This window comes from Phasianus colchicus, chromosome 15, assembly GCF_987193195.1.
Source record: "Phasianus colchicus chromosome 15, bPhaCol1.hap1.1, whole genome shotgun sequence".
NCBI lineage: Eukaryota > Metazoa > Chordata > Aves > Galliformes > Phasianidae > Phasianus > Phasianus colchicus.
Window position 1 is genome coordinate 18,638,744 of NC_143450.1, and position 142,581 is coordinate 18,781,324.

At 43.8% G+C, this 142,581-nt stretch overlaps 3 protein-coding genes across 13 annotated transcripts; all 3 read left to right on the forward strand.

Moving 5' to 3' along the window:
- The first annotated feature begins 2,719 nt into the window (after positions 1-2,719).
- Positions 2,720-54,116, forward strand: KDM3B (lysine demethylase 3B). Of its 4 annotated transcripts, none has more exons than XM_090151125.1 (25): positions 3,423-3,755; positions 14,058-14,225; positions 15,309-15,437; positions 16,578-16,691; positions 17,149-17,254; positions 20,548-20,672; positions 21,755-21,823; positions 22,745-23,323; positions 27,300-28,527; positions 29,189-29,390; positions 31,330-31,544; positions 32,544-32,696; positions 34,350-34,457; positions 34,996-35,123; positions 35,784-36,063; positions 37,020-37,276; positions 37,936-38,202; positions 43,271-43,442; positions 46,291-46,381; positions 46,488-46,618; positions 49,051-49,170; positions 49,655-49,794; positions 50,141-50,317; positions 50,854-50,988; positions 52,667-54,114. In XM_090151125.1, the coding sequence occupies exons 5-25, from the start codon at positions 17,149-17,151 to the stop codon at positions 52,745-52,747; spliced, it is 4,764 nt and encodes a 1,587-aa protein (XP_090007251.1). In that variant the 5' UTR covers positions 3,423-3,755; positions 14,058-14,225; positions 15,309-15,437; positions 16,578-16,691; the 3' UTR covers positions 52,748-54,114. The 4 variants fall into 4 exon arrangements, 3 of the variants coding, with proteins under 3 accessions (XP_031454387.1, XP_090007251.1, XP_031454388.1); XM_031598528.2 differs by lacking the exon at positions 3,423-3,755 and adding an exon at positions 6,053-9,128; XM_031598527.2 differs by lacking the exons at positions 3,423-3,755; positions 15,309-15,437 and adding an exon at positions 2,721-3,044 and having other exon boundaries at positions 52,667-54,116.
- Positions 54,117-57,893: 3,777 nt separating this feature from the next.
- REEP2 (receptor accessory protein 2) lies at positions 57,894-78,128 on the forward strand. Its single transcript, XM_031598530.2, has 8 exons — positions 57,894-58,262; positions 58,657-58,729; positions 62,760-62,836; positions 64,122-64,242; positions 64,831-64,944; positions 65,329-65,476; positions 65,810-65,967; positions 66,883-78,128. Exons 1-8 carry the CDS (start codon positions 58,231-58,233, stop codon positions 66,955-66,957), a joined length of 798 nt encoding a protein of 265 aa, XP_031454390.1. The 5' UTR covers positions 57,894-58,230; the 3' UTR covers positions 66,958-78,128.
- A 19,875-nt stretch (positions 78,129-98,003) lies between these two features.
- On the forward strand, positions 98,004-111,064 carry EGR1 (early growth response 1). 8 transcript variants are annotated; one of them, XM_090150752.1, is made up of 7 exons: positions 98,004-98,452; positions 98,774-103,105; positions 104,568-104,687; positions 105,541-105,711; positions 108,451-108,610; positions 108,773-108,937; positions 109,797-111,064. In XM_090150752.1, the coding sequence occupies exons 1-2, from the start codon at positions 98,218-98,220 to the stop codon at positions 100,069-100,071; spliced, it is 1,533 nt and encodes a 510-aa protein (XP_090006878.1). In that variant the 5' UTR covers positions 98,004-98,217; the 3' UTR covers positions 100,072-103,105; positions 104,568-104,687; positions 105,541-105,711; positions 108,451-108,610; positions 108,773-108,937; positions 109,797-111,064. The 8 variants fall into 8 exon arrangements, with proteins under 8 accessions (XP_090006878.1, XP_090006875.1, XP_090006876.1 ...); XM_090150749.1 differs by having other exon boundaries at positions 98,774-104,687; XM_090150750.1 differs by having other exon boundaries at positions 104,568-105,711.
- The last annotated feature ends 31,517 nt before the right edge of the window (positions 111,065-142,581 follow it).

The following is a 142,581-nucleotide window of genomic DNA, read 5'->3' on the forward strand; positions in this document are numbered from 1 at the left end:
GGGATAAAAAAATACAATTCTGAGGACAGGCAATCTACAAACTGGTATTTGGGCATCACTGTATCCATTTCCTATTAAAACTGATTGTATCCCTGTAACCAGAAAGTAATAAAGGTGAAATACTGCCATTTAGTGAAAACAACCTGGCACAATCATTTTGAATAGATGTAGGTGAAAGCAAGCAACTTGTCTCTGCTGATTGTGATTCACTGTCAAGTTAACTGGGACTCAGAGAAAACAGTAATGAAGAAAACAAATGATTTTCACAAGAACATCCTTGTTCTGATGTCAAGCGTAGCATCTACTCCTCGTTCTAGTTTCAGTCAGTGCTACTGTGTCTTGAATGCACAAGCAGAAAGAGGTGTAAAGCTGCATGTAGAATTCTGAAGAAGTTGTTGTACAAACACTGAAAAGGACTAGGGTTGAGGCACTGTGTTATTCTACATGAGGGCTGATGAAATGTATTAGGTAATCATGACAACAGCATCCTATTAATATATTAGAATCACAGAATGGCTTGGGTTGGAAGAGCCCTCAAAGATCATCTGGTTCCAACCACCCTGCCATGGACAGGGTTGCCAATCGCTAGATCAAACACTAGGGCCCCATCCAACCTGGCCTTGAACACATCCAGGGGTCAGCAACCTCTCTGGGCAGCCTGTTCCAGCACCTCACCACCCTCTAAGTGAAAAACTTCCCCCTCACACCTTATCTAAATCTCCCCTCCTTTAGTTAAAACTATTCCTCTTGTCCTATCGCTATCAGACTTGTATAAAAAGTCAGTCTCCCTCCTGTTTATAATCTCCCTCTAAGTACTGGAAGGCCCCAGTGAGGTGTTCCTGGAGCCTTCTCCAGACTGAGCAAGGCAAGCTCCTTCAGTCTGTTGTAGGAGCAGTGCTCCAGCCCTCAGATTATCTCTGTGCCCCTCCTCTGGACTCTGTCCAACAGCTCCACATCTTTCTTGTGCTGGGAGCCCCTGACCTGGATGCAGTACTCTGTGTGGGGGGCCTCACGAGGGCTGAGAAGACAGGGACAATCCCCTCCATTGCTCTGCTGCCACCCCTCTTATGATGCAGCCCAGGATATTGTTGGCCTTCTGGGCTGCAAGCCCCTAAATTCTCAGCCAGAGCTACTGTCAGTGAGTTCTTCTCCCAGTCTGTATATGTATCTGGGATCGCCCTTACCTGTGGCTTTGTTGAACCATATTAAGATTACATGGGTCTGCCTTTTGAGCTTGTTCAGGTCCTTCTGGATGGCATCCCTTCCTTCTGTTGTGTCAGCTGCACCACTCAACTTGTCGTCTGCAAACTTGCTGAGGATGCACTCAATCCCATCATCTGTGTCACTGACAAAGATGCTAAAGAGTACCGGTCCTAAGACTGACCCTTGGAGGACACCGCTTGTCACTGGCCTCCACCTGAACATAGAGCTGCTGACCTCAACTCTCTGGCTTTGGCCTTCTAACCAATTCCTTATCCATTGAATAGTTCAGCCTTCAAACCCACATATCTCTTCAATTTAGAGATGAAGATGTGGTGCGGGATCACGTGAAAGGCCTTGCACAAGTCCAGGTAGATGACATAAGTTGCCCATTTCTTTGTTCACCAGTGCTGTTGCTCCATCATAGATGGCCACCAGATTGGTTAGGAATGATCTGCCCATGGTGAAGCCGTGCTGGCTCTCTCAGATCATCTGCTTGTCCCTCATGTGCTTCAATATATCTTCCAGGAGGATGTGTTTCATTATCTTCCCAGACACAGACACGAGGCTCACTGGCATGTAGTTCCCCAGATCTTCCTTTCTCTCCTAAAAATGAGAGTGATGTTTCCCTTTTTCCAGTCATGGGGGACTTCACCTGACAGCCGCAACTTTTCAAATATGACGGATTTCAAAACCGATGGATTGGCAACCACATCCATCGGTTCCTTCAAGTCCCTGGGATGCGTGTAATCAGGCCTCATGGACTTGTACACGTTTATTCTCTCAAGACAGTCTCAGACTTGCTTCTCTCTTACAGTGGGAGGGTTTTTGCATCCCCAGTTCCCACTTAGAGGTTCAGGGATGTGAGGGACACACGCCTTCTGGCTGCCTGTGAAAAATGAGGCACAGAACCAGTTGGGCACCTCAGGCTTCTTTGTGTCTGTTTCCAGTTCTCCCTTCTCACTTATCAGAGGGGTGCACTCTTCTTGGCCTGTCTCTTGTGACCAACACACCTGTAGAATCCCTGGTTATTTTTCACATCCCTCGCCAAGCAGACTTCCATCTGTGCTTTGAGTTTCCTGACCCCACCTCCACCCGGTGCAATATATCATAGTTATCCCCTAATAATGCCATTATAGCTAACAGGGAAGAACCCAGACAAGTGATATTGCTTTTACTCCGGGGCCAACTCAGAACCATCTGAAGCAACTCAGGCCCCACTTCTACAGCTGTTACCGTATCTTTTTTATAATGTCCGTTTACCTCGAAACTTAGGTAAAAACTCCTTAATTTCTGTTATTTCAGACACTGAACCTGGAGTTCATAAGCAGCTCTGCCGCAGGAAGGCCTCCTCCTCCTACGGCACCTGGCCGCCGATCGGCCCTCGGCTCCGCGACTGCTCCAGGTTCTGTCCGCGGCCGCTGCAACTCTGCGGCCGGTCCGTCCGTCCGTCCCAGAAAGGCCCGGCTGCGCGGGGCATTGTGGGGGAGAGGAAGGAGGGAGGGAAGGCCGTCCTGGCGAGGTGCATGCCGGGATCGGGGCGGGCGGCGTTCGGAGGCCTGGAGAGGGGCGGTCGTTCCGTCGGTGTCTCGGGGCCGCGGCGGTCGGTGGGCTCGGGCCGGCGGCGGAGGAGGCTCCTGTCCGGCGGCGGAGGAGGCTCCTGTCCGGCGGGGATGGCGGACGTGGCGGCCTCCCCCGTGGGAAAGCGGCTCCTGCTGCTGCTGGCGGCGGCGCCGGGCGAGGGCGAGGCGGCGGGGCCGGACTCTGGGCCTGCGCTGCCCTCCCGGGCCTGGCGGAGCGGCACGGTGCGGGCTATGAGCGGAGCGGTGCCCCAGGACCTGGCGGTGAGGACCCGGCGGCGGAGGCGGTGACGGTGACGGGGCGCGGGCGGGGGGCGCGGGCCGGGCCGGGCCGCGGGGTGAACGGGTCGGGCCGGGGCTGCGGAGCGCTGCTTTCCCCCTGGTCGGGTCGCGGCGGCGCCGTGCTGGCGGCCCTTCTCTGCGGAGCTCTGCCCGCGCTGCCCATGGCCTGGCGGGACGCTCTTCGGGCCGGGGAACGGCGGTCCCGGCCTGCGGGAGCGCAGTGGCGGGGCGTGGGCCGGGTGGAGGGAGCCCGGTGGCCTCGGCTGCTGTGATTTCTGATGGCTGAAGTACGGCTGCGTGTCCGCGCAACTTTTCCGTGCTGTTTCCTGGGAAGACGTTAAGTATACTTGATCAGGCTAAGTGAGGTTTCTTGTTTAAATACGTACTTCTGTGTTGGGGTCGGTGGTTTTTGGTCTTCGATTCTGTTTTCAGCTGCAGCAATTTGCATTTAGTGTAATGCGTTTAAACACTTTTTGTTTTGCTTGTCTCTGGTGTAGTGCAGTGAGACACTCGGGTGGAGATTGTGGAAAGAACTCTGGACAGACAGCCTGGCCGTTTCTCTGTGTGTGCCACTTCTCCTAGAATTCGTTGTGAGTGATGGCATGCTTCGCAAACCCTTGTGGCCTGGCAGCTACCAACCATCTCAGAGGATAGGGTGATGCACTATTGCTGCCTTGTTTATTTAAGCTGGAGGTAAATAAATAAATACATAGGAGAGGGGATATTGAGAAATAAATTAGGAGAGGTGTTTGAGACTGTCTGAAATGTGGAAACGCGTAAGGGCTGTGACCTGGTCTGGAAAACTGCTTTTGTAACAGACTGCATTTGACTTGTATTGGTACCCTTGTGTTATGGTCCCATCAGATGCAAGTGTGATTATGATGTAATGAGTGTTTACAGTGCCTGTTCCTACTGTCGTTTAGCTGTGTGAACTGGAGGAACATTGCTTGGACAACTAAAAGTAAATAATTTGTTTCCTCGTTAGTCATGTGACACTTATTAGACTACTTTAACAAAGGAAAAAAAATCAATTCTGTGCTTGATAGCATAGGAAATAATTTGTTGTTTTCTTGACGTATTTGAATTCATAGCATTCTTATAACACTGCTGTTCTCAACCCAGTTTTTTTCATCAATAATTTTACATTTCACACTGTTTTAACGATACAGTTGTATCTAAACATTGTGTTTTCCAAATCTTTACAAGAACTACTGAATACAAACTGTCTAAAATACACAAGTTGATTTTTTCTTAGTTCTGTACTGTGGAATATTTAGTGTTGTAATGGATCTTTCTGTGTATAATGAACGCTACTTTGACAGTGTTAATCAGTAAAAAGGTTGGAAAAATGAGAGGCTGAGGACACTTGAATTGTCCAGTCTGGAAAAAGGGCTCAGAAGCAACTTCATTCCTCTGCATGTTTGTGGAGAGAGAGGTCCTGGTTTCTTTTCCCTGGTAATCAATGAAAAGATGTGTGGGAGCAACACAAAGCTTCTCTAGGGAAAGTTCAGACTGGGCATCAGGGAAAGCCTCTTTTCTGTGAGGGTGGTCAAACACCAAAACTGTCTTTCTAAAGAGGTGGTTGACGTCCCCATGCCTATTGTTGTTGAAGAGGCATTTGGATAATGCCCTCAGTAATATTTTTTAACTTTTATTTAGTTCTGAAGTGGTCAGGCAGTTGGACTAGATGATCTTCCAAGGTCCATTCTACAGAATGGAAAAGTTCTGTTAATGATGTTCTGTTAAGAAAATGTCATCTTTTTAAAATTCATTCAGCCAGAAGTGAGGACTTGGCACCAATTCAGGAATTACTGTTCTAAGATAATGTGAATGTGAACTAGGTCTGAAGAAGGCTGGAAGAAAAAATCTAATCTACGCTTTGAATTAGGACTGTGCTTTCTCATGGTATCCTGTAAAGATGGTTTGTCTTAGTAGCCCATAGTCTCACGTTTCCTTTTAAGAAATACAGAACAGTTTTATATCTCTGCCTTTCCAAAGCAGGAAAATGGAGAACACTCAAAAAGCATGGAACTTCAAACATTTCAGAAAGATGTTAAAATAGTATTTTAATACTGGAAAAGCAGTATTACTACAAAAGCATGTTATAGTCTAAAGTGTCGTCTTCATAAGGGATTTTATGGGAGCAAATCTTTTTTTTTTTTTTTTTTTTTTTAAATTAAGTGAGGATGCTGCAACTGCAGGGCTGGATTTAGGTTTACATGCTCTCTATCAGTTTTGAGATGTTACTTGAAAGCCTTCTTGGCAAGAGGAAAAAGTGTGGAGAAACAGTGCACATGCTGCCCATATGTGGTGGAGTGTCAGTGTTTACATCTGCTGCAGAATTTTGGTGTTATTCGTTTGAGACTGAATGGGAAGTTTGTAGAGGCATTCAGACTGCAATAAGTGTTGCAAGATGAGTTGGCTGATAAGTAGTCGAAACTGGGATTCTGGAAGTGGTGGGAAGATCCAAAACAACCTAAGAGAATTGTATGATATCCAGATTGCTTTCTCTACTACTCTATTTGTCTTTGCTTCATTCTGACCTGCAAGGATGGCCATATTGCTGGATCGTTCTTCCTGTTAGCAAGACACATACATGAGTTTGCATGTTGGAAGGATTTATGAAGGTATATATAGACCCCAAACAGTGGTCTGATGTTTCATTTGCTGTCTCCTATTGTTGCAGTTGAAGGTAGAATGCTGGGCTGGATGAATGTTCTTTAGGCCAGTAGGTAGAGCATATCTGTAATGCTTCTTGTTATAAAATAAATATTTGAGGACCAACAGGATATTGAATACTTTTTAACAATGAATTTTTACTTACTTTGCAAGTAAAATACTGTTCTTTGAAAGAGAGCTGATTGCAAAGCAGTGGGCATGCATTTTCTCCACTCACTGTATGATACTTTCTTGGTGGCCTTAGTACAAAATATTGTGAATTCTTGTGTTTTTTTTCTCCCCGGTGGCTTTTCTGTCTTCCAACATGTGAGATGAAAAATTTGCATTCATCCAATGAGCAAGGTCTTTTGTGTTTCCAGTGACTGCTTTTTTCGAGAATCAAAAGCGTCAAGAGGGATTCTGTAACTACTTATTTACAGTGAAATGCAAGGAGCAGGGATGTTACAAGGGGGAATACCTCTGCAGTTGTAGCTTATGTAAGTTGCTAATTTTCCCTCCTAGCTGGATCGAGATGAAAATTGTTAAGATAAAATTGTGAAAACTCAAGGACTGAGATAAACACAGTATAATAGGTAAAACAAAAGCTGCATGCACAAGCAAAGCAAAATACTCAAAATATTACTTCCCATCAGCAGACAGATGGAAAGTTGGATTCCATCATGTGTAACATCTGCTTGAGAAGACAAATGCCACAACTACAAACATCCTTCCTGCTACGTCTTCCCTGCCCAGCTTCTCTTGCTGAGCATTACATCGTGTGATATTGAATATCCTTTTGGTCAGTTGGGATCAGCTGTCCTGACTGTTCCCACTCAGCTTTTCAAGCACCCTCAGCCTCCTTGCTAGCTGAGCAGTGTGAGAAGCAGAAAAGTCCTCGACTCTGTGTGAGCACTACTCAGCAACAGTTAAAACATGAGTGATCTAATCAATGCGTTTTTTGTCTCAAATCCAAAACAGCATCATACCAGCTACTGTGAAGGAAATTAACCTAATTCCAGCCCAGACCAGTACTTCTGTGTATCTCCATCATGATATCACAGAAGAAATGTCTTTCCAAGAAGACTTAGCCAGAATGTAATTTTGTGCATTGTGTTGGTGTTTCGTCCCTCGGTAGCGGGGTGGTCATTGCATGCATTTGCTCATACTGTAACTTTTCTTGGTAGTGTAAGAGTTCTCTCTAAGTAGACACAGTGCTTCCAGTTTCAAGTGCCAATTAAAGAACCCAAACAATATTCTGTTTTTATCTTTGTACAGCTCTTGTCCTGAGGTCTCTGTGCTTGTGACTCTGTTGCACAATGCTTCAGACTTTCCCTGTTGAACCATCACTGTCTGCATTTAATAGTTTGTGCCACCTCCTTTTGATTAGATGCTCTATCTAATCAAAGCATTTAACTTTTCAATCTGTTAGTGGATTTCTTTCTTCTTCAAGTTCTAAGCCTGTTTTATTTCAAAAATAATCTTACTACTTCCCTATTGTTATCACTGACTGACGAACTGATCATTCTCCTGTTAGGTAGTGCTGCTTAGTAGTGACTGCTTTGTGTTGCAAGTACTTGCTGTAAAGAGTCCTTTGTTGTGTCTTGCCTGCATTAGATTATGATACTACTTTTGTGAAACAGAAATATGAGGTTTCCTTGTATAGTCCTTAGGTTTAAAGGGAGGATTGGGTAATGATACAGTGGAGCTCTGCTATAGACCGCTTGACCAAGTGGTCAGATGAGGCTCTCTACAGACTGATAGGAGTAGCCTTCCATTTGCAGGCCCTGATCCTCATGGGGAACTTCAACAATCCTAATACCTGTTGAAGGATGTAAACAATCAAAGAGGTTCCTGAAAGGTATTGGTGATAACTTCTTTCTCCAAGTGACAGGGGAGAAGAGGGGTTCTTCTGGACCTCGTTCTCACCAGTAACGAGTAGAACTGGGGAACGTGAAGATCATAGAATAGAATAGAATCACCAAGGTTGGAAAAGACCTCTAAGTTAATAATCCTTAGGGCAGTGAGAAAAATGAATAGCAAACTTATGACCTTGGGCTTCAGAAGAGCAGACTTCTTCAAGGATCTGTGTGATAGAATACTATGGGAGAAGGCCCTAGAGGAAGAAGCAGCTTAGGAAAGCTAATTAATATTTCAAGGATCGCTTCCTCCAAGGGTGGTGCAACCCAAAAAAGAAGTCAGGCAGAAATGCTGTGGGGCCTATTTGACTGAACAAGGGACTCTTTACCAAACTCAAGTACAAATGGAAGAGTACAGAGGGTAGAAACTGTAATGACTAACCTAGGAAGAATGCAGAGAGATTGTCTGAACATCCAGAGATGAAGTTAGCAACACTAAAGCCTTGATGGAAATGAATCTGTCCAGGGATTTCAAGGACAACAAAAAAAAAATCTTCTGTAAATACATCAATGACAAAAGGAAGACAGGGAGAAGGTTGGTAGAGGGGATGCTTTCTTGGTCTCATTCTGTACCAGCAGTACTGACCCTCTGTAATCCCAGGTCCCAGAGACAGACTAGGGGAAAGCATGGAGCAAGAGTCAGGTCAGGCAGTAAGTTCAAAGTGGATGTAAGTTCATGGGTCCCAAGGGGATGTACCCACAAGTACTGAGGGAACTGGCAGATGTCACTGTGAGGCTGGTTGTTTTTGATCCTTGTTCAATCATGGAAACTAGGGAGAAGATCCTGGTGACTGTAAGTAAGACAGTGTCCCTGCCTTCTTCAAGAAGTACAGTTGGTCTGCCTCAGATCAAACTCTGGGAAGGGGATGAAGCTTTTCCAGGCATGTGAAAGAAAAGAAGAAGAAAAGGAGTAGTTAGTGTGAATTCGCCAAAGAAAAGTCATGTTTGACCAACTTTACAAGTTTCTACAATGAACTTACAGGTCTGACTGATGAAAGAGCAGTGGATGCTGTCTTTCTGGACCTCATTAAGGCTTCAATGTTTTTCCCCTTAAGATCCTTGTAAAGAAGCTCTTGATGTATGGACCGGACAGTCAGACAGTGAGGTGGATCAAAAACTGGCTCAACGGTCAGACCCAGAGGGTAGTGATTGGTAGTGGTGCAAAGTATAGTCAGAGCCCAGTGACAGTAGAAGAGGGCAGGGTGAGGGTAACTGAGAGCAGGTTGCCTGCAGAGGTGGTGGAATCTCTCTGGTGATGTATGGGAACTGCTGAGTCCCAGCCTGCACCACTGATGGAGCACCTGGGAAAGGACCCGGTCAGCCCTGGGAGCACAGGTGAAGGCAATTCAGCTGTGTGATAGGAAGGGGTGGAGCCTGGCTGCCCCTCTCTTAGACCTCATTTAAGGGCTGACTGCCTCTGAGGAAGGATCTCTGGTTGGAGATCTCTCTTTGGGGAAGCTTTCCCCTGCAAACCTGGAATCTTCTGATATGGGTAGGCACTCCCCTTCCCTTATAGCACCTTTCTAGCATGCTGATCCTTCTGGTTTTTATACCTCTGGTGAAACACCTTTTTGTATTGATCTGTCCAATTGCTACACACAGAGATGCTCAGAAGCTAAGTGATCATAGTCCTGAGCAATTGGTTCTGGGTAGCCTTGCCTGAGCAGGTGGGTTGGACCAAATGCTCCTTAGAGGTTCCTTTCAACCTCAACCATTCTGTGATACCTATTAGTCAGGACCAGCCTTTAAACGTAGTTGATCCTTGTAGTAATTGTGGTGAGATTCTTTTTGACCATATGATTTTTTTTTTTTTTTTTGTCGTCTGGTTTGATTATAAATTATTACAGAGAAAGGATGTTCTCCTTGATTTGCTTTCTGCTTTGTTTTCTTAGTTTTTGGGAGCCATTCTAAAACACCTAGTATGTATATTTTAGGTTCAACTTGAAGCTGAAAGTTTTCTGTGCGCAGGTGTGAATTTCATTGTGGTTTGCAGTTATGGATTTCAAATTAATTCTTTGGATGCATTAGCAATTTGAAAGTTTCTGTAGTTCTATTTCTTTTTATTTTTTAATCTCATTTAATGCTGGTATTAATTGTATGAGATCTCAGATGTCTCATAGTAGTATCTACCTTCCGTTTTTCATCTCGCTTGTTGACAATGTGGTTCTTTCTGCATCTTAGAGAGTAAGGGGTCTTAGGGAATTTCTTACCCAGACTTACTTGGTAGTCTGCAACAGATGCATCCTGTCTGGGCATAAATACTGTTACTCCAGTTTCCCAACATGGAAACAGAGCCAGTGAAATTAAATGGCTTGTCCAAGGTCATGCAGGAAGCTTCTGACGGAACAGGAAATTGAACCTGTGCCTCAGTCTGCTCTCTAGCAACTGACTGATGATCCTTCCTTTCAAAACTAGTAAAATTTAAGACCATTTTAAGGGATACTTTTGAAGGTTTTTTGCTTTTTTAATTTTTTGTAAAGAATATAAACCCCTGGAATATGAATTTTTTTCTTACATTCTTCCTACTTGTCATCTACAAGTCTGTAGTGCAGCAAATTCTAATTGTTTTTTTGTACTATAAGTTGTGATTGGAGCATGTGATGAAAAAGGACCAGTATGTCTATAGTAGTTCTTTTGTTACTGTTTTTTCGGGAGAACTGACTTTGGAGAACTTCGAGAAATTCTGTTCATACTAACCAGCCTGTAGTTCTTTAGAATGCGTGAAGACCTGTTAGTCACTAGAAAGTTAGTGTAACAACTAGAGAAAAAATGTATCTTCTAGGCAAACACTTCAGGTTGTCTTTGTGTATCAAATAAAGCAGAGCAACATCTCTACTTTCTGGTGTCACTTTTTACTGGGCTGGGCCAAAAACCAAAAAGTGAGGAGATGGGCTGAGAGAATTACGGATGTGTTTGATCCTCTCTGTTTTCACAGAATCACAACATTGCAAGAGTTAGAAGGGATCTCAAGAGGACATTGAGTCCAACACCCCAGGTAACACAGGTTCCCCACAATGGGTCGCACCGCTCAGTGTCCAGACGGGTCTGGCGTATTTCTAAACAAGGAGACTCCACCACCTCTCTGGGCAGCCTGTACCAGTGCTCCATCACTCTGACTGTAAAGAAATTCTTCCATATGTTTGTGTGGAACTTCCAGTGTTCAAGTTTTAGGCCATTGCTCCTTGTCCTAGTGCTGCACACCATGGAGAAGAGCCTGGCCTCATCCATTTGCCTCACACCTCCCTTTAGAGTGTTACAGACAATTATCAGATCTCCTCTTAATCTTCTTTTCCCCAGGCTGAACAGGCCCAGGTTACTCAGCCTTTCCTTGTATAGGAGATGTTCCAGGCCCTTTATCATCTTTGTGGCCTTTTCTGTGTTGCAAGAGGATGTTTCTAGATTTTAAAAAAAACAATAATAATAAAACCAAAGCTTCTTTGTAAGTAGATATTGCTTCAGAAAGGCATTTTCACCATAGAAGAACTTGGGAAATCCTTCAGGCGCATTTTATCTAAGCAGTATCTTTTTTTTATTATTATTATTTTATGTGGATATGTCTGCTTTTGAAGAGTTATTGATGACAAGTAGGTATAAATAAGTGCATTCGTATTAGTAAAGCATCATTGCTGTTGTCAGTGGATTGTCCAAACTGACTGTGAGCAAAGTTAGAAGGATCAGCAGATGTTGGTGTATGTGATTACATGAATTGTAAGACCTGATTATATGGAGAGGTAATTCTTTCCAGCGTAGCCATGGCTTTAGCATTTCCCTTTGACTCAGAACTACAGGATTTTCAAATTAAGATGGAAAAAACCAGGGCTTTGCTTAAAACTTCTGAGTTTTACAACAAAGGTAGAACTTTTTTTTTTTTTTTTTGCCACTTACTTATTTGCTTCTGATATGTAGTATTTACTCAAAAGTCTGTCACAAGTTCCCTTGCTTTAGACTTCTGTTTCAGGATTCCCTTAGTAGTTTTCTTATACTGAGTATGTTGGGTCTCTCTTCATGCATCGCATAGTTATTTCCTGTAGTCACATAAAGCAATATATGCACAAACAATAGTTTGTGCAAGTAATCTTCTGCTTGTTGCCACTCCCAGTACACAGGAAAACTGTTTCTATTGCAGAAGCTGAGAATACAGCTATTTGTCTTGAGGCTCGCTGCCCTTTTCGTTTAATGTGATTTGTTGAAAACAACAGTGGTAATTTTTCCTGATATAATGTGTGGTCTTACATAGGCCTAGAACAACTGCCCTACATTTTTCTGTTGAGGAATGTACTCTACTTAGTATTGGTTTAGAATTAATTATGGCTTTCCGCAATTGTAAATCAAAGTTTGGAAGGACTCAGTTTCTTATGCATACAAAGGTGGAATAAAACTGAGCATTGGACGTGAATTGTGTAAAAACAAATGTCACGACTTTTCTGTTTTGCAGGGAAGAGTGGTGAGCGTGGTTTATAGCTTTATAAGACTTTTTTCCCAGCTCCAGTTCTGGATCTGAGATTTCAATAAGGGAAACTAAGATCTGGTTTTAGAGTTAAGTAACAGAAGGCATTGCTGCTGCTTTGATGTGTTGGCAATCACAGTACCTGTCATAATGTTTAGTGAGCACCTTAAAGAAATGTGGAATGTCCATCCTGAAGTTCATCGAAGACTATTTCTTCTGGGATTGTGGAGCCTTGGTTTTTTTTCGTTTTTAAACCAGGAAGTAACTTGTTAAATTTACAGCTAAAGTAGAGCTGTTCCACTTGGTCAATTTGTAATAATTCATAGAAATACGAGATGTGTTGTAGTTTGACTGGAAGAAATTTTCGTGTAACCTGATTTCATGTCTGTTACAGTAAATTACTTTGAGTCGTGTATAAAGCAATAAATTAAAAATTAAGCTAATAGATGTTATTTTTTGGGAAGCAGGCTGTGCTTCACTGCTTATTTGAATTAATGACTGTTGAATTTATGTTGTCTGCCTTCAGTGATCTTTGCCAAGTAGTTCGAGTGTACGTGCTACAGAGAGGTGGTCTCTCTGTGTAGCTGCTTATAAAATCCTCCTTTTAATAAAATTCTTAAGTACCTTGTGAAAAGACATATTCCAAAGTTGATGTTCCAGTAGTTCATTTTGACCATCTTTTTCATGTAATCTTTATGATAACAGAATCATAACATGATAGTCCTTTCTTTGTCACATTTTATTGCCGTGGTAGCATAAATATAATATTAAGAAAGGTATGGATCCTGAAACAGGAAAGGTGTTAAGTTGAATTTTCACTATATTGCTGGAGTTTGTTGAATTTAAGGAAGGGATACCTTGAGAAACTCAGTCTTCTTTCTCAGAAGGGCAGTTCAGGCAGTAACAATGTTGAAGATTTCATCAGGAGTGACGCTCCATATTCTTTCCCTCTCTCTGGGTAGCTTTTGCATCTGGAAAAAAGAGGTGAGGAGAAGGACTGTAAATGGTCTCCTCTTGCCTCTTTTAATGCAGATTATTGGTATAGCGGAGAACTTCTTGTCTCTGGTTAGCGCCCAGTTATCCTCAGTGGTCTTGTATGTACTTTGTACTAAAGTATATTCTGACTGTCCTGTTTGATTGTCTATGTGTAGTAGGAAAGTTCTGTAGCTGAAGGACTGGAGGGTGAATGTTTTAATCTTTCATGGCCCTTACTGTTAGGGCATCAAGTGAGGCTTATAACCCACTCCTTTGCTTAGCATTCTTGCAGTGTAATTGCATATAGCTTTAGTGTGTACCCTTTATGATAGGGGAAAAAGGGTATCTGAGAACAATGATTTAGGACTGTAGTGCAGTTTGTATTATTGCATGTACTTATCAGGTCATGAAGTCTGGTGAGTAGGTATTTCTGGATAATCTCATGCCAGAAATATCTGCATTTGGTTCAGAGAGCTTAGTGTAATGTACAGGGTAGCACAGGACTTCTCGTATAGTGTGGATTTCACAAACACCAACTTACCTGGCTGAAGGATTTTGGTGAATTTCAGCTATAAAATTATCCATTCTGATACTGATTGTCTGTTGAAATGACAAGTAGGAGTCTCTAAATCCCCTGTCATTCCCAATGTGCAGGAAGGTTGCATTGGATCATTAGTTGTATTTTGGGATAAAGAAGTTTTCCATCTTTGGTTTTGTATGGAGAAAGGCAGTGTTTGGTGCCAGTGATGTGTGTTTGGACAGTAAATCGTCTTCCATAGTATAGTAATTGCTATGAATTAGACTTCCGTTTCTTTTGAAATACGATAGCTACGTAGATGTGATGTTCTCAGTGTTACATTAAAATACTAATCCTGATTTTTTTTTTCTGACAAAGCTGCTGTTCCCCTGTCGATAGAAATTGTGGAATCTCATATATTCTACTCAGTGTCTGAAAAAAGTTAAATGGTGTTTTCTTTTTTTTTTTTTAAACTAAATCAGATCTTTGTGGAATTTGATGGCTGTAACTGGAAGCAACATGCCTGGGTAAAAGTCCATGCTGAAGAGGTTATAGTGCTGTTACTGGAAGGATCATTGGTGTGGGCGCCTCGAACTGATCCAGTTCTGCTTCAAGGGGCTCGAGTCTCACCAAAACAGTGGCCTGCATTGGTGAGTATTTAGCTGAAAGCTTTCATATCCTTCAGAGATCTGCATCAGCGTGACTGTGAATCACAAGATGTGGCTATAGTACAGGACTCCATTCTACAGGTACTAAAACTTGTTTGGAGACAGATTTTTTTTTTTTTTTGTGAAGAGGAGAATAACTGGGAGTTGTAGTGCCCTTGTAAAGACAGTTGCTTATAGTTTCTGCTCTAGAAATGGAAAGCCTACAGATCTGAATATCTGAATGTCTGAAGAAATGTGATATGTACATGGATGATTATTTTTCCCAGTTTTAGAACTTGGAGTGTGTTAGGCTTTTCTAAAATTAAAAGAATAAGCCTTTGGGTCTTATTACAGACTTTGTAGGGTTCTATATGATAGAGATTGCTATATCATTTTAACAGTCATTCCTGAAAGTCCCTGGGGAAGAAAAGAGGCTCTGGACTGTGCCTGATCTGTTAGCAGTATGGGTTGTGTGCTCCTAATGTAAACTACAAAAATTTGTTTCCATGTTGTCAGCATTAACTAACATGACATACAGATCTTTCTCCTGCCACATGGAACGGTAATCCACATGGCTCTTTACATGGCATTTGGATGCCATGAGACTAGAGACTAAAGCCAGTATGTTTTAGCCAGAGTTGCAAGTATATCTGTCCTTCAAACATCCTGATGAGTAGCATACAGTGAAGAGGATTCCTTATGTCCTTCTTTCTTCTCTTAGTGCCTTTTGAAGAGGAGAGCTCATGTAAGAGTCTTACTCAAGTTTTTATGCAGTCTGATTTTTATTATTTTACCTTTCTTCTGTTCTTTTTCTGTCATCTTTGAACTACTGGAGATGCTACTGTCTACTTTTTTAATACATCTTGTGCATGGGCCCATTAGAATGCTTTTTCCAATAAAAAACCTTTTACCTTGGTAAAATCTGAACTTGGTATTTTAAATGAACACTTGAACTCAAAGCAAAAAGTTTGATACTGCATCTTTCTCTCAGGGATTTTCTTTTTTACTGTAGTTGGCTTAAGGTAGAATAAAACCAGGCCTTTACAGTAGAGATTCTGTAGACAGAATGTGTTTTTTTTTCTGTAGGTGGAACTTTCCTTTCAATGGGAAAATAAATGTGCATTGTCAGTGTCATGAACAAGAGAATGGAGTATGAATAAACTTGATGAGCAGTAAAGACAAAAAATGTCATAAATACATTTGTGTTAAAATCATGTAAGTGCATTCATGAGACAGATTACACATTTCCAAGACTACAGGGGTTGGTAACTTCTTCCATCAGCAAATTACATTAGGTTATCGTTCTGAGTCTGCTGCATATTCTTCCATTAGTAACATATTCTGTAGTTTGGTTGTCGGAAGTACACCTGATATGAGCTTCAGATCTGCATAAAACAGTAGCAAGAAATGCTTCCCTTCATTTGCACGCCTTCTTAGTGCTTACATGTATTTTTGTGCAGGAATGAAAATCCTCTGTTCCAGATGCTATATGTGAAAAACAAGGGCTTCTCCAAAAGTAATGCTTCCTATTTTATGATATTGGCCCACCATGTTGAAGGTAGACATTTGTGGTATCACAGCAGAGATTGAACCTTCCTGCCAGTGTTGCATTACATTTTGTTGCCATGTGACAGATGGCAGTAGAGAGGCAGTTTGTCAAAATGGCCTCTGACATGAAGTGCATATTAAGCAAGGGTATGAAATTTAATTCCTTCATGCAGGGGAAAAAAAAAAAATGCATCCATTGACATTAATTGGTGCTTGCTGAATGTTTAGGGAGACCAAAGAGTGGATGTCAGCATAGTGAGGGTTGGATGGTGTGTTTCAGCAGTGGTGACAGTGGGGCATCTCTCCAGTGTAGATTTTTATGAGCACACCATGTAGACTCTCATTTGTCACTGGCAAGAATATATAGCTAATGGTGGTGACTGTTGAAAAATAGTGTTTTGTAACAGAATTTGCTGTGCTTTTTGTATGTTGTTGTTTGTATGGAAACAAATAGGAGGCGTTACTTTCAGAGGAAGCTGCACATATAAAGGTGTTTTTTTTAAGCTGACACCTATGGAGAATTAAATACAGTAGAACATAATTTCAGTTCTGCTTTGAGTTTCAATGAAGAAGTGGATACAATTTTTTACAATTTCTTTTGTAATGTTAATATACTACACTTGCAAGAAATACTGGCTGAGACCTAGAGTAATAATTTGCACTAAAACTCAGGCACTGGGAAGTGCAGATTTAGAAATCAAACTTCTTAATTTTTTGTTATATTTAAGTAGTAGATGAAGACGACTGTTGTTGGTCTGTGTGTGTTCAGTTGTTTTTATAACCTTTGTTTTCTTTTGTTCATTACAGACCTTCACTCCTCTAGTAGATAAGCTGGGTTTAGGCTCTGTGGTCCCAGTGGAGTTTCTTCTGGACAGACACTTACGTTTCCTGTCTGATGCCAGTGGATTACGATTGTTTCAGGTATTTGTTCAGATGTGGTGAAAATTTAACTTTATGCTATGCATGTCAATTTTTAATATTTTTGTACTGATCCAGTAAAACACATTTTCAGTTCTGCTTTGAGCTTTAATGAAGAAGTGGATCCAATTTTTTGCAATTTGTTTTTGTATTGTTAATTATTGTCTGTCTCCTTTCATTAGCCTAACATGTCTTGGGCTTCATTCCATGTTTTTCCAGGTACTTATGCTGACCTGTCTGCTTTATAGAAGTCCTAATTTCTGCCTGCATTGCTCACTTGATGAGCTAGCAGTTAAACATTGCGTAGCTGATAGCAGTGAAACTTCTGTTGCAGTTACTTTTTACTTTTTTGTTGTTTTGGTTTTTGGAAGCAGACCAAGAAGAGCTGTCCCTCAAAAACTGGAGATTTTCTTAGCTTAAAACATTCTACTTGTATGTTAAAATTGCTTATTGTTGGCAGATGGGAACAGAGAGTCAGAATCAGATACTGCAGGAACAGCCATTGCTAAGAGAATCTGTCAATTCATTGTTCAGTGACCAGAAACTTCAGGAGATATTTAGTAGAGGTAAGACTGGTTTTTGTTCCTCAGGGCTACTATGACTGTTGTGTAACAGTTGGATTATTCTGGGATTTGTGAAGGAGACTAATAATAGTTTCTGTTGCTGTTTGGTTTGGAAGATCGCTTTTCTCTATTCTTTTTTTAAGTTCTTCATTTAAAGGAGCATTATTTTGTGACAGCTACCAATTAGTACCTTGCTAAGATACAACTAAAAATCTGTATTTTATCACTGAATATGTGGTTAAGGTAGCACAGAATACGATTTGTAACTTCCATGTACCTATGACTTTCTTGATTTCTTTTTTTTTTTAAGCTTGTTTTGAGTTTCTTTTAAAGCTTAGTGCTGTTCTTAAATTCTGGAAATTTAGAGATTAAGTTACTCTGTATTCATTGATCTTTTGATCAGAGAAATTTTTCCTTTGTTGCATCAAATCACATTCTGGTGTTTTGACATTTAATGCATGAATCATGTAAGTTTAAAATACTGCATGACTGTACCTGTTCAGCATAATGTTACTACTGTAGCTGTTATCTAGGCTGCATTCTAGGATTTAATTCTTTTTATAGGTTTTGCTTGTCACATTGTGGTTTTCTAGTGCTAAAGTGATTTTTTTTACATCCAGAATTTGGGTTCGTTGCTCAGATAGCCCCCTAAGAGGTAGGCCTCTGTATTATATTTGAGGGCAAATAAAATTCTTAATGGAGACTTACTTGGTTCCCTTTCCTTTAATGAAATGTGTATTGATATAAATTATGTGAGTGACCAAGTGTAGTGGCAGTGCTAAGTCATGGCCTGAAACAATGATTGAGCACCTGGTGGGAAGGCAGGGCCAACCTAGGGGATCTCAGGTGCAAGCAATGTATCTGAGTGATTGGAAGAGGTAGAACCAGGATCAACCCTTTCCCAGCCTTCATTTAAGGGTTGGCAGTGGAGGTGAGCACATCTCTTGCTGGAGATCTCTGCCTACCTGAGGCCTTCCAAAGGTAAGCAGCTCTTTTCCTTCATTTCTGCATCTGTGGCTGCTGCATTTGGGCTTGTTCTCATTTGCTGTAGCCAAAGACTTTGCCACCCTGCTATTATCATCCCATTATAGCACACACACCTAGTAACTTCAGAATTGTCCTTTTGGAATCCATCCTTTTCATGAAGAAATTCGTCCTAAATCTTGTTTGAATGTTCTCTGATGCAACTTGAGATCCTTTCCCCCTGTCCTGTGACTTGTTACCGGAGAAAAGAGGCTGACGCCTTCCTTGCTGCAGCTCCTTTCAGATAGTTACAGTGTGATGAGGTCTTCCCTCAGCCTCCTCTTCTGCAAACTAAACAACTCCTCTGCACGCATTTGAGTAACTCAATATCCTTACTGTAGTGAGAGACCCAAAACTGATCGCAAGGGGTCAATCAGTCACTTCCCTAGTCCTGCTGGACATTCTGTTTCTGATGCAGACTGGGATGACATTTGGCCTTCTTAGTTACCTGGGCACACTGCTGGCTTGCATTCAGCCTGCTAATGACCAGTGCCTCAAGTCCTTCACTGCTTGACAGCTTTCCAGCCACTCTTTTCCTGGTTTGTACTGCTGCGTAGAGTTGTTCATGACTCAAGAGCAGGAGCCAGCACTTCGCCTTGTTGAATGTAATGTGCTTGACTGACTCATCAATCCAGCCTCTCCAGATGCTGTGCAGACCTTTCCGACCTTAAAGCAGATCAGCAGTCTTGCCTAATTCAGTATTGTCTGCATACTTACTGAGGGTGCACTCAGTCCCCTCAACCAGATCGTTGACAAAAATGTTAATAAAATGGACCCAAATAGTGAGACCTCGGATGTGCCACTGGATTGAACTCCATTTAAGTGACACTTTGAGCCTGGCTGACCAGCCAGTTCTTCATCCAACAGATCTTCCTGTCCGTACCTTAGGCAGCCAGTTTCTCCAGGAGAATATAGTGGGAGCCAGAACCTAACACTTCACTAAAATCAAGGTAAACTCCACCCACAGCCTTTCTCTCATCTATTAAGCAGATTGTCTTATCATAGAAGGTGGTCAGGTTGGTCAGGCAGAACATAAACCCTTGCTAGCTGCTTCTGATCACTTGAGTGTCCTGTATTGATTATGTGATGATGCTCAAAATTATCTGCTCTGTGATCTTCCCTGGGACTGAGGTCAAACTGACAGACCTGTAATTCACTGGGTCCTCCTTTTTACCCTTCTGGTAGATTGGATTCGTGTTCTCTAACCTCTCCTTACTGCAACCTTCCCAGTTAACTAGGGTGGCTATTTAAATTATTTAAAGTGGCTTACCCAGCACTTATACCAGGTTGTTCAGTACTCTTGGGCAAATCACATCTGCCTGTGTAGACTTCTGAATGGATCGTAGGGCCTTCATCTTGCTCCTTGTCACCATCATCTAACTTGATGGGCTGGGTACCCTGAAAATTGACCTTACTCATACAGACTGAGGCAAAAGAGGCATTAAGTACCTCAGCCTTGCCCACATCTTTTGTCACTGCTCTTGCCCTCATATATGGTTAAGCTTAGAGATTCTCCTTAATCCTCCTTTTGCTCCTGATGTATTTATAAAAGTATTTTTAATTGTCTTCTATACTAGCCAAGTAGAGTTCCAGTTGGGCTTCTGATTTTCTTCCTGCAGATACGGACTGGTGGACTGTGATAATTTTCATTATCTAATATTAACTTTTTTTAATCTGCAAGGAGAATATGTTGCAGGCTGTTTTGGAGAGTGGGAGTGGGTTGGGAGTAAACCTTCCTGTAGACGACATGTTCCCCATGTCAAGGAAGTAAAATGGTTGATCTAGAGACTCTGGATATTTGTGTAACTATATTGACTTTTTTATTGTTGTTATTTTCACAGTTACAAATATGTTTCTGCTCTGAACTATGTGCTATTTATTCAGGGAATTAATGCATCTGAACTGCGTTTCTGGGTTGATGCCTCATAATTACTGACTTGTAGGTTGGAAAGGAAAAGAACATAGCAAGTATCCCACACTTGTTTGTTGTTTTTTTTTGTCAGGAGCAAGTTCATTTTGATTTTTCACTTTTTTTTTTCTCCTTGTAAACTGAAGGAATTTTGTCTTTACTGTAGCTTGGAGTTAGTACAAGAGCAGAATGCTTGGCTTCGGCAAAATTTGCAGCAGAAGACTTAGCATTTTAATTTTGTTCTGCTAGAAAGCTGACACTTCTGTACACAAAAAAAGAGTTCAGGCTCTAATTATTATATGATATTTATCTTGCATGATGCCAAGCTTTCTTGAAAATAAACTCAAAAGTGCTTCTTTTCCAGTTCCTTACAGTATCCAAGGCCAAAGAGTTAAAGTTTACCAACCAGAAGATGAAAATAGCTGGCTCTGTGGTGTTGTGAGCCATCAAGACCCAATAACACGTCTCATGGAGGTGTCTGTGACTGAGGTAAAAATATGAAGTGCTGCTTTAAGTTTTCTAAAATACGGTTTCTTCCTGGAAGCTCACGTTGTGATGAAGCTGTTATTCTTCATGAGATAGAAGTAAGGAAAGCTTCTTTCCGGGTCAGTTATGCTGTGGTTTTCCTTTGCTATTTCTCAGCTTCTGTCTGACAGACTGGGGAATTGGTTTGAAATAAGTGCATTATAGAAGATAAAATCGTAGTCTAAACTGAATTGATTGAGGTACTCCAGCTTAGGCTGTTCCAATCAGTTTTTGGTTTGCGTTACGTGATTGTGTGGAGTTTGACAGTTGTTCAGCCTTACCAGCAGCCTGCTTCTAATGGCTTCCTTTTTCAGGAGCAGCTAGAAATAAATCTGTAGGTCTGTGTGGATGTTCTTAAAGCAGCAGGTTTCTTTTCCTTGTAACCTTTTCCATATTTTCCATATGCAGTAAGCGTGCAGAACAAATGCACTGAGTGTGCCCACTGAGTCCTATGCACATGTGCAATAATCTTACACTTTGAATACTCTATCTACTGCTAATTCACAGGGAAGAAATATACAATGTATGGTTAATAAGTCTGGTACTTTGGAGAGATTGAAGTTAGGCTTTCAGCAGGTGCATGCCGGGAAAGAAGCAAACTTACTATGTATCTACTGTCAGATAAAAAGTTAACCTCCATGCACTGCTACAAAAACTGGGTAGTCATTGCTGCCTTAGCAGAAGTACTGATGAGGATTATTAGCATAAACTGATGTAGTCTTTTCTGTGTCTAGCAGCATGAATTTGCAGAATGCTAGAACAATACTAAAACAGATTTAGACAGTTGTGTTAAATGCAGTGAGATGCACCTAGAGATGCTCGTTAGAAAAAAATACATAAGAAAACAATTTGCAATCAAGTCTGAAAGTTCTTTAACTAGAGAGATGGAACAAATGGAAGGGTAAACTGAAAGCCTTTAGTTATTGCTAAGGAATTCAAGCATGTGTTTAAGGTCTCCTACTGTTGATACTGTGTACTCTGAATTAAAAAATAACCTCTTCTCTTCTTCCTCCTACCTCCTCAATATTCATTTGCGTAAAAATTAGACTGGTGAAATGAAGTCAGTGGATCCTCGTCTGATTCATGTCGTGATGGATAACACTTCTCCAAGTGAGGTACTGTAATATTTCAGCTCTTTATTTATATAAAGTGTTGAAAAAAGAGAACATGAGAATAACTGTACACTGATGCTGTGTTCACTGTGGGCTTTTGGTAATGTGAAGAAAACTTTCCTCTGTCAGTTACCACTTTGAGAAATGGACATTAGTTTTCTTTAAACGATCTATTTTTTTTCTAGTTCAGGCCTGTTTTACTAACTTCAGCATGGCTCTTGGGGGGGGTTTCAGTGATCAGTGTTATTCTGTTCTGTTTTAAGAGATAATGTTCTGCTAAAGAATGTCTCTGTTCACGACCTTCTTTTTAACAGAATCACCCTATGCTTCTCCACAGACCCTACTAGACATTTCTAAAAAGTATCTTCTGGCCTCTCTAAAGCAGACTGGTACACTTGTGGCATTTCATTGCTGCAGTTTAGAGGTGCCATGATAACATTTGGACCTGTGCCTTTACCCTAGGCTAAAGGATAAGGTATATCCTACAGTTGAAAATTCCAGGCTTTGGGTAATGGACAGGAAGTATGCCCTGGAAAAGAGCCATAGTTATTAGACTTGTTGCACAAGTTGGTGTGCAAATACCTGCCTTACACAAGCAAGAATTATGTTGGAGTGTGTCCATGTTGCGTATTTCATAGAGTTTGCTATGATATGGCATGTGGTACAGCAGAATAGCTCACCTAACAAGCTTACTTTGGAGATCCTTCCCTAATGCAAAAAAGAAGAGCCTCCTTCAGCAACCACAAAAAAAAACTGCTGATGTTTCTTGTTTACACTGTATCCTTCTTCAGATCTGTCAGTTTGTTATTAAAATAAATGTTTCTAAGCTTAGGCTACTGTAATCCTTGTTCTAACACAGAAAATGCTCTTAGAAGTAGACCTGTTTGTTCTGTTTACTGATTGTATGGGTTTTTTTTATTATAGGGAGGGGGCCTAAAAGCATCTAAGTCATCTAAAGGAAAGAAGAAGAGAGAAAATTTTGAGGGAAAAGATGGCCGGAGGAGGAAAAATGTTTCAGATTCTGGGTGTGATCCTGCAACAAAGAAGCTAAAGGAGAGGGGTGAGGTGGATGGCAACGGTAGTGATGGAGCTGAGGCAAGCAGAGGTCCTTGGAAAGGAGTCTCCAGTAGTGAAACAGGACTGGATCCAAGGGCCAAACAGTTGCCTTCATTTGTTCCTCAAATTAATCGCAATATTCGCTTTGCTACTTACACCAAAGAGAATGGCCGAACATTAGTAGTCCAAGATGAGCCAGTTGGTGGTGACACATCAGTGCCATTCACTCCATTTTCCTCTGTGGCTGGACAAGCATTGCTAGTTGGATCTGGATGTAAAGAAGCTGGAAAATCACTGGAACAGATTGGCCAAGGCACAGTGACTTCTGCAACCACAGTTAGTACGACTGCTTTGACACCAACAACTGTGAGAATCTCTGATACTAGTTTGCCAGCAATTACTGGACAGGAGAAACTGAAAACAGGCCGAACGCAAATCCAGGGAGAGGTGAGTAGACTGTGATCTTGCCATATTCAAGGAAGAAATGTGTATTCAGCATCAGATCTTTTAGAACTTGTCTGTAGTACTAAGTGTGCCCATGGAACTGAAAACTATTTTTTTTCTTTCATAAATCTCTCCCTTCCAGAAACAATGATCTTTCAGTCATTTGATCTAAGAAAGGATCCATAAGAAAACAGTTTTTAATAGAGAACCTTTAAAAGATAACTTTTTAGCACTCTGTTTTTTATTCATCCTGTCTGAAGACTGAGAATCACAAAACCATGACGCCTCCAGTGCAACTTTTTACACAATGCAACCTTAAAGTGATTTAGAGTACTGCACTTAATGTAATCAATTTAGTCATGTCACATGGAAGGTAGCCTACTTAAAATCTCTTGTCTTCATATTGGCAAATATGCATGAAAATATACTTTCAGTTGAATGTTTAAGTTATATGAAGCTATATTTGGAGGACCTTTTATAGATTCCCAGTTTCTCTTACAGAAAAGATAGCTCCATATGAGAAAAATGAGCCAATAGCATCATACACTGTGTAGGGTTGAAAATAAAGTAATTAGAAGACTTGAGATGGGTACCTTCAGAATCAATTTGTTTGAAGAGCTTGGTGTGGTAGTGGCTTAGGGATCTTTTAGTTATGCATACTTATTTTCAATGGGAATAATAGAAGGGAAATCCTGTTAACTTTTATTTTTGCCTTTCAAGGAGGAAAAAAAAAAGGAATATTTAAGTAATCAGAGGAAGGCCTATTTAAAAAAAAAAAAAATTAAATCAACTGACCAAATAAAAAAAGACAAACTCGAAGCCCCATCTCTATAAGGAAGACAGAAAAGAAACTTGTTTTCTACAGTATAAAGTAGTATTGTAGGAGATGCATTAGGAATTCCAAGGTGATTGCTAAAGGTTAAATGAGTTACATTCACGTCTTTTGTATTAGCTAATGGATAGAGGAAAAGGCAAAGCGTTTACCTTGAGATAAGCATTTAAAAACACAAAGCAGAAATTAGATGGCAGAAGTCAGGAAAGTTACATAATGAAACTCTTGTATAACAATATAACCTTTGTTGTTCATTCTCACTCCTGTTCTCTGCTCAGAGGAATAAAATAAAATCAGACTTGTGAGCGAGTTCTCATTGTGAGTGGTCAGAATTGTATCTGTTGCTATTGTTATTGCAGCTTTAATTGTGCTGAGAAATTTTCGTACTGCGTGTCCTTCCTTTACTCTCCAAAACCCCATATTACTTGTTTTAGATTAATAAATAAATTAAAATATAAAAATAATGTTCTGGCTTTATAATTTGCAGATAGACCACTAGGCCAGAAGTGAATCATAGAATCACAAGGTTGGAAACGACCTGCAAGATCATCTAGTCTAAACGTCCTCCCATTGTCGTTGCTACCACAAGCCTCTAAACCATATCTCATAGCTCCTCATCCAGACACCTCTTGAACACTGCCAGGGATGGTGACTCCACCACCTCCTTGAGCAGCCATTCCAGTGCCTGTCCACTCTCTGAGGGAAGTTTTCTTCCTTATGTCTAACCTAAACCTCCTCTGGTACAACTTGTGTCCGTTTCCTCGGGTCCTGTTTGTTGTCTGGGGAAGAGGCCAAACCCCTCCTCATTACAACCTCCATTCAGAAAGTTGTAGAGTGCATAAAGTCTCCTCTGAGCCGCCTCTTCTCCAAAGCACCATATCAAACAGTATTTTCTTTAGGGGAGGAAATCTAGCACAAACAAGTTTTTTTGTTTTTTTTATTGATGTGATTATTTTTGGTTGTTTCTTTTGAAGCTATAGTTCTTGAGATTGCTTTGGGCTGAGCTATATGCTTTATCACAGTGTGATCTAGTCCTTGAGCTTGCTTGATAAGCTTGGCTTGCATTCATATTCACATGCTGTTTAATAACTGTTAGAATTTTTAATGTAGTAATTCTAAACTGGCAAAGACAACTTGTATTGAGACAAGTTACTGTTTTGGTATGTATCCCCTACTTGCCTCTGCTCTGTGGGAAGCAAGAGGGAGTAAGGAAGAGAAGGAAGATTCTTGTTTGGCTTCAAAATGAAAAAAATGAAATTCTGGTATCTGGGAGAACTTGGTACCTTGATATATTGATGAAGTTACTACAAATGGAGGTTGATAGCAAGGAACAATGTAAATGTGATTTTGCGGTGTAATAGGTGCTAATGATGTCCATCCTGCACCAGCTTATCTCCAGCAGTTGGCACCAGGCATGCAGATGTGAGTCCTCTCTCCTACTGATAATCTCTCCATCCCATAGGCTGTTTTAGAAATGCACAGAATGCCTGCCTTAGTGCCTGGGAGTAAGAGACTCCGGCTTGCTCCTGGAGCACCAGAAGGCAAGGTTGTCCAACTCCTCTCATCTGGCTTTGGTAGCTGGCACTGGTTTTCACTCCTACGCAGGTCACGCCAGTAGCCATCACTTGGTCCTTACACTGCACACAGATAAGGGAGAGAAATGAATAGTTAAGATTGCGAAGAGAAGGAAGACTGCAGTGATTAGGCTCTGCACTCAGCCAGAAAAGTGCTCTAACGGCTCCCTTTTGCACACTTTTTCTGCCTACCTCAATTGTTTGTTCCTCCCGTTTCCTGTACGTTCCCCCAACAGATTTCAGAGTGATGTTGACTCCTACACTCAGTCTGTCCCCTGCCCGAGTTCAGTCTTATTAGTTGCAAAGTGCATCTTGATCATGCTGAAAGCTGTTTCTTGGTAGCCTGTCAATTAGCAGGAGTGGGAAGTTTGTTTCTTGTCCTTGCTTCCATGTTTTGTGGGTTTTTGTTTCGTTTTTTTGGATGTGTCTTGATATATTGTTTTCTATCTTTCCCTTTTTTCCTTATTTCCCAAACTGACATTCCTCAGTCAGATAACGTCACAAAACTAAGGCCTTTTGTAGTCTCGTTTGTATGCCCTCATCAATTAGTGTGACTGACCAGATTTGGTTCTTATCACTGCATCTATTATCATGTGCTGGTCAGGTCTATGTCTCTCATTGTTTTTTTGTCTCCCCCTTTTTCTTACTGTCCCTTGTAATATTGAAAAAGGACCTTGGCACTTAAAGGAGGAGATACACCCTTATTATGAGTATTCTCTATGTGAAGATTACTAAGTGGAAATTTGAAGAAAAAAAAAAAGGAAGAGAACTGATGAATTAATTATAGAATACAATCAGTTACAGTAGGCTTGACTGTAAGAATTACTAAATCTGAATAAATTGAGAACAAATGAATATCTATCTTAACAGTGATGGAAACTTGCAAGAGAGAAAACTTCTCAATATTTAAAAATGTAAGCAGTTTGTGCTTTACATTGGGTAGTCCTCTGGGAGGAACCATTTCTTATGCATCTATGTGCCTGTCAGCTGGTGTGGCCTCCAGTCATTTGGAGCCCTCTGCTCAGTAACTGCTAGAGGATTTTGTTTATTTAACTTCACAAACTAAGTTAATTGTTTTAAGGATGCTGGTTAAGCAGGAGAGACTCATCAGGATGAGTTTAGGGGAGGGCAAATACTGAAATGGCGAAAGATGGAAAGGATGAGTTTGCTACAGGAGAGTGTATGACTGAAAAGCAGTATGAATTAAAGTTCTTTGTTTATCTATTGGAACTAAAATGAATGGCATCTTAAATTGCTTATTTTTCAGTGAATTAGCCCAATTTGTCTTGTGTTGCAATTTTGTTCTAAAACCTGTCAGGTCATTAAGTATTCATTTTTCCATGTGTCTTCAGTAATAATGAGCCCATTAAATAATTATTTGATAAAAGTAGCTCAAAATTTTCAATACCTTTTAGGTAGGAAAAACTACTCTAACAGAATTATTAAAGAGATCTAGCAGCATTTCTGCTACAAGTTTTTCATGGGTGGCTAGTTGTATAATTAAATGAGCTAAAGTTTTGCTCAGTCAAATAAGAATCCTTTAACAGGCTAATGCTTTTTAATTTTGTTTCAGAATTCTCGAAATTCACTTTCAGCTTCCTCTGGATTTGGGATCTCTCTCCCAGGTGCTTCCCAGTCTTTAGCATTTGGAGGTGGAAGAAGCCAGTCAAATGGAGTGGTGACTCCAGAAAGCAAGCCTTCTGGATTTGTTTTTGGTTGTGGTACTGGACAAGAGGCTCAGAAAGATTCTGATCTGTCTAAGAACCTGTTTTTTCAGTGCATGACCCAAAACCTACCTTCCAGTAACTACTTCACGGTCATTTCAGAAAGCTTATCTGAAGATGCCTCCAGTCGGGACTCATTCAAGCAGTGCACAGAAAGCGTGGGTGCTGGGGTCTGCAAAGGTAAAGTTCTTTCAGCGGACACGCAGTCTGGCAGTTCTGTGGAGCGGAAGCTGCCTGTGGAATGTATGCCCACCCTTACTCCAGCTTTTTCACGAAGCTTGTTGAATACTCGCCCCCCAGATAGTCATGAAAACTTATTTTTACAGCCCCCAAAACTATCAAGAGAGGAACCCTCAAACCCTTTCCTGGTATTTGCTGAGAAAACGGAACTTAGTCCTTTCAGTGGCTTTGCGTCATCTCAGACAGGGGTTTCTACTCTGTCTACATCTGTGGGTCATAAGACTGCTTCTGGCTGGCCAGAATCGATCACAGCTACAGACTCTCTAGCTAAGAAGAAAACCTTGTTCATAACAACTGATTCCTCAAAGATGATGTCCAGTACTCCTGGTTCAGCAGCTTCGGTTGGTGTTCAGAGTCCTTCCACTGCAGGGAATGGCCGTTCCAGCTCACCAACCAGCAACCTGACACAGCCTATTGAGATGCCCACGCTTTCCTCTAGCCCAACAGAAGAAAAACCAGCTGTTGGGCCTGGCCAGCAGGACAATCCTCTTCTGAAAACTTTTTCTAATGTGTTTGGCAGGCATCCACCTGGCTTTTTCTCTTCACAGGCTGAGTTTATGCAGGACAACAAAGCCCCCTTTGAAGCTGTGAAAAGATTCTCACTAGATGAGCGGAGCTTGACATCTAAACAGGATTCAGACTCCAGTACCAATAGTGACCTCTCAGATTTAAGTGACTCTGAAGAGCAGTTGCAAGCTAAGGCGTGTATGAAGGGCATCCCAGACCACTTGATGGCAAAACTAGGTCCCAATGCAGAGCGCAATGCTGAATTGCTGCTGGGGAAAGGAAAAGGGAAACAAGCCCCAAAGGGCCGGCCTCGCACGGCTCCCCTAAAAGGTGAATGCAGGGTGTCTTGGAAACATAAAGGGGTGGAATGCTAAGATTTCTTCTGTATAATGAACTCTGTGAAACAGCCTTAGATATAAAGCTTGCTTATTGTGAATAGCCAACATAAGATATTTACAAGGCTAAAGCTTAGTGCTTCTTGTATATGAATTAGCATGTTTGCCTTAAGAATTATTCAAGAATATGTATGTCAGGACAAAACTGGTAGCCTGTGGACTTGAAAACATAAGATTTGTCTTTTTGGTGTGAATTTGTTAATTTTATTGACAGTTTGCATCCTAATTGAAAGTGCCTGCTGTCATTGAGAATGGGCTATAGGTATTATTCAAATTAGTTGATTGTTGAGATTGAGAGCAAAAGCTGAGATGTCTGTTAATAAATAAGTACTTTGTTTCTGTAGCCCAGTTTAACTGGGTAACCCTTCGTTTTCCAGAGACTTCTTACTTTATTATAACTCTGGTTCTGGTGGTATGTGGAAGACTAATAGAAGTTTTTGTGTGATGAAATGGACAGTATTGTTAATTTGGCATGGTTACAAAAATACAGATATGTTTACTGGGGCCAGTATCCTTTTGCTGTTGCAGTTAACTGATTTTTTTTTTTATTGTTATAATTCTTGGGGTGTTTTTTACTTCTGCTCTGTCTCTCCCAGTTGGCCAGTCTGTGCTGAAAGATATGAGTAAGGTGAGGAAGCTGAAGCAGTCAGGTGAGCCTTTTCTCCAAGATGGTTCTTGCATCAATGTAGCCCCACATCTGCACAAGTGCCGGGAATGCCGTCTGGAGCGGTACCGCAAATTTAAGGAGCAAGAGCAAGATGACTCAACTGTGGCATGTCGCTTCTTCCATTTCCGGAGGTGCTCAAATCCTTCCTTCCTTCCTACGTAGTCTAAATGTAGAGCTTGGATCAGGTCCAAGCACAAAGTAATTATTCTTTACTTAATTTCCTTGGGTATGATAATGAAGATTTTATCTGTTTTGTGTTTATTTGTGTCAGCTGCTTGGAATTCCCTCACTCTCAGTTGGAGAGGTGAAAGAAGAGTTGCTGTTAGAAAGTATAGCTGTATGGATGGAACCATGGGGGCTGCCATACTTAGCCTTGGGAGATTGAATTTGCTTTATTGAATAGCAGTTTGTATGCAGTAACTGCTCTTTTGCTCTATCATGACAAATTCAGAATAGAGATACAATTTTAATTCACTTAAGTGACAATATTGTCATCATGAGGCTAACGTTTTACTAGGTTTTCTAAGTTGAGTACAGAATTGATTTATAGGAGGAATAGGACATCACCTGTGTTCTCTCTCTGTAATGCTTATTGTAGAATCATCACAGAATCATAAAATGGTCTGGGTTGAAAAGGACCTCAAAGATCATCTTGTTCCAACCCCCCTGCTGTGTGCAGGGTCACCAGCCACCAGACCAGACTGCCCAGAGCCACACCCAGGCTGGCCTTGATTGCCTCCAGGAATGGGGCATCCACAATCTCCTTGGGCAACCTTTTCCAGTGCCTCACCACCCTCTGAGTGAAAAATGTTCTCCTGATATCTAACCTAAACCTCCCCTGTTTCAATTTAAAACCATTCCCCCTTGTCCTATTGCTATCCACCCTCATAAACAGCTGTTCCCCCTCCTGTTTGTATGCTCCCTTCAAGTACTGGAAGGCCACAATGAGATCTCTCCGGAGCCTTCTCTTCCCCAAGCTAAACAAACCTATTCCCTCAACCTTTCTTCATAGGAGAAGTGCTCCAGCCCTCTGATCATCTTAATGTCGTCCTCTAGACCCATTCTGGGGGCACAGTACTCCAGATGGAGCCTCACAAGAGTGGAGTGGAGAGGGGCAATCACATCACCTCCCTCTCCCTGCTGGCCGCTCCTCTTTAAATGTGACCTGGGATGTAGTTGGCCTTCTAGGCTGCAAGTGCACTGCTGGCTCATGTCCAGTTTCCTGTCAGATCTTTGACCAGTCAGTTTCTCTTCCACTTCATCTACCCATTCTAGTGAGTGCGAGGCATCATTTGAAAAGGACTTTTGCTTGTTTTTAGGCATTGAAATGAAGTGAAATTTTAGTATGTGTTGACTATCCCATAAAGATTATATCTACATTCTGAACTTGTTAAAAATTAATTTGCATTGAGGTTAAAGTGTAGATTATCTCTGCTGAAGAAGGAAGTTACTTTTAATAATGGCTGAAGTTATTCGGGCTTTCCTAATTTGTCAAAAGTTTTGCAACATGAGAACTATTGGTGTCAACTGTTATAGATAAAAAATAGTTCTCTCATCTGCATGAAGAATGGCATTAAGAAGAGTAGGTACAATAAATATTCTTGTCTGTCTTGTGATGTGAATGGTTTAAACAGCTTTTAAGTGCTGGCAACACTAGCCAGAACTAAAATATTGGTTTCCCAAAAGCTGAGAAATAACTGTCTACTGAGTTTAAATATAGTGTGAACCATACATGATTTTACAGCAGTATCTTCAGCAGCCCAAGTAATCTGGGTTTTGTCATCTTGTTCTATTAATAGCATAGAACTGTGGCATGCTGTAACAATCTCTTGTGTGTGAATTTCCCACCAACATGTATTGAGATCTAGAAATTCATTCTGTTGGGTTTTGCTGCCCTTGCCTTTGTGTGTCTTATTCCCTGCTTTATTTGGATTTGCATAATAGATTCACTGCAATAATGCTGTAGCTCAAGCCTTTTTTTCCTTATTGTTTATATTTTGATGTAGATGGCATTAATTAAATTAAAGGTTGTTGAGCAGATTCCCAGTTACTTCATCCTGTTTTCTGCAGGCTTATATTTACCCGGAAAGGTATTTTAAGAGTAGAGGGTTTCTTGAACCCACAACAGAGTGACCCTGATGCCATGAGTCTGTGGATTCCTTCCTCCTCCCCTGCAGAGGGTATTGACCTGGAGACTTCAAAATACATCCTTGCCAATGTTGGAGACCAGTTTTGCCAGCTCGTTATGTCAGAAAAGGAAGCAATGATGATGGTGGAGCCACATCGTAAGCAGGGCTTTTGGCGTGTTATTTTCCTGTCTTCTCTGTGTAATGTGTATATGATGCAGTGAAATAGAGTAATGCTATTTCTTGTTTAAGATATTCTCTTCCCAAAAAAGGCAGCCATACTCACTTTTTTAAAGGCGTGTGTAATTGTTGGAGGTTTGTCTTTTGGGTCAGTGTAGTATTTCTACCAAGGAAGCTAATAGTAACTTTCCCAGACATCATTGCATTTGCTTTTTGAAAAGTAAGTTGCAAATCTGACCTGTTTTTTTTTTAAGAAAATGAAAATAAACGCTTTATCACTTTGAGACCAACTTCCTTTTAATGATCAACTTTTTTTAACATACTCCTGTCCCTCTGATGTTCAGGGACATCATAAAGCACAGGATTTTCCATGTAAGGATCAGCTTGTATGTTCAGCTTGCAGTGACTCAGCTGAGCAACTAGTTGACAGCTGTTGCCTCTATGAGGGAAAGTGAATTTGAAATAAATTTCTTTAATGTATCCAATTCAGCCTATCATATGGATAGCTCTGATTTTTTCACTCTCATTTTTTAAATGTGCAGCAGGAGCCATTCTTCGCTAAACGCATTCAAAGTTCAAACAACTGATATTCATCCAATCAATAAAATTAAATACTTAGACTTTACAGGCTCACGTTATTGGTTCTTAAAACTAGCAGAAGTGTTTTGGTTTTCTGTTTTCCTGTAACTTCCTTAAGTGCTACTTGAATTTCCGTTTCTACAGAACTCTGTGAAATGCTTAATTTTCCTGTAGCGCGTGTTTTGGGATTTGGCCTTACAACTTAAAAGTGGTGATGTTAGTAGTGTCAAGAGACTACCGACTCAAAACATGTCTCTGGATATTAAAAAGTATGTGTTTTTATGTTCTGCCCTCAAATCATGTGTCTGTGAATTGTTTATCAATGTTGTGACATTCTCATTAGATGGGAGAAATATAGAACGTCAAAGCAATAATTCCTAATGTTCCTTCTGTTTATAGAGAAAGTGGCGTGGAAGCGAGCAGTACGCGGTGTGCGGGAAATGTGTGATGTATGTGAGACAACTCTATTCAATATTCATTGGGTTTGTCGCAAGTGTGGATTTGGGGTCTGTCTGGACTGTTACCGGCTGAGGAAGAATCGTCCACGTAGTGGTGAGAACTAGAATTTTTTTTTTCCCTACTGTAATCTCTGAAATAGCTGGCTTTCAGTGGTGATGGTTTCTAGGAAGTTGCTGAAGGTTTTGCAGAAGAGTGGTAAGTACTGGCATGGGAATCTATAGGTTTGGAATTTTTAGCAGTGCAGTCTTACATGATGCTGTTCCATTCTATGTTTCCTTAAATACCTGTATTCTATCTATTTGATTAGAGTTTTTATATTAAAATTTTAACATCAATCAGTAGGCATAGGGTACGTACTAGAACAGACTGCTGTGTAGCTCTGTGTTTTCCTTAGAGAAGATATAAGAGTTAAATAATACTATGCCTATTCTGAGCCATCACAAGATGGACTAGTAAGCAGACGCTGCAGAGAACTGCTTTCTGTGCAAAAGAGTTGTTGGAATTTTTTTTTTATTCCTTGATGTGCTCAGGTTTGTGATGCAGGAAAACGAATGTTGCTAAAAAACAAAGGTACACTGTGTTTACGAAAGTGATTTTCTGGTGCTTTTGTATGCATTTGCATTGGGACAGCTTTGGTCCACTGTCAGCATACACTCTACCATCTTAATAAATGTAGGTCTACTAATGACAGTTATGTTGCTCTATGAAGCAGATATATGAAATAGGATGTTAGTAAACATGAGTCCCACTGTTTACTTATTGTAATAAGTTGCCAGAGAGAACTGAATTAATTATAAAAGTAACATGTTATTAAAATAGGTTAAACTTTCCTTATTTTTGCATACTGCAACCTATGAAATTACTGTCAGAATACACCAAAAAAGAGCATAGTGTTCTTCAAGATGTTCTTAACTAGGGCGTAATGGAAATAGCTGAAAGAATTCTTTCTGCATTTATGGGCTCAATCTAGTTTTGGAGAATATGCCCTACTAGGAGCTACTGAAGGAACTGGGGCTGTTTAGTCTGGGGAAGAGGAGGCTGAGAGGAGACCTTACTGCTCTCTTCCAATACCTGAAAGGTGCTTACAGTGACAGTGGGGCTGGTCTCTTCTCGCTGGTGACAGGTGGCAGGACGAGGGGGAATGGCCTCAAGGTGTGCCAGGGTAAGTTTAGGTTTGATACTGGGAGAAACTTATTTACAGAAAGTGTTGTTAAGCACTGGAATAGGCTCCCCAGGAAGGTGGATGGGTCACCATCCCTGAATGCATTTAAAAACCGTTCGGAAGTGGTGCTCGGGGACATGATTTAGTGGTGGGTTGTTAGAGTTAGGGTAGTATGGTTAGGTTGTGGTAGGACTTGACGATCTTTAAGGCCTTTTCCAACATGAGCAATTCTGTGAAATAAAAATTTGTCGGCTACTTTTCAATCTATTCATTTGTAACTTTTTAGCTTTATTAAGTGGATGTAAGCACAGAAAACATTAGTTTTGTTGTTTTTTCAAACTGATCTGCAGGTATTCCTTGTGGAAAAAACTTGTGAGATGGTTACCAGAAAAGTTAGAATTACCCTATGAGAACAGTAATATGATCTTCAGAAGTTGAGGCAAGAAGGGAACTAAGATACTAGTAGAGATAAATTGAATTTGGTAGTTTTATAACCTGGGGAACAGAAGTTACTGTAGTTCCAGTTCTAACCTCTTAAAATGTATTTAAATAAATTTGGGTGGTTCTTTTGGTCTTTATTCCAGAGACAGAGGAGATTGGTGATGAGGAAGTCTTCTCGTGGCTGAAATGTGCAAAGGGTCAGTCTCATGAACCAGAAAACCTTATGCCAACACAGATCATTCCTGGTACAGGTAATGCTTGAAGGCTGAAAGGAGCAATTTTGTCCCAATTCTCAGCAAACAAGTGGGGAAAAAAAAATAATCTGTTTTCTAGCTGTTGCCTTGTCTAGCTTAGATGCAGAGGAGGCTTCCATTTTCTATAGGCAGAAGTGCTGAAGGAATGGTAGCACAAATGAGATGATGTTGTGAATTCCAAGTGATAATTTCTGGTAATGATTTTGACTGTTCATGCTCAGCTATTTTCAGTTTCATCAATAATTGACTGATATTTTTCAAGATTATTCTTGATTATTTTTCAAGAAAGATCTTTTTCTTTTGAGGGATGGCATGGGAAAGTAAACAGTCAGTGTTGACTCTTCACATATTTGGTCCTAGAAGCTAGAATTAGCACAATTTTCTGCGCTGTTCAGAGATGAATGTCATGTTATAACACATGGTTTTAAAGTTACTTATCAATAATAATTCAAAAAGAAATAGAAGGCATTGAACTTTAGTCAAAGCCATGTTTTTAAATTTTTGTGTGATTTTAAAGATTTAAATATTATTCCAGCCCTTTACAATATTGGAGACATGGTTCATGCAGCACGAGGCAAATGGGGTATAAAAGCCAACTGTCCATGTATTAATCGACAGAATAAATCGGTATTGAGACCAGCTGTCACTAATGGAATATCACAGGTACGTTGTTTTGGACTGAAATCACTTTGTGTTTGGCCTAACATTTTTAAGATCTACTGTTTAATCACTTAGGCTTATCTGTTGTGAAATACGGACTTTCTTTTCTCAGTATGTGTTACAAGTGTTTTGGGTTAGCAAAAAATCTTCCAGGGAACTTTTCAGAACTGTGCGCTGCAACTGTTATTTACCAAGTGGAAATCTGGGCTAGTACTCTTAAGTAAAGTCTGAGTAAAAAGCCATTCATGAATCAGAACAAACCAGTGCAAGTAGCTTGCAGCATGTGCATTTATTTTGTTACAGTTCCTGAAAATTATGCTGAAACTAGGGGAGTTATGTTACTACTCTCACACAACAAAACAAAACAAACAAAAAAAACCCCACAAGCCTACAGCTTCCTGGAAAAAAAAAAGACTGATCTTGTATTTAAAAACAAAAACAAAAACTTGCTGAGCAGTAAATGATAAAAATTGAGGCTATAGCACAAGGTGTAATATACACAGAGGACGAACTTTTGTACTCTGCTACTACATAAGCACGAAGGAACGCTGCTGTTTACTTGACACAACCGACCAACCAAAACCCAGTGTTTTGAATAAATGTTTTCAAGGTGAGTTCTTCCCTTTATTCAGCTTTTAGCAGATGTTTATGTTTTTGTTTTAGCTTCCAACTGTTAATCCCAGTGCATCGGTCTCTGGAAATGAGAGTACCTTTTCCACTGGAGCAGGAACAGCAGGAGTGGGGCAGTTAGAAATGGACAGTGTTCCAAAATCTGAAGCAAATGATAGTAGGATAGAAGAACCTGCAAAAACGGAGACGTTATCAATCAGTAACACTGCTGAAACAAAGACCAACAGACCACTTTGCTCAGAAACAGCCCCATCATCAGCCTTACACTGGCTTGCAGACTTAGCAACACAAAAAGCAAAAGAAGAAACAAAAGGTGAGCAGAACACACGCCTTCTGGGGGTGGAAGTAAAAAATAAATGCTAATGTGCTGCTTGGTTACTATTCTTCACGAGAGTGCTTAGTCTTAATATAAACTTTTTCTTCAATTCATGTTGAAAGATGAAAAAGTTTTTCTTCAAAAAACCTGAAGTTGTTTTTCTTACAGGCTTAGGAATATGGAAAACTAGGATGATAACGATACAGCTGAAGAGAAAAATACTGTCTTGTGACTCCCCAGTTTATCTAATTGCCAGTATATTTATTTTCTAAGTAATAACCAGCCAGTATCTTGATGTAAAATGATAATGATTCATTTCAGACGTAGATTTGTCAATTTATTAATTACTGAAGTAAACAAATCTGCTCAGTACACAGTATGAAGAGTGCATTTCCTAGGTATTGAGCAATTAGAGCCTATCTGAAGAGTCAAATAAAAGCTTACAACTTCTTTTAGTATTCAGTGGATTAACTATAATTACCAGTCTGAAAGTAGTTTTTACAATATACACCTTCCAGTTGTCATAGCACAACAGAATTTATTCTTGTCCAAATGTCTAGCAAAAACTACTTCATATTTTAGTGTTGAATGTTCTCGAATTTCTAACTAGTTTTGCACAGCTTAGCAGTTAACATTTCAAGTAGAATATTTTGAAAAATTAATTCAGAAGGTCAAGGCAGTTTTTTATAATTAAGCAGATTATAAATTTGTGGCGTATTGAACATTACTTTCAGATCAGATAATCTGTGTTGCTCAAAACAGCATGCTAAGAGTAAAATCTGAAATAAGATTTTTTTCGTGATTCTCTTTGAGGTGATATTCACTGGAATAATGATTTACCATGTGATTCTGTCAGTATCATATTTGATGCAAGAGCAACTTATCTCAGAACTTCACGATCATTTGAATTTTGCCTTCCATTTTTTTTCTCAATGTCATTATTTTTCTTACAGAATCAGGGTCGCTGAGGTCAGTGCTTAATAAAGAATCCCATTCACCCTTTGGATTGGATTCCTTCAACTCCAGTACAAAGGTTTCCCCACTAACCCCAAAGCTGTTTAATAGCCTGTTGTTGGGCCCAGTGACATCTAGCAACAAAGCTGAAGGCTCCAGCCTCAGAGATCTCCTACACACAGGGCCAGGAAAGCTTCCTCAGGTTCCATTAGACACAGGAATCCCCTTTCCTCCAGTTTTTTCTGCAGCTTCCACGGTAAGTAGTTTTGTAATTCCTTCAACAGTGTCTGCTCTAGGAAAGAATTTCGTGATCTAACAGTTTTTGTTGAAATTTTTTTGTAGTATCTTATTCTCAAATATTGAAACAAATACGGTATTTAGCCGAGTCTGCCATCCTTGAAAGTTGTAGATCATTTTGATGCTAATTGTTAGTTTGTGATGTGATTTGCTATTGCTGTGGAGAAGGTGTTCCTTTTGAGAGACCAAGAAAGTAAGTTAAGTATAGCCTTTAAATTCATCAATTGATGATCCTCTTCCCTATAAAAGCTCACTTAAATTCTGCATTTTTGAAAAACTGTAAAACTGTACCCCCAGAAAGGCAAAATCTTGCATGAACAGTATGATCTATCCATACTGTTAAAGCAGCAGAGGCTAGATCTGCTGAAGTTTTCTTCTGTGACTTTTTCCTGTATTATTTTTCTAGGTAGCCTAGTGCAGCTTGTATTTTACCGTAATAAAACAAGATACCTGGTTTTGTTCTTACTGAATATACACCTGTCTCTGTGCTGATTTGATTACTTCTGCGTGTTTTTCTGGTAGCAAAATGTTCATGACTAAAAGCTGAGTGAGAGCAGCTATGTGTTAATGTGTATGCTGCTGCAAGACTAAACTCACCTCTGGTTGTACATCTTCTAGGGGGCCAAAGGTAAAGCCAGCCTGCCTAACTTCTTAGACCATATCATTGCTTCTGTAGTGGAAAATAAGAAGACATCTGATGCTGCAAAACGCGCTAGTAATTTAGCTGACACGCAAAGAGATGTGAAGGAAATGGTAATGGGTTTGAATGTGCTAGATCCACACACTTCCCACTCTTGGCTGTGTGATGGTAGACTCCTTTGCCTTCATGATCCTAGCAACAAAAACAACTGGAAGATCTTCAGGGAGTGCTGGAAACAAGGCCAGGTGGGTGCAAATGATGAGCAAAGATTTCAATTGTAGTAATGTAAACAAGGGATGCAGTGGTCTTGTCCACTCTGTGCTGTACTAACTCAGGTGTGTATGCTTGCGCTGTGATTTGTGCTATACCTGCCATGCCACATTCCTTTAGCGAATCCATTATGATTCCTGCTTGCATCCTAGCATCTACCTCATACTTGATGCTTTTTAGCCTTAGGGAAAGGTTCATTCCTTCCAGCTGCAGCATGTACAAGAGTACCAGGGTTCCATACAATAACTTGTGCTAAAATTTTGGAGTGTGGTGTTGGCAGTATCTTATCCTGAACCTGCAACTTATATAAACCCACGTGTTGTTTTGGATTCTTCATGTCGCATGTTGAGCTCTCTATTGATTGTCTTAGTGATCATCAACAAGTTAGATCTGCAGTCAAGAGAACAGGCTTCCAGTATAGCCATCTCTTCAGATCTCAGTCTGTAGTGCTACAGCAGACTTTTCTGGAGCCATTAAGGATGGCCTAATCTGACAAGCTAAAGCTTAAGAAATGGATAAGCATCTGTTGTTGCAGAGGAAGTGTACCAATAAACATGACAGAATCTGATGTCTGGTGTTCAACATATGTTCTTAGCATTTGGGTTCTGCAGCTATCCTGCTACTGTTATCTTCACTGACTACTCAGAATTAAGACCATCGGTGCTAGGCAGATAAGGGACATATCTTCTATTCTGGAGAAGTCCTTGTTGTCAGCTGTACTATTGTTATTATGCTAACATTCTTGGCACTATTGTGCCTTATTTTGGATTGTTCACAAGCCACGCACACTACTGAGCTGTAATGAGGGAGCACAGTGGGCTACTTTGTAGCTCAGGATCTGCTCCTGTCAGTGGAAAAGTGTTTTTCAGTTAACTTCAGCATGTCCTATGGAACTTGACATTCTTTGCATCCCTTGGATACAAGCATAATTGTCGATACCCATGAAATCTGCAGAGATGGAGCACTGCCAATTACAGATCTGTTGTTCCTAGGCAGCTCTAATAAATGCTGAGGGTCCCTGTGCTTCCCTTGTCTGTCTAGAAACATAGCCTACAGCTGGAATTGACAGCTTTCCCTTCAACTGTAGCAGTTTTCTTACCCTCCTTGTTCTTTTTGGAGTGTACAGGGTTCTCATCTTTTTTTGAACCTGATCTCTTCTGATTTTTGAAGGATTTCAGTTCAATCTTTGACACTGGTGTGGTGTCAGCCATCTGTCTTGGCTAAAAGTTCTTAAATTTCTGCTCAGAATGCTCATAATTTTTCCAGTGGTCTTTGTCAGCAAGTAATATTCTCGCTCAGAATAATATGACAAAAGAGTTGCTCATCAATACCTCTGCAGATGAGAGTAGCTAATCACTAGGTGCAAGATGCAGCATGTGAACACGAGATACTTAATGAATCTTGAGACTTACAGAATCTAGAGATGGGATTACTGAATTTTGTCAGATGCGTAGCTTGCAGTGTGATTCACCTTCCAAGTCAGTATTGATTCTGAGGCTCTGACCATATGATATGTACTCTCAGTGAACTTCTATTTTCAAGCTTTTCCCAGGGGATGGTAGGAATGTTTTTGCATGATTGTATCACTTAGAAGGCATAGCAACAAACAAGTTGAATTCCTTGCTTATTCAAGGGTTCTCCAGTGACGTTGCACTCATTTGTGTTTACTGCTGAGATGCAGACAGCAAGCTTACTGGAACTCTTTCATTCTAGCACTGGAGATAGCCAGTGACCTAGGTGCTGCTGCTGTCTTGGCAAGGCCATTGTGAATAGAATTTGTTCAAGCAGAGGTTCCCTCAGCATACTCTACTGTATCACAGTTCTCTATCGACTGAATTCCCATGTACAGTCCAGCTGCACCTTTTGAAGTCAACTTGATTTTTACCCCTTGAAAAATCACCTTCACCTTCCTCCTTCTTTGGGTTGAAGAAGGTTTATAAGTAAAATTCTTGACTACCCCTGGGCCCCATACATGCACCCTAGATATGAGGCATATGACAATCTTGGTCACCGTAGCATTTCAAACTGGTATCAGAGGAAATTATTTTCCTTTCACATGTGGATAACAAATAGCACTCTTTCAGTGTCATTCAAGACACTGCATTTTTCAGCTATTTTTGTCTTAGGAATGATGATAATTAAGTTAAATTTTATCTTAACCCAGATTTTGCTGAGAGACCGGTGGATTATTTCCTTCTGGAGCTGTTCTTCAAGAGCATTTTGCTATCCTGTATGTAGTTATTGCTTGTTTAGGGATACCATTACATGACTTTTACCTAAGAGAAACCTGTTTCTGTTTGACGTTTCATGCTAGACTTTTTTTTTTTTTTTGAGGTACTTAAAATTTGGAGTGGTGTTAGAAGTTTTCATTTGTTTTCTTCCTGCTTTCTGGGGGCAGATGTCTGGCAAACAAGTCTACTGGGTTTTTTGTTTGTTTTTATCTTGCAGTTTTAGCTGCCTTATTCACTAGAGGGAGAACATTCTCTTTCATGGGAAATTCTCTGCTTAGTAGCTGAAAGGGTTATGCTAGGTTTGTAGTACATTTTTTGATATTACCATTCAAGTGGTCAAGTGAATACAACAGGGAACAAAATCATGATTTTACTTACCCGGTCTGAAGAACAATAGCTTATCTGTCAGCTTGCAGTCCATCTGGCAGGAGTGTCTACCCGTTCTGTTAAAGGTACTGTGACTTTTTTAATGTATTTTTTCCTCATCCATGCTACTGCTCTCCCATATTGGTGCATACAATTCTGCTGGAGTGGAGACTTGGACAGGCAGTATTAAGAGTGATTATATGGCTCCGGAAGTAGTGGTCAAAGGCACAGGAGGACAGTTGGTTTTCTCAGTCTTGTCAGTGAGGCTGGAGGCCTCAAAGAGAGATGGACTGATCCTCTGTGTTAACTGTTGTTCATGCATCAGGTTTTAGCAACAGAATTTTGGGGTTTTGTTGTTGTGGGGACATTTTTGAGCATCAGTGATGGCTTGGAGGAGATAAGATCTATCTAGGTGGGATTAAAACACCCTTGCCAGCAGGCTGGCCACCCTGATTAGGAGAGCTACAAACTAGGAACAGCAGTGAAGGGAGAGGATGACAAGCAATCCACAAAGGAATTAGCTGACTGGGTTGGCAAGCAAGCAGTGTGAGCTAATGTGAATAGGATGGATCTTGTAGGCCTTTGCAGCTAAATTCAGGTGAAGCAGAGGTAGTTGCTGAAGTGTTTTTTAAACAGTATATTTTCAAAATCACTTCTCTTTATCTCTTCCAGTTATCTTTGCCTAGAACTATGACAATATTAGGATGTTCTCCTCAGAATTGTACGGAGTTCTTTATTCATGCAAATAAAACAAATCCACCTTTAAATCATTGCTAATATATAAGGTATGGCTTGAAGCTAATTCAAATTTACGTAGACATGTGAACATAGGCAGCAGTGACTAAACCTTAAGTTTTTGGGGTTTTTTTGTTCTCCCTTCTCAAAGTCTTTAACTTCTGTGATCTCAAGAGAGTTGAAGGTAGTAAGAGACTCCGGTCATTGTAAACTTACAAGTCTGGCCAGTGCTGGGAAGAATTGCCTGGTGTACCTCTTTAATGTAAATAGCCACTTTTCCATTCCTTGATTTTGTATTAAAGAGTTGATGATGAACCATAATTGTATACAAAAATGAGGGAAATAGTTAAAAACAAAAACATACTGTAAAATGAAAATGTTGTGTATGTTTTCATACAAATGCAGTTTCTAGTAGTAGTTACATTTTGGCTTAAAAAAGGAGGGTACTGGGCCACACAGTTCTACAGAGATTGAACTCGGATTGCCAGACTCCTACCTTACTGCTCTCCCTCCTCCTCCTACAGTGGGGCAGGAGGAGTAAGGAAGATGGAGGAGCTTGTGAGTCAAGATAAAGATATGAAGATCGCTTATCGATCACTGGCAAAAATGAGCGTAACCTGTGCAAAATTAATTTATTTACTATTAGAGTAGAATGATGAGAAACAAAAAACAAATGAAATGCATTAACTGCACTTGCCCTTCCTGCTTCCCAGTCTCACTTTCACTTCTTTGTTTCCTTCTTTTCTACCTTTTTCCACTCCTCCTCGCCTTTTCCCCACTGAGTGATGCAGAGTTATAGGAAATGGGGGTTGCAATTAGTTCATAACAATTCTGCACTGTTCCTTTCTCCTCACACTTTTCCTATGCTCCAGTATGTGGTCCCTCCCACAGAATAAATTTTCCTACCATGGTCCTTTCCATGGGGTGCAATCTTTAAGGAATAGGCTGCTCCAGTGTGCGTCCCCCACATATACAAGTCCTGCCAGAAAGTCTGCTCTTGTGATCTCTCTGTGGGGCTGCGTTCCCTACTAGGAGTATTCCACTGCCTGGGCTCTCCATGAACTGCAGCTTCCTTTAGGTCAGATCTACCTGTCTCCATCATGGGCTTTTCCACAAGCTACAGCATGGAGATCCACTCTTGTGTTGGCTGTCCATGGCCTGTGGGGGGGCAGTCTGTAATCACAAATGGTCCTTTCCATGTGCTGCAGAGGAATCTCTGATCCAGCAGCTGAAGGATCTCATCCTTCTTCGCTGACGTTGGTGTCTGCAGGGTTGTTTCCTTCAAAGTCTTTCCCTCACTCCTCTCTTAGAGCTGCTGCATTGACACGTATGCTTTCTTAAATGTATTATCACAGAAGTGGTACCAGCATCAGTAATGATTCCATGGTGGGCCTGTCTTGAAGCTGACTGGAACTTATCTCACAGAGATGGGCCTTTATAGTCTCCTGGCTACCAAAACCTTGACACACAAACCCAATACACTTGCCTAATGCAATATCACTTATAAAGCAACTGTGCATGGCCTTAATTTTTCTTTGATTCTGGCTATACATTTGGTGCGTAGAAAACAGAAATGAATGAAAATAGATTTATCATGTCTCTTGATTAAAGATAGCCAGGAGTCTTACCTCTTAAATTTTGGCTACGTGTGTTTAAAAAAAAAAAAAAAAATTGGTTATGATGGAGTAAGCATGCATCTTTGTATTCTCAGCCCGTGCTGGTATCTGGTGTCCATAAGAAGTTGAAGTCAGAGCTTTGGAAACCAGAAGCTTTCAGCCTGGAATTTGGAGATCAAGATGTAGATTTGGTGAACTGCAGGAACTGTGCCATAATTTCAGACGTGAAAGTGCGTGACTTCTGGGATGGCTTTGAAATAATATCTAGTAAGTAATACTTACAGCTGATTAGTTCTAGTTTAATTGAGCAGTATATATTCCTACCTTCAGCTTTTCCTTTTTTGATATTTTTCTCAAAAAAAAAAAAAAGACAACAAAACAGTCCTGGCAGTTATCAGCATCATCCAAAGAAGCCATTTCTCCTTAATTGTTGCGCACCGTAGAAAGTATTCTATTGGTGAAGATGAAAGCTGGACTACTGAAGAAAAACTAGGCACGTTATTTTGATGTGTCAAAAGCTGATTCATTTAAGGGGAAACTTTTTTTTTAACTTTCCTGAGTGAAATTAATTATCCATTGTTGTTATTAAGGTGCTAAATAATTTGGCTACCCTTCCTCTCCTTCCAGCATCAGCATTTAATGTAAAACTGAAGGGAACCTGCCGCAAATAAATTGGAAGTTACAAAGTAATTCTATAGCAGATCTTTTGCAAGTACAAAGATATTTTTATATGAACAATGAATAGCAATGCTGTATGCATACCTTATGTGATAACTCATTGCTGATGCTTGAGTTGTGCTTTGAGAAACCCTTCTGTCAAGTGTGGATGTGCAAGTTAACCAGCTAAAATTATTGGGGATAAAACTGATCTGTCTTGTACTGGTCAAATTAAAGAGCTTCTGAAAAGCAGGAAGCACTGTTCTAGGTTGTACACGCGTCCAGCAGAATGCTCTTACATTTTTAAATGTTAGGATTGTGACAGTTCATTGCAAGGCTGCCCATTTTTGGGGGGAAGTATTGTCTACAGAATGGATTCTGTATTTATTGCAATGGTCACATAAGAAAAATGGTGAACTACTGGACAACTTAATGAAATGAATGTTCAACATCAAATAAGATGCTAGATTTTTAAACCAACAACATTCCCCCAGTAATCATCTAGTCAAAGAAAACCCAGCTTTTGACTTGTGTACTTGGAATGATACAAACACAGTATTGTATTTTGTGCTGTTAATTTTCGTACTGTTTCTTTTTTTTACTCAGAAATAAACAGTCTAGAAGGATATAATGGTGTGGTCTTTTTCTGTATTAACTGTAATTGGCGGACTTGAAACACTTTTTTTGCAAGGGCTGTTCATAAAAATAATGAATTTGTGAGTCAAGTTATCCTTGAAATGTTATTTGTGATTTGTCTGCAAGTATGCCCCTTTCAGCAAAATCGACTATTGCATTCCTTTTAGGCAATGCCCTTACCTCTCCTTGAGAAACATTCAGATTCTGGAATGGAAAACCTCATCAGTTTTGCAAATGTATTTAAAATACATTTTCTGTAGTGTTTTTCAGACATGTGCAATCTGTAAATTGAAGTATTATTTGGTACTAGTCCCAAGATTTCACACACAAAATCATATGAAAATTATGTGGGAATTATATAATAATTCTGGTCTCTTTGCTTTGAATAAATTTTTGTTTTCTCAAATTTGTGGATTTTTTTAAGCAGATTGTCACTTGCTTATTGAAGAGTTACAGAGCAGCCTCTTGATTTGGAGGTGGTATTGAGATGGTCCCTAAATTATCCCTGTGATACTTTAAGTTTTAATCTTGCGCTGCTTACTTGTAACATCGGTGAGTTTGAAGTGGACTTCTGGCAGTTCTAATTGTGTTTGGATCATTCTTAGACCTGTCTGTCTTTGCCAACCAGTTTTCTGGATTTTTGTCCCTTAATTTATTAGGTCTTTTATGTTCTCCTCTAAGTAGCTCTATATTCTGTCATTTCTGTGTAGCCTTCCTATAAGTTTCTTTTCCTGCTTTAGAATGAAGATCCTTGATGAGTTCACAATCCTAAATACAACAAGTTCCAAAACGTCTTTAAATTTAAATCCATGAGCTTTTCAGTTCACTTGAATTTCTAAAATGCCTAGCTCATCCATGCGTGCTCTGCTTACGTCATCCTTTTGTTTTATGTACCTGCAGTTCTTCGTTCCTTTTAATTTAAATAACATCTTTTTATTTTACATTGCAAAGTAGAGCTGTCTTCTGTGGCCTGTTGATTTATAATGCATAAGTGATTTACAGGTTTCGAAGTCCTAGTTTCTTTTACGTATTTTCTCCATTGGTGCTGTCAGCAGCTCTGCTAGGTTCCACAGTCTGGATGAAGCTAGCTGCTTTTTGTCTGACAGTCAATGCTGTGGTAGAAAGTGGTGAAGAATATTATTTTCTGGGAAAGAGAAGATATATGGAGGTGGCAAGCTGCGGTCTATCCTGTTTTCCATTTAATGGTTTCTTTCTTATGGAGTTGTCAAATCTGTTAGAAGAGTGAACTCTGTTTCTCTCTACTTGTTATGCTTAGTCTTCTGAATTGCTGTGTGTACACTCTTCCAGGTATTTTCATAGCCATTCCAGTATCTGAGCCAGAACAGCAGTTGGTGTTGAAGCTGAAGGCTGACCTCTGTAGTAACTGTCTGCCATTTAGCTTTTGGAGTATGGTATATCGTGGTCTGCACTTTATACCTAAGTTAGGACTTATTCAGATAATTAGCCAGTAATTTTAATTTTATAGAAACCCCTCTCCTCTTGAAATGAGGGATAAAAGTCCTTTAGACTTTGTTGAAAGCAGTAAGGCACAATAATTTGGAAATGCTTGTTTTCAGAGTTGAATAAAAACTTATCGGTTGTGCAAGGTCTGTGAGACTTTGCAATAGACAATGATATAAGTTGTCTAATTGCTAAACTGTTATTTGATCATATTGCAATACTATTTGAGAATCCCCCATAAAATCAGGACTGGTTTTGCTGTGCAGTGTAGGAGTTCTTGATACAAAACATGTATAGCTTAAAGAAGGTAATGGGTTGTGGTGAAAAGATATAACATGAGTAAATCTTAATTTTTCTTCAGAGCGGCTCAGGTCAGAGGATGGTCAGCCAATGGTACTAAAGTTAAAGGATTGGCCTCCAGGGGAGGACTTCAGAGATATGATGCCTACGAGGTAAGTAAATCTTAACATCAGTGCGTACAAGAGTGCTGTAGACACTACAGAAACGTTGGTTATAGAGCTGAGGAAAATATGCTTTTGTTTTCTTTTTGCTCTCTAGGTTTGAGGACTTGATGGAAAATCTTCCTCTTCCTGAATATACAAAGAGAGATGGCAGATTGAATTTGGCTTCTAGACTGCCAAGCTACTTTGTCCGTCCTGACTTAGGTCCCAAAATGTACAATGCTTATGGTATGTGAGAATAGTTCTGCAGATTTTAATGACTCTTTATTATCCTCATGGAAGGAAGAGGCGTTATCAAAACTCTGAGAACCTACCCTAGATCATGCTTGTGTTTTTGAATTGGTCCTGCAGTCTATACCTATGCTAGTTCTCTATCTCATATGTGCCCTCTTCTGCATTGTACTTTTCAATATTTATATTCAGTAATTATTCAATACCTACAATAAGTGTAATACTGAAGCATGGGTCAATGAAAAGCTCATACATTTTTGAGACCAGTTGACAGAGTTAAAAAGAAAATAAGCCAGTGGCTACATTGATTCAGCTTTGGCTTGTGGCCTGGCTGTCTTAGAGCTGACTGGAAGTGAGTGTGGCTAAAAATAAAAATTCGTAACTCAGTAATCAGACATGCATAAGCCTTAAACTGTAAGCAATTTGTTGAATTTCTGAAAAAGCATTTGAGGTGAAATTACTATAATTTTTTTGTACATCAGCTTGATATCACTGTAGTTACAAGTAGGGGATTTAGAAGAGAGCAAATCAAGTATAACGAACATGGGCAATTTAGTATTAAAAAGCGTCCAATGTTTTGGTTTACATATTATTTGACATGTAAGCTGAATAGAGTAGGCTCTGTTGAAGAGCTTATACAGTAAAAAAAACCAAAACACAAACAATAGCGCAGCAGGAAGCAAAGTAATCAGTGACAGTTAACTTGTCTTTGTGCTGCTAGCTGCTAACAATTCATTTTGTTAAATTTATCTGAAATGTCAGGTTTTCTTTTCCAAAAGATGAGTTTGCAGAGAGAACGTTGATGGTATTTCTTAGTATGGAGTATAACTCTCCAGTGTTTATCCTCCTTACGGATACATATCTTGGTCCAAATAGAGAATGTATGACATTTTGTTTACTTTCAAATTAAAAAAAAAAGTTAGCTAGGTATATGTTCAGAGGTGATTTTCTTATCTTTTTTAGTTCATAGCTGTTTTATAAAATAAAGGGTGAAACTAGGAATAAGAACAGCACGTTTGTCCATGGTGAATGAGAGTCACTTATCTAGTTTATTAAATGTCACAATTGTGAGTATTTGACTTTGTTTTTTGAATGTGTAGTGGAGAAAAGCTCTTAGTTGTGAGGTAGAGGCTTTTATGTGCTTAGTATTTTCAAGCATCAAGATGAGAAAACTGTGAAACTTAGTGTCAATCAGTTACCTAAATAAAAGTACACATTTATAGAAGCTAACCATGAAGAATTCCTGTTCTGTTAGACAGGTTTTGTGTGCATAAGATCCTCAAATTTTCACCAATTTTATAAGTAAATACCTAAAACGTTTAACGTAAGAATTGCTATTGATGATATATTTCCCAGCATATTTTGTGTGATTTAGACCAGAAAATATTTAAGGAAAGAATGATCTGCTGTATCTAGCAAAACACTTTTTTTGGGGGGTCTGGGTGCTGTAAGGGGCCCTTACCTAAGGTCAGTAATTAACTGTCTGGTTTTGTGGTGTTTATCCATATTTTTATTTCAATTATGCTTTCTTAACGCACAATTTTACAATGTTACAAACTGTCTAAATTAGCTGTGGTGGTTTCTGATAAGTACTTTACAGCGAGTTGAACTCCTGTTCCAAAAAACTTGTATTTTAAATAGGAAAGAGATCATGGTGATGGTGATCCTGAAATGTAGTGGTAGTCTAGGGTTAGGGTTTGATTCAGTTTTTGTAATCTCTTAAATTTCTTTCCTTTGTTACTTGTTAGAGGAAGTGTTAGAAGTAGAAAGCGCCACTTAAGGATCAGAGGAAGACAATGTCTTATATGAGAAAGTGAAAGCATTAAGCAGTAAGCATTTGAGATCTTTCTAATCATTAGTCGTAGCCATTTCTGAGGAGTGAGATCAATGCATAAAAGTATAAGCACTTGAGAGTCTGTATGTTTTTCTTTACTTGGTTGTAATCTGTGATGTTAACAATGAATTGGACAGTAACTACTGTGGATTCAGTGGATCACGTGGGTTTTACAGCTAAATATGATGGATTAATGAATTGCTTGAAGTCTATATTAGTCTCGAAGCTAAAGGATGCCTGAGGATGCGTACCGCCTTTGTATTAGAAGTGCAAAGTTCCCTACCATAGATTGTTTCTCTAAGGATCATTTATACAAAATAGTTGCTTTATAAATTCAGGCTTTATTTTTGAAATGTTTTTGTTACGATGGGGTGAATTATACTATTTCCTGTTAAAAAATAAAAAAATAAATACCGGTTATCAGTAAGTTTTTTTTCCTAGTTCCACATATGATAGGAAAATTACTAGAGCTATTCTTTGACATTGGTTCCTGCTTTCATTGCTGCATTAATGTAGCGATCATTACAGATTTTTCAAGAAGGTAAATTTTTAGGAGATCAGATGGAATTTGATTTTATTTTACACACTCTTATAGGCTTAATCACTGCAGAAGACAGACGAGTTGGTACAACAAATCTGCATTTGGATGTGTCTGATGCTGTGAATGTCATGGTGTATGTTGGAATTCCCATCGGGGAAGGGACTCATGATGATGGTAATGTTTGAGGAAAGCTGCTTTCTGTCCATTAAAAATCAATTATGTTGTTGAGAAAGACTACATCTTATTGCTTAAGCTTATCATAACAGAGAGATATAACCCAAATATTTAAGGCAGTTTGGGGTGTCTGTAGTGCATATTTAAAAGTGCAGTAATCTTGAATTGGTTCTAGCTGTGAAAGGAGCAGAATTTTGTTAGGAATTACTTTGTATAAAGTAGGAGGAAAATTGTTCTTTCTCCTTATATTTGATTAATTGTAGCTAGTTTGGTTTGATTTAATTGGCTGAAGCATCTGATTAGCTGTCAGTGTGCATGCTTTTTTGAATTTTGTTAAGATAAAGCTTGAGGCACTTCAGGTACTCTACAATTCGCCATGCTGCAACTGCTGCAATTTAGTGTTTCAAAAGGCTGCTCCCTCTTCTGTGTGTCAGAAATCAGAAGCTTCATAGTAATACTGCTTTCGTGTGGATTCCCCTTGCAGAAGTTTTGAAAACAATTGATGAGGGTGATGCTGATGATGTAACAAAGCAGCGAATCCATGAAGGAAGGGAAAAACCTGGAGCATTGTGGCATATCTATGCTGCCAAGGATGCTGAAAAGATACGGGAACTTCTCCGGAAGGTACGTTTCTCACAAAAAAAGCTTGAGCCTGCAGGATTTCTTGGTGAGCTTAATTGTACCAGCTAAATGCTATCAATTGCTATTGGCATCAAGTGCAAAAATATTCTAATGCTGTCTTTGAGAGTGTAAATAAGTAGTTCATTTTTTCCCAGGATTTTAGTTTAGTCTAGGGTTTCCATGCTAACACATGTCTCAGTAAGACCTAAATGAACTTCTTGCCAGTAGAGTCCCACTTTGAAATAGTTTAAGGTTGTATTATGTGTGTTGGTGCTGAACTCTTTCTGAGTCAGTGGAATAAAAGTGCTGTGTCATGATGGTTTTTTTCCTGTTTGTATCTTGGCCCTAGGTTGGAGAAGAACAAGGCCAAGAAAATCCCCCAGATCATGACCCTATTCATGACCAAAGTTGGTATTTGGACCAGACCTTACGTAAGAGACTGTATGATGAGTATGGTGTACAAGGCTGGGCAATAGTGCAGTTCCTAGGAGATGCTGTGTTCATTCCCGCAGGTGCTCCCCATCAGGTAAGTATGTCAACTGTAGGACATGTGGACGGATATAATTGAGTTTGAAGCAGAGTAGAACTTGAACTTTCAAATAGCGTAGTTATCATTGCTGACTTAAACTTCTTTCTGTGTGTGTGCAGTTCTTACAGGAACTGTATGAATTGAATTGTCATCGTTATGTTAGTAAAAACAATACAAATACCTGAATTATATTTACTGTGGTGTGATAGAATTACGGAAAAAATCCTTAAGATGAATGGTTGGAAAGCGTCTGTGTTGTAAATCTTCAGCCTGGGGAACAGAATTCTGAGAAACTGTGGAGATTAGAAGAGAATGACCTTAGGAAACAATAGTATATAGTAATAGATGAGGGAGGATAAGAGGACAGCTGAGATGTCAGGTCATTTGCTTTGTTTTCAATGTTAGACATACAGTTCTGTATGAAACGAAAATAGGTTACAGTTAATTTTTCTGATGAGTCAATGCAACAAAAAAACTTGTGTTTGCAGGTGTTCTGGTTTGGTTTTTTACTAATACTGTATGGTTTGCTCCAGGTTCATAATTTGTACAGTTGCATTAAAGTGGCAGAAGATTTTGTATCTCCAGAACATGTGAAGCACTGCTTCCGTCTGACCCAGGAGTTCAGACACCTGTCTAATACTCATACAAACCATGAGGATAAACTGCAGGTAACCATTTTAGAATGATAGTTGCAAGTATACCCCATGTTTCACCAAGTTTGTTTGGTATTTGAAACTTGTGACTAATGATTGAGGAGGGGAAGAACAAACCAGAAACAACTTTATACAACTTTGGAGGTTCTTATTTGGTAAATATTTGAAAAAGTAGTTAGTGTATCTATGTCTACAGTATTATAGAAACAAAAATTAATAATAAACTTCTGACTTCCCAGAGAACTTTCCCACTATTAAACTAGTGCATGTGTCAGTTTTAGGTTATAACTGGATGAATCCTGAATAACAGTGACACATAGCAGGAAGCAAGTCCTTATCAAAAAAGAGGAAAAAGCAATGCTGTGTTTTGAAGAGATGTTTATTTCACTGAGGAAACTTGTATTTGTTTCTGTATTGTCTAAAAGTTGCTCTGGAAGTGAAGACTTGCTTTTTTAAATCAGTCCTGAAAAGGGAAGAAGAATGTGCTTCAACTCTAAAGGAGTGCAATTCTTTAAACCAGTAATTCTGCGCAAAATATTATATTCACTGAACAGAAAAAGTACACTGTAGGACATATTGCCTTGAAAACACGGAGGAGACTATAAGGAGACCTTTCTTGATTTCACTGATGTATGCTTCTAAGGAGTTAATTATCTGCGTAGTTTGCAAATGTTGTCAGCATGTTTGTTTATAATCTCATGCATGTAGAATGAAGAGAGGTGAAGATCTGCCAAATGGCCATTCTTGGGAAAATGAATGCTCGGTATTGAGCAAGCCTTTCTCCCAGGAATGTCGCCTACAAACATCAGAACCTGCATGTTAATTCTCTCAAAGAATTCACTGAAAAATTGCTGTGGATTTCTGTGTGTTTTTTGCATAGATTCTTAAAGTAAAGCAGAGAACTCAGCTCTAATTTTGAAGAATCCAACTTTTAACACTGCTCAGCTGTAGTTATACAGATGTGGAAGCGTAACTGTAAATGGGTTGGTTTTACATCTTTGTCATTCTTAATTTCTCAGTTTTCATATAGTACTATATGTATTTTTCATACACTTGTTTTTGTGTTTAAATTTTATAGATATGAGGCAGAATAACTAGAGTAAGTCCTTAAACTGTCACACATTCAATACAGAATACTGTGAGATCCTACGTACATCACTGGTGGTGTTTTGCACATAATAGTGCTTTGGAAATAGTAAAGCAAGCAAGGTTAAGCTGCACATTTAGTGATGAAACTGTTCTGCTCTGTTGCTAGAAACTAAATTCAAATAAGCGTAAATCAGAAAAGTCAGAAATAAGGTACAGCTTTAGATAACTAAACATGAAGCAGAATGCTGTGGGCAATGGATTCACCTCTGATTTTGTTTGGCCTTCTGGAAAACGCACAAATTAAAAGAATCTCTGGGCTCCATGCGAAAACAACAGATGATTTGTTGCATTTTCTTAATTTAGACAGTTTAACTATATGATTTATCTTCACATAGGTAAATGAGTTGCTGACTAAAAGGTCCGTAAATAAATCAGTGCAGGTCTCTGAAATATTTCTGCGGTAACAGTTTAAATTTTGTGCTATTGATATCCTAAAGCTGTAATAATATACTTAATGTATACTTGCCAACTAATCACAAATTCAGCTACCAGAATTGACTGCTTGTTAGTGTGGAGAAGTTGATTTTTTTTCTCCTATTTACAGGTGAAGAACATTATCTACCATGCAGTGAAAGATGCTGTTGGCACACTGAAAGCTCATGAATCCAAACTAGCTAGATCATAGGAACTGCTACGTCCAAGAACCCTGTGAAGTAAGCCTTTTGCTCACAGTATATACGTGGACTGCACCTGTCTGCCTCTGCAGGAGTAGAGGCTTCTCACTGAGAGCTGGTGTGGTTCATATTATACACTCTTCAGCTACTGTTTTCTACGCTGCCTCAACACTGAAGGTCTAATGGAAGGTTGCCCTTCTACATGCAGAATTCCAGATTCTAATGAAAGGTGACATGTCCCTTTCTTGTGGCCTTTTGCAAATTGGAAGAACATGGAAACTACTTCGTGTTCCTACATATTATGGTCAGAAATGGTGAAAAGAGTGTGGATGTCTTTCCTCATGCCTAGTTAGTCTCCTTGAAGGTAGCAAAATTTGCTGGAGGTGGGTCATTCTACTGCCGACTTAGCTGGTAGCTGCTGAAAGAGTGTGAGTAACAGTAGCCCAACTGCAGAAATGTACGTAAATTTCCCACGTGAGATACAGGCCAAGGAAAAAGAGCTGTTTTCTGCACTCCCCTTTTTGCAGCCATTTCCCTATACACTGTAGAGTTGCAGAACTAAAGGGAGAACCCACTTTTTTTCCCCAGGAGACTCCAGAAACAGGAGAATTGTGTATTTAGTGAAAAACTAGGTTTGTAGTTAAACAGTTAATATTTCATGAAAGTAGATATTTTTAGTATTTTTGAAGTACCACAACTGTTCTTGGATTTTCAAGGAAAGGTGTATTATGTTTAGTCTTCCTTTCAATAAAATCAAGAAGTGATTTTTAGAAAGCAGTCCAAAATAGCACAAAAACAGCCAAAGGAGAGTGAATAGAAATTGACAACCCACCTTCCTTACCCATATTCCTCACTTGTCTTCTCCCGTCTCCCCACTGCTTCCACAGAATGAGAAGTAAAAAGGAGTTGGAACTCTATTCTCACGTAGAGATGTTGTACATCTCTACCTGCACTGGTAACTACAGGCAATGGTTTTTCGAGTACCAGTGCTAGCTGAAAACATTTATCCTTTCAGAAGTGAAGGAAGAGTTATCCTTCGAGTATCAACTTTGTCCAGAACTATTTTAAGTAAAATGTTCCTGCTTGATAGAACTGTATTCAGATTTTACTAATGTCAGCATTGATGCGCAATGGATTTCATTGTCTGGGTACATGGGGAAATATATCTACCTTATATCCAGCTGTACTGTAGTGCCACCTGCAGGCCTGTTAATACGTTCACGGTTATTTCATTTTTTTTAAATAAAAGTCATTTACTGTAAAAGTCTGGACAGTTTCTTTCAGACTTGGACACTGATATTCTTGCTATGAAGTTATCTCAGCTTCTGCCTCTGAGTAGCGTAAACTGCATGATAACTTCTTGCTGTGTGCCTGACAAGAAGGCTTGAGTATTTTATGTATGGATGGGAGCATACCGGTCTACCTGCAGATTCTTTTTTCTTCAGAGGTGGTTTGGGAAGAGGATCTATTTCATCATGAATCTCATCTGTTGTGCAGTGATCCCAGCTTCTTGTTATCTTTGTACCAGGTTGGGGTTTGGGTTGTCCCCCTCCGCTCTGCCCTTGTGAGGCCCCATCTGAAATACTGTGCCCAAGCCTGGGGCCCCCAGTACAGAAGGGATGCAGATTTGCTGGACCGAGTCCAGAGGACTTACAGAGATCATCAAAGGGCTCTCCTATGGAGAAAGATTGAGGGAGTTGGGCATATTTAATTTGAAGAGAGGCTTTGTGGAGATATCATTGCAGCCTTCTAGTACTTGAAGGGAGCTTGCAAGCAGGAGGGGAGCAGACTTTTACTACTGTCTGATAGTGATAGGACAAGGGAGAATACCTTTTAACTAAAAGAGGGTTAGATATTAGGCTTAGGTATTAGGTACTAGGAATATATTTTTAGCTGAGAGGGTAGTGAGGTGCTGGCACATTTTGTGCAGAGGGGTTGTGGATGCTCCATTTTTTGGAGGTATATTCAAGGCCAGGTTGGGATCCTGGGCAGCTTGATCTGGTGGTTGTCAAGTCTGCCTGTGGCAGGGGAGTTGAAATGATTTTTAAGGTCCCCTCCAAACCAAGCCATTCAACGATTCTGTGATCTCCTGTAACTGCTTCATATAGAGAGCAAAACCAGGAAACTGAAGTGATCGTGAAGTTGTTTTAAGATGTGCAAACAGCAGCTTTATTACATGGTTTTCTGCTTATGATCTTTTTTGAAACATCTGTGAAACGTGGAATCATAATCAAGTAAAAGGATACCAATTTTTTTTTTAGCAGAGGGGAGATTAAAACTTTTTGCAAGTCTTAAAATTGTTGCTGCAGCCGTGACGTAAATACTACTGAATGGTGACTTTCTGTTACAGGGTGGAGCTGTGTAAGATAGTGGGCAGGCAGCATTTTCAATATTGGCTTTACATTCTGCTTGTTTTTTAGCTGGAATCCTGTGGTACTAGAATCAAATGGAAGCAGGGATACAGGCTTTTACAGCTATATACCTGCCCAAGTGAATTTAGAATGCATTCGCAATGCAGAAGGTTTGATGTATGGCTAAACAGCCATACAAGGGCATATTCAGCACTGTCATTTGGCTGTTTCACAGTCTTCAAAATGTTAGATGGGATGTACGCATCTCTTTTGGTCTCAGATTAAAAAAAAAACAAAAAACTCCAGTCTGAAGATCTCTCTTCTTATTAATTCAACAGCTCTCTTATTTGATGTTGATTAAAAAAATGCAACAGTCTGCAAAGGTTAACTTTGCAAAACTTAATTTCTCTGTTTATAAACTGTATTCTGAGGCAAAATACATATGGAAAAAAGTAACTAAAATGTTGATGGCTGTGACCCATTTGCTAATCCTCAGCACTGAGGTAATCTATTCTAGAACCTGAGGATGTGGAATCAGAACTGTAGTGGAGAAGTTGGGTGTCAAGCAGTAATTTGGATTTATATGCAATAACAGTAAGATGAAAGAATTTATCAGGCACAAATATTCTTTAAAATGTATTGCTCCTGTGTGCATAGGGCTTCCCTCTTTTTTTCCTCACATTTTCAGTTAAGAAGTAGTGGTTGAGATACATGACACATGCTAGTGACTTGCTCAGCCATCTAGCTTATCTTAGAAGTATTTCTTAGGTGGAAAATATGTGTGGAGCTACGTTGCATGTAAATGGAACACAGTATGAAAGCACCTGTGGACAGTGCATATTAGAGGCTTTGGTTACAATAAGCAACCACATCTTATTGCCACCCTCAGGTTTTTCCCTGATATCTACAGCAGCTTCTTCGTGAACTTCTATTTGGCAGGATCTCCACATCTGACCTGGCATCAGTCTGAATGTAGTTTTGCTCAAGTTTCTCAGGGAAGATTTGATTTCCTTGTCTGATTGTTTAGGCTATAATGGCCAATAATCACCTATTTTAAGCATTTGTAGAATACATTTGTCACAATCTCCAGCAGTAGCATATCTGGTAGAAAACCAGCCTGAATTTAAAAACAATTTTTCTTCCTCTCTTAGATAAGTCTTCCAGTCTCAGTTATACAACATTATGCTGTATAAGTAATAATAAAATGCTACTAGCAATAAATCGTACTTTTTCTTTTACATTTGATTTGCAGCTAGCTTTTGTTACAAAAATAGCCTTTCAGTACTAACAGTTTCTTCTTGTTAGAAGGTAAGTTAATGGATTAATTTATCATTCTTCGGAAAGAAATAAAGTTGCTTGTTACTAACTATATACCGCTATCTTAAAATGCTTCTGCTAAACTTGTTCTAAAGCTCAGTTTGCCACTTAATGATGAGCTCTCACTTAAGACATTTGTAAGTCTGCTTGCTTTACTAATATTGATGTTTGTACTTTGTTGTTTATGTCACTGTTTATAATACACTGCAAATGTTCAGACTGTTCCTCGATGCATTGAACAATGTAAAACGCTAAGGCACGCTTCCTTTGTTTGCTGCTTACCCATGCTCCATTCTCTTCATACATTGTACCCAAGATGTCTCCAAATTTTCCCTGTTCTGTCAGCATCTTTTGCTCACTTAGATGTGAACACATAATTCAGGTACCAGAGCTGTTGTAAGCTGATAGGAAACTGATGGGAATAAACATACAGTTACTCTCAGGAGGGAAGTGCATGTTTTCTTGCTTGGACTTGTGAAAGCATTTTCCTTTTATTCTGTTTGTGGGTAATTTGTGCTGCCAGTGTTGTAAATTGTGCAGTCTCTTATGCAATCGTTTTGTGACCATTCATATCCATGAGCAGACTGTGACAGAATGCTCTTTGTCACTGTCTGTAGCAACAGTTTTGTTTTCAGCTCTTAGATGTAATGGAAAGTTGCTGATGTTTTGTGTTTTTCATCATTGCTCATTATGCTGAGGTTCATGCATCCGTGAGAAAATTATTCCCTAGCAGCTCATTGTTTTTGGTCTTTCTTTGGTTTATTCCCTTTTCAGAAGAGCTATTTTCACAAGTAATGAGATTCTGCCACGGTACCTTCATTTTTTTAAATATATTTTTGTTGTTTGGGTTCTTTTTGTTATTTATGTTTTTGGTAGTAAGAAACTGCAGTAGGCTTTCTAACAAATCTTTTTTTTAATAAATGGCTTATGTAATGATCATTTTAACGTGATTCAAACATCAGTGTGCAGAGCCTGATCAGTCTTTGTCTCTAGTTCACTTAGGGGGTGCAAAGCAGTCTGTTAATTAACTCTTGCAGTGGCTGAAGGGGAGGATTCTCTGAATGGTACTCTTGGTTGAGTTGTTAAAACAATATTTTGCCACTGTGTTTTCTGGTATGCTGATGCATCTAAATATGCAGATGGATAATATTTACTCCCCTCTACAGGTTTATTCGGATAGCTAGGCAATCCTAGGCCTCACAGCAATTCTCAAGAGCACCAGGCACTGTGGAGTTATCCTGGAAACAGCCTCCATCCCTTAAGTTTGATAACGCTCACCTGTGTCTGTTAGCTAATGTAATTTCACATCCAGGGAACTAGGAGCCTTGGAAAGGCTTGTGAATTTAAGTAATCTATATGTTAGCGGCGTTTTGGACTCTGTAGAGCAAGTAACTTTTAACTTCAGAAGACTGCTTTGCCCATTAGTCTCTTTTACTGCCTCCTAAAGTGACTGTCGCCTTAATTCATCGCTGCCTCTTCTGTAGCTTTTCTCACTTCGTACGTGTTACTCGCCTATCATTTTTCCGGTAGGACCTCTTCACAGCCACGCTGCCGTAACCTTTCTCTGCTCGGGGGAGACGCCGCTCTGCCCCCGGGCAGCGCACGGTTCTGGCGCCCGGAGCGAACGGTCGCGGGAACCGCCCGAGTGCCGCGTGCTGCCCGAACGGGGCGGGGGAGGTTCGGTGCGCGATGCGGCCCGTCGATTCCGCCCCCGTAAGAGGCCGGGGCGGGGCTGCACGGTGCTTGCTGCAGGAACCCGCCCTTTAAGAGCCGCCTCCTGCCGCCGCGGAGCCGTGTGTCGCCGCCCGACCTTGCCCGGCGCCGCCATGGTCTCCTGGATCATCTCCCGTCTCGTGGTGTGAGTACCGCAGTCTGGGAGGAAGGATGCGCGGGGCGTCCTCGGGCCGGGTTCCCCGCTCGGGGCGCGGCCGCCGCCTGGAATGGAGCTGCGGCGGTGCCGCGGATTCCAGCCCGGGGAAGAATCCGGCGTCCCTGGGGGGACCGCGGTGCGGCCGCTGTCTTCGCGGTCTGCGGCCGCGTCCTGACGGCTCTGCGTAGGCTTCCGCGGCCCTGGAGCGGCGGCCTCCCATAAGGGCGGCGGCGCTGCGGTGGGGGCGGCCGAGCCCTTTTCCTGCGGCGGCCGCGGAGGAGTGGGAGCCGCCGGGGGCTCCCGGCCGTGGAGGCGGGCACGGGCAGCGGCGGTGCAGGACGCAGAGAGCCGCGAAGTGCTGAGGGGTTCGTTCTTCTTGCAGGCTGATATTCGGTACGCTCTACCCCGCCTACTCCTCCTACAAGGCCGTGAAGACGAAAAACGTGAAGGAATATGTGAGTATGGGTTCGCCGTGTACCGGCGCTCTCCTTCTCGGCTGCCCCGCCAATCCGCGGCTCGAGCCGGTGGTGCCGGGAGCTGCCCGCCCCGCGGTGCTGCCGAGTTGGCCGGGCTACCTAAAGAGCAGCCCGACGGCCTTCGGATAAGTTGCTGGCGAAGGATGTGTACTGAAATGGGAGGCTTAAAGCTGTAAATGTGGGTTGTGGGCTTGTTTTTTGTTTTCCCAGGAAACGTCTGAGGAAGGAGAAATGGGAGGAAACACTGCAGTCTGTAAGCACATGGAAGTCCAGGGACGAGTTATTTCTTGAGTTCTTTTCTTATGCAGTGTCGTTCTACAACTTTTTCCTTGCCGTTATCAGCAATTTCTCTCAGTCAAGACTTTATTTTCATTCCTTCCTGCGATCATTTCCCTCTCTGTCTCTGCCTATGTTATTGTTGCAATTGCATTATTTAAAGCACCATGTGATTTTCAGTGATGAAATGTGCCACCTTTAGAGAAGTGCTATTGTTCTAAGTTGATTAGTGAAAGTGAGTTATTTGGCTTACGGGTAGAATGAATTTATTTCTGTTTAGGGCAATGAATAGTCAGATAGCCACATTACCTCTCTTCTCTGAGTAGGATGTAAGTTACTGATGCTGCTTTGCAGTATAGTCTGAGATTCTCCATCTAACCATCTCTGTTTCCTACTTGCAAAATAGCACGTCAGTGATAAATGTTGCAGGATCTTTCTTATGCTGCTTCAGTCTTACAGAACTGCCTAGACATTTCCTATGCCTTTACCTAAAATTCAGCCTACAGAGTTTAGAATGTAATAGAGGCTGAAGCAAAATTGTCTCATAGTGGAAAGCTTTAAAAACAGTTAGCTCAGCTGATTTTTACTTTTCCTTTCCTCCTTCTTTCCTTCTTTCCACAGAGAAGTAAAAATGTCAATGTTCAGTATACACTGACATCCAAAAGAGTGTTTAGGAGATGGTATTAGAGGTATAGTCAGGAATACTTTGAACCTTACTGAAGTTAGGGTTAGAGTTATGGAATTCATGGTCCCAAGTAGTCTTTGAATTTATAGACACACTTTACAGTAAAAACTTGCTTATTTTCTGTGGGTAGGTTGGCTGCTGAGGTACAGAAACGTGATGTCTTGCAGAATATAAACCTTCTATTGATCTGATTTTCTTTTGGCAAATGTTACCTTAATTGCAGCAGGTCTTTCTAATCTGGCGATAAAAAAGAAATGAAATACAGTACTAGAGTTTCATTAAGTTTTAAAAACCAAAATGGCAGCTAATTACATGTTAGTAACCTGATCTTTGATTCAACGCATCTGAAATAACAAAATTAATCTTTCCTTAAATTATTTATTCTTAAGAGGACTACATCAGAACTAAACATGTATATGATAGATTCCAGCTGTCCAAATCATTAATCTTCAGAGGGCTTTGTGTTTTTTCAAGAGAAGCAGAGGGACCAGAACAAAGAAGTTTTGTTTAAACATAGTAAAGGGGAAAGTGATTTCTGTTCAAACTACTCATGTGAAATGTCAGTGAAAAACTTGAATGCTGTGATGCGTGGCTACAAAGCCAGCTGTGTCTGTGCACTACAACTAGCTCATAATGCTGAAGAACCAACATGGCTGGTAGGGGAAGACCTTACAGGTGTATCTATGGTGGAGAGTATGATGTATTGAAGGCTACCGTGATACAGACTGAGACAACAGATGCAGTTCAGCAACAGCATTAGAGTACAGTGCAATCACTCTTAGCCCACCGTGATAAAGATTCAAGTCCTCAACCAGCCTTGACAGACTATTTCTAGTGCCTTACGCTGTTTAAAATGTATTTTTTTTTTCCTTTTACATGTGGTGTGTAGCTTTGATAAATCTACATTTCATTTATGCTTTTGTACTTAGTGACTTTATTTAGGTTCTTGGTGCAAACTGGGGAAACGATTTATGTGCAAATGTGCAGTTAGCTGAAACAGGTGTTTATTCGTATGTTGAGCAACAAGGACCTGACTTCTCTTTAAAGTATCAAAGAACAAATATAGCTTAGCTTGACTGTCAGTTTTTTTGAAGATGTTAGTAATCTTTGGATTAGAAATATAAGGGAAATAAAGAAATATTCTTCCCCATCTGCCGCTCCCCATGCTTTCCGCTATTCTAGCTCCTGAGAATCTACACTTCGGTGACTTCTAGACCTAGAACTTCATTCCCTCTGCCATATTTAACTGCATTTCTTTTTCCTCTTGGGGTAGAGGGGTAGAATGAATGGTGGCAAGAGGAGAAGAGGGCAAGGTCCAGATCCATGTCCCTTATTGAAGATGTGAATATGCCATACATTTAAATGTACCACGCATTTGAACAGTAACATGGCAATGTTTTTTTATTTCTTCACACTTCCACTCAGTTCTCCTGACCATTGCATTACTACTAAAAAGGTCTAGTAAGACAGAACTTAGTTTTATCAGACTGTCTACTCTGACTATTTCTGGGTGTTATGAGCTAACTTATGTAACCATGGTACTTATCTCTTTCTGATACTGTTTTCATTCTGAAAATGAAATTTTTATCCTTTCTTTTGTCTTTTTCCTTCTATTTTTATCCTTTCTTCTGTGTCTTTGAACCAACTGTTAATCCTCAAGAGTTCCTTACCTTTTATCTTCAACAGTACACTATATTTTAATATTTATATAAGCTTTCTGGAAACTTTGTAGTGACTCTGTAGCCCGTATAGGGAAGCAGTGTAGCAAGAGGTAGGGATAGGGCAGCTTAGGGATAAGTAAATAATTTGTCTCTTTCTAGCAACAGAGCAAGTCTGTTTGATATTTTGGGTGTCATCTGCAAATTAACTTTGATCCTTTCTGAACAAATGTGATCACTGACTCATAAAATGACCTTAAAGATCGCATTGTTCCAATCCCCCTGCCTTGGGCAAGGACACCTACTACTAGGTCAGGTTGCCTAAAGACGCATCCAACCCAGCCTTCAGCATTTTCAGGTATGCGGCATCCACAAGTCTGGGCAACGTGTTCCAGTGTCTCACAACCCTCAACACAAAGAATTTCTTCCTAACTGCTAATCTCAACCTATCCTCTCTTAGCTTAAAACCTTGACCTTATGTCCTACCACTACACTCCAATAAAGAGTCTTTCCCAATCTTTCCTGTAGGCCCCCGTTAAATACTGGAAGGCCACTGTTAGGTCTCAGTCTGTCTGCATAGATCAGGAGGCTGGAGCCTTCTGGTCATCTTTGTGGCCACTCTCTGAGCCTGCTCAAACAAGTTCGTCTCTCTTATGCTGGGGACCCAGGAACTGAATGCAGTACATAGGTGGGCTCTCATGAGAGTGGAGATGGGGAGAACCACCTTCCTCAGCCTACTGTACATGCATCCTTTGACACAGCTCAGGATACAACTGGCCTTCTGGGCTGCAAGTCCAGCTTCATCCTCATCAGCTTCCTGTTCACCGGTACCCCCAAATTCTCCACAGTGCTGCTCTCAATCCAGTCGCTGCCCAGCCTGTATTCATGTTTGTGATTGCCCTGGCCCAGATGCAGGACCCTGTGCTTGGCCTTCTTGAACTTTGTGGCATTTGCAAGGACCCAGCTCTGAGGCCCATCCAGGTCCCTCTGGATGGCAACCCTTCCCTCCAGCGTGTTGACTGCAGCACACAGCTTGGTTTCCTCTACAAACTTGCTGTGTGTGCATTCAATGCTACTTTCTATGTCAGTGATAATGATGTTAAATAATTCCATTCCTTATGCAGCCCCTTGAGTGGTGCCACCCACCATTATTATATGTTATATATCTAATGATATTTTATGTTTATATAATATTTATGTGTTTAGTGAACATTAATATTACATGGTTTTCTGTACTAAATGTAACGTTTGGCATCTATACTGCTGATTATACGTGTTGTTTTTTTTTCTGCTGACTTCATCTTAGTGTGTGGAAATGATGAGTCATCTTTACTGAGAGGACATTTTGCTATTTTTCTCTTTTCTGATGTGAGTGATTGGTCTTTTGCAGGTAAAGTGGATGATGTACTGGATTGTTTTTGCCTTTTTCACCACTGCAGAAACACTCACAGACATTGTTCTTTCTTGGTGAGTACTTTTGGTAGCGTGTGATGGTTTTGCTTGTTTGTTGTTGTTGTTGGTTTTGTTTTGTTTTAAGGTAGTGCTAAGAATAAGCTTTTTCTCTTGTGTAGGAGTTTTCAATCCCCATGAAGTATGTGGGGTTGTAAACATTGTGTCTAAGCTGCTGTCTTAACCGTTTAATCTAATTTCAGACAGCTAGGATGGACACAGCTTCTTTAAGAGGGTTTCATCCATTCACAACATGAAATATTTTTGAGATGCTGTTACATGGAGTGATAAAGTTAGAGGCACAAAAAAAAAAAAGGTTGGGGGGGGGAGGATGATAGAAGGAAAGGACCTGTTTTGCTCTGCAAGCTTGTTGTATGGAGGAGCAGATTGGATGCATGCTTTTGCTCTGAATGTTTTGCATGATGAAAATGTCTTCCACTACCAGGGCTGGAGTGAGGCAGCTTTTTATCCCTCAGTACTGTGCATCATGCATGGCAGTGTTCAAACAGAGTTGTTCAATGACAACAGAATATCATCATTTTCTTAATTGCTTTAGTGTCAGTATCTTGCATGCATCTGGAAGATTACAGACTAGTCACAGTTATGTCTTTTAAAGAAATAAGAAGTGGCTACATATGCTTTACGAATATGCTCCACTGTTTTGCCTCTTCCTGCATAAAATTTGGAAAAGCAAAGATCTGAAAAGTACGAGAGCTTTGCCTTAAAAGTGAACCGCTGATAACAGCAGTCTCTTAATGCCAGCAGAGGCAGGAAATTTTGTGTTCGCTTATTTGAATCTCCACTGTTGTATCTTCCCAGAGACTTCACTGAAATAGCAACGAAAGGCTTATGCTGCCTGTTCCTAGCCACCAGTGTTAGTAACAATAGAGAGTTCTAGAGATACTTAATTGAAAACTCCAATAAATGAAACTGCTGTAATGGTAGCATACAGCAGATAGTCTTTGAACAAACTTAAGAATGGTGAGTAGCAATCAGATCAGTGTGTTTGCAGGGCTAGAGGTGCCCAGTTTATGGAGGTTTTTGTGGCTGTGCATGCCAGACTGAATGAAATTCCAGGAATGTGTGTCCTAGGATTCCAGAGAGAATTCTGCTATTCTGACCTGTTATATTGATTATTATTATTCTTTTATGCTTGAGTCCTTACTTTCTCTTTACTCTTTCTGCCTATGCTGCTGTCTACCAGTTATCTCCATCTGTCTCTGTGATGATCTTGATTCCAGTTCTCCATCTTTCTCCCTATTTTCTTTTCTTTTTTTTTTTTCCCCTTCCCTCTTTCTCTCAGGTTTCCCTTTTATTTCGAGTTGAAAATCGCATTTGTGATTTGGCTGCTCTCTCCTTACACCAAGGGCTCCAGTGTCCTCTACAGGAAGTTTGTGCACCCAACGCTCTCCAATAAGGAGAAGGTACTCACTTGTTGGAACATACTGACCTGTCTGGAAGTTGATTCAATTTTGGATCAGCTGTGAATCTTAATGCAAATTCAAATGCATAATTTGAGCTTCTGCTGACTTGTGTAGGCCTAGAATGATTGTCTCTGACAGTAATGTCATTCTGCAGCCTACTGAAGAATATAATGTAACCAGTATTCTGCCTAATGCTTAGAAAGTGTGTTTGGCTATCCCAGTATCTTTAGCCTTTATAGCTACTATCGGTAGTTACATTTTTTTAATCATGTTAGTAGCCATATGTTCTGTAGCCAGGATGTTTTTTCACATTCTCACTGTAAGCAATTGCTTTGTTTCAGATGTGATAATTTGGAGATTGCATTCCTTAAGTTACAGTTGCATTTGCAAGCTTTCTGTAAGTAGCAGAAAAAATACAATTATTTGATGTATGACAGATTAGTCTGTCAGACTGAAAGAAAAAAAGGTGCCCTGATGAGCTGTGAGTTTTAAAGATGATGATGAGGAAGACAGATGAAGTGTTTGTATTTGTTGGTTTGTTTGTTTTTCATTGGTAGCTAAATGCTGTGGTGCATGTTGTTTTCTTAGGAAATTGATGAATACATTACTCAGGCTCGTGACAAGAGTTATGAAACCATGATGCGAGTTGGCAAAAGAGGATTAAACCTGGCTGCAAATGCAGCAGTTACTGCAGCTGCAAAGGTAATGCAACACCTGTACTACAAACATGATTTAACCTTCTGTGACACTCTGGATTTCCACAGTACTTCAGCTGTGTATGCCAGGAATTAGTTATGTGAGTTAGGGGTGCTAGTACTTGGTTGTCTGTTTTACCTTAACACCAGTTTGCCTTGTAGTAAATCTCATCCTTTGGTTTATGAGTAGAGGTAGAGTAGAATGGATTTTGCTCTAACCTCTTCCCCATGGGGCTTGGGAGCATACTTTTTTCCTTCTTTTTCTGGTGATAATGGTTTCTTTGTGCTTGTCTTAAAGTATTGTAGTGGGGAATGTGGCACCTTCCTTTTTCTGAACGAGATGATTTTGGTGAAAGTGAAGTGTCTCTGACCCCAGTTTTTATGTCCTTAGGGCCAAGGAGTTTTGTCTGAGAAGCTACGAAGTTTCAGCATGCAGGATCTCACTCTGATCCGGGATGAAGATGCTGTGCATTTGCAAAGCCATGAGTCACAGCTTCGCCCCTCTGGAGGAACTCTCCTTGAAACTATTGAAGATTCAGGTACAGAAAATCCCTGCTGGGCCACTGTGTGAGGCCTCACTTGGTAAGCCAGCAGGTGAGGAGAGGATCCCTCCCTCCGTGCACCAGGTCTCTGAAGGACTACAAGTTTGCAAATTATCTTGGAGAAACTGTTCTTCTTCCTTGTTCCTTCCCAACAAATAATAAATCCCTGTACTTAGATTGTCCTTCTTAAGGAATTTTGGCATCCCTCTTCCATGTGGTCCTTAAGGATGGACCATTTTAGATTAAATGTCAGCACGTAAAATCTAAAAATCATGTGTGGACATGACTTTTCAAAAATATTTGAAAAAAAACCTTTTTCTTATTTCTTAGCTTCCTGTTACTCCTCAGGAGAGGAGAGCGGCATGGCACAGAGGCCTAATGGAACCCCATCAGAGATTAGAACAGACCCATCAGATGAAGATGCAGGAGACAAACTGCCAAAACGTACACAGAGCCTCAAAGCTCCCAAGAAGATGACAAAATCTGAGGTGAGCAGGTGTATAAATTGTTTCCAACACAGACATTGATTCCTGAGTTTTGTCAGAAGGCTCTGGCTTCATAGTCTGTGTGTTTAAAAGCTGTTTTCTGTAAACGTTATTGGAGAGTTTGCTGCTAGAGTCCTACATCAGAGGACTTGCCATCTGCTTGCTGTCCTGTTCTGTAGTTTTTGTATTTTTATTACCTGCCTTTGTCATAAGCCAGGACCTAGCTTTGCTTTCATATTTAGGCAGTAGATATTTTTAAAGTGTTCAAAATAGGTCTGGATCTTTTTTAAATCTCCATGGCTTACTTCTATGTTGACTCTTCTACTTTCTTCCTTAATATAGTGGAAATGGGTAGGAAAACATAAGGAAAATATTTGTTCCCATGCTTCCTAGTGAGGAATTGTTGAAGTGACTCAAAAGTTGTGAAAAGGCTGTAATGACTCTCTGCTCACTGTGAATACAGAAACTCTAATAAAGCCCTTTGTAAGCATATTGTTCTTCATACGTGGCTTATTCTTTAGTTTGAATTACTAATTCAGGATGTTTCTACAATTTGGGCTATTAGGAATGGTCATCAAAAAGCAGAAAAGTTAATGGCAATGAAATGCTATGTCAGTGTTAGTGCTTAGAACTTTTGTGATGTCTAAAGTTTTGTCAAGACAGCTAACTTCAATTTACTATTGCATTTCCTGTTTTATAATGTCTTCCTCTCCTTGTTTTCTGAAGGATATGCTGAGAGTAATCTGATTAGCAACAAAATGAATATTTAAGTCGTGTTTTTGAAAGAATAGATGAAGTGAATAGGGTCACTGTGCTGTAGCTCTTTGTCCTATTTTCACTCTGCATCTTCGTCTCTTTCTATTAGACATCTAGGTGTTGCAGTAAACTAATATAAGGTACCTCTTTCTTTCTTCTCAGCTGCCTGTAAAAAGTGTGAAAGCCCGCCCTAAGAAGAAAGCTGCAGGTTCTCTTACTTCTGCAGAGTCATCCTAAGGAGACCTCCCCTCCATAACACCCGTCCTGTCCCAGGATTTGCCTGTAGCTATTGAGTGGAAACTCTCCAAAGGAAGGGAGCTGAGATTAATGTACATAACAGATACTGCTTTGTAGAGCTCGCTCTAAGGTCAAGGGGGGAAGCTGGGATTCAGAACATGGAATAGAGGATGCACATCCTCAGGAATTTTCTCCTTTTCATCCCCTCTTGGAGAAAGTGCTAATGTGTCTGTACATAACCTGTTGCTTTGAAATTCCCTCCCTATAACCCTAGCTGGAGAGAATCTTGATGAGGAGAACTGACTAGGGTTAGAGATACCTGTTGCACTGATGCTGGAAAAATAATTAGACAATGGAGTTCCTTGGGGTTGGGTGGCTCCCCACATTGTCTTATTTTGCTCTGGGTATCCTTCTGCAGCTGTGTTAAGAAGTGCCCACAACGATTCATCCGTCTTAAGAACGGACCACAACTGTCATGTCCATCCCCTTCCAGAAGGTAACTTAAATGATGTATGCTGAGTGCTTTTGAATGTAAAGGACTCGCTCATGGGAGGAGTAAACCAGATTATGGATTTTAGTACTGGAAGATGAGCTTGTTTTTATTTTTCTAAAAGGTTAGTGAGGCAATTAGTAAGCTTAGTTATGAAGAAAATCTGCTGTTGTCTGCATACATGAAGGAGCAGATACAGATATCCATGGGAGGTAACTGTTGAGAAGGAAAGGTGATCATTCATAAGATTTTGGCAATTTCCTTTTTTTTTTTTTTTTTTTTTTTTAAAGCCACTTGAATTTTATTTCTGTTGTTCACTTTGATTCCTGTAAAATCATCAGAGTGAGAGGATTTCCGTGTAGTGGGAAAAGCAGTCAGGGGGAATGTTGCTTTGCCAGTTATTGAATTCCGTGTCACAATGATGCTTTTCTACAGACTGATTCTTACTTTCTAGCAGATTTCTGGGGAAAATCTGACTCACTGTAGTTTGCAGACATACTAGAGAATTCCAGAAGCCCTTGTCTTTCAGCTTTAGGAGATCTATTCTCAGAGTACAAGAACAGACAAATAGCTGATGTACGAGCTTGTCTAATTGCAGAATTCAATTTATGGAGGATAAAAGAGAGGTGGAGTGACTAGGGCTCACTATTCTGCTTTATCAGTCATCTTGCTTTATCCTACTCCAGCTCTTGCACAAATTTTCTTTTTTGACCATTAGCCATGTTTATCAATGTTCTGAGACCTGAGCAACATCCAGTGCTTATAACAGAATTACATTGTATGTGGAATGTATGTTGTGGGAGTGAAACTGCAGAGAAAAGATGAATAGAAATGCATAGTTCTCCTGTTGTTGAGTTCTGTAATGGGGGAGCACCGTCACAGAGAGCTCATGATGCAGACATTCATATTTGCTTGTGTCTCTTGCTGTATATTTCTCAAATTACAGTAGATTCATCGCAGAGACCCAGCATTTTGTTATTGACAATGTATAGAATCCCTGCTGTAAGATTCCACAAATATTTCTGTCCTAAAGAATAGCCCTTCGGAAATTTGTAAAGTTGAAGATTGAGGCTGAATTTTTCATTTCATATTGTCTTGATGACACATTATTATGAATTACCTAATGTTTGGGGAAAACAATTAAGTTGTTTCTACTTTTCTTTGTCACTTTTAAAATTTTAAACCTTAACTGACTATGTTAAAAACTTGTATCTTGTCATAAGTAGTTGTCCTAAAGTGTGCACAAATTCTTACCCAGGATCCAATTGAAAATCTTTGATTTGACTTTGGGATTTGAGTTGGGGAGGCAAAGGGTGGAAGGGGAAGTAGAAAATGTTCATTTTTTCTTCTGTTAGAAAACACTGTATACATGCCTCACTAATACATGGAATGGCAAGTACTACAGCAAGAATTCTCTCTGTTCCCAGTGAAAATACCTCTCCTTGTTGAATATGAGGAAGATTAAGTTGTGAGGAGTCGTTCAGTACAAGAAACTCTAGGACACAAGACAAACTATTATTCTCTATACTCAAAATACCTCTATATAACCATATTTCTGTATTCTTCTTTCCCAACTAAAAATCTCCATGGCAAATTATTTATCTAAATCAGTGTGAGGGAGTTGATTTGGAGGCAAAGGATTAGTTAGTCTGTCCTTATGCTAATCTTTCTGCCTTCTTGTGCAAATGCTTTGATAGTCTCTGATTATTTGGTTTTCATACACTGACTTTCCAGAATGCTTTCTAGATTCAGTTCATCTGCAGTAACTTGTCCTGCTTTTAATTGCAAGAAGAATTTCTGAAGACTCAATTTTGGTGTTTGGATTTGCTTTTGTCCTCCTGAACTAGATGCTTTACCAAGTATCTTTTACTTAACATTGATGCTTGGTATCATAGCCTTTGGGTAAGTATGGGTCAGTCGCTCTGACTTCTTGTATAGGGAGATTAAATTATTTCTTTTTTTAATTGAGAATCTGGAGTAATTACAGGCTAAATGGAGTATGTGAGATACAAAGCTGATGATGTTAGCAGAACTTAACCCGGAGCAAGAGAATGTCTTATATGGACACTGTTTTCTTCTTCCAGTACAAATGTGACTGCTAAATTTCACTCTGCTTGATCAAAGCCTCTGCAGACCTGCCACCACCCTTAGTGAGTTCCTAGATATAGTTCTGCACTGGATGACATGGTCTTGCATAGAAATTCTCTTGCTAATGAGAGTGCTGAATGTGCTGTTTTGGTAAAATGCTTTTAACAGCTGTTGTTCAATGTTTTCATCAGGAAATGCTAGACTGTAGTTTCTATTCAGTATCTTCTGTGAGCTTGATTGTGTAATTAAGCAAATGGTTAAATCCATACCTTGCAGTAGAACCCACTGAGTTCAGAAAGCATTTATACCTCTTTTCTCATAACATAATTTCCTCTGGACACAGAAAGAAACGCAGAAAGAAAGAGATTCCTAGAGAACCCTGAATTTCCAGAAATCAATACTTTTGAATTTTATTTCTCTATTGCCGTCTTGATCGGCAGGAAGTGTGTGCCTTAGGAGGAAATTGGGGCGGTTCTCTGGCCGCACAGAGCATTGTATGAAGGTGGCTTGTGTGTTAACTGTGTAGTGTCGATGAGCCTGAGAACAACTGTTGAGCTGTTCTGAGTTTTTCATTCTGTCTTCCAAACTTGCATGCAATTCTAGAAAGTATGGGTTATTGCCTAAGAGAGAAATCTGGAGAGAGGAAGAAAATTCTTATCCTTCTTTCTGATGAAGACATTGCATTGACATATTAGTCTGCTGTTTGCTGGGGAGATGCTGAATGACATTCCTCTATGTAATTGTTTAGATTTAGAGATGTTCTTAGATTCCTTTTGGGAACCACCAGGCTGACACATCTTGTGCTGCTCTCTGAGTTGCCCTGTGAATACACATAGAAAACCTGCAAAATATTCTTGAGGCTGTGTGAGTTCAGAGAATGGTTGAGTTCGGAAGGGGATCTCTGCAAGTCATCTGGTCTAACAGGCCTGCTTGAGCAGGGCTACCTAGAGCTGGTTGCCCAAGAGTTCCTGTGTTATACGTGGTCTGGAGCCCACTGAATTTGATGTTTTGTTAATGGTTGAATTCAATGTTTTTCTATATGCATAAATGCACACGCAACATGGGAATGTACTTCAGGGTTACCAAGGAGGAAGGATCGGAGAAGGGTGACCTTTCATCTGGAATTTGGCACTATTACATGATGCTGTAAACAGCTCAGTTTTATGTTGTTTCTAGGGTGCTGTGGCTAATGGCTTCAAATGAGAAGAGATCTTAAGGAGTGTGCAGAGCATCTAGTGGGAACAAATAGTTTGAAGGTTAATGAAGACAATAAGCTTTCACAGTAGCAAAGAACCTGTCTTGTGACATAGGGTAGGGTGAAAATGGGCTATGTGTGGTACAGATTTGTCTAGGAAATAGTGACAACTTTTTTCTGAACCTCTGACCTTACTTCAGCTCTGCACTCTACAGATTGGAATCTGATTTCTCTCTTACAGAAACCATCCACCTTTCTAAGCTGGGCTTGACCTATGTGTATTTAGATTCTTGAACCTTTCATCATTTCAGAACCATAGAGTTTGAATTTTTCCTCAGTGGTCAGTCGGACTGTGGGAAGTACCTGATAAATATCAAGCATTTTGTAGTAGACATCTTATACTAGGAAAACACTAGCAAAGAGCTCCAGAGGATAGGTTAATTTGGGAAATTGAATGCACAAAGCCTGTATTTTGCACCTCCTAAATGCTGGATTTTGCTACAGTCATGTACCAGCTATCTGTAGAATCTCAAACATTCCATGTCATAATTGTCAGTGTTCTGTTTGTAAAGAAAAACTGGAATCACAATAACATGAAGTGATAAGCATGCTTTTTATTTTGTTTTGTTTTTCCTGGTAATTAGGTTGTATCTACTGCTTTTCCTAAACTTTTTCTATGAACACATAACAAGCAAGTCATTATTTTCTTGCTCTGTTTCTCAGCTCTGACACCCTAAAAGTAACATTTGTGAGAAGATGCAAAATTGAAAGTACTTTCGGTGTTTCATATAATGGGCAACTTTCTGAGCTGTATCTGAAATGTTTGCTGCTACAGCTGAAATGCAGTGCTAAACTGACTAATCAAAGATAAGAAATTTAGTCATAGTCTTTGCAGCAGGTCAGAAAGAGAGAGCTTTGCTAAATGGCAAACAAATATAGGCAGTACTGCCAGAGTACATTTCATAGCAGTCTTGTAGGAATAACAGCTTGGGTGTGGATAAGTAAGTCTCAGTAAGTATCAATGCAAGTAGTTGACTTGCAGCAAAATTTAACCGGTTGATTTGCCTTGTTTCTTGACAAGGAAGATTAGCCTAGCTCATCCATGCAAATAAACTGTGTATAGGTGTCTATACTCTGTGTATTTAAACAGTGGGCAATTACAACATGTTTAAAGAAACTCTTTTTTTGCTTTTTTCCTCTCTGCCCTTTCAGACAAACGAGGAAAAAAAAAACAAACAAACAAGCAAAGAAAAAAAAAACCAAGAAATTTCCTAGTTTTCATAGTTTCCATTGCTTTGGTAACAGTAGGAGAAAATAAGTTTTCTGGTTATTATCCAGAGTTTGGACAAAATGGCCAACTGTACCCTGGGCCATAATATAAGGGTCTAGGGGGCAAGATGTATAAGGAGCGGACAATGTGATTTTGTTTGCTCAGCCCAGAGCAGGGAAGAATGAGGAGAGGCCTCATGGTGGCCTACGGTTCTTCATACGGAGTGGAGGGGCATTGCTGAGCTCTGATCTCTGGTGGCGGGGACAGGACTCAAGGGAACGATATGGAGCTTTGTCAGGAGGAGTCAGGCTGGAGGTTTGGGAAGAGTTGTGCATCAGAGGGTGGTGATCATGGAACAGGCTCCCCAGGGTAGTTACTAATCGTGGCCCCAAGCTGCTAGAGATCAAGAAGTACTGGGACAACACTCAGATGGTAGTGTTTGATTTTTTTTTTTTTTTTTGGGGTGGTCCTGTATGGAGCCAGGAGTTATACTCGATGGTCCTTGTGGGTCCCACCAAACTCGTGATAGATTGTAATTCTAACTGTGAATATCAGAGAACATTTTCCACCAGAGTACAAGTAGTTTTGACTCTCATTTTCAAAAATTAATTCCCAGTGCAAGCAGAGGAAAAAAAGTCAAAGCCAGAGAAAATTGTATGGAATATCAGAGGAACCTTGCCAAAAAGGGATCGGCGAGAATTCATTTGAGGGAATGTTTTTCATTATTTACTCTCACAAGTTGATTCCAACCGATTCTTAGAACTTTCAGGAGCAGAGTGTAAACAATGCTGCACAAAATGTTGTAAGGCAAACTTTTGCTCAGAAAGCAGGTCAGCACCCAGAATGCTCTCCTGTCAAGCGTTAATTGCAATCTTGAGTTATTTACTGGTCATTACATGTCAGTGGAGATGTAAAGTATAGAAAGAGAAGATTCTGCTGGAAAATTACAAAGTCAGGAAAGTAGTTGTGTGAAGATACAACTGAGGGAACTGCAGCAGATTATCTTGAAGAATTACGACAAAAACATGCCATGAGGATTTAAAATAGAGAATTGTTAAAGATGTTAAGGAGTAGCAGGATTCAGTTAATAAATTGGGAAATTGGCAGTTGTGTGTATTTTGTTGTTGTTGGATTACCTGTGCCATCACTTGCTTCACACAGTTCCAGATTTTACAATTTAGGTAATGTTTTTACACAGAAACTAAGTTTTTTTATCTTAAGTAATGCTTATGACTTAACAACAAGAAAGCAAGCTGAATTTCTTTTGATGACTTTCTTAAACAACACGGATCTTCAAACCTTAGTTTGTATTCATGGTGCTGCCTCCTGGGGAAATCACTGAGTTGATGGACTTGTCACTTCTGATTTTCCTGCTCATATTATTTCTCAAATGTTGAGAATCGCACAGGTAGATGAAACTTTTATTTTGACATTTGACCCTGAATTCACATCTAAATTCAGGTATGCTGAGCTATGTATGAGCTAGCATTGTATGAATGAGAGTCCAGAGAGAAAATGGAAAAGCTGAGATGAATCTAGCCAGGCAAAGGTCGCTGAAAGACCTTCCTTGAAGTGCACAAATTAAAGACTACATAATAATGCTTGTTTCTGCTATAACATTTTCGTGATAATGTTTCCCATTAGCGCAGTTCTGATCCAAAGGCATTTAATTCACAGGGTTGTGAATTTATGTTTGCCCACCAGAGGGCATGATGCAACGTAAAATCACTGAAAGTGAGGGAGCAAAGACCTGCCTGAAAATAGCTTGAGTGTGACTGGTCGAACATCTTTTAAGTGAACTTCCTGCTTAGAAAGAGAGGGCATAAATAAGTAAAATCGACCTTAAAAAATAAAAAGAAAAAAAAGGGAGGGGCCGTAGCAGAGAAATATGAAGTAATGCTGCAGATGTCTCCTATCTAAAAAGGCTGTTTAATCTTGCTGGGCTTTTTAATTTAAATATTTTCTACCAAAGCTTATGGATACAACAGTAGTAGACAATAACTGTCCTCAAAGCTTTTAATTGTCCATTCAGACTGTTTTCTAGCTCACGAAGGAGCTCTGTAAATGGTAGTGTTTGCAACTCTTTGTTTCTTCTGCAATTAAACTATTTCTTCGTGTATGTGTGTGCCTCAGCAGTGTCACTCTAATACCAGTATTTTCTGCTAAGAATCAGTAGTTTCTATCAACTGAATCCATATTTTGTGAGAGTAGAAGTAAGTTTAATCTAAAAATACAGATGAGTCTAATAGTTTCTATGGTAACTTGTGACCATGGCAACAGAAAGGTAGCACTCTGAAAAACTGATAGAGGGTAAGGTTTTTTGTATGTTTGTTTCATTTTAAATCAACAAGCTAATTAACAGCACAAATATTTCAGGAAAAACAATGACTTTATTTTTTAACCATATAGGATTGCATTGATACAAGAGATTTCCATCTCAGAATATATTGGAATTTTAGTAGGCATATAGTGAAACTACATGCAATCTTTGTGGTTTTGAAAAAGAAGAGTTCTCTTATCTGCTACGTCATACACAGAAACTTAGATTCAAGACAGGTGAAGGACATATCAGGAAGTTGCTGTAGGAAGGAGAATAGTTTAGAACAGGAACAGAGGCTATTATTAAATGTGTAGCATAGCTTTGGTATGTTTCTGTTCCACCTTCCCATCATGAGATCAGAGAGTTAAACAGCACAGTGCTTTCAGATCAGTGCTAAGTTTTGGCTGCTCTGAAGCAGTTGAGACCCCAAGAGACGTTACAAGCCACTGTAAGAAGGAATAATGATTTTAAGAATATTTACAGTAAATATATGTTAAAGGACGTACAAGTGACTCTCAGGACTAAATCTTGTATGTAGCAAATGGCTCTCTGCGAGCATAGAGATAATGTAAAATCTCCGTACTACCAACACTAAGCCTAAATTTTAAGGGGAAATGTGCTGGATCTGAATTTGGTCAAAGCCATACTGCAGAATTTTTCAAGCTTACTCTTTTTCCCTAGGCCTTGTCTGAAAACTGAATGGAAATTAAGGTATTGCTATCATCACCTAAATATAGAGCATGTCTTTAATTAAATAGAATCGAAACTTCATTTAGAAGCTAACTTCTATAAAAGCTAGCTGTTCTGACTGATTTGCATTTGCCACAGGGTTGCTCCAGCTAATCAGCAGAGTCACTGAGGTGCTCTCAGGCCATTAAGTGAGAAAACAGTTTGGGAAAAAAAAAAAAAAAAAGCAGGCTAAACTGAATTGATTCAAATAGTCCAGTCTTCTCTCTCTTGTACTGCTCGCTTCATGTGATGACCAGTGGATAGTGTGGAATTAACACGCATCTTGGAAAAGCTGCTTCCTGACACTGTCATCTTTTTACTCGTGCTCTAAAGCATTGCGGTGTTTAATGACTGGTTTGTTGTTTTGATTTTTTTATGATAGAGGTTTTTTTTAATTATTTCTCTAGTGTTTTTGTAGAGTCAAAATGTTTGGTCAATTGCTGCAAAGTACTGATGGCAGGAGTGCTGGAACTAGATGGTCTTTTGGTCTCTTCCAACCCAAGTCATTGCGTGATTCTACAATTATTCTGTTAAATATCAAAACCCTAAGGCATCAAGATCTTGTCATACTTGCTTTCTTACCCAAGTTCTTTTAAGGAAGATAATTGTGTATTATCCCTTTGATATCTTGCTATTTTGTTCTTTTTTTTTTTTTCCTCCTGTTCCAAAGAACTTGTTTTCCTTCCTTTTTTCTCCAGAGTACTGTACTTTGTGTGTGTGTGTGTGTGTGTATGTGCATGTGCTTTCATTCAAGAGGGTACCAACTAATTCTTAATTCACTTGATTATACTTTTAAAAGCAGCTTTCCTGGTCAGGTCCTCCTCCCTGGCAATAAGGGTCACAAATCTGTAAATACAGCCCTTCTGCTAGGATTAAAGAGTCTTTGGGACACTTGTTGTATTGCATCTGTTCAAGCTGTATTCATTTGCTGTAGGCTGCAATAACTGACAAGACAAAAAGACATCATCAAAGACTAAATTTTGAATATTACATATTGCTAATGTTTTTAATGAGTCTCTTTTCTTTTCTAAGTGGTGCTTCAAGCAGAAGTATAGGGTGGCGTTGTTCAATAAATGTTGCTTTGAAAGAGACTAAGTTATTTATTTGATTTAGGGGAAGAGGATGAAGTTCTAGAAGTGATTTACTCACTTTTCACTTCTAATTTATTTTGTCAGTTAAATGCTTTGTGGAACTTAAACTGAAAATTCCATCTGTCACTAGAAAAAATTTGCAGGTAATTGCAGGTATGCCCTTTCGTTCTTTGCTGTTGAGCTTACATATTTCCCTTATTTTTTTTTCTTGCCCTTCTCTCCCCCACTCCCCCTAAGTTCCTCTTTCCTATGCTCGAGTATTTTTCTTTAAAAGGCTAATGTTTCGTTAGTTTCTCAAAGCACTGTCCTATATAGCTTTAATTTCTCTATGTCCTTCACTTGTGTTTAGTTTTCTATCTTTCCGCTGTTGAATGAAGATAATGAAAATTAATACAAAACCCTACTATTTCTGCTACGTAAAAATCAAGGCAAATCTAAAGACTCTGGTTTGTTTCCTCATATGTTGCCATTCAATAATTAGGTTGTTTCCACTTTCTAACTGTTAAATGAAGACTTGGATTCAATACACAACTATATATTTATATATGTGGCCTTTTTGCTTGTGTGAGTACAGATCATGGTAGAGTCAAGTACTATTACTGAAATGTGTCTGAGAAACCCACCTCAGTTGCAACTACAGATAACTTCTTGGGGGGGCGGATAGAGGGATGAAAGGATTTATAAATACATATACATATATATATGTATATATGTTTGTGTATATATATATGCAGATTTGGAGAGTGGTGAATATCATATGCAGAGGCATGAATTATTTGTCAATGCTACGTAGTTAGAATACTTACTTGTGTGATATTGGTGATAAATCTGCTGTCCCACAGAACAGGTAGCAAAAACTCAGCAAACTTACTGAGGCACATGTGTTGCTAACAAATGGGCAGAGAGGGTATGTGAAATTAAAAGAAGAGAGGGAAAAAAAGGACCATAGGAATAACTTTCAGTGGTTGGCATCAATGATTGGTCCTAGACAGTAAAGTGGATAATCAGGGCAAGCAGTTATATAGTGAGCATGATAAGAGATGCATTCAGTTAGCAGGGTTCTCTTGACATCTTTCTACTTTGTGTTTTGGATAGTACGTGAATTCTTGAACTGAGGGACTGTGGTTTGTGTCTGAACTTAGTAACTTCAACAATGAACTGGCTGAGTCTCTGTGTTTGAATTGAGTTGAAATCCTTAGCTAAAATTCAGCCTATCCTGAGCTGGCATGCTCTTTTCTACTGGTTTTTCTACTGGTTGGAGAGGGGAATGATCTGTGTTCTTGAAATATCTAGGAACTATTGGAGTTGTTTCCTAATCACAGATATCATTTAGCCACATAGGGGGTCAAAATGAAAACACCAACAAATGAAGTGACTTGAGTGTAAAGTCTTTGTGCTTCTGTCCTGAATTTGACATGTGAAACCAGGCCTGCTTTCTACTGGATCATGCTACAGATAATGGTAAAGGAAAAAAATAAGGTAGCTTCATTTTAAACTCTCTTAGTCCATTTGCTAGAAGTGGTAGAATTTAGGGTAAGATGGTATCCATAATGTTCTGATTTCAGTCTTAAAATGTATATATGTTGTGTGTGAATTGTTATATTTCGTGTAATTGTACCTTACCATTTAGCTGCTTTTTTTCTAATCTGTTTTGTTTACTTGTCTGTACTTCATGAAAAAATTTTCTTGGATGGTCTTAAGAGGGTGAAGACCTTCTTGAAATGTTACATCTGAAGAAAAGAATCAGAGATTCTGCAGAAGAAACAAAAAATTATTTCAGGGAAAGTTTGATTAAACAATCCAGACAGCTCTTGTGCATGTTTGTGTGTTAGTGAATTACAGGGGAAGGAGATAAAAACTTCCAATTACTTAGCATCAAAGAAATATTGTTGTTCTACCCTCCAATAAAGATGGAACAGTGAAAATGTGAAGCAAATAAGCAAAACTTTTTAGTTACGATTTTATTATCTTAATGAGAATAAATCCTTAAGCACATAAACTAAATAACTGTGATTATATTTATCAAAATGCTTTTTCAGATAGACATTATATTGTGCCTATACACTCTATAGGAATGCAAACGTGCTGTTGCTATGGAGATTCTGCCATCATCACAGTGGAACACTGCAAAGGCTACCGGTATTCAGCTTACAGAAGAAGAAAAAAAAAAAAAAAAAAGAACCAGACATGACCTTAATTGATTTCTACAAGCTTAATTGAATCTACGTTCTAGAAGTGAAGCAGGAGATCCAGTCCTGCCAAAGTAATTCAGTTTATTTTCAGAAAGTGAGCTAACATGTATGCTGGGATTATGGTAAATTTCCATGCAGCAAAAGAGCAAAAACCAGAAGTGGAGAAAGAAGAGTCTAATTGATAATAACGAGCAGAGGTGCAACCAAGCATATAACTAAGAGGAACATAGACTGGGTGAGCAAAGTCATTGCACACAAGTGCACATTGCACACAGGTGTACACATCTGTGGTAGAAGAAAACATCCACCTAAAGAAATAACTCAGTGGATTGTGGCTGGCATAATGTCATCACAGGTGCAGAGTCTGGTTGGAAGCCTGTAAGTAGTGGTATTCCCAGGGGTCAGTGCCAGGGACAGTCTTGTTCAACATCTTCATTGGCAATCTGAATGAAGGGATAGTGTCCACACTCAGCAAGTTTGCTGATTATACAAAGCTGGGAGGTGTGGTTGACACACCTTGCTACCACCCAGCAAGGTATGGACAAATTAGAGAGTTGGACAGGGAGGAACCTGACGAGATTTAACAAGAACAAGGGTTAGAGACTTGCACCTATGAAGGAATAACTGCATGCATCTCTGTACAGGTTAGGGGATGACCTACTGGAGGGGAGCTCTGCAGAGAAGGATCTGAATGTCCTGGTGGACAACAGGTTGGCCACAAACCAGTAGTGTGCCCTGGTGGCCAGGAAAGTCCATGGTATCACAGAATCACAGAATGTCCAGGGCTGGAAGGGACCTCAAGGGTCATGAATCTCCTGCCACATGCAGGGCCACCAACCTCCCCATTTCATACTAGACCAGGCTGCCCAGGGCCCCATCCAGTCTGGCCTTGAACACCTCCAGGGATGGACGGGGCACCCACAACCTCTCTGGGCAGCTGTTCCAGCACCTCACCACTCTCTCTGTAAAGAATTTCCTCCTGACATCCAACCTAAATCTTCCCTCCCTCAACTTCAAACCATTTCCCCTTGTCCTACGGTTATCAACCCTTTCAAAGAGTTGATACCTCTCCTGTTTGTAGGCTTCCTTTAGGTACTGAAAGGCTGCAATGAGGTCACCCCGCAGCCTTCTTTTCTCCAGGCTGAACAAGCTCAGTCCCTCAGTCTGTCTTCATAGGAGAGGTGCTCCAGTCCCCTGATCATCTTCGTGGCTCTCCTCTGGACCCCTTCCAACAGCTCCCTGTCTTTCTTGTACTGGGGGCTCCGGACCTGGACGCAGTATTCCAGATGGGGCCTCACAAGAGCAGAGTAGAGGGGAACAATCACCTCCCTGCCCCTGCTGGCTATCCCTCTTTTGTTGGAGCTCAGGATACCATTTGCCTTCTGAGCTGCAAGGGCACACTGCTGGCTCATGTTAAGTTTATCAAGACCCCTGGTCCTTCTCCACAGGGCTGTTCTCAAGGATCGCTCCTTCCAGTCTGTAGGGATGCCTGGGATTCCTCCAGCCCATGTGCAAAACTGCACTTTGCCTTATTGAACCTCATCAGGTTCACCCGGGCCCACCTTTCTAGCCTCTCAAGGTCCCTCTGAATAGCATCCCTTCCTTCTACTGTGTCAACCACACCACTCAGCTTGGTGTCATCAGCAAACTTGCTGAGGGCGCACTCAATTCTGTCATCAATGTCATTGATCAAGATGTTACAGAGCACCGGTCCCAAGAAAGACCCCTGGGGGATGCCGCTCGTTACCAGCCTCCACCTGGACATGGAGCCATTGATGACCACCCTCTGTCTGCGGCCTTTCAACCAGTTTCTCATCTATCGAGTGGTCCACCCATCGAATCCACATCCCTCCAATTTGGAGATAAGGATGTGGTGGGGGACCATGTCAAAGGCCTTGCTCAAGTCCAGGGAAATGACATCAGTCACCTTTCCCTTGTCCACCGATGCCATCGCTTCATCATAGAAGGCCACCAGATTGGTCAAGCCTGACCTTCCTCTGGTGAAGCCATGCTGGTTGTCACAGATCACACACCCTTTCCTCATGTGATCAAGCATGTCATCCAGGATGATCTGTTCCATGATCTTCCCAGGCACAGAGGTGAGACTCACCGGCCTGTAGTTCCCGGGGTTCTCCTTACTTCCTTTCTTGTAAATGGGAGTGACGTGACCCTTCCTCCAGTCATCCGGGACCTCACCTGACAGCCACGACTTTTCAAATATGATGGAGAGCGGCTCGGTAACCACTTCAGCCAGCTCCTTCAGAACCCTGGGGTGCACGCCATCCGGCCCCATAGACTTGTACACATTCAGTCCCATGAGGCGGTCTCGTATCTGCTATGTCCTCACAGCAGGGGGGGATTTACCACCCTGGTCCCCACCCAGAGGTTTAGGGATGCAGGGCTCAGGGATGTGAGAAGTACTGGAATCCTGGCTGGCAGTGAAGACCGAGGCAAAGAACTCCTTCAGCACCTCAGCCTTCTCTTTGTCCGTTGAAGCTAGTTCTCCTTTTACAGTTACCGAAGGAGGTACACTTGCTTTGGCCTGTCTCTTCTGGCCAAGGTACCTGTACAAAGTCTTCCTGTTGTTTTTCACGTCCCTCGCCAAGTTCAGTTCCACCTGCGCCTTGGCTTTCCTGATCCCACGTTTGCAAGTCCGGACAGCATCCCTGTATACTTCCCAGGTGACATGGCCTTGTTTCCAGAGCTTGTACACACCTTTCTTTGCCCTCAGCACACTGACTTCCTACCTCCTCTGCCCACTTTCTTATTCAGAGGGATTCAGAGGGAGCTCAAAGATTTATTGAGGTCCCTTCCAACTTCTGCAATTCTATGAGTTTGTGAAGTTAAAGATGTTAAGCATAAACAAAAACTATGAGGTCTTGAAAATCCTGACCTATTTAGATCTACTCAAAGGAGAAGGAAGATGTCATTGAATACACAGGTTATACACAGGGGATGATATTTTACTAAACTTTACATACTTGGTCCTTTAAAAGTTTTTGTATAAAATATTCCTGACTGAATGTTGTGCATTCTGTGTGAATCCCCTTTTTTGTGTAGAAATATCTGTCAACAAGCATGGCCGCCTTGAAAGTAGAATGACCTTTTTTCTGTGAGATTATAGGAAGAAAAACTGCATACAGTAATCTTTTGCTGCTGCTGTGATGCATCTCAAATATGAATTTTGCAGTTTCTTACTGCTCTCTTTAACTTGTTTTCTAGTGGGGTTTTTTTTTTTCGGGTTTTTTTTTTTTTTCAGATAATTAAAGACATCATTTCTATTTAGACGAATAGTACTTTCAACCTTTTTTTCCCCCTTTTGTTCTCAGGCCTCACTTTTTTTTTAAATTCAATTCTTACCGTGATTTCCCTTCAGCTTTTTGATACAATCCTGCATTCCTGAAATCAAAAGGAATTTAGCTGTTAGATATAGTGAAATCCTTTGTTTTTCATAGGTTCAACAGCTTTTACATTAACCTCAACTTATATTTTTAGTGAATTTGATTTAAGATTCACTAATGACTGCAAAACATACTAGTTTTTAAGTATTCTATGAGTACCTTTTCAACCTGTTGTGTTTGTAGGTCTTTGTCAACAAATGTGGGATATCCAGATTTTTAATTTCCTGAGATATAATTGAATATCATTAAAAACTCTCAATAAACTTAAGTAATGATCTGTTACTTTCCCTCTGAAATAGCCTATGAGGCTATTTCTTAAAGTATACAATTTAATGTTGTATCAAATACGCATACAATGCACTTAAAATGTCTGGGAACACCAGTATCTTAAATTTGGTAGGTGCTTATTCTGTGACTGAACTTCAGAAGTCATCAGTATCATGTCTTCTTCAGTGCCTGTGAAGGTACTCCTGTTCTTTTCTATGTGTTACATTTTGTCCATTTGTTTTCTCCTGCATTTAATACAGGCAAACAATTTCAGCTCCACCTACTCTAGTTGCTTTTGTAATTACATTTCTATCTCCTGTTTCAAAATAAATTTTTCATATAGGAGGAATATTAGTAAAGTCTTTCACTGCTTCTTACCTGTAGATCCCACAATATATTTTGTCTTTGTCTTCATTCTGTTTTGCTGCTAAATTAAGGATGATCTCAGAATGGCATGTGCACAGGATAGAGATCAGTATCTACCTAACTTTAGGCATGTAGGTGACAGTTTCTGGACTTTGAGAGGTCCAGTGAGGTGTTTTGTACTGAAGTTGGTCTTTTCCATTAAATACCATTTACTTTGTGGTGACTGACTCATGGTTATCTCTAAATAGCGTAATTTTGCTCTTCAAAACACTGCAAATTTCTGATACTCCACAAGACTTCCAGTTATTTCATTTGTCTGTTTTGCCAGTTACTAGTCCAGTTCTAAATACAGCCTTTTTCTTGATCTCTGTTCTTTCATGATACTATGATGAGCAAGGAACATATATTGTCAAACTGACCTTGAGGAGATTTATTTGCAGACCTCTTTAGCTTGAGTGTTACCAAAATTTGTAAAGTTTGCAACTCAAACTTTGTTTTTTGTTTTTTGCTTTTTGTTTTTGTTTTTGTTTTTTTGTTTTTTCCCCCCCCCAGAAAAAAAAGCAGAAGAAACATTTCATGCTGCTCTTTGAAAACACAGTTGCTGCTTTCTAGTAAGCTGCATGGCACACATTGTGCTGTGAAATTTTGATTTTCTCCTTATTATTGCAGACAAAGTAATTATTTTTAGTTTAACTTGACAGGCTGGTAATAGGAAACCATTTGAGAAGTGAGAACGGCTGAAGTTTTGTAGAAATTCCAGGCAGCTCTGCACTGAATCATCAAGTCCCAAGAGCACAGAGGCATTCCATAGAAATGTCACACAGACCTTCTGGCATATTAATCAGAAAACAGCAATGAGCTCCCATTTTCACTCAGGTTAATTCTAGAGTTCTTGTTTAGCATTCAGTAATAGGACTGTTAAGTGAACTCAAGATTAAAATAATGAAACAGAGTTGCAGGGGTTGGAAAGGACCTTGAGATCGAGTCCAACCTTTCTGCTGTAGAAGGTACACTACAAGAGCTCACACAGGCAGGCATCAGACAAAGCTTGAATATCTCCATGCATACAATCCAGGCTTGGGCTATTTCAGTCATGTTGAGAAGTTCTTGCATTTGGTGATATATCTGTAGTGTATTTTAATTGTATTACAATCACACTTTTCTTCTTTGCAAGCTGGACTGTGTGAAACCTGTAAGTCTACCTCTAGTCTCATAACCATAAGACTTGTTCTATCCGGAGATAATTATTTTTAATTTACTCTAGGCTTAGGCATTGATCTTTGCTCTCAGATTTTCCTTGAAGTAAAGCTGTGGGTTTTTTTGGACTCTCCAACATAGTTTAATCTTGAGAAATAAAAAGTAAATAATATGCAATCAGGAACAATAACCTGTTGAGAAGTATGAAAGGAGAGCTAGCTAAATTGTCTGTGACATTTATTTTTCAAAGTGCTTAAGATGTTACTGAATGCAATGAAAAAAATCTTCTGTTCACATAAAATTTTAATTTTAATTAAAAATAAAAATTGAATGGCTAAAATTAAGTCTTGGGAAATGCAAACATGAAGCTTAACAGTGTGAAAGAGCCACATCACATTTAATTCTGTGTTAAAAAAAAGGACAAAGGAAGATATTGTTAAATTTATATAATATCAAATTACTGAGAATAAGAAAAAGTTAACACCTATTTGCATTGCAACAACGAAAGGTTGTCTCCAAAACACAGGAGTTTTTAACACTGTATTTGCTAACCTGTGAAAATCAATGCTGAAAAAATATCTAAAAATGAGGGGATTATTAGCTTTCAATTTAAACATTTGATTTGTTTTATGGTATATATGATTATTCAAAGGTAAAATACTATGGTAAATCACAAAGCAAAAATATCCCAGGAAACAACTACTACTCCTCTTTCCTTCCTTCTCCATCCTCAGCAGATGGTAGGTATGCTAGAAGCAATGTTATCTTGTTGCTGCAGTCCCATAATAGGCGATAGACCTGGTCCACCGTGCATTTAGTACACCACAGAGGTATAACCAGCAGGCACATACCTTGTGTAACCTTGAACTCTGCAAGTACCTAACTCCGAGTAAAGTACCTTTGCCCCAGAGCACTTGTGAGGCCACTGCAGTATCAGCACACTGGTTGTTCCTGATGACTAGCAAAGAGCAGAGTAACATTTTCTGTCCCCAGCCCCAGAGGAACCAGAAATAGCACCACAATAACTGAGGTGAGTGGAAAGTTTCTGAACAGATATTCAATGCAGTTTTTATGCAATGTAGTTACAGTGTATTATGAACCATTCTTGCCTCAAATGACAACAACTTGTTAATCAAAAGCATCAGAAAGGCTTCTGCAGCAGATTTCTTTGTTCACCAGTACCCCCAAATCCTCCACAGTGCTGCTCTCGATCCAGTCGCTGCCCAGCCTGTATTCATGTTTGTGATTGCCCTGGCCCAGATGCAGGACCCTGTGCTTGGCCTTCTTGAACTTTGTGGCATTTGCAAGGACCCAGCTCTGAGGCCCATCCAGGGCCCTCTGGATGGCAACCCTTCCCTCCAGCGTGTTGACTGAAGCACACAGCTTGGTGCCCTCTCCAAACCATCAGATGCTTGGGTGTTGTGGCTAGCATGCTCACAGGTGAAAGCTGACGTAATGTCATTAAGTCATCAGCCTCCTCTGTGTCAGCTGCAGCCAGGCCAGTAAGTCCTCTCATCTCTTCTGTGCTCTGTATATACACAACACAAAATAGGTAGAATGTCTCTTTTTAACTGTAAGACTCATATTGGTCTAATTGTCTATTATAATAAATTCTTTATGCTATTAAAGAGTATAAATGCAAGCTCTTTCTGTGCAGCTTGCTTTTAGCACTAGGCAACAGTAGCCTCATCCTTGTACATTCAAGATAGCTGTGGCATTCCTTCTTTACTGAATGTTTAACCAATGCATTTCAGAGATGAACTTGAAAGTCTTGCACTGTCCATGAGTAATACTGCTGCTATGTGAACAGACAAAACTAATATGAACCCTCCTATATTAATCTCACAGAATTACTTTTATTCAGTTGTACAAAACATTAAATGAAGCACATTTTATTACCAAGAAGTAGGCTTGCAGAATATTTAACAAATGAATTCCCATGAAGTAAAATATCTAGAGAATTTAGAATATGTTAAAATCAGAAGGTAACAATTGCCTCTGGAAACTAGCAATATCACTTAGGGCTACTACAGTTTCCAATCTAACTCAGAGCAGCCCTACTTGAAAATAGTTTTACTTGCTTTTTGGTTCTCAGAATTGAGCTGGAGCTAACCGTCCCATTGCCAAGTGCAAATATGCAAAGACAAGTATGTTTTAAAGATTTGCATGAAAAACAACTTCAAAAAAATGACAGTTAAATGTCACATATAACCAAAAATACTTCTGAAAATATTGCTGAAGGTATTTTAAATCATTCTTAAAAGATAGCAAAACATTTGTGCTGCCCATAAATTTGTGGGCTTCTGCTAATGGCATTTATGCACTAAATTCTCTCTACTTTTTTTTTTTTTGTCTCCGAATCTTCACTGGATAGTATTTTCCCAAATAAAATCAAAAATTAACAGCAGTATACAAAGAACTGATATGTTAGGGCGAGGACCCAACTCCATGAGGATAAATATGCTGCATTTCTGGAGCTTTTGATGCTGTTGATGTACTTCTATATTCTGTAAACCCTTTTGTTTAAATGTTTTGGGGTTTCATTTGATAAGAAAACAGAAGTAGAAGCTGCTGATTGTTTTATGAGCATATCTCTGATGGTACCAAGTGATTCAGAGGTAGATAATTGCAAGGGCTGTTAACTATCTTGACTTGGATAATATAGCTTCTTTTTAAATCTTGGAACTGAAAGTACTTTAAATCAGTAATGTGTACTATGCCATATAGAAGCAGTCATGGTCAGAGAGGGAAAAGTCTGTCTTTAAAATAAATACAGTTTAAAACATATTTTTAACTAGATGTAGTGTTCAGTGTTTTCTCCGCCTGCTGGATGTGTGTGACATTCCATGGGTTAGATATTGTGCAAAAATATATTTTCTTTGTGTTCCTATTCTTAGATTCTGAGGATGATATATTTAGATCTCTTATTTGCATCTTATAACACTTTTTAAAATAATCTTGGTGCTTCTTAATTATTCCTTTTGTGAAAGTAAGACTTCTGAACACTTTAAGAATTCTTCTGTACAGTTTTGCTGCGCGAAAAATTGCCAGATCAGGTCTCTTTAACCCGTCTAATTCCTGGGTCTGTTTTCCCAGTAGATGCTGATAACGTGTAACATAGAGAACAAGCATAGAGTAATTCTTCTTTCTTCTCTTTTCTAGAGTATCATATACTTTTAAATGATGCCTGAGCCAGGAGCTACTTCTCAACATTGTTTAATAGCAACCAATAGATAATCCTTCATTAGTTCGTGTAGCCTGTTTTGTAATCATTTGTGATTGGCTTCTGTAGCATTATCCAGCATTAAATTTCATTACGTGAGTATTACCACAGAAAATTGTTTTTGTTTTGTTTTGTTTTGTTTTTAGCTACTTCATTGTTTCATTTTGTTACCAGTTTCGCTCTAAGCTCACATCAAATCGTGCTGGCTAGCTTCATCATTTCTTTCATGTTTTTTGTGAAGTCTAAGTCGACTGAACTGGGTGAAGACAGCGTATGTATGTTTTTTGTTATGGCTTCTGATAGCCCTTTATTATGGTAAAGCTTCTCGTGTTCTTACTGCAAATGAATGTAAATCAAGTTCTTTCACTGAGTTGGTACTTTATCCTAGGACTTTAGATTCAGAACACCTAATGGTAATTACTGATGTGAGCAAGTGAGCTGATGGTTTTGTCTGGTCAGTTTTGTTTGTTTTATTCTGTTTATTTGTTTTACAGTGAGAAGAGGAACACAGAGAAGGTCTAGCTAGTCTGTATATGTGTGTATATGCAAGTGATTGCCTACTGATTTCTCCCTGAATATCTGTGTTTGGCTAGCTCTCATCTCTGACAATATTTGAATCCCTTGATGTGTAAAGAGTCTGATTCCAGGAAACCAGCCTGAGCATTCCTGAAACGGATGACTCATTAATCATACATGGAATTCTCAGTCTCGGTGGTGAATAACAATATAATACAATGTAGTATTTTTTACTTTAGCTTGAAGGGAAAACTATTTTCCCTTAAAAATACTGGTCCTTGTGAGCTAAGATAATGAGTATAATCACAATGCCTGTAGAACAAATCTGCTTCTCTGAGAAAAGCAAGGTAATGTGCCTTTCATTCACTAAGAGGATCAGGTGTTGTCAACAAATCTTACAGTAGGTCTTTGGACTTGCATGAAAGAGAACCCGGCAATGTCCGTTGGTATCCTAATTCAGAAATTCTTAGTAAAAGCATTTGCATTTTTGTCCACATGCCACTTCTGAAGCACCATGTGATGATATGTTTGAGAGAATGACAAGTTGTTTGTGCATGCCTGACTGTATATTACGTCTGTGTTCATCTCTTAGTGATGTTTAGCAATGCCAGTTCTATCAGAAGAAATGGGAAACTAGCTGTAGAATCTGTGTACTTTAAACTATTTAGCACCTCTTTCTGAGCCAGCTATCACACCATGTAAATTCTAGGCCTGCCTCAAATTGCTGGAGAGGCTTACATAAGCATCAGATTTATTACCAAACTTTATTTGATCTAAAGGATTTGAGGGAGAAAAAATACTTTTAAAATCCCCTTGATTCTTGATCTCTGCGTCTTCCCATAACTCTGCAATTGATTATTCAGGCTTTCCTGAAATCAACCCTAGCTCCATCTGGTTGGTGACAACCTTCCTCTGCGAAACTGGCAATGGAAGGACCTCTACAGATACAAGACTACAGTACTTCAGGTTCTAAATGTGTCTGTACATTCTGCCATCATAAAAAGAGAGTTTCTACAGAGAGGAGCCATGAAGAGGGGACTTTCAGTCTTAGAAAATACTCTTCTAAATGACAGTTCTTCTAAATCACAGTTTCTACTCATGGTGGAGAAAAGGTGAGCTGAATTTGGTTGCAATCACCATTTCTGTCAGCCATAAAAAAGGTCATTCAATGTAGAAATGAAGAATGGTACAATTCCCCTCATTTTCAATATTTAAAGAACATATACTGTTTTCAGCTTCAATAGGGTAGTATGCAGTTGAGCATAATATATTTTAAAACGCTCTGAATGTATGCTCTCTATACCGATAGATAGTAACAAGGCCAGCTTCAGGTGTGGTTGGTACTATTGATTCCAGCTCCTGCTTTGATGTATCTGGAAACATGCTGTCTATATCACAAACTGAGACAATTCTTATGTAGCTTTCTTGGACAGGTTATGTACCTCTCACATTTTCCCAAATGGGAAGAAACTGCAATACTTGGAATGCATCCCCTTTCTTACCCGAACAGTGATATCTACAATAGTCTATTTTCACAGCCATCGATGGGCTCATCCATGTTCAGTGATGGGAGTTCATCTCTCACATGCTGTAGCGTCTCATTTCACAGATAGGTATGTATATGCAAGTTATGTCATCTTCCATGCATCTTTTTCTCCTGTAGGAATGCAAATATTTTCTGGGTATTTGAGTGTGGTATGTCAATTGTGGGAAAACTATTTGAGCCAGAGTTTTTGTAACTGGACAGAAGTACCAGTTGTGCTCTGCATCATTATCTTGTGGATTAGCAAAAACTAGGAGGCATGCTGTCATGGTTTTATGATTTTTTGTTATCAGTATTCCACATCATAATATTGTGTAGTGCACTGGGAGTTAAAGAGTTAACGCACCAGTTCCAGGTACCCCTGCGGGACACCACTCGTCACCGATCTCCATCCAGGCATTGAGCCATTGACCATTGCTCTCTGGAGCTGGTCCTGCAGCCATCAAACAGTCTGCACATCAAATCCATCTTTTTTCAATTTGGAGAGAAGGATGCTGTGGGGTACCGTGTCAAATGCCTCACTAAAGTTGAGGTAGATGACATCAGTGCTCTTCCCTTGTCCGTTGATGCAGTGACACCATCATAGAAGGCTGCTAGGTTCATCAAGAGGAATTTGCCCTTGGTGAAATCATGCTGATTCTCCTGTATCACCTCCTTGCCTTCCATGTGCCTTAGCATCACTTCCAGGAGGTTCTGTTCCGTGATCTTCCATGCCGTAGAGGTGCGACTGAGTGGTGGGTAGTTCCTGGGGTCATTGTTTCTACCCTTTTTAAAAACTGGGTGCAATGTTTCCTTTTTTCCAGCTACTAGGGACTTCACCTGATTGTCACGACTTTTCAAATATCATTGACAGTGACTGGGCAACCACATCAGCTAATTCCCTCTGGACTCTGTGGTACATCTCATTGGGACCCATAGACTTCTGGATGTTCAGGTTCCACAGGCAGTCATGAATCTGATCTTCACTTACAGTGGGAGGGACTTTGCTTCCCTGATCCCCTCCCACCAAACCGACATCCTAGTTCACACTATCATACTTCACACTATTTCAATAGCAGAAACTAGGGATGGAGAAAGGCTCTTGACGTTGGCTAATATAATAAATTGTCCTTTTCTGAATTTTGTCTGTGAGCCAAAGATTCCAAACAAAGCTCCTCCCATGGCTACAAAACACTATCAGGTCAAGCAGCATAACTGGCATTTAATGAAATTTAGTTCTTCAGGTAGGATCTGACTTCCTGACATAGTTGTAATTGTTATTATTACAAAAGGAGCAGCATCTAAATACAAAGTATCAGAATAATGAAAATGGAGAAAACTGGTGTTTAAAAAGAAAAGTGAAGTATAAGATGATTTGGAATCAGAATAAGCAAATCAGCTATATTAGGAAAATAAGCTGGACATAGAAGCCAAACAAAAGAAAGTGTAAATATAGATGCCTGGACATGGGTGATTCAGTAGAGTATTTGGGAATGCAATGTACTCATCTTTATAATTAATAAAAAAAAAGTTTCAAAGACAAATATGGAAACAATATTCCCTAGCAAAGATTCATTTTGGTCTCTCCTTTTTGAAGCTTTGTACATTATACCCTAGGACAGAATCAACAGGTGTAAAGGAAGGTATGTTCTGATACCAAAGGGTGGCAGATTTTTTCCCTGAGTTGATACAAGATAGTGGCATAAGTAAAAAAACAGACCTTGTACAAAGAAAGAGAAAGAAATTTCACATAGAGAGTTCCCAGATGCTTGAAAATTCCCGTTGTCAGTATTTAGGCCAAGCTCCTTTTGAAATAAATGTTTTCCAAAATGTAGTATTCATGTATTGTGACCTAGTTCTGATGAATTAAAGAGGTAGATTGCCCTTTTCCTTTAAGTTGGTAAAAGCAAATACTACCTTCACTCTCCCCCCCCCCCCCCTTTTTTTTCCCTGTTTCAAATGTATTAATAGAATCCCTTTTTTTCCCCCTGTTTCAAATGTCATTAATAGAATATTTCAGATACTTGAAACCTTGATGTGAGTTGATATCAAAGGGATTCTTCAAACAAATGGCTGGGATCTTCAGTTAATTCCTGCAGCAGGATAGGAGATCAGGTTTCCATGGATACTGAGCTAGAAGCAGCATTGACGCTCATAGGAAGCATAAGCTTAGTTTTGCTATAGCTTGCTTCCTAATGTGGTGAGGTTTGGGGTTTCTGTTTTTGCTGGTGGTGTTTTTTTGATACTGTTGTGATTTGTTTTGTTGTCGTTGTTATTGGGGAGGGAGGGTCTTTACAGCATTTCATTCTCTTTTTAAAGAAAAGGGGGCAAATAAACATTTGAGGAATGGATAGAGAATGAGAAAGTATTATCCTCTTACATTGAAAATTGTGTACGAGAAGTGCCAGAAACTTGCACAAATTTAAGCTATGATTAGAAATAAAACAAGCGAGATTGAAACTTGGGAAGCTAAGAGGCTGAAACCGGAGCTTCTGACAATCTCTTACGATGACAGCAAGGGTTCGCGTGGTTTAGATGTAGCTACTGTTCATCCAGGTGACTGCAGCAATGCATTTACTAACACTGAGCAAATGGGGTAGAAATGTTTGTCAGTTAAAAATTTAATACAGAAAAGTCAAATTCTAGTTCTAGAACTTAGAAGTTAAGTGCTAGACATGCTGATGAGTGGTGAACTCGCACTTAAAAACATGTTAGATAAAGAAAAAGAGGAAAGATATTTGATGATTGTGTGCAGTTTTAAACTCATTTGACTCAAAGTAGTACCTAGCACTGGATTTTTAGTTGCTCTACTCTAGAGAGATTTGGGAAAACTCATCACCTTATTTAGTCCATGTACCAGTCCACCAATTACAGGCTGAACAACTCTAATAATATCTATGAAGACAAATGGTGTAACTGTGGATGTTCCTGAGCAGAATCTGTTTCAACACTTGGATTTGTGGTCTGCTGCTCCTACTCAAGAAAGCTGTAGAGTACCTCTTCCTATCGACCTTTATTAAAATTTTCATTAACTTCTCATGCCAACCTGTTTATATTGTTATTTATATATTCTGGTCAGCTTCATAGGCAGAGAAAAAATAATACCATGGTTTTTTTAGGAGACAAAAACAAAAGAGAAATGCTGTGGTTGGAATTCAAAGTGACTATAGCCCAAACTATATTTCACTTGTTAGGAAATGCATCCAGGAACATAAAATAGGCTATGATTAAGATAGTTATTAACTGAAAATATATTCTGAAGCCTGGAACTAAAATAGTAATTGATTACAGTAGCAGACAAGAAGTCTAAAAACAAACTCAACAAGGGCAGTTTTGCAAGTTTCATCCATGAATACAAGTTGCAGAACAAAGAACAGACTTTGAGAACTTGGTTGTTTCTTCAGCTAAGCAGAATAATTAAAATAATCCCAAACCATTCAGCCTCTGATTCTTCCTCACAATCACATCCGTGTCATAAAGATACTAAAATACAGAATTAAAAAAATGATCAGGAAAGAAAAATCCTGAAGAGTTGTGCGCAGAGGCACACAGCTCTTACTGCCCTTGCTTTTTACATGCTGCTAGTACATGCTTTCTGTTACTTAACCTAATTTTCACAGTGCGTTATTACAAACTGTTGCTTTGAGGACAACTCAGCTGGAAAGTGACTGCTTGTGCCACAGTAAGTGAGATCCCAGCACTGCTATAGCCATCAATCTTCTCTGCTTATTGATTGCAGCTGTTGAATCTTACAGCGCTCACCTGTCTGTGCTTTGCTTTTCTTTCACCACTTACCTCTACTTTGAGCAATATTTCTCATATAATAATTCTGCAAGGATAAAAGAGAAGAGGCTTATGTGTGGGTGACAATATTGTTCTGATGCCCATAGGAGACCTAATACCATTTGTCACAGGGCAAACGGTGAACAAAGGCACACATTGTCTCTTAGCAACCTCAGCCAAGCTATCAAAATTGAAGAGCACAACTTAGCAGAGCAGAGGTACTCTGAGGCAGTAGGGGAGAGATGTTTGAATACTTCAAGTACTGTATAGCATTTTTTTTTCAATGACACAAGCTTTATAGGCTTTTGAAGTCTATTAAGTCATGCATCCTAAAAGAACTATTTTTAAGGATTTGTTTAAATTGAAGCATCAAAACTTGAGGGAAATCCCTTCAGATTTCCTAGATTTCTAAGAAAAATCTGTGATTCCAGCTTTCTGCTCATATATAACGTCTGAGGAGCAAGGAGAAACGAACAGACAAACAAAAAAGCACCTACATAAACTGATTTTTACCCAAGCAGTGCTTTACTTCATACCGTAGACCACGTCCACCTCCTGAAATAGTAACTGAGAAGAGTTCCCTCTTGTGGTTAGATATACCACTACAAAGGAAGTGTATAGTGCATTTCAGACCTACTTACAAAATGAAGGAAATTACGTACCTGAAAGCAGTAAGAATTTGCAGCAAACATGGGGATTTCCATTTCAGAGCAAAGCCATACATTCAAAAGTACTGATAAAATCTGTTTCTCACTGTCATAGTATTGAAAAGACTACTTAAATTTAAGTAGTGTTAAATTTTAAATTATCTTCTCTTTGAGCCTTCATCCAAAAGCCTGCAAGTAAAACAAAATTAATGATAAATACATTTAAATATCTGTATGTTACATACATACAGCACAACAATGTAATAGCTTTTAAGGCTTGCTTCTGGGAGGTAGAAGGGAGAGGAAACAATTCTACAGTATTTATTTAAAAAGCTGGAATTCTCATTCCTGTTTTTTTTTTTAACTCCTCAGGCATATAGTATAATATATAATGATAAAGAGAGAATAATACAAATTTTTCAGGGGGTACCTATGAAAACTTGCACAGTTTGGAATATTAAGTACAGTACTGAGTAGAAATAGAACAGGGAAATGAATGAGGTAATCAGAGGTTTGGGATAAAGGAAATCAAAGGCATGTGAATTTGAATGACTAGTTAGAGACCTAGAGAAATTATAAACACTGCTGTTATTACTACATATCTAGAGAAACACAACATCTTTGAAAGAAAAGATGACTCAGCTAATATATCATAAAACCTCAGCAAGATAATGCAAAAGATTCTTTCGTTTAGTAAAAAAAAAAAAAAAAAGAGAACGAGAGAGAAAGATAATGGGAACATAATGATCATTGATCAGGAGGATACAGTTGAGATTTGAGTTTTGTCAATCAAAAACTTTGTTGTTGTTGTTGTTGTTTTTTTCTCATATAGGACTTCTGAGATCAAAAACTGACCAAAATGTAGCTGCCTCTTCAGTGCTTCAGTGAACCCAGAAAACCTCACTGGAATGGTAGGGGGGTCACATAGCAAAATTGTTTTGTTTTGTTTTGTTTTGTTTTAAACAATAGTTTATATGTAGCTCAAGCTGTTTATGCCACTCTGTCTGCAGTTCTGAAGCAGTTCTCTTCCCCAGAACAAGGCAAATGTGGGCATACTGGAGCAAGTCCAGCAAAGGGCTGGTAGCACAATTATATGACAGGAGCATATCCTAGAACAGTTTGCATTGGAAGGGACCTCAAAGATCATCTAGTTCCAACCACCCTGCCGTGGGCAAGGTTGCCAATTGCTAGATCAAGCACTAGATCAGGTTTCCCAGCGCATCATCCAACGTGGCCTTGAACATGTCCAGGGATGGGGCATCAGCAACCTCTCTGGGCAGCCTGTTCCAGCACCTCCCTGCTCTCTCAGTGAAGAACTTCCCCAATACCTAATCTATGTCTCCCCTCCTTTAGTTTAAAGCCATTCCTCTTTGTTCTATCACTATCTACATGTGTAAAACATTTATTTCCTTCCTATTTATAATCTCCCTATATATTTGGAGGCTGTAATGAGGTTTCCCTGGAGCCCTCTCCTCTCCAGACTGAACAAGCCAAGCTCCTTCAATCATTCATTGTAGGAGAGGTGCTCCAGCCCTCAGATAATCTTTGTGCCCCTCCTCTTGGATCCTCTCCAACAGCTCCTCATCTTTCTTGTGCTGGGAGCCCCTGACCTGGACGCAGTATTCTGTGTGGAGCCTCACAAAGATGGAGTAGACAGAGACAATCCCCTCCATCGCTCTGCTGCCATCCCTCTTTTGATACAGCCCACGATATTGTTGGCCTTCTGGCACCTAAATCCTTCTTGGCAGGGCTGCTCCCAGTGAGTTCTTCTCTCAGTCAGTATATGTATCCGGGATTGCCGTGACCCAAGTGCAACGCTTTTTGAACTTGGCTTTGCTGAACATCATTGGGTCTATTTTGGCCCATCTTTTGATTTTGTCAAGGTTCCTCTGGAACACCCTTCCTTTTGGCATAACAACTGCACCAGTCAGTTTGGTGTCATCTGCGAACTTGCTGAGGGCACACTCAATCCCATTGTCTGTAAAACTGATTAAGATGTTAAACAGTACTGGTCCCAAAACTGACCCCTTGGGGGACACCACTCATCACTGGTCTCCACCTGGAAATAGAGCCATAGGCTATATCTCTCTGGCTACGACCTTCCGACCAATTCCTTATCCGCTGAATAGTCCAGTCTTCAACATTATAGGACTGTTGGATGAGGAGTGGCTGAGAGACAAGTCTTTTCAGTCTGGACAAGAGAAGGTTCAGAAGAGACTGACATCAGCATGCACAAATATCCTACAAGAGGATATAAAAAAGACAGAGCCAAATTTTTCTCAGTGGTGTCTAGTGAAAAGCAATGCACACAAACTGGAAAAATAATAATAATAATAATCGATTTTAAACAAAAGGTGTGGATTTTTGTTGCAATTATTTTTATTTTATTTTTTCTTTTCCTGTAGGGATGACTGAATGCTTGAACAGGTTGCCCAGAGAAGTTGTGAAGGCTCCATCCTTGGAGATATTTAAAATTCAACTGGACAAGGCCCTGTTCAGCTTGCTGTAGTTGCTCCTGTTTTGAGGAGGTCAGTAGAATAGATGATCTACAGATGATCCTTCCAAACTTGATTCTGTGTAAGGCCTATAGCATTAGATTAATCCTTTCTAACAGGACTCTAAACTGCAATGTGCCAGTGGAAACCTGAGACAAGCTGCAATCATCATGTATAAGACTTCTCAAAAGTCTTGCAGCAGAGAGTTGAATCTGTGAAAAAAAGGATGATCTCTGAATCACGTTTAAATTAAAGGTCTGGACTGGTGCAATGACATTTGAACAGCAACGCAATTTATCTCTCTAAAGAGTCGATATCAAAGAACAAATGCACGTTAACTGCCTTTGAGACAGAGACTGCAGATGAGAGGGAGCTTTTCATGCATTTCCTGGAGGCACTGCTCAGCTGCCATCCATAGCTGATTTTAGGAGTGGGAACGCACAAGTGTAGGAGGCAGTGCAGTCTTGCAGACGAGTTGGCTCTACAAATAGCAACTTAGATAAAACAGCGCACTAGAGAGGTGTAAACCTTCTATAGAAGTGGAAAGACTGAGCCTTGTTGTCGCTCGCACCTTGAATATAAATCAAAAAGGCAGCAGCGCCTGGTGCTATGATTTACCCAACCGCCTTCCCGTGGCACAGGAGGGCTCCCTAGCATCCGAGGTGCTCGGCTAGGATTTCCGCGGGGAAACGCCAGCTCTGCTGGCGGCCGCGTAGCGCTGCGGGCAGGGCTGCGAGTTCCCGCCTGCGTGCGGACCGTGCCAAAAGCGAGCGCGTGCGAACTGCCCTCCGCGCCCCTCCATCTATGCGGCAAAACGAGATCTAACAGAGCACGAAGACGCGAGCGCTAGCGAGCCGGCGCAGCCAGGCTTCCCGCAGCGTCACAGGCCCGACGCAACCCGATCGGGCCAGCCGGAGCACGCCGGCACAGACGCCCCAGGGAGGACCGCGGCGTGACTCGCCCGCGGCGACACCTCCCCCCCTTCCCCCCCGCCGCGGGCCAACAGAAACCCCGCGCAATGCGGGGAAACCCTCGCCGCGACACTGCGCACGCGCACTGCGACCGCACTGCGTCGCCGGTGCCGCTTGGCCCGGCGCCAGGGGAGCCCCGCGCCGGCAGCGGGGCGGAGCGGTGGCCGCGTCGACCGCCTATTTATAGCACGGGAGCCTCCCCGCTGGCCCGTGGAGCGTTCTCTTGCGTCTCCGCGCTGTGCGCGCCGTTTCGGGCAGGAGGCTGAAGCTCTCAGCCCCTTGGCAAACAGCAGCGGTTCCGTGCGGAGCCGGCGTGAGAGCCGGCTGCGGGGCGGCAAGTAGCTGCGGCCGTATCAAGGCGCGTCAGTGAGGGTTTATACCCTGAGGGTTTGTGAGCGGAGCCCCGAGCGGTGTCGCTTCACAGCGCACCCAGCACAGCGGGTGCCGCAGCCGAGCGGCACCTGCTCTCCGTTGCGTGAGGGCGGCGCAGAGCGTCCCGGTCCAGGGCCGCGTACCGAGCTCCTTCGATCTCGGCAGAGCTACGAAGTGCCGGAGGTTCCCTTCTCAGAGAGCGGGCAGCCCCCGCCAGGCCGCGCTGCCAGCACCCGGGAAACTCCGCATCGCGGCTGCCGGCGCGCGGCCCCTCCGCGGGCACCGGGGGAAGCGAACCGCGCGAGCCGAGAACGAGGCGGTGGCGAAAGCCCTGCCTGAAGCCTGCCGCCGACGGCGGAGCTGAGGCAACCCGGCCGGTCCCCAGTGCTTCCGCGCCGTCCGTCCGGCGGCGGAGCCGCGCACTTTCGCGGCCCGGAGGCGGGCGGGCGCGCGCACGTCCCGGCGGCAACCCGGCTCCCGCGCCAGGGCTCCCCGACCCCGCCTAGCCGGGACCGGAATCGCCAAATAAGGAGCGGGATGTCTCCGCCGGAACCGAGACTTATATGGCCGCTTCCTAATATGGAAAGGGCGGCCGAGGCTTCCGGCGGGCAGGCCGGGGCAGGCGGGGGCCGGACGGCGCGGGCCTCAGGGCCGGGGTAGCTGAGGCGATGCTGCTCGCGGCGGGACACCGGGCCGCTCCGGCTGTGAGGGCCGTGGCGGGCGCGGGGCTCTCGGTCTAGGGCGGGTGGGGCCCCCGTCGCCCGGCTTTCCCCGGTGCCAGGCGCTGACGCCAGGCGGGGTCCTCCGGCTCGCCTCCAAATAAGGGCTTCCTGCTTCCCATATATGGCCATGTACGTCAGGGCCGGGGCGGGCTGCGGCCGGTGGGATCCGATATATAGAGGCTGCTCCGGAGTGGGCGAGGAGCCGAGCGCTACCAGCGGGCAGCGGGGGGAAGCCCCGGGCCGTCCGGCGGGCGGGAGGCGATCGCTTCCAGCGGGCAGCGCTGGGCGGCCGCGGCGCAAGGGCAGGCGGCAGGCAGCAGGCAACGGCCGCCTCGCCGCAGCCGGCCCGTCCCCTGGCCCGCGGCGGCGGCGTCACCCGTCGGAGCCCGAACCCGGCTCCCTCATGGCTGCGGCCAAGGGAGAGATGCAGCTCCTGCCCTCGCTGCAGATCTCCGATCCCTTCAGCGTCTTTCCGCACTCGCCTCCCGCCATGGACGGCCACTATCCCAAACTGGAGGAGATGATGCTGCTCAGTGGCGGGGGACAGCAGTTTCTTGCGCCTTCCGGGGCGCCTGAGAGTGCGGGCTTCGGCGTGGCCGGGGAGCCCGGCGAGCAACATTTTGAGCACCTCGCGGCAGGTAAGCGTGATGGCCTCGCCCGGGCGGGCAGGGGAGTCCTGGTCGACCGCGGAGGCGGCAGCGCCCACGGGAGCTCTGAGCCGCAGCGATGTCTCTGACCCGGCGGCTGCGCGGGGGTATCTCCTATGTTGTGCGTCAGCGGCTCTAGGCTCGTTGCTGCTGGAGACCTGCCAGCGGCGCTGCAATATGTTGCACTCAATTATTAATTAACCAGAAGCAAAGATCTGGGGCTGCGCTGCGTGGGGATGGCTCGTGAAGCACTGGCAGGAGCTCCAGAGCTGCAGTGGCTGCTAGAAGTAATCACTTCTCTTCTATTTTCAGACACTTTTCCTGAGATCTCCCTGAACAACGAGAAAACCATGCCAGAAACCAGCTATTCCAACCAAACAACACGGCTACCGCCAATTACCTACACGGGGCGCTTCTCCCTAGAGCCGGCCCCAAACAGTAGCAATTCCTTATGGCCAGAGCCCCTCTTCAGCCTTGTCAGTGGGCTGGTGAGCATGGCTAATGCACCTCCCACCTCTACACCCTCTTCATCATCGCCCTCCTCTTCGCAGAATACCCCCCTGAGCTGTTCTGTCCAAGCCAGTGAGAACAGTCCAATTTATTCGGCTGCACCAACTTTCCCCACTTCCAGCTCTGATATATTCCCTGAACCACAGACCCAGTCCTTTCCCAACCCCTCTGGAGTCCCCATCCAGTATCCACCTCCAGCTTATCCGACTGCTAAAACCAACTTCCAGGTGCCAATGATCCCGGATTACCTGTTCTCTCAGCAACAGAGTGAGCTCAACCTTATCTCAGCTGACCAGAAGCCCTTCTCAGCCCTTGAAACCAGAGCACAGCAGCCTTCCCTCACACCGCTGTCCACTATCAAGGCATTTGCCACACAGACTGGCTCTCAGGAGTTGAAGACCCTCAACACTAACTATCAGTCCCAGCTGATCAAGCCCAGCAGGATGAGGAAATACCCTAATCGTCCCAGCAAGACACCACCTCACGAACGGCCCTATGCTTGCCCAGTGGAGTCCTGCGACCGGCGATTTTCACGGTCTGATGAACTAACTCGTCACATTCGCATCCACACTGGACAGAAACCTTTCCAATGCCGCATTTGCATGCGGAACTTCAGCAGGAGTGACCACTTGACCACACACATCCGCACACATACAGGAGAGAAGCCATTTGCATGTGACATTTGTGGCAGAAAATTTGCCAGAAGTGATGAGAGGAAGAGACACACTAAAATCCATCTTAGGCAGAAGGACAAGAAAGTGGAAAAGGCAGCTTCAGTCTCAACTACTTCTTCCCCTGTTGCTGCCTACTCATCCTCTGTGGCTACGTCCTACTCTTCCTCCATAGCCACCACTTACCCCTCACCAGTGCGCACAGTGTATTCCTCCCCTGCTTCCTCTTCCTATCCCTCCCCTGCACACACGGCATTCCCATCCCCATCTATAGCAACCACGTACCCCTCTGTCACTGCCACTTTTCAGAGCCAAGTGGCCACTTCCTTCCCATCTCCTGGGGTTACCAATAATTTCAGCTCACAGGTGACTTCAGCACTTTCAGACATGACATCAACCTTTTCTCCAAGGACAATTGAGATTTGCTAAGATTACCTTCTGGAACAGGAGCATTCACCTCTTCCACTGGTACTATGAGACATGGAGTCTTCAGTTACTCCCCCAACACTGTATGTTGCAAGGCTATCTAATATTTCTTTAAAATTCAGCTGCCTGAAAAAAAAAAAAAACTGCTGTTTAAGTTTTCCACCACTGTTGATTAACTTAATTTGCATGGACTGTGGATATAAGTTCAGTATAATTTTCCCCATAAACAAACAATAGTATTTTATTAGGAGGAAAGGACCTTTAATTAAGCACATAGCTGATGTAAATTGTATGTGTGCCATGGTTTTGCTTTCCTTTAGGTACTGTTGATGTTGAAAAAGTTTTGCATATCCATGTTGTATTATTTGGAGTTTGCAGGGCCATATTTTGTAAATGTTAATTCTATTTTAGTGGCAATGCTCTAACGAGTTTTAAACTTCTTTGGGTACAGCACTTACTGTATTTGAGCATGTAAGAGTGATGTTATGTAAAAATCACCTGATAAGACACTCAAATGTGGCAGAAGTTTTGTTTTTAAAGTTACAAGTCTTGGTGCCTTTTTGTGAAGCCTTGCTGATGTCATGCATTTGTGTGAATAGATGCTTTGCATCTTGCCTTAAAGCAAAAGGGATGTTATGCAAAGAATGTAAGAGAAAGCAGGGAATGGGTGGGGAAGGGAGAACTAGTATGCCCCGGGAGACAGAATATAAGCAAAAAAACCCCACAGAAACAAATAAGAAACAAATTAAAAACAACAACAAAAACAAAACCCCACTTCTCAAAGTCTATTTTTGTTACAAAAATGTAAATTTATAAGTACATATATTCAGGAGTTGGAATGTTGTAGTTACCTACTGAGTAGGCAGCAATTTTTTGTATGTTATGAACATGCAGTTCATTATTTTGTGATTTATTTTTACTTTGTAATTGTGTTTGTTAGAATGAAAGTGACTGTTTGGCTTCTAAATACATTGAATGCGCTTTCCTGCCAATGGGATATTTGGTGTACCAATGTCCTTCAGAAAATGTAATAAAAAACAAAATCAAATCATGTAAGTTTTCACATTTTCCTTTAAGCTGCCACATAAGAAGCCTGCTGCAGCAAACCCGACTGCTAGGAAGTAACGGGTGCTATTTGTTTCCTGGAGAAGTACCTTCATGAAGAAAGGAAGGAGTATCAGTCACTCCTGTGTCCAGAAATGCTGTCAAAAGTGTGGATACAGCAAATGCCCTTAAATTGGTTGCATCATCTACTATTTGGAAGTAATCACAATTCCTGTTTTCTGGCTTCTCCAGAAGCATGTGAGCTTATCACAGAAAGAAACACAATGCTCCCAGTGCTGAAGGTGAGGCTTAAAAGTCAGATTCTCAGCTATGCAAAGACCTTACTGGGTAGTAGAAAGGGGATGTCAAGACAATGGCACAGTTTCCAGGCTGAAAATAAAATAAGCTCAGTATGTGTGGCTGATGGATGGAAGGCAGGGAGATGAGAGTTGTCATAGCTTCTTCTGTTGCACAGCACAGGGCATAAGAAGTGCATGTGCTTGATGGCCTTTAGTACAAATGCTTTAGTGTTTGGAGAAGGAAAATGCATCCTTATTTGATGGTTTAAAATATATTTCAGAGTGCGTGAACTCCCTATGGAGTGAATTCAGAGGAGTTTGCAGCTGTGAGAAGTAGCAGTGCAGATCTAGAGGAGGGTTCTAGTGTCAGTCCTTCCAGGTAGGTTCTTTAAAGTACTCGATATCTACAGCTGTGAGGAGCTGAGAAGTAAATACAGGAGTTGATGCCTATATCTGGCATAATGTTCAATGGGAAGCAGTTTCTGTAGGAGATAGCACACCCTAATACTTGCCAAAGTCAAGTCCACAGGCTTAGAAGTGCAACAAGCTGAATTCCCTGGCTAGTTCCTCTTGAATGCAGTCCTTAGATTTTGGTCTAAACCGTGGCAACTTTTGCTTTGAACTGTTTGTCCACATGCATGACAGGAACAAAAGAAAACACGTGGCCTTCTGTGCCTGGTCTTTTTGTGGCCTTTGTCCAGGAACAGGGAAGTAGATTTCAGGGTTTCTGTGCATATTCTGTGAAGTCCTCCTGTTTCATGCTGGTCTGAAGAGGACAAGTCTTAAGGAGTTTACTCCGTAGTTTTATTGGGAGCGTGAGAATTTTTTTTTAGAGGAGGCCACAGCGCCGCTAGAAATCTCTCCCAAGGAGCTGTTTCCGGGGAAGCAGCAGGCATTGCCAGCGGCTGGGAAACTTCCCCCCTTCTGAGCAAATACGGTCTGGAGCCGGACAAGACGCGTGCTAGGGGCAGCACAGGCCCTCTCGTCAGGCCGCTGTCAGAAAATTCGTTTGGCTGATTTAAACCTCGGCGGTCTGTGATTTGTGACTAGCTTCAGCTGTGATTATTAGTGACAGAAAAAAAAAAGTGCGTCATCGCTGGCAGCAGCACAGCTGATCTCGGGGGCACCGCGGGGACCCGGCGCGCTGTTCGGGAACGGCACCCGCGCCGCCGGAGCCGGGCCCGGCCGGGCAGCGCACACCGCGCCGCTGAGGGAGCGCGCCGGCGGCAGGCCGAGCCGCGTCACGCAGGCACGGAGCCGCCAAGGCCGAACGGAAACGCTACTCCAGCGGCGGCCGGAACCGGGACCACCATATTTGGCGTTTCCACCTCGCCTTTTATGGTACTTCCGAGGCCCAAAAAAGGCGCTTCCTGCTTCCACCCTCCCGGGACTGCGCGATGGATTTTCCGGGAGCCCGCTGCCGTGAGAGCTGCTGCCGCCTCGGTGCGGTTCCGCCCTCGCCCCGGGGGCGACACGGCGGGTTCCTTGCGCGCGGCGGGCCCCGAATTGGCCGCGGGAGGCTCTGGGTTTGGGCAGCGTCTGCTTCGCCCGGAGCCCAGCGGTAGGCCCGGAGCCGTTCGGACGCCCAGCGCAGGGAGCTGCGGCTGAGGGCCCCTGACCTTCCCTCGCTCCGTGTGTCGGTGCGGTTTCTTTCGTAGGGGCTTTGTCGCTTTGTGCACGTCCGCCAGAAATAGGTACGGCGCATTTTAACCCGAGGAATGCTGAAGAGCCCGTTGCCCACGTTCAGCTAGGCTTTTCTTCTGTAGAGCCTTTCCATAAGCTGCTGTTCGCTTGGCGAAGTGGGGGCGGTCCTTGCCCAGGTGGTTGTTTTGTTCTTCTTGCACTGCTCGGCCTCAGAATCTTTCTAGAAGAATAGATTCTTCAGCCGCTTTCCGTTTAGGAATAGAGGGCTATAAGTCAGCTCTGGTGATTCTGAAGAACCTACCTTCCCCTTGTGTGCTGTGTGGCCTGTTGCTTTGTGCCTTGTTGTGTTCTGGAAGTGCTACTAGAGATAAAAGTTGTTAAATACAACTGTAAAGCAATTTTAGTTGCGGCTGTGGATTGAAAGACAAGCACTCCGTAGTGAATGAGTTTAGTTCTAGCACTTCTGATGGCGGTTCATACGTAGTCAGAAATCTGACAAAGTTCAAGGAAACGTACAGCACAGCAGCGTTTTGGTTGATTCTGTTGGTTAAAGGTTTCGGCTGTGGTTCTTATTTTTGTGTAAGTAAGCTTGAGGTGGTAAGAAATTCCAGGTGTACTCAGGTGAACTGGAAAGCTGCTATGAGTCATGGAATTTAATGGCAGAAGCTTTCTGTAATTCTGACATTCTTCTCAAGGACAAGGGCATTTTGTGAACAAAACTAGGTCCCAGGAGTTGCAGCTGTGGCTGTAACATGCCAGAGGTCTGTGGTGCCATAAAGTGAACACACAAAGATCTTTATTTTTTAAAATGTGTCAGCATGAAAATGGAATAGCTAATAAGTAAGCAAATGTTGATTAAAAACTTGCTAAGAAAACTGTCGTAATTGATCAAAAGAAATCCAGTTTCTGGTCTGTTGTTAGAGGTAGTCCTGGAATATTCTTCGAGCAGTTGTGACCTGTGGTTAATAAATTTCACGAGCTGGAGCCTCTCTTTGTGTTTTTTGTGTAACTCTATCCAAATGATTTATGTAGTTGGCAAGGTGACAGTATTCATGGTATTTGATTGAAAAGTGAGTATTAGCGTATCCAGGTGCTACAAGAAGTAGAGACTTGTGTGTGCTTAAACTCTCTACTTCATAATGTAGTTTGATTACTATTAAGACTTATTGCAGAACATGAAGAATAATATAGTTTCTGTGATAGGGGAAACCAAGTTCTGTAGCTTCTTTGTGCTCTTTGTGGTTGAAGAAGCATAATCTGTTTTGTACAGTGAGTAGTTTGTACCTCCTGTCATCCTTTCCCGTACCTTGTGTCATTCTCCTTTATTGTTTCTGATAAGTAGAGGCCTGCACTATCCACAGTATTCAACATGTCCCTGCTTGAGCAGGTTTGGCCAGATGACCCCCAGAGGTTCCTTCTAACCTAAACCACTCCGTGATTCTCTGATGTAGGATGAATATAAATTAATTGAAGTATATATTTTTGTCTCCTATGTTGTTTATTACTTGCCAGGTATTTCCAGACATTCCATCTGGCTTTTGAGCAGTGATCTGATCACTCCAGTCACTCCAGAGTGTGTGGAGACAAAGTAGTGAGAGTTGGCAGAAGTGAAGAGAGGAAATATGGCAACAGGTGAACCTCAAATAACTATTAGTGCAATAAATTCAAGATTATTGCACGTAGAATGGAAACCAGAGAGAAAAAAAGCCTCTGGAGAGAAGTCTTTTGCATTATGGGGTGTCTTGTTGTTGGAATCCTGTGTTACAGGAAGTTGAGGCTGCCTTGTAAACTAAAGTCTTTATGTTAAAAAAAAAAAAAAAAAAAGTTAACAGTAAAATATTCCCCACTTGTAGGATGTGTTGTGTTTAGTAGTTCTTGTAGTAGTACAGTAGGGTCTCAGGTGTTCCTTTTCTTGCTTGGAGGAAGGCACCTCTGTGAATATATTTCCTTATTGCAACATATTTTTATATGGGAAGGACAGACCAAACACCCTGCAGTTTCTGCTTTTGAAAGGCAGTGGCAGTGAATGGGTGAAACACTAGGTGAGAGAAGGCTGTCATTGTTATCATAACCAGCAGACCAAAGAGAGAGGATGGGATGCTCTGTCTGAATTTGTGCAAAATGACACAGTTGTCATGGCAGGAGATACAGACAGAGTACATACTCTTTTTCTCTGAAGATGAAGTTGCCACCATTTCAGTCCTTATCACAACTTTAAGAGAGAGTACTATTGTGGTGAAACACTGTTAACAAGCTTTTAAACTTATTTTACTGTTTATCGCCTACCTTTGCATGTCAAACCTCCGTATTATTTCACAAAATTTATTCTGTTGGTCAAGGGGTAAAGGACTGTGGTGTTGCTGCTTATTGAAAGGCGTCTTGTAAGTTCCTCTTGAGCACAATACAGAAACCACTGTGTAACATCCCATCTCTTGCATCTCTGTTCTCTCTTCCTGTCTCTTTTTCATCCATAACGCTAATCCAGAGCACAGTGTTTGGAGTCACTGTGGCATACAACCAAGAGCATTTGTGGCTGTCCAACGAGAACCTGATTGTGAAGCTTCAGGCTTGCTGTTGAGGCTATCTTGTTTGTCAGGAATTCGATTCCAGAGTGAGTTTTTTGAAGAAGCAAGTTCCAGCAGTCACTCACATCCAGGTATAAAATCCCTTAATTTTGCTAGAAAATTGCCAGATGCTCTCTATATGCACACTTATTGACTAGTTTTGTTCAACAAAAAGTGTTGTCACACAATTAGATACCTTCTCCTCGTTTTGTGGATTATTGAAAGGCATTTCCTTCTCCCAAAGAATCTCTTTGTGTAAGTTACTTCTCTTAGCAATACATGAACAATAAATTCTTCTCAAGCAGAACAGAGAGAGAGAGAAAAAGCACATCTGAGAAATGTTCACCTATCATTTCACCATCAAATTTGGTGTTTTGGAAATAGGACAATATGAAGTATGTGTAGTGGAAATGCTAAGTCATGGCCTGAAACATGCTGGTGAGAAGGCAAGGCCAACCCATGAGAGCTCAGGTGCAAGCAATGTGCCTGAGTGATTGGAAGGAGTGGAGCCAGGATCCACCTCTTCCCAAACCTAATTTAAGGATTGGCAGTGGAGGTGAGAGCTTCTCTTGCTGGAGATCTCTGCCTACCTGAGGCCGCTTCTATTTAATATCTTTATTAATGATCTTGATGAGGGGGTTGAGTGCACCCTCAATAAGTTTACTGATGGCACCAGTTTGGGAGGGAGTGTTAATCTGCCAGAGGGGAGAAAGGCTCAACAGAGGGACCTGGATAGACTGGATCGATGGGCCAAGGTAAACTGTATGAGTTTCAGTAGGGCCAAGTGTTGGGTCCTGCGTATTGGTCACAACAACCCCAGGCAACCCTACAGGCTTGGGGAGGAGTGACTGGAAAGCTGCCTGATGGAAAGGGACCTTGGTGTTCTGATGCACAGTCAGCTGAGTATGAGCCAGCAGTGTGTGCTGGTGGCCAAGAAGGCCAATGGCATCCTGGCTTTTATCAGGAATGGTGTGGTGAGCATCCTGCCCCTGTACTTGGCATTGGTGAGGCCTCACCTCGAGTACTGTTTTAAGTTTTGGGCACCTCAGTACAGAAAGGACATTGAGGTGCTGGAGCAGATCCAAAGAAGGGCAACAAGGCTTGTGAAGGGCTTGGAGAATATGCCCTACTAGGAGCTACTGAAGGAACTGGGGCTGTTTAGTCTGGGGAAGAGGAGGCTGAGGGGAGACCTTGCTGCTCTCTTCCAATATCTGAAAGGTGCTTACAGTGACAGTGGGGCTGGTCTCTCCTCACTGGTGACAGGTAACAGGACGAGGGAAAATGGCCTCAAGTTGTGCCAGGGTAAGTTTAGGTTTGATATTGGGGAAAAATTTCTTTACAGAAAGGGTTGTTAAGCACTGGAATAGGCTCCCCAGGGAGGTGGTTGGGTCACCATCCCTGAGTGCATTTAAAAACTGTTTGGATGTGGTGCTCAGGGACATGATTTAGTGGTGGGTTGTTAGAGTTAGGGTAGTATGGTTAGGTTGTGGTAGGACTTGATGATCTTTAAGGCCTTTTCCAACATGAGCAATTCTATGATTCCCAAGGTAAGAATCTCTTTTCTGAAGTTTTGTCACTTATTTTTACTTAATGCTGAAAACCCACCAGTGGGCATGGTTCAGAAATCTGTCTGCCTGCTCAATCATTGACCAGCATTTTCAGGAGGACCTTGAGCTGATGTAACTCTGTGAGGAAGTTGTAACTTTCATCCAGTATAATCAGCAACTTGAAAATGATTTAAGTTTAATGGACAACAAAACTGGGCTGCTAGTGGAAAAAAAAATGATGCTGCAAGATCAAAGTGTACTGTTAGGAGACGAGCAGAATGAATTGAGGCCAGTGGCAGTTAGTCAGTGCAAGGAGTTCGTGGCCTCGGATCTCACTTGTTCAGACTTGCTGGAAAATATTCCCCCAGACTTGCAGGTTTTCCTCCCACTTAGTTCATACTCATGCTTACTTAGCATGTATCCCTAGAAGGATGGTTGTAGAAGAAAAAGAGACAAGATCTGAAGCATTTTAAAAGCAAACAAATGAGCATAAAAGAAAACCCACACCAAACTGCGCTGACCCAATGAAGGCAACAGGCTGAATGGTGGAAGGCCTTGAGAACTGTTTTGTTCACTTGTGGTTATGTTGGTCATGAACTTGCACACCTTAATTTCTCACGCTTTGGATGCTGTATCAGAGGGTGGAAGAGATTTCAGAGCAGGAAATGTACTCTGACCACTTGGTGTTTATTGGCTGATGGAGGCCCCTCTGTCATTTTGCTGATGATTAATTTCACAAAAGCTCAATGACATCGCTGATGCAGCGGTTCCTTTTTTCATTCAAGCTGAAGATCTGGTACCTTTTACTTTGTTTGAATAGTACGGCGCTAGGTTTAACCCGGTGTGAAATTCTGAACCGTGGCAGTAAACTTCAGTTCCAAAGGAGGCTCCAACTCTCAGGCTGATGCTGGTAGCAAAAAGTGCCATCATTCTCAGAGTATGTAGAGGCAGTGAGGCAGCAAAATAGAAAACAGGGGTTGGGGCTTGAAGCCCAGTTTAGAAAGTAAGGGGTTTTCAAGCATCTTCAGGATGCTACCAGCTCTGACAGTAATCACTGCTCAGAGTGGTCAGTCCTTCTAGGGTTCTCAACAGACTCAGGAATTTCGGGCACAGGATGGAGAACTCACTGCTCCAACAAGTGACGTTCCTCTTCATCAGCCCCCGACATACCTTGCCTCTGTCTTTTCCACATGCAAGAAAGCAGACCCTCAGGCGCAACTTTTTCCAGTGTTGCTTGTTTTGGAATGTTTAAGCGTGGAATATGTCCCTCTCTCTCCTTTGCAGGATGTAGTTTCTCACAGCAGAAAGCTTTCTAAGGAGAACAAGAAGCAGCTCTCTGACATGATGATGCTGAACAAGCAAAAGGGAACTTGAAAGCTTTGAGGGAAGAGAAGAGGGGAGGAAAAAGCTGGAAGCCTGTCGACATCTTTTCTACTTCCTTCAGGTATGCAGCTTCTTGTGCTGCTCCTAGTGCACTCCTCTTGTCATAGAGGCTTCTGTGTGTCAGCGCAGTCTTTGCAATGCGCTGCAGCATTGGGGCATCACAGTTCTTTGTGGCGCTGGCCTTTGTGGACACATGCACCAAGCATTTTTCTTCTTGTTGTAGACTAGCCTGGTGTAGTTGGGCAAGCTGATTTTTTCAGATGCCTAAAAGCAAATGCACAGAGTTCATGGATTTGGTCATCTCCACGCTGTGTAACTGTGCGTCCAGTCAGAGAGAGGAATATCTGCTGTGTCAGCTTTCCCAAACAGCGCTGCTGGAGGAGATCAGGTATGTTGTAGCATAGGACACAGCCTTGCTGTTGCCTCAGTTTGGACAGTTTCTAGAATGGAAGCCTTTCTTGTGTGACGTCCCGTGCTAATTTGCAGATAATACTAAACTGTCCCTGCATTCTGCTCATTCTGTTTCACGTTAGTCCTTTCTATAATCTGGAAAGGACAAATTAACTTTGTTCTTTAGGGATTAAGCCGTTTGTCTTAAGCCCCTACTTTGTTGCTCAGGAAGGCACTATTTTTGATCTAATGTAATGCCTTCCTAAAATTCAGTTCAATCTAAATTCTCTGCTGTCTAGTAAGGAGGACTGCCAACAGATTGCAAGCTGGGGCGTTACAGGCCAGCAGTGGAGCTTAGAGGGAGGCCTCTGGGTTTTCAAAAAGGAATGAGAAGGCTGAGAATCAGGTGCTTTGTTTGATGTTTTCACTGGCTGTCCTACTTCAAGATTCTGTTGGTCTATAGGCACGTTGGCTTGGTGCTTATGACTTCAGTTCTTTATGATACAGAGCTGCACCACCTGCTGCCTAGACCAAATACACATTGTTGGAAGAGATTATTCTATGCATTATATATTTTTTTGTAATGCTTTTAAAGTGTGAGGGTGGTATATGCCTTCAAACAAGTAATGTCTAAAAGAAATGTATTTTTTTCTTTGTTCTTTTTTCTTTTTATTTTTTTTCGTGAGCAGTGGTTCAGGGAAATGTGGATGCTTTCTTCTCTGATGCTATGTTTCCCATAGTGTTATTGTAGGAATGGCTTCTGTTGTTGATTGCTTACTTTCTTATTTTAAATGCTGAAGGAAATATACCATTCTTTTTCTTCTGCTTATGTAAAATTCCCTTTGTTTCATTTGTAGATTTGAGTTGTGCCCTGGAACAGAATGTACAGCTGAATCTAGAACAGTTGCCAAAGAGGAGTCTGTGGGCAAATGGTGCTGGATTTCCCAGACGGAGGTCGTAAAGTTTCTTGCCTCCTCACAAAGTGTTCTCATATTTTTCTTAAATAGCATTGCATGTTACTGCTGTACTGAGACTTTTATGACAAATCCATTATCTGTTTCCCAAAGGTGATGCTGAGAAGCATGCCTCATGATGACCTATGCATACCTCACGTTTCATATTAATTCTTCCTTTGGGTCAAAAGTAGATCAAATCCTTGAAACGGCGCTGAATACCTGTCCCACTGTTATTAAAATAGTTCACCTGTGGTGCCTGTGGTCAGAATGCCCTGTGGCAGGTCCTGGCACCAGTTGTGAATGAAAGAACTGATGACAAATTGCTTGATATCATGACTGATCCAGTGGATATTTACAAACCTCAGGTGACCCGGGTGGGATCTCAGAGTGGTGAGGCCAGGTACGGTAGCTGCTACTACTGTGTTACTTATAAGAGTTGCTTGGCTGTTTTGCATTGCTCTTGTGAGAGGTAGATTGTGTTTTTGCAGTAGAAGCTTCCAGTATTTTCTGTATGTAGTATAGGCCTTTACTGAGATTGCAACCCTCTTGTGAAATAGCTGTTTTCTTTCCACTAAGTAAGTTGCTGAACAGAGTAAAAAGTTAAGATTTGGGGCATTCTGACTGGGGTAGAATTGAGCCAGGCACAAGGTAAGGCAAATATGCAGGGTGGGGAGAGAGCCCAGCACAGGACAGAACGAATGTGCTCACTCTTGGAATTATTGCCCTCCATGGAAGAATACAAAACGTACCCAAGAAACAACAGGTTGGTAATGGACCTTATCTGCAAATGTATCACAGCAACAGTGTTGGGGAAATAATGAGCCTGAGATGCTTAATGAGTGAGCACCAGGAGAGCATTATCTGCATCGGGTTTAGAGTATAGAACAGAATGAATTTCGAAGACCGGTGTGCAATTTCTCCCTTGCCAATAGGGTGCGCCCGTTACTGTAGTAATGATTAAACTGCTGCTATCAGTAAGATCCTTGTCTAACCTGAAATTTTTGGCTTTCAGTGTTTCTCACAAACGTGTAACCGAAACCAAATTTGGTTAATTGTTCCAAGCCGTCCTGGGCTTGGCTGCATACATCTGTCCGATTGATACCAGCTTTTTTTATCACCTCAGACGCTGGCTGAAAAAAATTGAATAATAAAAAGCATGACAACATCAATTTGCTGGTTATTTATTTATTGACATATATTCAGAAGCACATAGTGCAGGTTCGGTGGGTTTGTCGAAGATGTCCTTGGTTTTCTTTGTCGTTTTCCCTTCCCACCCTTTCTCTTCTGTGTTTTTCCTCTGCCGTTAAAAGACAAGCGATCGCTGGGTGCTGTGGTGCAGATCCACATCAATCCTACAGGTGAAGTTATTTCCACGGTCTCTGCTGCCATCGCGGGGCCAATCGGCCAAACTGCATCGAAGTTGTTTTTGTGGTCTGTGGTGCCCTCTCGTGGCTAATTGCGGGAACTGCGGATAATTTGTTTCTGCTGTCTCTGATGCCCCCTCGTGGCCAATTGAAGAAACAGCGAAGAAGCTGTTTCTGCCGTCTCCGGTGCCCCCACGTGGCCACTCGATGGAATTGCGGCAGAGTTTGTATGTTGTTGCAGGGAGCAGGACGCATGCGCTTAAACACGCGGAGGTGGTGTACGTACGTTCTTGTCCCTCTGCGCAAACGATCCGCCCATCTCTGTTATGCATAGTCCTCCAGGCAGCAGTGCGCATGCACCAGAAAGTTTTAAATAGCATACATTTTCGCGAACTCCTGAGATGCGGGCGAGCAGTCTATTGTTGGACCGCCGACTCAGCAATGGCTTTCTCTCTTCCAATCCGCAGTGCACCTTGTCTGTTTTCTTGGGCGGTTTTATTCCCGAGTCTGCTACGAGAACGGACGATTTAGGCTCGCAGCAGGCCGTGCATCCGTCAAATGCCTAGCTGTGTGTCCGAAAATGAGCATACGTAACCATGTGTGTGCGCTGCCGCGTGCGCAGTCCAGTGCCCAGGAAAGCGCATGCGCACTCCGGTGCCGGGACTGGCGCGCGTGCACTCCAGTAGCAAAAATACCGCAAGAAGAGTGCGGTGCGAAAACTGATACGTGCGCAGTGCTGAGCCGAGGCTGGCGCATGCTTAGTAGGGAGCTAACGTACTGAGGTGCCCAGTGGGTCGCATGCGCAGTGCAGTGCCGAGACTGGCGCATGTGCAATCCCGAGCGGACTACGACGCATGGACATTGCGGGACCGCGGATGGCACAAGCACGGCGCGGAACCACGGCTGGCACATGCGCAGTGCGGTGCAAAGGCTGGTACATGTGCAGTGCAAGAAGGTGGCGCATGTGCAGTGCGGTGCGATGAAAGGCGCATGCGCAATGTGATTCAGAGACAAACGCATGCGCAATGCCATGAGAATGCCGGCGCATGCGCAGCGCTCCAACGCGCTTCTCGCATGCACAGTACGGTATAAAAGATGGCGCATGCATTGTCTGGTCCCGACTTTCGCGCATGTGCATTGTTGTGCCCAGGATAGCGCATGCGCACTGAGTTACGTACTTCCGCATGCGTAGTACTGTGAAAAGGACGGCGCATGCGTTTTGAGGACCCACTGCAGCGCAGTGCAGTGGGCTGGCATGCGCAATTGCAATGCCGAAGCTAGCGCATGCGCACTGCGGGGTCGAGAGTGGCGCACGCACCGTGCTGGGCAGAATCCAGCGCATGCGTAGTGCTTTTTCTTTTTTTAAGACAGGCGCATGCGTGGCACTATGTCGTGTCGCATGCGCAGTGCGTATAGAGTCTGCTCATGCGCAGTGCGGGACCGACCCAGGCGAATGCGTAATGCTTTCTCGTGAATCACGCGTGCGTACTGTTGTCTGGGGAATTGCACCTGCGCGGTGCGGCACAGAGGCTGCCGCATGCGCAGTGCAGTTTCTAGATTCATACGTGCGTTTAACTATCCCGAGACTTGCTTTTATAAGAGTGCAGCACGCCAGTGCCGCGACGGCGAATGTCCGAGCTGCTCGCGTTCCATTGTCGCTGACAGTGCTTGTAAACGGCTGGGGGATGGTGCAGGGCTTGGGGTGGAAGGGGACGTCTGCGATTCTACTGAGACAGCGAGCAAATTGGATGCCACGAGGTGCTGAGGGCAGCTGTGAGTCAAACCCGTCCGCTCCCGAGTGGGCTCGGGCATAAATCGGCGGAAACAGACGAGGGGCATCCTGGATTAGAAGGGGAGAATATCGCTGAGCCGGCGGTCCGAGAATCGACTGCTTGCCCGTCCCCGTAGTGGTTTGTCGAAACAATTGCTATCTTTAAGTTGACCGGCGCATGTTCGCTGTTACCTGGAGGACCGATCACCATAGAGAGTGGCGGATTAGCTGCGCAGAGCGCTTAGAACGCCACTTCCGAACCTGTAGGCGTATGCGTTGTGTTGCGTGCGGAACTCAGCGACAGGCAGCGGCAGTTCCGCGCATTGGCCACGAGGTGGCAGCAGAGACCGCGGAAAGAACTTTTCTGACGGATTGCCGGGGACCCGCGGCGCAGTCCCCGGCGATCCGTTCTCTCTGTGTCTCGTGATGACGGGGGAAGAACACGAAGTTAGAAGTGGAGGGTGTGTGGGGGGAAAGACGAAGAAAAAAGAGGGAAACTTCTCCAAACCCAGGAGAGCTGTGCTAAGTGCTTATAAATAGCTATAAAAAAAAAAGAGGGTTTTTTTTTCTTTTTGCCAGCATCCGTTGCATTGTTTCTAAATGTTCACATACCAAAGTGTAACTGCCCAGCAAATTTAATGATAACGAAATTAAAGCCTGTTGGCAGAAAGCACAGGGCCGTATTAATGTTCACTCAGCTTCTGTCTCCTTTATACTTTAATGTATTTTTTTTCCAAGGGCCTTTCTTCAGCTCCAGGTTTCATTTTTGGCTTTTTATGACCCCACACATCAACCCCATGTCCCCACATGTCCCCTCATGTCTCCTCACCTCCCCCCACACTACCTGTCCCATTTCGCTCCGTGCCCATGTCACCGTGAGGTTGAGGACAGGGACAGGGATGCCTGTGGGGTGCGTGGAGTCCTGGGAGAAGTTGATGGTTGTGCGCAGTGGGGTGATGGTGTCCTCCGCACACGGCTGTGACAGTGGGGGGGGTAGCGCCCCACAAGTAGGGGTCATTGCCCCCTTCTGGGGCAATGTGTGGCTTGTGCCCCACACATGCGGGCCGCTTGTATGGGGAGTGCATTCTGGAGATGATCTGTCTTTTCTCCAAATCTGCAGTGACTTCAGCAATCCCCTGTTGTGCCGCAGCAGAAATGGGTACTGCAGTACGTCAGTGATCTCTGACTCGAGGAGTGCAGGGGCTGCACGAAGTACGCACTCTACAGCCTCCCTATTTCTCTGGGATTTGGGATTGATGTTTGAGCCAAAAGGCTACACAGTGCCATGTGGGCAGGTGCCAGGTTCACCCACTGAGGAACCAAATCCTAAAATAATTTCACAATGGTCTTTAATTGCTGTGCAAGTAGATGACACAGATTTCTCACAGGGGAGCCATTAGCTGACACTGGCAGTTTGGCAGACAGCATTCGCTCCATTCACACCGGTAATCTCAGCCCCCTCAGAAGTTGCACATGCAGCTTCTCAGCATCTTGCTGTATCAGTATAGAAATCTGTGCTCCCCTATTTATTAGAAATGCCACCAATTGCCATTGAGGACAGACTGGAATCAAAACATGTGGACCATCCTAGCTTGTCCATTGATACCCCCCCCCCGGCCAGACAGGCAGACCCAATTGGCTGCCAGTCATTACTTCATCCCCCTTTTTTTTTTTTTTTCATGCTTTTATGGGAACTTTGAGATCACAGCCGAAAGCAGTGATGGAGAACCTGGTGTGGGGTGTAGCCCTGCAAGCACAGGTGGAAGCAATGCACCTAGAGGACCAGATGAGGCTGAGCCTGGCTCCAGCCCCTCCCTCTCCTCATTTAAAGGCTGGCAGCTCTTAAAGGCTGGGTTTCTTCCTGGAGACTGCCTCCTGTGGATTGTTGGGTAAGCTCTGGTTCTTGGAAAGAGGTAAGTGATTCTTTTTTGCAGGGTTTTGGTTTCTGCCTTTCTGTGGGGATCCTAAGTTGGTTTAGAGTAGCTATGTCTGCTATGCCTCTCCTTATGATGCCTTCCAATTGTTCTCTGAGGAGAGTGAAGGGGTTATCTGCTTTTCTCTGAATTGGTAACGGAGGGACTGATGTTCGTTCCTTCCTTTTACTCTTATCTCGTGTCTGGAATGCTTCAATCAGCCCCAAAGTAATGCTGGTTGGCTGACTGAGCATTGCAACTCTGGAAATGCCTGGAGATAATGCACTTTTCCGTAAAGAGATTCTGCATTCTCCAGGTTTCCTTTGCAACTCTTTTCAAGCCCAATACCTTCTTGTGAAGTCTCTGTTCCTCTCTCGTGATTCTCATTGCATAATCTCCGACCTGGGACTCCAAACTACCACATTGTCCCAACCTATTTTATGACACGTTCCCTCTGTGTCCTTGTGTCTTACTTGTGTCTCTGTGTTCTCCCTGTGTCCTCTGCCCGTGTCCCCTCTGTGTCTCCTGTGCCACATATTAATTCCACCCATGCTGAGTATTGTTTAAGGGCACAGATTTAAATTATGTTCCGTGTCTCTTTGGATCCCGTTCTGTTTTGCAGCACGATGGGGTTTAAGGGCTTCTGGGGCTCTTCTAGGTAGTGGTTTAAGCACTGTGAAATCTGTGGAGCAGATAATGGAACACCATGAATCCCTTCTTCATGCATTGCTTGTATGCAGGTGGGTTTTGTGCTGGCTGTGGGACGCTCACTTAAAGATGGAATGGGGGTCACAAGGGGCTCGCCTTGCTCCCTGGGGTTTATTCTTCCAGCCCAATAAGCTACGTGGCTGGTGATAGAGTGAGGTGCATGTATCAGGCTGGGACCTGAGCTTAAGAAAACCCCCAGCCCCGGTGGCCGTTTTCTTCATCCTCACATAGTGTAATACAGTCTCCACTACTTGAGCATACTGAACACGAGTATTCTGTTGCTGTTCTGTCTGGTTCTCTCCTAGACCTCCCTTACAAATTTGTCAGTAGTAACAGATGTCAGGGCACAGTTCTCAGAGCACGCTGTGGCCGACCACCCGCAGATCCGGCTTCGTCTTTATAGGAAACAAAGGATTGTCTTCTGCTGGACCACTTCATCTGGATCGCCCCAGGTATCTCCATCCCAATTGTCAGGGGATGCTGTTAGTTTCCTAGTCTGTATGATAGCCAATCTCCCCACCCCTCTTCCTTCCATCCCCTGACCGCCATTCAATAGCTAGCTCTGCAGCTATGGGACCCACCAGTGTGATGAAGCAGTACCTCTGGTGTGCTGAATACTGGCACTGGCACAGAGAGGCTCTATGGCTGATGTGAATCTTCCTGACTGGACTACTTGGTGAGTTTCCCCAGAGCTGTTGAGCACACAGGCTTCCCCACCTACCCTGACTGCTCACCAGGCCATCGGATGTCATTTGTGGGCATGGCTTCAGGTATCATACCAGAGACTCCTTAGAGTCACAGAATGTCCCGGGTTGGAAGGGACCTCGAGGATCGTGAATCTCCAACCCCCCTGCTACGTGCAGGGCCATCAACCTCCCCATTTCATACTAGACCAGGCTGCCCAGGGCCCCATCCAACCTGGCCTTGAACACCTCCAGGGATGGACGGGGCATCCACAGCCTCTCTGGGCAGCTGTTCCAGCACCTCACCGCTCTCTCTGTAAAGAACTTCCCCCTGACGTCCAACCTAAATCTTCCGTCCCTCAACTTAAAACGTTTCCCCTTGTCCCTTGCTGTGAAAGATATTTTCCTGATATCTAACCTAAATTTTCCCTTCTTCTTTCCTTTAGCTCCCCTTTGGGTATCGAAAGGCTGTTACCAGGTCACCTCGGAGCCTTCACTTCTCCGGGCTGAACAGCCCCAGCTCTCTCAGCCTGTCCTCACAGGTGAGGCGTTTGATCCTTCGGTTCTTTTTTTTTTTTTTTCTTGTGGCCATCCTCTGCATGTGCTCCAACGGGTCCATGTCTCTTCTGCACTGAGGGCCCTTCATATGGACACAGTACTCCAGGTGAGGCCTCTTCAGCACAGAGCAGAGGGGCAGGATCACCTCTTTTCACCTGCTGACCGCACATCTTTTGGTGCAGACCGGGATGTGGCTGGTTTTCTGGGCTGGGAGGGCACTTTGCTGGCTCGTGTACAGCTTGCCGTCCACCGGGTCTTTTGGGACAGGCCTAGGCTCCGCCCTTTCATCCCCCAGCATGTATCGGTAGTGGGGGGTTCTCTTGTCCCAGGTGCAAGACACTGCACCTGGATTTGTTGAAGCTGATGAGGTTTGTCTGTGCCCGCTGCTCGAGCCTGTCGAGGTCCCTGCGGTTGGCGTCCCGTCCCTCTGGCGTGTCACTGCTCCCCACAGCTTGGTGTCGTCAGCAAATTTTCTGAGGGTGCGCTCGATCCCGCTGGTGATGCCACTGACGAAGATACTGAAGAGTCTCAGCCCCAGCACGGACCCCTTTGAGATGCCATTCATCACCGATCGCCATCCAGACACGGAGCCGTTGGCTCCTGCACTCGATCCTGCAGCCGGTTCTTTGTCCATTGAACGGTCCGCTCACCGAATCCGTATCCTTCCAATTTGGAAAGAAGGATGTTGTGTCAGAGGCCTTGCTGAAGTCCAGGTGGATGATATCAGTGGTTCTTCACTTGGCTGTTGATGCAGTGACACCATCACAGACGGCCGCTAGATCGGTCAGGCAGGATTTACCCTTGGTCCTCTGGGTGCTCCAACAGGTCCCTGTCTTTTCTGCGCTAAGGACTCTACACCTGGGCGCGATCCCTAGATATGGGATCACGTAGAATATCGTCTCAGATAAGGGAAACCACTTTACTTCACAAGTCCTACAGGAGCTAATGAGAACTCTAGAAATCAAGCGGGAGTTCCGTACTCACCGGCACCCTCCTCCTTCAGGGAAAGTAGGATGGATCGGTCAGATGCTGACAAAGCGCTTGTCAAAATGGATTTTAGAGACCAAATGACCATGGCCAAAGCGTTTACCTGTAGCCCTTCTCAGAATACGAACCGCTCCCAGAAAAGACTTGGGAGTATCACCGTATGAAGTGTTGTTTGGGTTGATGTACTTGGGAGGGAGAGGTGAGATGCCCTCTCTTGAAGCCAAGGATAAGTTTCCTAAGAACTACATACTCGGGTTGGCTGCTTCTCTGTTATCCCTCAAGGGACATGGACTGCTGTCTCGAGCTCCACCTCTGGAATTTCTAGTGCCCTCATTCTGTGCTGGAGGCTGGGTCCTAACACGCACGTGTAAGGAATCAAAGCTTCAGCCCGAGTGGGATGGACCATTTCAGGTGCTGCTGCAGTGGATGTCGTCTGCCTTGACTTCAGCAATGCTTTTGATACAGTCTCCCACGACATCCTGCAAATGAAGCTGAGGAAGCGTGGGATAGATGAGTGGACAACGAGGTGGGCTGAGAACTGGCTTACTGGCTGAGCTCAGGGGGCGGTGATCGGCGGTGCAGAGTGCGGGTGGAGAGCTGTGAGTGGCGGCGCTCCTTGGGGGTTGGTTCTGGGTCTGGTTGTGAAAGGTAGGTTGTGTTTTTGCAGTAGAAGCTTTTAGTGTTTTCGGTACGTAGTATTGACCTTCACTGAACTTATAACCCTCTTGTGAAATAGCTGTTTTCCTTCCACTAAGAAAGCTGTTGAACAGAGTAGAAAGTTAAAGATTGGGGGCGTTCTGACTGGGGTAGAAGTGAGCCAGGTGCAAAACAAGGCAAAGATGCGGGCTGGAGAAAGAGAGCCCAGCACAGGACAGAACGCATGTGCTCACTCTTGGAAATATGGCCCTCGTATCTCCATGGAGAAGTACAAAACGTACGAAAGAACAACGGGTTGGTAATGGACCTTATATGGAAATGTATCATAGCAACAGCATCGGGGAGAGTGTAAGCCTGAGACGCTCAACCAATGAATGCCAGGAGAGCGTTACCTGCGTTGGGTTTGGAGTATAGAACGGAATGAATTTCGCTGACTGTTGCACAGTCCCTCCCTCGCTAATAGGGGACATGAGCCTGTTATTGCAATGACGAATAAACTTTGCTGCTATCACTGAGATCCTGGCCTAACCTGAATTTTTTGGCTTTGAGTGTTTCTCACAAACGTGGTGTCAAAACCAAATGTGGTTAATGGTTCCAAGCCATGGCTTGGCTGCACGCATCTGCCCGTTTCATACGAGGTTTTTCATTACCTCGGACGCTGGCTGCAAAAAATAGAGTAATAAAAATCTTGACAACATCAATTTGCTGGTTATTTGTTTATTGACAAGTACCCCTACGCACTGAGCGCAGGTTTGGTGGGTTTGTCGAAGATTTCCTTCGTTGTCTTTGTCGTCTTCCCTTCCCCCCTCTCCCCTCTGTGTTTTTCCTCTGCCATCAAAAGAGAGAACGGGCTGGCGATGGCTTGGTGCAGACCCACAGCAGTCCTAGCGGCGAAGTGATTTCCGCGGTCTCTGGTGCCACCGCGTGGCCGATCGGCAAAAGTGCGTCGCAGTTGTTTCCGCGATCTCTCGCGCCCCCTCGTGGCCAATCGGGGGAACTGCATCGAGGTTGTTTCAGCTGTCTCTGGTGCCCCCACGCGGTCAATCGGCAGAATTGCGGCAGCGTCGCTACGTCGCCGCAGGCAGCAGGGCGCGTGCGCGCAGGCACGCGGAAGTGGTGCTCGGTCCCCCGGGAAGTAGTGCGCATGCGCCACAAGCTTTCCAATCGCACGCATTTCTTCGAAGCCCTGAGATGCAGGTGAGCAGTCAATACTTGGACCGCCGGCTCCGCGACACTTTTCTCTCTTCCGATCCAGAATGCTCCTCGTCTGTTTCCTCGGGCGGTTTTATGCCCCGGTCTGCTTCGAGAACGTACTGAAGGCGCTGCAAACGACGGCGCGTGCGTTTTGCGGCCGTGAGGAAAGCGTGCGTATTGCGGCGTCGAGGCTGGCGCGCGCGCAGAGCACGTGGCACACGCGCATTGCGGGGCACAGCCAGGCGCATGCGCCGTGGCGGGCAGAGTCCGGCGCTTGCCCCGTTCGGAACAAAATCCAGTGCGTGCGTAGCGCTTTTTTTTTTCTTCTTCTTCTTTTTTTTTTTTTTAAACCACTGGCGCATGCGTCGTGCTTTCTCATGAATCGCGCGTCCGTACTCCGTGCTGTTGTCTCGAGAACCGCGCCTGCGTAGTGCGGTGCGGAGACTGCCGCGTGCGCGGTGCCTAGCTTGGCCCGTGTGCGTTGCTCTCGCGAGACTTGCTTTTCCGGGAACGCTGCGGTGCAGGGCTGGGGCTGGAGCCCCAAACGTCTGCTCCTCCACCGCGGCGGCAAGCACGTTGGGTGCCACGAGGCGCTGAGGGGCAGCCGTGAGCCGACCCGGTCCGTTCCCGGGTGGGCTCGGGCATAAATCGGCGGAAATAGACGAGGGGCATCCTGGATTAGAAGGGGAAATTATCGCTGAGCCGGCGCTCCGAGAATCGGCTGCTTGCCCGTCCCCGCAGTGGTCTGTCGAAACAATTGCTATCTTTCAGTTGACGCGCGCGTGTTCGCTATTATCTGGAGGACTGATCACCATAGAGAGCGGCGGATTAGCGGCGCAGAGCGGTTAAAACGCCTCTTCCGCGTTTCTACGCGCATGCGTTGTACAGCTTGCCGGCCTGAGCAGCGGGCAGCGGCAGTTCCGCGCATTGGCCACGAGGTGGCAGCAGAGACCGCGGGAAGAACTCCGGCGGCATTGCCGGGGACCCGCGGCGCAGGCCGTGGCGATCCGTTCCGCGTTGTGATGACGGGGGAAGAGCGCGAAGTTAGAAGCGGGGGGAAAAGACGAAGAAAACAAAGGGAAACTACTCCAGACCCCGGAAAGCCGTGCTAAGTGCTTATGAATATCTGTTAAAAAAGAAAACAGACTCGTTTTTGCCAGCATCCATGGCGCTGTTTCTAAATATTCACATACCGAAATGTAACTGCCCGGCAAATTTAACGATAACGAAATAAAGCACTTTGGCAGAAAGCACAGGACTATATTAACGTTTGCTCAGCCTCTGTCTTGTTCACATTTTAATGTGTTTTTTTCCAAGGTCTTTCTTCAACTCCAGGTTTCATTTTTGGCTTTTTATTCTTTTTAATGCCATAAAACGGGTAGTTTTAGGCCCTAGCAGGTCTACGCAGGCAGAGACAAAGTTGCAGTTCTGAGATTCTTGGGGACCGTTACATCATTTCCACAAAGATTAACAAAACCTGCAGTTCTCCACTTAAGTTTACAGATGGAAAACATGAATTCAGCTGCATGGAAAGAATCGATGTGTCACAGCTGCCATCGGCAGGATGGCCAGAGAGTTGTGCAGGTCCACTGCTTGCTCAGCTGCACCTTTTTATCTGCCCTTCTCTGGTCCTCCTGCAGCTGGACAGATAGCCCACAAGGGCACGGGGGACGCAGACCCCCCCGGCCAGCTGCAGCAGTCGCTCCTGCCAGTGCTCCCTTTCCTCCCGACCATTCCCATTTTGCAGGCTGGTGCCCTGTGTGGCAGAGGAGGAGAGAGCTGCGGGCAGAAGGAAAACAGGGTGCTGGGATTCCTCCAGCCCGCTGCCAGATGTCTTCTCTGGCATGTTGGGGGTGGGCAGAGGACTGTGGGAGCAGCTTCGAGGCTCTGGGCAGGAGGGAAGGCAGCAAAGATGCAGCTTCAGGCAGCGGACTCTGAGCTGGAGCGGTGCAGCCAGGCATGGCTGCACAGCTCACAGTCTGGACACACGGAAGAAGTTCGTCCAGCTGAGGGCTGCAGGGCTGTCCTTACCAAGCGCTCCCCCATGCTGCAGTTCTGCATGGGCACCGATTGCTCAAGCTCTTCCCACTGCAGGAGCTCAGAAGCGACAACAGCCCCGACCCCAAACCAGGCAGGTAATGACAACATACACACACAGATACACACCCGCTACAGAATCTGGCACTCTGCAGTCCTCCCAGAGCTTGTTGCTGCTTTTTAGGCTGCTCCACCGCTATTCTGTCCTTTTCCCTTCATTCCCCTATGTCTCGCCCCCTTCCTTCGCCCCGTGCCATCCCCATTCCTTTTTCAGGCTTCCTCCTTTCTTTCCTCACTTCCTTCCCCGTCCCTTCCCCCACAGGCAACGGCCTGTGTTCTGCTGCTGTTTCAGCTGACAATCCTGAAACCACACTTTTCAAAGACATTGGATCAGATCGCATACTGTCACTGATTTAAAAAAGAAAACAACAAGTGCAGTATTATGTATGGATAACAAACTTCTACCTGCTTGAAAAACAGTAGCAGCTCCTCATCCTGGAGTGTCACCATCACCCCCATGTTGGGCTGGCACTGCTCATCTGCCCCGCACTGCTGCTCAAACTCCTGGCACAGCCTGCCACCTCCTTGTGTCACCTCCACGTGCCACCTCCTCTTGCCTCTGTAGTTCTGACCCCACGCGTCAACCCCATGTCCCTCCGTGTCCCCCCATGTCCCTGTGTCCCCATGTGCCCTCTCATGTCCCCTCAAGTCCTCCCACGCCCCCTGCCCCGCTTTGCTCCGTGCCGATGTTGCCGGCTTGAGGACAGGGACGGGGATGCCTGTGGGAGTGGAGTCCGGGGAGACGTTGCTGGCCATGCGCAGTGGGGTGATGGTGTCCTCGGGGCATGGCTGTGACAGTGGGGTGAGGGTAGCAGCCCACAAGTGGGGATCATTGCCCCCAAAATGGGGCTTGTGCCCCCTGCATGTGGGCAAGTTGTACGGGGAGTGCGTTCTGGAGATGCTTTGTCTGTTCTCCAGATCTGCAGTGACTTCAGCAATCCCACGTCGTGCCGCAGCAGAAATGGGTCCTGCGGTACGTCAGTGATCTGTGACTCGAGGAGCGCAGGGGCTGCACGAAGTACGCACGCTGCAGCCTCCCTACTTCTTTGGGGTTTGGGATTGATGTTGGAGCCCAATGGCTACACGGTGCCTTACAGGCAGGTGCCAGCTTCACCCACTGAGGACACCAAATCGTAAAATATTTTCACGATGGTCTTTAATCGCTGCGTGAGTAGGTAATGCACATTTCTCACTGGGGAGCCATAAGCTGACCCTGACAGTTTGGCAAACAGCACTCGCTCCACTCACACCGTAATCGCAGCCTTTTCGCTGCACATGCGGCTTCTCAGCATCTTGCTGCATCAGTATGAAAATCTGTGCTCTCCTACCTAGGAGAAATTTTATCAGTTGCCTTTGAGGACATCTGACTGGAATCAAAATATGTGGGCCATCCTTGCTCATTCAGTGATAAACTTCCCCTTGCCAGACAGGCAGACCTAATTCACTTTTTTTTTTTTTTTTTTTTAATTCATGACGTTATGGGAACTTTGAGATCACAGCCTGAAGCAGTGATGGAGCATCTGGTGAGGGGTGGTGCAGCCCTGCAAGCACAGGTGGAAGCAATGCAGCTGTGGGACCAGGTGGGGCTGAGCCTGGCTCCACCCCTCCCTCACCTCATTTAAGGGCTGGCAGCCCCCAAGGCAGCGTCTTTTGCTGGAGACTGCCTGCTGTGGACTGTTGGGTGAGTGCTCTTTCCTGGAAAGAGGCAACTGATTTTTGTTCCATGCTGTAGGGCTTTGATCTTTGCCCTCTGATCTGAGGGGATCCAAAGCTGGACTGGAGCAGCTATGTCTGCTATGCTTGTTCTTATTTTCTTTTCAGTTCTTTGCTTAAGGGAGTGAAGGGGTTATCTCCCTTTCTCTGAACTGGTAATGGAGGGGCTGACATACATTCCTTTCTTTTGCTCTTGTCTCATTCCTGGAATGCTTCAGTCAGTCCCAAGGTAATGCTGGTTGGCTGACTGAGCATTGCAACTCTGGAAATGCCTGGAGCTAATGTGCTTTTCCGTAAAGGGATCCTGTGTTCTCCAGGTTTCCTCTGTAACTCTTCTTAAGATCAATACCTTCTTGTGAAGTCTCTGTTCCCTCTTTCATGATTCTCATTGCCTAATCTCCAACCTGAGACTCCAAACTCGGTTTGTCTGCTACCACGTGGTCCCAATCCATTTCATGACGCGTACCCTCTGCATCCCCCTCCATGTTCCCTCTGTGACCTCGTGTCCCGCCTGTGTCTGTGTCCTCCCTGTGTCCTCTGCCCACGTCCCCTCTGTGTCTCCTGTGCCACGTATTAATTCCGCCCATGCTGAGTATTGTTTAAGGGCACGTATTTAAACTATGTTCCGTGTCTCTTTGGATCCCGTTCTGTTTTGCAGCACGATGGGGTTTAAGGGTTCTCGGGGCTCCTCTGGTTAGTGGTTTAAGCACTGTGAAATCTGTGCAGCGGATAATGAAATGCCGCGAATCCCTTGTTTGTGCATTGCTTGTATGCAGGTGGGTTTTGCGATGGCTGTGGGACGCTCACTTAAAGATGGAATGGGGGTCACAAGGGGCTCGCCTTGCTCCCTGGGCCCAATAAGCTTCGTGGCTAGTAGTAGGGTGAGGTGCATGTATGGGGCTGGGACCTGAGCTTAAGAAAACCGCCGGCCCCAGTGGCCGTTTTCTTCATCCGCACGTAGTGTAATACAGTCTCCACTACTTGAGCATACTGAACACGAGTATTCTGTTCCTGTCTTGTCTGGTTCTCTCCTAGACCTCCCTTACAAATTTGTCAGTAGTAACAGATGTCAGGGCACAGTTCTCAGAGCACGCTGTGGCTGTCCACCCCAGGGTCCTAGGGTTCTTTCTGTTTTTATGGCAGACCTGGCTTCGTATTCATAGGAAACAAAGGATTGTCTTCTACTGGACCGCTTCGTCTGGATCGCCCCAGGTATCTCCATCCCAATTGTCAGGGGATGCTGTTAGTTTCCTAGTCTGTATGATAGCCAATCTCCCCACCCCTCTTCCTTCCATCCCCTGACTGCCATTCAGTAGCTAGCTCTGCAGCTATGGGACCCACCAGTGTGATGAAGCAGTACCTCTGGTGTGCTGAATACTGGCACTGGCACAGAGAGGCTCTATGGCTGATGTGAATCTTCCTGACTGGACTACTTGGTGAGTTTCCCCAGAGCTGTTGAGCACACAGGCTTCCCCACCTACCCTGATTGCTCACCAGGCCATCGATGTTCTTTGTGGACATGGCTTCAGGTATCATACCAGAGACTCCTTAGAGTCGGAAGCGACCATTTATGATGGTCTAGTCCAACTCGCCCACAATGAACAGGGACATTCACAGCTAGATCAGGTTGCCCTGCGTGTCACCTTGGAAGGGACAGGGCATCCACCACATCTCTGGGCAACCTGGTCCACTGCGCAGAGTCACAGAAGGTCCCGGGTTGGAAGGGACCTCGAGGATCGTGAATCTCCAACCCCCCTGCTACGTGCAGGGCCATCAACCTCCCCATTTCATACTAGACCAGGCTGCCCAGGGCCCCATCCAACCTGGCCTTGAACACCTCCAGGGATGGACGGGGCATCCACAGCCTCTCTGGGCAGCTGTTCCAGCACCTCACCGCTCTCTCTGTAAAGAACTTCCCCCTGACGTCCAACCTAAATCTTCCGTCCCTCAACTTAAAACGTTTCCCCTTGTCCCTTGCTGTGAAAGATATTTTCCTGATATCTAACCTAAATTTTCCCTTCTTCTTTCCTTTAGCTCCCCTTTGGGTATCGAAAGGCTGTTACCAGGTCACCTCGGAGCCTTCACTTCTCCGGGCTGAACAGCCCCAGCTCTCTCAGCCTGTCCTCACAGGTGAGGCGTTTGATCCTTCGGTTCTTTTTTTTTTTTTTCTTGTGGCCATCCTCTGCATGTGCTCCAACGGGTCCATGTCTCTTCTGCACTGAGGGCCCTTCATATGGACACAGTACTCCAGGTGAGGCCTCTTCAGCACAGAGCAGAGGGGCAGGATCACCTCTTTTCACCTGCTGACCGCACATCTTTTGGTGCAGACCGGGATGTGGCTGGTTTTCTGGGCTGGGAGGGCACTTTGCTGGCTCGTGTACAGCTTGCCGTCCACCGGGTCTTTTGGGACAGGCCTAGGCTCCGCCCTTTCATCCCCCAGCATGTATCGGTAGTGGGGGGTTCTCTTGTCCCAGGTGCAAGACACTGCACCTGGATTTGTTGAAGCTGATGAGGTTTGTCTGTGCCCGCTGCTCGAGCCTGTCGAGGTCCCTGCGGTTGGCGTCCCGTCCCTCTGGCGTGTCACTGCTCCCCACAGCTTGGTGTCGTCAGCAAATTTTCTGAGGGTGCGCTCGATCCCGCTGGTGATGCCACTGACGAAGATACTGAAGAGTCTCAGCCCCAGCACGGACCCCTTTGAGATGCCATTCATCACCGATCGCCATCCAGACACGGAGCCGTTGGCTCCTGCACTCGATCCTGCAGCCGGTTCTTTGTCCATTGAACGGTCCGCTCACCGAATCCGTATCCTTCCAATTTGGAAAGAAGGATGTTGTGTCAGAGGCCTTGCTGAAGTCCAGGTGGATGATATCAGTGGTTCTTCACTTGGCTGTTGATGCAGTGACACCATCACAGACGGCCGCTAGATCGGTCAGGCAGGATTTACCCTTGGTCCTCTGGGTGCTCCAACAGGTCCCTGTCTTTTCTGCGCTAAGGACTCTACACCTGGGCGCGATCCCTAGATATGGGATCACGTAGAATATCGTCTCAGATAAGGGAAACCACTTTACTTCACAAGTCCTACAGGAGCTAATGAGAACTCTAGAAATCAAGCGGGAGTTCCGTACTCACCGGCACCCTCCTCCTTCAGGGAAAGTAGGATGGATCGGTCAGATGCTGACAAAGCGCTTGTCAAAATGGATTTTAGAGACCAAATGACCATGGCCAAAGCGTTTACCTGTAGCCCTTCTCAGAATACGAACCGCTCCCAGAAAAGACTTGGGAGTATCACCGTATGAAGTGTTGTTTGGGTTGATGTACTTGGGAGGGAGAGGTGAGATGCCCTCTCTTGAAGCCAAGGATAAGTTTCCTAAGAACTACATACTCGGGTTGGCTGCTTCTCTGTTATCCCTCAAGGGACATGGACTGCTGTCTCGAGCTCCACCTCTGGAATTTCTAGTGCCCTCATTCTGTGCTGGAGGCTGGGTCCTAACACGCACGTGTAAGGAATCAAAGCTTCAGCCCGAGTGGGATGGACCATTTCAGGTGCTGCTGCAGTGGATGTCGTCTGCCTTGACTTCAGCAATGCTTTTGATACAGTCTCCCACGACATCCTGCAAATGAAGCTGAGGAAGCGTGGGATAGATGAGTGGACAACGAGGTGGGCTGAGAACTGGCTTACTGGCTGAGCTCAGGGGGCGGTGATCGGCGGTGCAGAGTGCGGGTGGAGAGCTGTGAGTGGCGGCGCTCCTTGGGGGTTGGTTCTGGGTCTGGTTGTGAAAGGTAGGTTGTGTTTTTGCAGTAGAAGCTTTTAGTGTTTTCGGTACGTAGTATTGACCTTCACTGAACTTATAACCCTCTTGTGAAATAGCTGTTTTCCTTCCACTAAGAAAGCTGTTGAACAGAGTAGAAAGTTAAAGATTGGGGGCGTTCTGACTGGGGTAGAAGTGAGCCAGGTGCAAAACAAGGCAAAGATGCGGGCTGGAGAAAGAGAGCCCAGCACAGGACAGAACGCATGTGCTCACTCTTGGAAATATGGCCCTCGTATCTCCATGGAGAAGTACAAAACGTACGAAAGAACAACGGGTTGGTAATGGACCTTATATGGAAATGTATCATAGCAACAGCATCGGGGAGAGTGTAAGCCTGAGACGCTCAACCAATGAATGCCAGGAGAGCGTTACCTGCGTTGGGTTTGGAGTATAGAACGGAATGAATTTCGCTGACTGTTGCACAGTCCCTCCCTCGCTAATAGGGGACATGAGCCTGTTATTGCAATGACGAATAAACTTTGCTGCTATCACTGAGATCCTGGCCTAACCTGAATTTTTTGGCTTTGAGTGTTTCTCACAAACGTGGTGTCAAAACCAAATGTGGTTAATGGTTCCAAGCCATGGCTTGGCTGCACGCATCTGCCCGTTTCATACGAGGTTTTTCATTACCTCGGACGCTGGCTGCAAAAAATAGAGTAATAAAAATCTTGACAACATCAATTTGCTGGTTATTTGTTTATTGACAAGTACCCCTACGCACTGAGCGCAGGTTTGGTGGGTTTGTCGAAGATTTCCTTCGTTGTCTTTGTCGTCTTCCCTTCCCCCCTCTCCCCTCTGTGTTTTTCCTCTGCCATCAAAAGAGAGAACGGGCTGGCGATGGCTTGGTGCAGACCCACAGCAGTCCTAGCGGCGAAGTGATTTCCGCGGTCTCTGGTGCCACCGCGTGGCCGATCGGCAAAAGTGCGTCGCAGTTGTTTCCGCGATCTCTCGCGCCCCCTCGTGGCCAATCGGGGGAACTGCATCGAGGTTGTTTCAGCTGTCTCTGGTGCCCCCACGCGGTCAATCGGCAGAATTGCGGCAGCGTCGCTACGTCGCCGCAGGCAGCAGGGCGCGTGCGCGCAGGCACGCGGAAGTGGTGCTCGGTCCCCCGGGAAGTAGTGCGCATGCGCCACAAGCTTTCCAATCGCACGCATTTCTTCGAAGCCCTGAGATGCAGGTGAGCAGTCAATACTTGGACCGCCGGCTCCGCGACACTTTTCTCTCTTCCGATCCAGAATGCTCCTCGTCTGTTTCCTCGGGCGGTTTTATGCCCCGGTCTGCTTCGAGAACGTACTGAAGGCGCTGCAAACGACGGCGCGTGCGTTTTGCGGCCGTGAGGAAAGCGTGCGTATTGCGGCGTCGAGGCTGGCGCGCGCGCAGAGCACGTGGCACACGCGCATTGCGGGGCACAGCCAGGCGCATGCGCCGTGGCGGGCAGAGTCCGGCGCTTGCCCCGTTCGGAACAAAATCCAGTGCGTGCGTAGCGCTTTTTTTTTTCTTCTTCTTCTTTTTTTTTTTTTTAAACCACTGGCGCATGCGTCGTGCTTTCTCATGAATCGCGCGTCCGTACTCCGTGCTGTTGTCTCGAGAACCGCGCCTGCGTAGTGCGGTGCGGAGACTGCCGCGTGCGCGGTGCCTAGCTTGGCCCGTGTGCGTTGCTCTCGCGAGACTTGCTTTTCCGGGAACGCTGCGGTGCAGGGCTGGGGCTGGAGCCCCAAACGTCTGCTCCTCCACCGCGGCGGCAAGCACGTTGGGTGCCACGAGGCGCTGAGGGGCAGCCGTGAGCCGACCCGGTCCGTTCCCGGGTGGGCTCGGGCATAAATCGGCGGAAATAGACGAGGGGCATCCTGGATTAGAAGGGGAAATTATCGCTGAGCCGGCGCTCCGAGAATCGGCTGCTTGCCCGTCCCCGCAGTGGTCTGTCGAAACAATTGCTATCTTTCAGTTGACGCGCGCGTGTTCGCTATTATCTGGAGGACTGATCACCATAGAGAGCGGCGGATTAGCGGCGCAGAGCGGTTAAAACGCCTCTTCCGCGTTTCTACGCGCATGCGTTGTACAGCTTGCCGGCCTGAGCAGCGGGCAGCGGCAGTTCCGCGCATTGGCCACGAGGTGGCAGCAGAGACCGCGGGAAGAACTCCGGCGGCATTGCCGGGGACCCGCGGCGCAGGCCGTGGCGATCCGTTCCGCGTTGTGATGACGGGGGAAGAGCGCGAAGTTAGAAGCGGGGGGAAAAGACGAAGAAAACAAAGGGAAACTACTCCAGACCCCGGAAAGCCGTGCTAAGTGCTTATGAATATCTGTTAAAAAAGAAAACAGACTCGTTTTTGCCAGCATCCATGGCGCTGTTTCTAAATATTCACATACCGAAATGTAACTGCCCGGCAAATTTAACGATAACGAAATAAAGCACTTTGGCAGAAAGCACAGGACTATATTAACGTTTGCTCAGCCTCTGTCTTGTTCACATTTTAATGTGTTTTTTTCCAAGGTCTTTCTTCAACTCCAGGTTTCATTTTTGGCTTTTTATTCTTTTTAATGCCATAAAACGGGTAGTTTTAGGCCCTAGCAGGTCTACGCAGGCAGAGACAAAGTTGCAGTTCTGAGATTCTTGGGGACCGTTACATCATTTCCACAAAGATTAACAAAACCTGCAGTTCTCCACTTAAGTTTACAGATGGAAAACATGAATTCAGCTGCATGGAAAGAATCGATGTGTCACAGCTGCCATCGGCAGGATGGCCAGAGAGTTGTGCAGGTCCACTGCTTGCTCAGCTGCACCTTTTTATCTGCCCTTCTCTGGTCCTCCTGCAGCTGGACAGATAGCCCACAAGGGCACGGGGGACGCAGACCCCCCCGGCCAGCTGCAGCAGTCGCTCCTGCCAGTGCTCCCTTTCCTCCCGACCATTCCCATTTTGCAGGCTGGTGCCCTGTGTGGCAGAGGAGGAGAGAGCTGCGGGCAGAAGGAAAACAGGGTGCTGGGATTCCTCCAGCCCGCTGCCAGATGTCTTCTCTGGCATGTTGGGGGTGGGCAGAGGACTGTGGGAGCAGCTTCGAGGCTCTGGGCAGGAGGGAAGGCAGCAAAGATGCAGCTTCAGGCAGCGGACTCTGAGCTGGAGCGGTGCAGCCAGGCATGGCTGCACAGCTCACAGTCTGGACACACGGAAGAAGTTCGTCCAGCTGAGGGCTGCAGGGCTGTCCTTACCAAGCGCTCCCCCATGCTGCAGTTCTGCATGGGCACCGATTGCTCAAGCTCTTCCCACTGCAGGAGCTCAGAAGCGACAACAGCCCCGACCCCAAACCAGGCAGGTAATGACAACATACACACACAGATACACACCCGCTACAGAATCTGGCACTCTGCAGTCCTCCCAGAGCTTGTTGCTGCTTTTTAGGCTGCTCCACCGCTATTCTGTCCTTTTCCCTTCATTCCCCTATGTCTCGCCCCCTTCCTTCGCCCCGTGCCATCCCCATTCCTTTTTCAGGCTTCCTCCTTTCTTTCCTCACTTCCTTCCCCGTCCCTTCCCCCACAGGCAACGGCCTGTGTTCTGCTGCTGTTTCAGCTGACAATCCTGAAACCACACTTTTCAAAGACATTGGATCAGATCGCATACTGTCACTGATTTAAAAAAGAAAACAACAAGTGCAGTATTATGTATGGATAACAAACTTCTACCTGCTTGAAAAACAGTAGCAGCTCCTCATCCTGGAGTGTCACCATCACCCCCATGTTGGGCTGGCACTGCTCATCTGCCCCGCACTGCTGCTCAAACTCCTGGCACAGCCTGCCACCTCCTTGTGTCACCTCCACGTGCCACCTCCTCTTGCCTCTGTAGTTCTGACCCCACGCGTCAACCCCATGTCCCTCCGTGTCCCCCCATGTCCCTGTGTCCCCATGTGCCCTCTCATGTCCCCTCAAGTCCTCCCACGCCCCCTGCCCCGCTTTGCTCCGTGCCGATGTTGCCGGCTTGAGGACAGGGACGGGGATGCCTGTGGGAGTGGAGTCCGGGGAGACGTTGCTGGCCATGCGCAGTGGGGTGATGGTGTCCTCGGGGCATGGCTGTGACAGTGGGGTGAGGGTAGCAGCCCACAAGTGGGGATCATTGCCCCCAAAATGGGGCTTGTGCCCCCTGCATGTGGGCAAGTTGTACGGGGAGTGCGTTCTGGAGATGCTTTGTCTGTTCTCCAGATCTGCAGTGACTTCAGCAATCCCACGTCGTGCCGCAGCAGAAATGGGTCCTGCGGTACGTCAGTGATCTGTGACTCGAGGAGCGCAGGGGCTGCACGAAGTACGCACGCTGCAGCCTCCCTACTTCTTTGGGGTTTGGGATTGATGTTGGAGCCCAATGGCTACACGGTGCCTTACAGGCAGGTGCCAGCTTCACCCACTGAGGACACCAAATCGTAAAATATTTTCACGATGGTCTTTAATCGCTGCGTGAGTAGGTAATGCACATTTCTCACTGGGGAGCCATAAGCTGACCCTGACAGTTTGGCAAACAGCACTCGCTCCACTCACACCGTAATCGCAGCCTTTTCGCTGCACATGCGGCTTCTCAGCATCTTGCTGCATCAGTATGAAAATCTGTGCTCTCCTACCTAGGAGAAATTTTATCAGTTGCCTTTGAGGACATCTGACTGGAATCAAAATATGTGGGCCATCCTTGCTCATTCAGTGATAAACTTCCCCTTGCCAGACAGGCAGACCTAATTCACTTTTTTTTTTTTTTTTTTTAATTCATGACGTTATGGGAACTTTGAGATCACAGCCTGAAGCAGTGATGGAGCATCTGGTGAGGGGTGGTGCAGCCCTGCAAGCACAGGTGGAAGCAATGCAGCTGTGGGACCAGGTGGGGCTGAGCCTGGCTCCACCCCTCCCTCACCTCATTTAAGGGCTGGCAGCCCCCAAGGCAGCGTCTTTTGCTGGAGACTGCCTGCTGTGGACTGTTGGGTGAGTGCTCTTTCCTGGAAAGAGGCAACTGATTTTTGTTCCATGCTGTAGGGCTTTGATCTTTGCCCTCTGATCTGAGGGGATCCAAAGCTGGACTGGAGCAGCTATGTCTGCTATGCTTGTTCTTATTTTCTTTTCAGTTCTTTGCTTAAGGGAGTGAAGGGGTTATCTCCCTTTCTCTGAACTGGTAATGGAGGGGCTGACATACATTCCTTTCTTTTGCTCTTGTCTCATTCCTGGAATGCTTCAGTCAGTCCCAAGGTAATGCTGGTTGGCTGACTGAGCATTGCAACTCTGGAAATGCCTGGAGCTAATGTGCTTTTCCGTAAAGGGATCCTGTGTTCTCCAGGTTTCCTCTGTAACTCTTCTTAAGATCAATACCTTCTTGTGAAGTCTCTGTTCCCTCTTTCATGATTCTCATTGCCTAATCTCCAACCTGAGACTCCAAACTCGGTTTGTCTGCTACCACGTGGTCCCAATCCATTTCATGACGCGTACCCTCTGCATCCCCCTCCATGTTCCCTCTGTGACCTCGTGTCCCGCCTGTGTCTGTGTCCTCCCTGTGTCCTCTGCCCACGTCCCCTCTGTGTCTCCTGTGCCACGTATTAATTCCGCCCATGCTGAGTATTGTTTAAGGGCACGTATTTAAACTATGTTCCGTGTCTCTTTGGATCCCGTTCTGTTTTGCAGCACGATGGGGTTTAAGGGTTCTCGGGGCTCCTCTGGTTAGTGGTTTAAGCACTGTGAAATCTGTGCAGCGGATAATGAAATGCCGCGAATCCCTTGTTTGTGCATTGCTTGTATGCAGGTGGGTTTTGCGATGGCTGTGGGACGCTCACTTAAAGATGGAATGGGGGTCACAAGGGGCTCGCCTTGCTCCCTGGGCCCAATAAGCTTCGTGGCTAGTAGTAGGGTGAGGTGCATGTATGGGGCTGGGACCTGAGCTTAAGAAAACCGCCGGCCCCAGTGGCCGTTTTCTTCATCCGCACGTAGTGTAATACAGTCTCCACTACTTGAGCATACTGAACACGAGTATTCTGTTCCTGTCTTGTCTGGTTCTCTCCTAGACCTCCCTTACAAATTTGTCAGTAGTAACAGATGTCAGGGCACAGTTCTCAGAGCACGCTGTGGCTGTCCACCCCAGGGTCCTAGGGTTCTTTCTGTTTTTATGGCAGACCTGGCTTCGTATTCATAGGAAACAAAGGATTGTCTTCTACTGGACCGCTTCGTCTGGATCGCCCCAGGTATCTCCATCCCAATTGTCAGGGGATGCTGTTAGTTTCCTAGTCTGTATGATAGCCAATCTCCCCACCCCTCTTCCTTCCATCCCCTGACTGCCATTCAGTAGCTAGCTCTGCAGCTATGGGACCCACCAGTGTGATGAAGCAGTACCTCTGGTGTGCTGAATACTGGCACTGGCACAGAGAGGCTCTATGGCTGATGTGAATCTTCCTGACTGGACTACTTGGTGAGTTTCCCCAGAGCTGTTGAGCACACAGGCTTCCCCACCTACCCTGATTGCTCACCAGGCCATCGATGTTCTTTGTGGACATGGCTTCAGGTATCATACCAGAGACTCCTTAGAGTCGGAAGCGACCATTTATGATGGTCTAGTCCAACTCGCCCACAATGAACAGGGACATTCACAGCTAGATCAGGTTGCCCTGCGTGTCACCTTGGAAGGGACAGGGCATCCACCACATCTCTGGGCAACCTGGTCCACTGCGCAGAGTCACAGAAGGTCCCGGGTTGGAAGGGACCTCGAGGATCGTGAATCTCCAACCCCCCTGCTACGTGCAGGGCCATCAACCTCCCCATTTCATACTAGACCAGGCTGCCCAGGGCCCCATCCAACCTGGCCTTGAACACCTCCAGGGATGGACGGGGCATCCACAGCCTCTCTGGGCAGCTGTTCCAGCACCTCACCGCTCTCTCTGTAAAGAACTTCCCCCTGACGTCCAACCTAAATCTTCCGTCCCTCAACTTAAAACGTTTCCCCTTGTCCCTTGCTGTGAAAGATATTTTCCTGATATCTAACCTAAATTTTCCCTTCTTCTTTCCTTTAGCTCCCCTTTGGGTATCGAAAGGCTGTTACCAGGTCACCTCGGAGCCTTCACTTCTCCGGGCTGAACAGCCCCAGCTCTCTCAGCCTGTCCTCACAGGTGAGGCGTTTGATCCTTCGGTTCTTTTTTTTTTTTTTTCTTGTGGCCATCCTCTGCATGTGCTCCAACGGGTCCATGTCTCTTCTGCACTGAGGGCCCTTCATATGGACACAGTACTCCAGGTGAGGCCTCTTCAGCACAGAGCAGAGGGGCAGGATCACCTCTTTTCACCTGCTGACCGCACATCTTTTGGTGCAGACCGGGATGTGGCTGGTTTTCTGGGCTGGGAGGGCACTTTGCTGGCTCGTGTACAGCTTGCCGTCCACCGGGTCTTTTGGGACAGGCCTAGGCTCCGCCCTTTCATCCCCCAGCATGTATCGGTAGTGGGGGGTTCTCTTGTCCCAGGTGCAAGACACTGCACCTGGATTTGTTGAAGCTGATGAGGTTTGTCTGTGCCCGCTGCTCGAGCCTGTCGAGGTCCCTGCGGTTGGCGTCCCGTCCCTCTGGCGTGTCACTGCTCCCCACAGCTTGGTGTCGTCAGCAAATTTTCTGAGGGTGCGCTCGATCCCGCTGGTGATGCCACTGACGAAGATACTGAAGAGTCTCAGCCCCAGCACGGACCCCTTTGAGATGCCATTCATCACCGATCGCCATCCAGACACGGAGCCGTTGGCTCCTGCACTCGATCCTGCAGCCGGTTCTTTGTCCATTGAACGGTCCGCTCACCGAATCCGTATCCTTCCAATTTGGAAAGAAGGATGTTGTGTCAGAGGCCTTGCTGAAGTCCAGGTGGATGATATCAGTGGTTCTTCACTTGGCTGTTGATGCAGTGACACCATCACAGACGGCCGCTAGATCGGTCAGGCAGGATTTACCCTTGGTCCTCTGGGTGCTCCAACAGGTCCCTGTCTTTTCTGCGCTAAGGACTCTACACCTGGGCGCGATCCCTAGATATGGGATCACGTAGAATATCGTCTCAGATAAGGGAAACCACTTTACTTCACAAGTCCTACAGGAGCTAATGAGAACTCTAGAAATCAAGCGGGAGTTCCGTACTCACCGGCACCCTCCTCCTTCAGGGAAAGTAGGATGGATCGGTCAGATGCTGACAAAGCGCTTGTCAAAATGGATTTTAGAGACCAAATGACCATGGCCAAAGCGTTTACCTGTAGCCCTTCTCAGAATACGAACCGCTCCCAGAAAAGACTTGGGAGTATCACCGTATGAAGTGTTGTTTGGGTTGATGTACTTGGGAGGGAGAGGTGAGATGCCCTCTCTTGAAGCCAAGGATAAGTTTCCTAAGAACTACATACTCGGGTTGGCTGCTTCTCTGTTATCCCTCAAGGGACATGGACTGCTGTCTCGAGCTCCACCTCTGGAATTTCTAGTGCCCTCATTCTGTGCTGGAGGCTGGGTCCTAACACGCACGTGTAAGGAATCAAAGCTTCAGCCCGAGTGGGATGGACCATTTCAGGTGCTGCTGCAGTGGATGTCGTCTGCCTTGACTTCAGCAATGCTTTTGATACAGTCTCCCACGACATCCTGCAAATGAAGCTGAGGAAGCGTGGGATAGATGAGTGGACAACGAGGTGGGCTGAGAACTGGCTTACTGGCTGAGCTCAGGGGGCGGTGATCGGCGGTGCAGAGTGCGGGTGGAGAGCTGTGAGTGGCGGCGCTCCTTGGGGGTTGGTTCTGGGTCTGGTTGTGAAAGGTAGGTTGTGTTTTTGCAGTAGAAGCTTTTAGTGTTTTCGGTACGTAGTATTGACCTTCACTGAACTTATAACCCTCTTGTGAAATAGCTGTTTTCCTTCCACTAAGAAAGCTGTTGAACAGAGTAGAAAGTTAAAGATTGGGGGCGTTCTGACTGGGGTAGAAGTGAGCCAGGTGCAAAACAAGGCAAAGATGCGGGCTGGAGAAAGAGAGCCCAGCACAGGACAGAACGCATGTGCTCACTCTTGGAAATATGGCCCTCGTATCTCCATGGAGAAGTACAAAACGTACGAAAGAACAACGGGTTGGTAATGGACCTTATATGGAAATGTATCATAGCAACAGCATCGGGGAGAGTGTAAGCCTGAGACGCTCAACCAATGAATGCCAGGAGAGCGTTACCTGCGTTGGGTTTGGAGTATAGAACGGAATGAATTTCGCTGACTGTTGCACAGTCCCTCCCTCGCTAATAGGGGACATGAGCCTGTTATTGCAATGACGAATAAACTTTGCTGCTATCACTGAGATCCTGGCCTAACCTGAATTTTTTGGCTTTGAGTGTTTCTCACAAACGTGGTGTCAAAACCAAATGTGGTTAATGGTTCCAAGCCATGGCTTGGCTGCACGCATCTGCCCGTTTCATACGAGGTTTTTCATTACCTCGGACGCTGGCTGCAAAAAATAGAGTAATAAAAATCTTGACAACATCAATTTGCTGGTTATTTGTTTATTGACAAGTACCCCTACGCACTGAGCGCAGGTTTGGTGGGTTTGTCGAAGATTTCCTTCGTTGTCTTTGTCGTCTTCCCTTCCCCCCTCTCCCCTCTGTGTTTTTCCTCTGCCATCAAAAGAGAGAACGGGCTGGCGATGGCTTGGTGCAGACCCACAGCAGTCCTAGCGGCGAAGTGATTTCCGCGGTCTCTGGTGCCACCGCGTGGCCGATCGGCAAAAGTGCGTCGCAGTTGTTTCCGCGATCTCTCGCGCCCCCTCGTGGCCAATCGGGGGAACTGCATCGAGGTTGTTTCAGCTGTCTCTGGTGCCCCCACGCGGTCAATCGGCAGAATTGCGGCAGCGTCGCTACGTCGCCGCAGGCAGCAGGGCGCGTGCGCGCAGGCACGCGGAAGTGGTGCTCGGTCCCCCGGGAAGTAGTGCGCATGCGCCACAAGCTTTCCAATCGCACGCATTTCTTCGAAGCCCTGAGATGCAGGTGAGCAGTCAATACTTGGACCGCCGGCTCCGCGACACTTTTCTCTCTTCCGATCCAGAATGCTCCTCGTCTGTTTCCTCGGGCGGTTTTATGCCCCGGTCTGCTTCGAGAACGTACTGAAGGCGCTGCAAACGACGGCGCGTGCGTTTTGCGGCCGTGAGGAAAGCGTGCGTATTGCGGCGTCGAGGCTGGCGCGCGCGCAGAGCACGTGGCACACGCGCATTGCGGGGCACAGCCAGGCGCATGCGCCGTGGCGGGCAGAGTCCGGCGCTTGCCCCGTTCGGAACAAAATCCAGTGCGTGCGTAGCGCTTTTTTTTTTCTTCTTCTTCTTTTTTTTTTTTTTAAACCACTGGCGCATGCGTCGTGCTTTCTCATGAATCGCGCGTCCGTACTCCGTGCTGTTGTCTCGAGAACCGCGCCTGCGTAGTGCGGTGCGGAGACTGCCGCGTGCGCGGTGCCTAGCTTGGCCCGTGTGCGTTGCTCTCGCGAGACTTGCTTTTCCGGGAACGCTGCGGTGCAGGGCTGGGGCTGGAGCCCCAAACGTCTGCTCCTCCACCGCGGCGGCAAGCACGTTGGGTGCCACGAGGCGCTGAGGGGCAGCCGTGAGCCGACCCGGTCCGTTCCCGGGTGGGCTCGGGCATAAATCGGCGGAAATAGACGAGGGGCATCCTGGATTAGAAGGGGAAATTATCGCTGAGCCGGCGCTCCGAGAATCGGCTGCTTGCCCGTCCCCGCAGTGGTCTGTCGAAACAATTGCTATCTTTCAGTTGACGCGCGCGTGTTCGCTATTATCTGGAGGACTGATCACCATAGAGAGCGGCGGATTAGCGGCGCAGAGCGGTTAAAACGCCTCTTCCGCGTTTCTACGCGCATGCGTTGTACAGCTTGCCGGCCTGAGCAGCGGGCAGCGGCAGTTCCGCGCATTGGCCACGAGGTGGCAGCAGAGACCGCGGGAAGAACTCCGGCGGCATTGCCGGGGACCCGCGGCGCAGGCCGTGGCGATCCGTTCCGCGTTGTGATGACGGGGGAAGAGCGCGAAGTTAGAAGCGGGGGGAAAAGACGAAGAAAACAAAGGGAAACTACTCCAGACCCCGGAAAGCCGTGCTAAGTGCTTATGAATATCTGTTAAAAAAGAAAACAGACTCGTTTTTGCCAGCATCCATGGCGCTGTTTCTAAATATTCACATACCGAAATGTAACTGCCCGGCAAATTTAACGATAACGAAATAAAGCACTTTGGCAGAAAGCACAGGACTATATTAACGTTTGCTCAGCCTCTGTCTTGTTCACATTTTAATGTGTTTTTTTCCAAGGTCTTTCTTCAACTCCAGGTTTCATTTTTGGCTTTTTATTCTTTTTAATGCCATAAAACGGGTAGTTTTAGGCCCTAGCAGGTCTACGCAGGCAGAGACAAAGTTGCAGTTCTGAGATTCTTGGGGACCGTTACATCATTTCCACAAAGATTAACAAAACCTGCAGTTCTCCACTTAAGTTTACAGATGGAAAACATGAATTCAGCTGCATGGAAAGAATCGATGTGTCACAGCTGCCATCGGCAGGATGGCCAGAGAGTTGTGCAGGTCCACTGCTTGCTCAGCTGCACCTTTTTGTCTGCCCTTCTCTGGTCCTCCTGCAGCTGGACAGATAGCCCACAAGGGCACGGGGGACGCAGACCCCCCCGGCCAGCTGCAGCAGTCGCTCCTGCCAGTGCTCCCTTTCCTCCCGACCATTCCCATTTTGCAGGCTGGTGCCCTGTGTGGCAGAGGAGGAGAGAGCTGCGGGCAGAAGGAAAACAGGGTGCTGGGATTCCTCCAGCCCGCTGCCAGATGTCTTCTCTGGCATGTTGGGGGTGGGCAGAGGACTGTGGGAGCAGCTTCGAGGCTCTGGGCAGGAGGGAAGGCAGCAAAGATGCAGCTTCAGGCAGCGGACTCTGAGCTGGAGCGGTGCAGCCAGGCATGGCTGCACAGCTCACAGTCTGGACACACGGAAGAAGTTCGTCCAGCTGAGGGCTGCAGGGCTGTCCTTACCAAGCGCTCCCCCATGCTGCAGTTCTGCATGGGCACCGATTGCTCAAGCTCTTCCCACTGCAGGAGCTCAGAAGCGACAACAGCCCCGACCCCAAACCAGGCAGGTAATGACAACATACACACACAGATACACACCCGCTACAGAATCTGGCACTCTGCAGTCCTCCCAGAGCTTGTTGCTGCTTTTTAGGCTGCTCCACCGCTATTCTGTCCTTTTCCCTTCATTCCCCTATGTCTCGCCCCCTTCCTTCGCCCCGTGCCATCCCCATTCCTTTTTCAGGCTTCCTCCTTTCTTTCCTCACTTCCTTCCCCGTCCCTTCCCCCACAGGCAACGGCCTGTGTTCTGCTGCTGTTTCAGCTGACAATCCTGAAACCACACTTTTCAAAGACATTGGATCAGATCGCATACTGTCACTGATTTAAAAAAGAAAACAACAAGTGCAGTATTATGTATGGATAACAAACTTCTACCTGCTTGAAAAACAGTAGCAGCTCCTCATCCTGGAGTGTCACCATCACCCCCATGTTGGGCTGGCACTGCTCATCTGCCCCGCACTGCTGCTCAAACTCCTGGCACAGCCTGCCACCTCCTTGTGTCACCTCCACGTGCCACCTCCTCTTGCCTCTGTAGTTCTGACCCCACGCGTCAACCCCATGTCCCTCCGTGTCCCCCCATGTCCCTGTGTCCCCATGTGCCCTCTCATGTCCCCTCAAGTCCTCCCACGCCCCCTGCCCCGCTTTGCTCCGTGCCGATGTTGCCGGCTTGAGGACAGGGACGGGGATGCCTGTGGGAGTGGAGTCCGGGGAGACGTTGCTGGCCATGCGCAGTGGGGTGATGGTGTCCTCGGGGCATGGCTGTGACAGTGGGGTGAGGGTAGCAGCCCACAAGTGGGGATCATTGCCCCCAAAATGGGGCTTGTGCCCCCTGCATGTGGGCAAGTTGTACGGGGAGTGCGTTCTGGAGATGCTTTGTCTGTTCTCCAGATCTGCAGTGACTTCAGCAATCCCACGTCGTGCCGCAGCAGAAATGGGTCCTGCGGTACGTCAGTGATCTGTGACTCGAGGAGCGCAGGGGCTGCACGAAGTACGCACGCTGCAGCCTCCCTACTTCTTTGGGGTTTGGGATTGATGTTGGAGCCCAATGGCTACACGGTGCCTTACAGGCAGGTGCCAGCTTCACCCACTGAGGACACCAAATCGTAAAATATTTTCACGATGGTCTTTAATCGCTGCGTGAGTAGGTAATGCACATTTCTCACTGGGGAGCCATAAGCTGACCCTGACAGTTTGGCAAACAGCACTCGCTCCACTCACACCGTAATCGCAGCCTTTTCGCTGCACATGCGGCTTCTCAGCATCTTGCTGCATCAGTATGAAAATCTGTGCTCTCCTACCTAGGAGAAATTTTATCAGTTGCCTTTGAGGACATCTGACTGGAATCAAAATATGTGGGGATCCTTGCTCATTCAGTGATAAACTTCCCCTTGCCAGACAGGCAGACCTAATTCACTTTTTTTTTTTTTTTTTTTTAATTCATGACGTTATGGGAACTTTGAGATCACAGCCTGAAGCAGTGATGGAGCATCTGGTGAGGGGTGGTGCAGCCCTGCAAGCACAGGTGGAAGCAATGCAGCTGTGGGACCAGGTGGGGCTGAGCCTGGCTCCACCCCTCCCTCACCTCATTTAAGGGCTGGCAGCCCCCAAGGCAGCGTCTTTTGCTGGAGACTGCCTGCTGTGGACTGTTGGGTGAGTGCTCTTTCCTGGAAAGAGGCAACTGATTTTTGTTCCATGCTGTAGGGCTTTGATCTTTGCCCTCTGATCTGAGGGGATCCAAAGCTGGACTGGAGCAGCTATGTCTGCTATGCTTGTTCTTATTTTCTTTTCAGTTCTTTGCTTAAGGGAGTGAAGGGGTTATCTCCCTTTCTCCGAACTGGTAATGGAGGGGCTGACATACATTCCTTTCTTTTGCTCTTGTCTCATTCCTGGAATGCTTCAGTCAGTCCCAAGGTAATGCTGGTTGGCTGACTGAGCATTGCAACTCTGGAAATGCCTGGAGCTAATGTGCTTTTCCGTAAAGGGATCCTGTGTTCTCCAGGTTTCCTCTGTAACTCTTCTTAAGATCAATACCTTCTTGTGAAGTCTCTGTTCCCTCTTTCATGATTCTCATTGCCTAATCTCCAACCTGAGACTCCAAACTCGGTTTGTCTGCTACCACGTGGTCCCAATCCATTTCATGACGCGTACCCTCTGCATCCCCCTCCATGTTCCCTCTGTGACCTCGTGTCCCGCCTGTGTCTGTGTCCTCCCTGTGTCCTCTGCCCACATCCCCTCTGTGTCTCCTGTGCCACGTATTAATTCCGCCCATGCTGAGTATTGTTTAAGGGCACGTATTTAAACTATGTTCCGTGTCTCTTTGGATCCCGTTCTGTTTTGCAGCACGATGGGGTTTAAGGGTTCTCGGGGCTCCTCTGGTTAGTGGTTTAAGCACTGTGAAATCTGTGCAGCGGATAATGAAATGCCGCGAATCCCTTGTTTGTGCATTGCTTGTATGCAGGTGGGTTTTGCGATGGCTGTGGGACGCTCACTTAAAGATGGAATGGGGGTCACAAGGGGCTCGCCTTGCTCCCTGGGCCCAATAAGCTTCGTGGCTAGTAGTAGGGTGAGGTGCATGTATGGGGCTGGGACCTGAGCTTAAGAAAACCGCCGGCCCCAGTGGCCGTTTTCTTCATCCGCACGTAGTGTAATACAGTCTCCACTACTTGAGCATACTGAACACGAGTATTCTGTTCCTGTCTTGTCTGGTTCTCTCCTAGACCTCCCTTACAAATTTGTCAGTAGTAACAGATGTCAGGGCACAGTTCTCAGAGCACGCTGTGGCTGTCCACCCCAGGGTCCTAGGGTTCTTTCTGTTTTTATGGCAGACCTGGCTTCGTATTCATAGGAAACAAAGGATTGTCTTCTACTGGACCGCTTCGTCTGGATCGCCCCAGGTATCTCCATCCCAATTGTCAGGGGATGCTGTTAGTTTCCTAGTCTGTATGATAGCCAATCTCCCCACCCCTCTTCCTTCCATCCCCTGACTGCCATTCAGTAGCTAGCTCTGCAGCTATGGGACCCACCAGTGTGATGAAGCAGTACCTCTGGTGTGCTGAATACTGGCACTGGCACAGAGAGGCTCTATGGCTGATGTGAATCTTCCTGACTGGACTACTTGGTGAGTTTCCCCAGAGCTGT

Coding starts and splice junctions, on each gene's coding strand:
- KDM3B (XM_031598527.2), top strand. CDS start 2,727: ATGCCGGGATCGGGGCGGGCGGCGTTCGGAGGCCTGGAGAGGGGCGGT. Junction 36,064..37,019: donor AGCAAAAGAAGAAACAAAAG/GTGAGCAGAACA, acceptor TTTTTCTTACAG/AATCAGGGTCGCTGAGGTCA. Junction 38,203..43,270: donor AGTGCTGGAAACAAGGCCAG/GTGGGTGCAAAT, acceptor TTGTATTCTCAG/CCCGTGCTGGTATCTGGTGT.
- REEP2 (XM_031598530.2), top strand. CDS start 58,231: ATGGTCTCCTGGATCATCTCCCGTCTCGTGGT. Junction 62,837..64,121: donor ACAGACATTGTTCTTTCTTG/GTGAGTACTTTT, acceptor TCTTTCTCTCAG/GTTTCCCTTTTATTTCGAGT. Junction 65,477..65,809: donor TGAAACTATTGAAGATTCAG/GTACAGAAAATC, acceptor CTTATTTCTTAG/CTTCCTGTTACTCCTCAGGA.
- EGR1 (XM_090150747.1), top strand. CDS start 98,218: ATGGCTGCGGCCAAGGGAGAGATGCAGCTCCTGCCCTCGCTGCAGATC. Junction 98,453..98,773: donor TTTTGAGCACCTCGCGGCAG/GTAAGCGTGATG, acceptor TTCTATTTTCAG/ACACTTTTCCTGAGATCTCC.